Below are 142,725 nucleotides of genomic sequence, written 5' to 3'. Positions count from 1 at the left end.
CTGCATGGCTGCAGACAAGGATGGAATCAAGAGCGGACACTCTGGACTGAGGCTGTCACAAAGACAGACGGCTTATGTATCCTCCCATGTTCTGACCCACACAAGCAAAACAAACATTTCACAGTCATGTGACTCCATGTGACATGTGAATCAGTGGACCCTCAGCAACAGATAGATAAGAAAGTGTGGGTACATACAGAGCTCAATACCCAAATACAAGCAGAATCAACTCAATACAGCTAAATGAATAAGCTGAATGAAGATAACTAAGAAAGGAATCACTCAGCTCAAGAAGTGAACTTTGACCTTGATTCAATCATTTCTAATGGGGACTTGCCATGCAACACACATCAACAACCAAATGAATGTGAATTGTCTATCATGCAAGAATGATAGTCAAGTATATTTCCAAAGTACATTTAGAAACAGCTTAAATCAAACATGTGCTATACTAAAGACAATGAAATCAATTAGGTAAGAAAAACTAATACATAAAATGAGGAAAAGTGCAATATAGTAGATAAATTAAGAATCCAAGCAATTTAGTGTGAGTTTATGAGAGGTTAAGTGGATTAGCAGGGGACCTTTTTTAAGTGAGAGTAGGGAAGAACGGGGATGGTTGTAACATGGGTCAGCTATGGGACACACATGGGACACTTTCAATTTCTCAGGTACAAGTTATGTATCATCTGATTGACTCTGTATGCTCAGTTTAGCCCTTCTTCAATATGTGAAGAAGTAGCAGCCTGTGGCAGACACAGACAATTTTTGAAGAAAAAAACTAATTTTGCATGAAAGTATTTTTTCCCCCTCCATTTCTTTTTGTCATAGCATCGCCTGCTTTGTAGTAAAACTCATCAAACCTAAATCACGTTTATTTTGTGTCTATGTAGATATCTTTCATGCAAGTTGTTAGTACTGATGTTTTAGTTGTTAGTTCTTTGTAAGGTAAGGTAAGGTAGTTCATGGCTGCAAGAGTCTGGTTAGTTGTAACAGCAATTTAGTATGTTAACCTTAGTATGTTTGAATTTCAGCTTTGAAAGACAAGGACGAAAGGGTTAGGGTTAGGTTTAGGTTTAGACTATGGTTGACAGTAACTAATATACTTGAGACACGCACACACACACACCTCACACCTACACACCTTCACACACACACACACACACACACACACCGACGCATCAGTTATGTATGTTAAAAAGTAATTTAGGCTAAGTGTTGAATAAAAAGCTTTCACAATCATATTTTTTTTTTCAACTTTTTGTCTTATTTAATAATGTTACATCTCACCCCAGGGTGTTACCACTAACCCAGACTATGGGGTGAATTGTAACATTTCACTCCTTGTGTTTGAGACTAAACTATGCATTTTCTGTTTGTGTTGAAAAGATAACACTTATGCCCTAATAGCAGACACATGGAACTAGTTTGTGCACTAGTTTGAACACACTGGATTAAAAGAGCTCCAAGATACAGACAGAAATTAAGATTTAGATTATTTTGCCTTAACATAAACAGCTGCAGTTGAACAAATTAAGGGGAAAAAATGTCTGTCTCAGTAAGAACAGCTTCAGTGCTCTTTTGCATTGACTCTAGACATCTCTGAACTCTTTAGGAAGGCTGAACAAGGCTGAACACCAGACGTATTGCCTCATTTGCTGTTTTGATGATGGTAGTGGAGAGCAATGTCTTAATACGTGAAGACATCAACACTTTAATTTCCCTTTCCTCTTTCTATCTGATACAAAATGAGAGTCCACTGATCAGCATTTTTAACCCTTCACCCTAAAGTGTACAATATTTTTTTGAACTGATTGTGTCATCTAAATCCATAGAACACAGAACACCAGCCTGTTCTGTTTGTCAACTTTTTCAAACAAGCCAGCAGCATGTTAGGTCCCAAAAGTTCAACAGATAACAGAGGTCCTGAACCTCGGTTTGTACTTGATAACCCAACTAACTCCCAAATATTCCATGTGACTATTATCACAATAAGTAGTTACTAAGTAAAAGATGAACTGATCTGAGCCATGTAAACTGATTGGCTGCCGTCCTCTTCTGACCAGTAACGTATTGGTTTTGCAGGTTTCTGCAGATCACCATTGACCAGAGGGGGTGATGGATTGAAAGTTCCAGGAACAGTCTGAACCTTGATTTGCAAACACTGTGTCCTACTGCACTTACACCATTAATATCAAGTCTGAAATTCCCTACAAGGTCATCAGAACTGTACTTAACCCATAAGGACCCACGGTGACACGGGTGTCACACTGCCTTCAAGTGTCCTGGAAAGCCCCTTACACATATTTATGTTGAACTTTTAAATCATGAAGTCCCTAAGTGACATCTACTCAACATCCTGGTGCAGTCACATGACTCTCTGTGAATCTCTCCATCCATGACAACATTTCCAAGATGGTGGCCAGCAGAGTTGGCACATTTCACAGAGGCAGCTACTTTTAAAAAGCTTGCTTTCTGTCAATAAAATAAGCCACCACCCATTTCACAATGCAAATCCTTTTATAACATGTCCCTTGTTGTATTTAACCTGTTCTGACCTCATTTTTTGAAGAAACTCATATAAAACAACTTAAAAAAATATTGCTGTGACATATACGTCACATCGGGCCTTAGCCTTAAAAAAGTCAGGAAAAATACCATGTGACGCCTATGTCACAATGAGGAAAATGGGAAAGAACTGCTCAATTAAATTAGGTAATTCAGGTATTTTGAATTAATATACTCTATGTTGTTCAATTTAAAACATAATTTAAAAATGTTAACATAAAAATAATGTCAAATTCAATCAATATTTAATAAAATGATATATCAGTCCGGAAATTGAACCACAGATTTAGCAGAGACACTCTTCTCAGTAAATGAACAAGATTTTAGTATCCCATGCTGGTCCCATATTAATGTAATTATGCTTTTTTGCTGTATTTTCTGTAACAAAATAGGATACAGTGTTCAGGATGTACTGACGATCATCAGACGTGCAATAGATGTTGTATACAGAACAACAAATACAGCAAAGAAGAATGAGAGTTTACATAAGAAAATATTAGGAAACAAATAAGAAAAGTTAACTCAGTCAAACAGTCATGAACCAGGTTTGAGACAAGGGTTCTGGACTGCTGTACTGATGGGAGAGAGGGTCCCATGTGGTGCATTGTGAGAGAAGGACGTTTTACCCAGCTCAGTTCTGACGAATGGAATATGACCCAACTATCAGTTCTGTGAGTGGGTACCAATGTTTTGTGATTTCATAGTTAATAGAGATGATAAATAAAGAGACAACAACTGTGACAGGGCTTTAAAAATGGATAAAAACCAATGCTGTTTTCCCCTTACTGTCAGAAATGACCAGCCGACATTTTGATAAAGAGTGCCGTGATGAGTATTATATGAATCATTGGAAATGAAATGTAAGGCTGAGTGGTAAACAGCATCCTGTGGAATCAAAATGGAACTAGCTGCTTTTCCATAGATGTCATCTCCATACTCTAAAACAGAGAAAAAATAGTGTCTCCAATTTTTTTTTCCTGTGGTGAGTAGGAAAACGGTGCTTATTTCTGTATAGAAAGCCAAGTATTGTTCTTAGTTTAGCAATGAGGGTGGTGATATGGTGCTTAAAATTAAGACAACTGTCCATCCAGATGCCAAGGTATTTGTAGTTGGAAATAAAATTGTGGTTGCACAGCTTTTAAGGCTTCAGTAACTGGTTAAAGTCTTCAATATGAGGCAATATTCGCATTTCTATAGTGTTTGCCCTTTTTTGTTGTGAAACTTGTCTTAAAAAGGTGTTAATAGTAACCAGCTGATTTGTAATTTTGATATATGTTATGGAAATGCAAATAAAAGGTCAAATTTGTGTTACAGAGCAAAAGAAAATGTTAAGCCCATTTATTTTCAAGTGAAAATTTAAGATACCAAAAACGCCCGATGTGACATATATGCAACATTCCAGATCTCTGACAATAGGTGGCGCTATTTCAAAAAAAACTTCAAAAATGTGTTCCATGCATTCCACTTGGTCTGTGTTTCACCCCACTTAATTTTCCTTCAAGGATAAATGGGTCTGGGTTCTTATGGGTTAATACGAAGAGTAAATGAGCATCTAACATTAATCACACTGTTAACTAAAAAAAATGTTACATAGATTTAAATTCTATTGTTTTTCTATCAGCAGCCTCTTCATGTTGAACTAATAAAAACAGTATTCCACCACCACCACCACCACCACCACCACCACCACACCAAAACTCTTTGTGACCCATATGTTCTTTATATTTCATATCACATAGCCTGATATTCATACATGGCAGTTATAGCAAAGCAGGGGACCAGAGGACCCATGCACCAGCATCAGGTTACAGGAATAAAGTAAAAGATAAAGCATTCTCAAACACTTTGATATATAAGAATAATGCATATCGAACAAGGTCATTTCAAAAGAAACCGTCTAATTAGCCCCATTCCTAACACTGTTCATGTTCATTAGTGTTGCTGCAGTAAAAATAACTAGCATTTACACAAATAGCCTACTCTAATATTTAGTCAAAGGCAGCAGGACTGCAGCTGATTGTCGCTCTTGTTAAAGCCTAATAAAGCTTAATAAAGTTGTGATGCTTCATGTGATCCTTCCCATGACTTGTACAGTAGTTCGGCTACTTTCTACCACTGACTTCTCCTCCGCTGCTCCTCGGTCATGTGACGGGGAGTGACGGAAAATCAGGAAACAGTCGCCGCTGCGAGTCTCAAGAAAAGAGGTAAAACACACATCTACACACATCTGAACATTTACACAGGGCACGGAGTGTGGATGCATTTAGAGTTTGTTATGTGTTTGTGTGTGTGAGTGTGTGTGTGTCATGTAGCTACAGCAACGAAGAAATGAAAAGTTTGTTTGGTCCGTGAAGCGACACAGAGAAAGAAACGTCCAAGTTACGCTGCGACTTTTCGGAGGTTACTTGTTGACTGCAGTAGGTTTGGGTCGGTGACATTCACATGGAGCTGCTTTTACATCGTAAACACAATAAATGTTGCTACAAAATAAATGATCATTGGTGCAGTCGTCCTCCTCTAGCTGAGCTCCTGTGATTTCCGCATTGTTGTGTCTCGCTCCCCATAGCTACCTCCCAGCTGCTGCTGCTGCTGCTGCTGCAGACAGGGAGGCGCAACAAGTCTCATTACAGCGGAGACTGGGGTTAATGTGTGATCACACCGATAAACTGATTAATAATCAAGCACTGACAGCTCTAGATTGAAAGTTAATTTAAAACAGGGGGGTCCTTTGCACTGGATCTGGACTCGAACCTGTGACATGTGCCACCGCAGCACAGGAAGTCAGCGTGACTGGGTTAAACTCTCAGCTCTGAGCCAACCCTGATCCACTTTGAAGTTTCATGTAATAATACATGACAGCAGCTGCACCAGTATTTTTTATTTATTTATTTATTTAACCTTTATTTAACCAGGCGAGCAAATTAAGAACAAAATTCTTATTTTCAAGTAGAAAGTGAACGTCACACACTGTTATAAAACGGGGGAAAACCTGTTATTCAGACTTGTTCCAGCAAGTGACAGAGGTGCAGCAGCAGGTGTCACCTGTTTTACTCCTGACAAGGGAAACACTAGTAGGCTACTGCACCATGTGGACAAAAGTATATGGACACCATCAGGCACATTAGGTCAGTGCTTTCAGACAGATAAATAGAAGAACTCAGTTGTAATGGAAAAGCACCTAAACCGTGTCGAGCCAAGCCGAGCCGTGACTGTGTGGTGGAAAAGCGCCAGTACAGTGGCATGCAAAAGTTTGGGCACACCTGGTCCAAATGAACAGTTCACAAGTGGAAGATGAAATGATTTTCAAAAGGCATAAAGTTACAGATGATACATTCCCTTGACATTTTAAACAGTATTCTTCATTTTTTATTTTCATCTTTTACATTTCAAACTGACAGAAAAGGAAAAGGGCCTGCAGCAAAGGTTTGGGCCCCCTGCATAGTAGGCTACCTACTATCACAGTGTGTAAATACTGTAGTAAATATCTTGTCTGATACCTTGGTCAAAGTTCTCTGAGAGCTCAAGTCTCCTGGGTTTCCCATTCTTTTGCAGGCTGCTGCTTTGTTTCCCTTTTTCACTCTAAAACTGTAGAAAACTAATAATAATAATACACAGATATTGATTAAAATGCAGCAAAAGAGTGTTTCATCTTTATGGAGTTATGATTAAGATTATTTCCCTTTTTTCTAACCACCCTCAAGAACTTCTGGGGCTCCCCGGACCCTTAGACCAACATCAACAGGGCTGCCACTTCTTATACTTTAAACAGTATAAATTATATTTAGGTGATGTATTTGATGAACTATTTCCTATGAATTTCCTTATTGGTCTTAGACATCGCTGAAATATATGGCAGAAAATCCCAGCGTCCGACTTGAGGCTGTTGCAGCATCTTATTAATGGGACCTGGCTGTGAGAATGAAATATAGATTGCAGGCTTGTGTCTGTGCTGGGATTTAAACCTTGGCCTGAAATGAGTGGTTGTGAGTGTGATGCACCACCTAACTGTACCAGCAGGACATATTTTATTGTGTCACTGCTTTACTGAAGTGTCCATGGAAGTGTGCTCCTGTAGCTTTTATATTTTAATTCACATTTGCTGTATATCAGGAAGAAACCATTCAAATCAACCTGCTAAATGGATTTACATATGAATCACCAGCTGACTTAAAAATAAGTACAGTAACTGTGGTAACAGCATGTTGGTGTGACCCATGAATAAATGAAGTGACAGACTGTGTGTTGTGTCCTCACAGCTCTGCACCATGGCCTACCAGGCTGGGATCCCAGAGGAGCCCAGCGCTTTAGTCCACAACATCAGCACCAACATCCAGAAGCTCACGCTGCTGAGTAAGGCTGTGCACACACACCACTCACTCTACAGAACAGATGTCATCATTATCAGAGGCAACATGCAGACTGCATCCACTTCACTCACTCCAGTGTGTGAAGAGTGGTGACACATGGAGATAAATAAATGTCTGCTCTCTCTCTTCCTCTTCCTCACCAGCGTCTGACCTGCAGAGGACAGTGTATCTGCTGGGGACAGAGCAGGACACCAGCCAGCTCCGACACACACTGTGAGTAACACAGTATGAAGAAAGTCTACAATACAGGTTGCCTGTCTTTGAGAAGAATGACATCATTTTTTCTTTGGTCACCAGGCAACAGAAACAGCAGCAAGGCAACCAGCTGGCTAAGGAGACTGACCGACTGATCAAGGCGTTCGGTGCACTTCCTGTCGGCCCTGATCAGGTACTGAACCCTTCACCGACCTCTTCCCTCACTAAAGTCGGTAATGGGTTAATGTCAAAATAAAACTTTGTTTTAAATAAATCATTTTAAAAGCTTGCTTCAGATTTGTTACAATGTACATTTGGTATTCATATTGGTTTTATGTCATTTGAAATGACATTTGAACCATTTTTAAGAAGAGTAATACTGAATGCCCTGGAAAATGTCAAATGGTGTAACCACAAAAGAATGATGAATATTAAATATCTCATCCACCTACACTGGATTTAAGTTAAGTTAAGTTTTTTACTTATAAAAAGTATACTTTTTTCTTAAAACACTAAATTGAAACAGATTTTTGCTGTGTTTCTATATTTGAATTTAAAGGGATAGTTCAACATTTTGGCAAATTGACCCATTGCCATAATCCCTATAGTCATAGCAGTAGGTTCGTCACCTTTAATTGTTGGTGTAAGCTATTTTTAGAACAGCCGAGCCACAAGTTGTTTTCGAGGTAAATTAATGCAAATTCCTGTCAGTTTTTCGGCAAGCAGTCTCTGTATTTGCTTCAAAAACAACTCGGTCTCGTAATGTTCCGTTATTATCTCATAGCGTGGTGAATGTGCAGGTCACAACTTGTCCACCAGAGCGTTTTGGAGTTGTTGGATTGTGTATTTGATGAGTTTGATGAGAGAAACCAAGAAATCCCATTAGCCTCCGTAGCGTAGCTATGAGCAGCTCCGCCGTTCTAAAAATAGCTTGCACTGACAAATAAAGGTAACAAACCTACTGCTATGACTATAGGAATTATGGCAATGGGCCAATTTGCCAAGATTATGAACTATCCCTTAAACGCATTTTAGCAACACTGGACAGGACATATACTAAAAACACTGCTTTTCTATATACCACATTTGAGTCCTGATTTATTTTCCTGAATATAGTCAGATTTTTATGAAAAAATAAGGGTTACACCGCTTGACATTGGGTTGCATCACGTCATTGACCTTAACACACTAACACACTGGGCTGACTGAATCTAATAGAAACAGACGGGAACTCTGGCAACCCTGTCTTCTCTGATGATATGTCTCTGTGTGTCTGTCAGAGGCAGAGGAAGATCCAGAAGGAACGTCTGGTGAACGACTTCTCAGCTGCTTTAAACAACTTCCAGAAGACCCAGAGACAGGCGGCCGACAAAGAGAGAGAGTTTGTGGCCAGAGTCAGAGCCAGCTCCAGGCTGTCGGTGAGTAATCTGTCTGCAAGGTCACGATGACCAGCCAGCCGGACGGTGGGTAGTGAGTGACCAATAATCTATATTACCTCTGAGTTATAATATACCAGCAGATCAGTCCACTTCTGTCTGGTTTGGATTTATGCTCTGTCAGTCAAAAGCAGCTTTTGTCTGGTCACTCCACAACATTCAGATACAGAGGCTTTACATAAGATTGAAGTCAAGCAGAAGATACAGGTTTAAAACTGAGCTTCATGAAATTGCATGAAAGACAATAAGCGTGACAGAGGTCTCACTGTATTTTGTCAAATAACAATAACACAAACAATGCGAAAGAAGCGGTAATACCCTTTAATAGTGGAGACCTACAGTATTAGGTGGACGGTAAGACCTGAGAGTAAGTGCTGAGAGTATAGAGTAAACTGTAGATACACTGGCTATTTTATTTAGCCTGGGTCATGCAGGCTAAACATTTTTTATGTATATAGATGTGAATGTGTAAGCGTTAACCCGTCCCTCTTTATGGAATAGCAGTTTATAGTATTGTATAACAGTTTAGTTTAGGAGGTGGCAGTGATTGAGATGCTGAAAAATAAAAGCTTATTAATAAATAGGAAATAAATGAAGGTGAACTAGTAAATTTGACTCTGTGTGAAGTGACCCTTGAGCCTGCTCTTGTGACCGGTGTTCTGGTTCTTGTGCACACAGCACCACACTGGGTATCAGTCACTGCATATATACCAGCAGATAAGCTACAAGATACTACAATACACCAAAGACTGTGCAGGCAGCAGTTTGAAGTGTTTCTGGTTGTTGTTTTCTAGAGGAGCATGCTGATCACCATGGACTGTGATTTTAGGATTACTGTCATGAGTCAGCAGCCATCATGATATCTAGACTGTGCACATGTTAAATTTCCATATACTCTTAATGAAACCTTGTAGGACACATGTATAGTCCATACAAATGTAAATGTAAATTATATTATAGACATATTAACATATATTTCCATCTCAAAGCCTGTCAGTAGATAGATGATAGGCAGCAGAGTCCTCGTAGCCAGAATGGGAAGAGAAAGTACATATTTTATATAATTTTTACATACTGTATATGTTGTTTTGATAAATTTAAATAAAAAATATAAATTAGATACGCATTGTTAACATAAATGCATGCAATGTGAATGAAAAATTCCTGATTTTGAAGATAAACAAACTTTACCATTGGTCCTACTTTACACGTCTTATTAGTAGTCCATGTGTGTTAGAAAGGTCTGTGGTGGATGTATATAGGATTTATGATATTAACATATTCCCTGATAGGTTCCATGTATGGCAGCGTCACTCCTGGCATAGAGATATAGTAGTTATATGTCATAAATTACATTTCTGCATGTGAAGTAATGGAGCCTGTGCTCTCAGGAAACTCCCACATGTCCAAAGAGCATGAAATATTTGACAGAAGTGTCTGTTGAGCTTCTGTTTTTGTTGTTAGTTTAACATAATAAGCTCAATTACTGTAAATTAATGTGCAGCCCGATGCCAGTGACCTGGAATAACTTATTAGTAAATAATAAGTTGTTTATTCATATTCATTTGAACTAAAGTGAAGTTTGTCCAGAAGCTCTTACATGACTGGTTCTTACATAATTGGGACTGTTTTAGACACCTGCTGTTCCCTTGGGTGAGCTGGAGTGTTTGGCAACTTTGTTCCCTCGTCAATTACCTCAGTGCACAGAACAGTATCTGTGTGTGTTTGTGAGTGTGTGCACGCGTATGTGTGTTCACACTGATAAGCACAAACAGTTCCCTTCTGCTATAAATGGCCGAAGCGGAACATGCCATGTCACCATGTATACATTCTGACAACAAGCTGTTCTGCAAATACTGAATCAAATGATATTTAATGAAGCATACAGGTGATGGGCACTGTAACACTTTCTGAACAGTTGCTGTAAATCATATCTTGCAGCATTAAATGCAAATGTATATTTATTCAATCCTGTTAATCCTTTAAACAGGGAGGCCAACCTGAGGACAGCTTTGGAAATGTTCCTCCATTCTCAAGGTCAGTCCGTGCTGTCTGATTGTCATCATCCTCTCTGGTATGATTATTATAGTAATTATGAATTTGATTGGTCTTTCTCATTCTACATTTGTTTCTGCAGTGACTCCCAGGTGCAGGCGGTGGCCCAGGCTGAGGCCATCACTGAGGACGACCTGAGGCTGATCCAGGAGAGAGAGTCGTCCATCAGGCAGCTCGAGGTACAAAGAAGAATCAGAATACAGTCATAACTGAGTGACACCTGAACACACCGCTCTCAACTCAATCGTTTTTTCTATATGTTCCCTGATTTAGTCCGACATCGTAGATATCAATGACATCTTCAAGGACCTGGGGATGATGGTGCATGAGCAGGGAGACATGATAGGTGAGTGGCACTTACACAAATGTTATATTACCTGTCTGTGACACAAAATCTGTATCTGATCATTTAAAGGAGACATATTGTGCCCCTTTTCCACAGATTAAAATAGTTCCCAGGTGTCTTAAAGACATGACTGTGACATGCTTTGGTCAAAATACCCCAAAGATCAAACATCACAGCTCTTTTCATCCTCTCTAAACAGCCCCGTTCAGAACGGCTGGTTTCAGTGCCTGTCTCTTTAAATACAAATGAACCACTGCTTGCCCCACCCCTTCTACCGGTACCAGGTAGGGGTGGGATTATGCAAATTCGAATCCTACTTACATCACTGGAAGACAAGTGAGAGAACGGCTCATAAAACCACATGGATTTCAATCTAGGGAGCCTACAAAGGAAAAAAAAGGGTCTCCCGCACACTGTCCAATCAGTTGCAAAAAACTTTATTATAAAAGAGACAACGTTTCGGTATAATTAAGTTTTTTCGGTCCCTTTTTTGTCCCTTTTATAATAACGTTTTTTGCAAGTAATTGGACAGTGTGGGGGAGACGCTTTTTTTCCTTTGTCGACTCCAATCCCATGCTCCAACGCACCTGTCTTTTTAAGATTCTTTGTCAATTCTCACATTTTGGGGGCCGGAAGGCAAGACAAACACCCAAATTAAAGAGCCTTCAGAAAGTGATATTTCCATAATATGTCCCCTTTAAACCCCCCCCCCCCCCACACACACACACACACACACACATACACACACTCACACCTCCTTCCCTACCTGCCCACCTGCTGTATGTAAAACTGTGTGTATTTCCCCTGCAGACAGTATAGAGGCCAATGTGGAGAGCGCAGATGTGAACGTCCAGAATGCAACCCAGCAGCTGTCACGTGCTGCAGAGTACCAGGTAACACACAGAGGACAGAGAGGAGAGAAAAGACAGATACAAAAAGAAGGATAGATAAGGAGGAGGAGTGGAGAGGTATTTGAATGAGTCAGTTTGTAACTGTGTGCTGGCTGTGAGGTTGCAGCATGTGTGCATATCTAATTCTCCACCACCTGCACATGGACTCCTGTGCTTTTCTTACTTCAATTATTCAAAGAAAAAGTTCAACACCAACAGTCCATCTGCCCAGTTAGTTTCAGATGATATCTCTATATATTTACTGCCTCAACAGCCACTTTGTGCTTTTCTCCCCCCAGAGGAGCTCCAGGAAGAAGATCTGTATCCTGGTGATAGTGTTGGCCGTAGCTGCTGTTATAATAGGACTTATCATCTGGGGAGCTCTCAGCAAATGAAGGCTTCCTCCTCCTCCTCTCTTCAGTCATCAGCCTGGACAAAGGATGAAGAGCCGTCCTGCCTCTCCTCTGCCCTCTCCTTTCACTGAGACTGTTTGTCTTTCTGTGGTTTGATTTATATTTTAGACATGTTTTAGTCCTGGTTGACAGGACTGCCTCCTGCTCCTCCACAGTGAACCAAAACTATAGCGCTGGTAGCTTTACCTTTAGGATCAGCTTTAATTTAATAATTAACTTTGACAGAAGATTTTCATCCTCAGCTGTTTGTCACTTGTAGGAGCAAACACAGGTGGAGAATCTTTGTGTTCAGCGGCAGCCACTGTTGCTGAGTAACTGCCCCAGACGATGCTGAGAGAACCTCCACTGAGGTGAATGTTAAATAAAATGCAGTACAGAGAGCAGCTGTGGGTCTGTGAGAAGGGAGGAAAACATTCAACCTTTACATCTGTTGTATTTCTGCAGCTACTTCCTCTTATCAGTTACATTATGAAAGCACCATGTGCTAAATGTGTCTTTACAGTTATGCTATGACTATAGAAACTGATTGTGAAAAGCCTCCCTTGTAGACACAGCAAATCATTGCCAATGTGCATTAAGCATCTATTATATTAATTTAGATATGAAATTGATAGTAGCCTACATTTTTGTTCAAATTCCTGTTTTGTTCTAATGCTAAATGGAGAAGTAGCCTACTGTACATACTGCTGCTAAATCAAGTGATTAGGACATTAAGATACACTCCACTGTCAGCCAATCATCAGCCAGTCCCCCAATCTAATAATCAGGGAAGAGCTGGTTGTTCCTTTAAGTAGATAATGTGTTGTTTATTAACTGCTCAGAGAGATTGCTTGTACATTTAGGAGAATCTTTTTTTATTCGATCAAATTACAAATAATCTAGTGCGGCCTGTGCAGGAGCCGTTTCACGTGAGGGTAGAGTACTAACAAAAATCAGTAATAAAACCCCTTTACACCATAGGGGTGGTTGTAGCTATGGCAACCAGTCATCCAGATCCAGAGAGGCCTCATCAGCCACAGTCTGTAGATTGAATGTTTGTATGCACAATCTTTACTTTGCTCACAGAAAAGTATTGACTATCTTGATATGAAGAAACCAAAGCACTAATACACATTACATAAACCTAAAGACAAAGTACAGGGAGCTAAAGCAACAACTACAACTGCCACAGCTGTTTTACCCAGATGTAAATTTATTATCACTAGTATGTTTTTATTATTGAGATTTAGCTGTCTGTGTGCTGAATAGAGTACCTGAATGTACAGAACATGAAAGAACTGATAAATATGATTTTTACATGATTACACTTTTCTTCAATAAAAACAATTTACAGTTGATTTTGTTTACTTTCATAATTTGACATTCAGATTGTTTTACATGATCTCTCTGGTGCGCGCTGAATTATAATTATAAACCGCTTCTGCAGTAGTTAGTTCTCCTTTCACAGATACTGTAAATGATTGACAGGCTGACAGGTTGCTTGGTTACACTCAGAGGACATTTTGCACTTGCTTTGCATGTCATTATAAATAGGCACACTACGTTTGTCTTTACTCAGAGTTTTATCACCATCTCGGTCTTGCTTCTATGGAGGATCCATTTATTATATAGCAAATACATAACTCAATACATTGCCACACACATACAGTATAGGCAGAGACAGATGGTGTCATGGCTCGGCAGAGCTGTCCTACTCTTGTTTGACTTTTAAAACAAAGTTTATCATCAGTTATATCTACTTCTGGTGGAAGGGCTTGTTCCTGTTTCTTGAACAGCAATAACTCACCATTTTCTGCATTTATGGAGTCTAACTACTCATGACCAGGATGTAGCCAAGTTAACGCCTCATTAACTGCTGGGGACAATGCCAACATAAACATGAAAAGCTTCATTTTACAAGTCACAAACAGAGGACAACATATAAATAAAAGAGGATCCACAACGTATCTCTGTGGCACACCGCATGAGTCATGGCTGTCAAATCTGCCCTGTTAAAATCGTCTTGTTTACCCCAGAGCCTGCATGGAGGAAGTCGATTTCAGGCAGCCATGAGAGGATGAGATCAGTGCTCAGATGTGAGTTAGCTTGTTTATGTCAGAACGGACAGTTGGAGTTGGACCGGGATGTGGAAGTAACAGAGTGCTGTGACGCAGGAGGCAAAGGTTTCCTTGGCAGAGTGAGAGGCGTGAAGGATTTGGACCCAGTGTTGTAAATACATCAGTGGGGCAGAGAACGGTTGAACTGGACGTCAGTAGGCCAGGGAATATTTTTGGGCTGGTTACACATAGCTACATAGAAAGTGGCAGGTTGCTGCAAAGACCTGAGCAGGATTTTCCTTCTGAAACAGAAATGTCCCAGTCAAGGAGGCTGAGGAAAGTTTGAGTGAGTGGGTGCAGAGTTACGGCGGCGAAGGAGGCTTGGGGGTGTTTGGTCTGAAGTGGACAGACACATGACAAATTATTAGGTTGTTTTTCAGTTGATGTAATTTTCCTTGACATTTATTTCACTGCCTCATTTAAGAAAAATGACGTCACAGGTGAGCATGTGAGAATCCAGTCTCGACCTGGCAGATGGAGGTAACCTGCTGACAAGTCTTCGCTATAAAAGATTCATGTGTCTGGGGGACAACGGCTCTTTTTACCTGCTGGTGTGGAAAATCACAAATAATGACAGAAGCTGGACTCACAGCAGAGACTGGACATGGACATTTCACTCTGCTATGATGCAAATAAACTGGAGAAACAACTCATCCTGGTAAACACTGAGCTCACTGAAGTCTAGTCTCTTAGTCGCGTCGTGATAAGGAGGATTTGGGGGAAATGACAAGTTGCCGTTAGTATTTCTCTTCATTGATAAACCAAAAGTAGCTTTTTCTAAATACAGCTTGTCAATTTAACAGTGAAGGTGACACTTTTCATATTTGCTTCTTTTACCCAGAGACACAGTAAAAAGAAACTCAAGTACAAGCTGCTGAGGGAGGATTAAATATTGCCTAGTAACAGTATTTCACAAAGCGGAGTGATAATGCTTTATGTGCAGTTACATAAGGTTCGACCCAATCTTAAAGGGGTGCAGCAGCAGTTTGTATTAGATATGCATTAAGTTAGGTGACTTGCACAAGGCAGATAAAACAACAAATTGAAGCTTGAGAAGCTAAGATGAGTCTGACTTTTAGTTCTGTTTTTGTTTGTTTTTTGCGAAAGCTTCCCTTATATACTCATGTCTTTCAAACTACATGCCCTCAGTTTGAAACATAGTGTTTGACTCTAAGCCAAATCCAAGAAGCCAAGGCCACCTCTTACCTGTAGATGTCAAACTGCCCCTTTGAACTAACCTCATGAAATTACTGACTCCAAAATAATTGTATGTTAATGTGGATTTCTGCCAACAGGGGGCAGCGCAGGATTATGTACTATCAATTCCATAATATACCACTATACTGTATGTGCTGTGCTGCCTTGACTGTGCACTCTATTTTCTGTTGGACTGCAATTCACCATGACTATATCAACTTGCATACAGCCTTGATTTTAGAGGGATCTCCCTACAGCAGCCATTTTGCACATCTTACCCACTATTTATAGTAGTGCACACGTGCAGAGGGTTAAGTTGTTTTGGGGAAGATAACTCTACATCTAATACACTATTATATAATAAAACCAGGCTCCTCTGAACTGCATCAGACATCTATCACAGCCAGTCAGCTCCTCTCCATGTTGCTTAGATCAGATCAAAGTCCAGACTGTTCTTCAAAGTGGCTGCTGCTCAGTTTCTCAGCTCCTTTATAGCACATTCAGCACAAGTGTCCTTGACTGAGACAATGAATCCTTGTCTGCTCTGGAGTGCAGATTGGCAAATAATGATTCTCGTCAGATGGAGCGGAAATAGCTGTAAAGACGACATTATTTTCTCAGCTGAGATTGTGATAGCAGTGTCCTCGTAACTGAACCCTATTTTTTCAAACCATCATCACTATTTTAAGGGTGAACTCAAGTCTGCAAAATATTTCCTGACAATCATGTTAATAGAACCTGTATTTACCTTGGAGTAATGCTGATTCCATCTGTATTTTGAACAGTTACTAAAGAAGAGTTGTAGTACAGTGCCTGTACAGTGCATTATATGGCTGGAAGCAATACTTGTATGAAGTTAAATATTGTGGTTGTGCCTCATTTGAATGAGCCTGTTCATACAATAAAGATAATCTGACCGGCATCAACTCTTAGAATGAGACTTCACACGTGTTGATTGAGCACATTTCACAGTTTAACACCTCAGAAACAAAGTTCCAATAATCCAAAAATGATGAGTAAAGCATCATGATCTGCATTGACAAAATATAGATCGTTATGTATTTTCCTCATGAAGTCTGCAGACGTGATCATTGCACACATGGTTCAAAGTTATATCACTGACAGCCTGGGTAAATAAACTGTTGTGTGTTGTAACTGAGCATCCCAGTCTCCATCCGTGGTCCTGATCCAGAGCCCCAGAGGGCAGCATTCCTCCCAGCAGCCCAGGAATGTAAACTTTACTTTGGAGTCCAGCTGTGGACCAGCAGCAGGAATGCAGTGTGCTTTCACTGTGGTGTACTCTCTGAAAAGAAATATGTTTTTAAAAAAAAGCGAGAGAGAGAAAAGTCATAAATAAAGATGAGGTACAGCTGGCACTGGTGGGATGACAACTGGCACTAGAACAGAAAAACATGCTAGTGGGGTTGGGGAGGGGGTGGGGGGGTCGGGGGTTTTAGATTTAGAGGCTTCTGTGTATTCTGGTAAATATTGATGTTTTTCTGAAGAGGAAGTAGCTCTCAGGTATGTGACAGGATGTTCCACGCTGAGAGGAAACCGCTGCGCTCACCTGCCGTTTCAAAGTTAAAATTCCAACGCTGAAGAAACCCTGAGTACACCTGTACACAAGCGTTCACTCCCCCTGTGAGAACAAACACATCAGCAACATCAAGTGAGTGCAGATAGTGTGTTTTTCCTAACTTCATGTGATAGAGATTGCTGATGGAGGGTAATGGCAAAAACACTTAGAACCAGAAACTCTGTGATGTCTGTAAACAACACACACTACAATATAACCTCTCACATCAAGCAGCGTGTCAACATTAGTCAATGAAGCTGAAGGTTCCTAAGGATCTGATGAAGTGTATTTAAAGCTGCTCTGATCAATATTTTTTACATTAACGATGGATCAAATGACTGTGTATAATGTGATATGGGTTTCTCACAGTGACAAGTCTGCACTCAGCTCACACACACACACACACTCATCAGCCACAGTCCCAGTCACAGTAGGCATCTGTTGTCACACACAGAGAGTCATCTTGCCTCTGACTCACCAGTTCCTGGTCCAGGCTCCGACTAATTCAGTTGACATACAACACCATGCAGCATCCTGCTCCTGTTTTCTTTCACAGGTCTGTGAATGCATCTCTGCATCGTACTTCCTGTTTTGTCGCCTTATCGTCTTAATAATATTTTATTTAAATTTTACATTCATATGTTCATATTTGCAACCTATATTTGCTTTTTCAAGTTCCAAAACAGTTCATTGAGCATGTTTGTGTTTTTTATTGAAATAAATAGTACAATTTTTCAACTCGGATTTAATCATTTTTGTGAATTTTGGGCTCAATGTGTTAAGAAAATAAGGTTCAAGTGAAAAATTAATGATCAGATCAAATAGATGAAGTTGTCCTGAAAAAAAAGATACCAAGCATTGGCATGTTAAACATTTTTGTATGTGGTATATAAAGGCAAAATCAAAAGTATTCAAAAACGGCCAAAATAGGCTTAGACCCCTAAGGGTTAATAATACAGTCTTTGTCAGTCACACTCATGTGCGTATATGAAAGAAAACAACTATGATCACAGGGAAAGCAACATAGTTTAATTAATTTTATTGGGTTATTGAAACACATCCTCAGTCCCCTCTCACTCTACATCTACTTCTTCTTATATCTGTTCCCATATGGGTTAATTGCAGTGCTTAAAGATAACGAACCTACTGTTATGACTATAGGGATTATGGCAATTGGCCAATTTGACAAAATGTTGAACTATCCCTTTAAAGCTTAAGGTTGTATCTTTGTATGGTATGTATTGACTCTGAGGGGTGGTCCTACTCAACCACACAGCTGTTCGTCTCTGATATAGTGAATTATAGGTTAACTGGACAGTGAGGTGATGAATCCATCTGTAACAAAGAAACAGTAAAGAGCACTCCCACCAAACTCCTTGCTTTTTTTGTGAACAAGTTAAATACCATCCTGGTTTGCTCACCTCAAATCATCGCCTATATATGTAGGAGACTGTTTGTACAGAGGAATGTAACCAGGGGGAAAAATGCAGGAAGACAAACTACGGTGACCTTGTGCAACGCAACAGACGTCATAACCTCCAGCCGCCGCACCGTCGGTGGGAACCAAGAATGAGGGATGGAAGAAGGGATGGAGGAAGGCAGGGAGGTAATTGAGGAATGGATGTGTGTCTCCTAGGTGGCCATGCTGTTAATCTGGAAGGATGTGGGCACTGGTCAGACCACACACACATACACACAAACAGACACACACACTGGTATCGAGGCCTAGCCAAGCTTCAGCTCTTGTTATTGTTATATGCAGCGGTGAGGATTTAACTCTGGGCTTCACCAGGATGGGACCATAGAGTAGGAATTAGGGTCTGGGTTAGTACATTGGTAGGTATTTGATTCTTACTCTCTATAATGGTGGGTAATAAATTGTGGGTGTTTGTCATGGTGAGGCTGCAGGAATTTGGCTCTGGGTTAAAAGTTCCTGTTGAACTGTAGTTACACTTGGAGATTTTGGATGAAAAAGGAAAAACATGCCAGCAGAGTTAGCTCGATGATGTTCCATCCAAAATGCATAATTTTAGGCAATTATGGAACCAGATCTACATCATTTTCTGTATTTGTTTTCCTTCCATGGTGATGCTGCATGGAGGCCAACTTACAGCATTTGACTATTTTGGCCTTAAAATATGATTGCGATTGAGAAAGGCAAAGAATAAAGTAACTCTCTGTGCACTAACACATGATAGTCCATGTGAATGTAAAACCTTTAATTTAGACAGGAAGTTATTGATGTACAGATCCATGAAGCATCAATGCAAAGCTGTAAACTTACTGTAAACCTAACCCTAAACCTGACTCTCCACAACATTAAATATACATGATTAAATGAGCAACAATCAAAGATATAAATCTGGGAACATAAACTCATTTAAAGGGATAGTTCAACATTTTGGCAAATTGGCCCAATGCCATAATCCCTGTAGTTTTAGGAGTAGGTTTGTTACCTTTAATTGTCGGTGCAAGCTATTTTTAGAATGGCAGAGCCGAGCCGTGAGATACTCAGAGCTACGGGATTTCTTGGTTTCCCTCATCAAAGTCATCAAATACACAATCCAACAACTCCAAAACGCTCTGGTGGACAAGTTGTGACCTGCACATTCACCACGCTATGAGATAATAACGGAACGTTACGAGACGGAGTTGTTTTCAAGGTAAATTCATGCAAAACCGCTGATGCACGTTCCCGTCGGAGGCAGCCTCTGCATTTGCCTCGAAAACATTCCGTTTTATCTCATAGCGTGGTGAATGTGCAGGTCACAACTTGTCCACCAGAGCATTTTGGAGTTGAATTGATGAGTTTAATGGGGGAAACCAAGAAATCCTATTAACCTCTGTAGCGTATACTGTAGCTGAGCAGCTTGCGGCTCTGCTCGGCTGTTCTAAAAACTCTGATCACTCTGATGACAGTGCCATAATAAAGACTGTTACCACTGTGCTAAATAATTAATTCCTTTATAGATTATTTCTTTGCACAAAGGAAGATTTGAAGTTGAATTGGACCGATAATCTTTCAGTTAGTTGATATCATTGGAAGTATGTGGTGAACTTAGCACACAGCACCAGACAAGCAGGGTTGCACACACATTATTTACAGATCCTGGCAAAGTGAATTATACCTGTTAATCAGCTGCACTGAAGGGTGTTTGACGTCAGCAGCAGACAAAGCTAACAGAACAAGAGGTGTGAAGATTGTGTGTGTGAGTGGTGTTTGAGTAGGCAGGTGGGGCTGTTGAGGTCAAAGGTTAAGAGGGGTTGAGAGGTGGGGCGGCAGCGGTGGTCGGGCCAAAGCTGCTCAGCAAACACAGCTTTCTGTCACAAACACATCAGATACATGAATAAGCAGAGAGAGGAAGGCAGAGGGCGGACGACAGCTCACGAGAGGGGAAGAGTGAAGGACGGAGGTTTACTCACAGTGCTGTGATATGTTCGTCATGTTTTCACACTGGGGGGATTCTCAGACTGCTCGTTTCCTTTTACATTCAGCTGTGCAGATGCTCGGTACATCTGGTTTATGAGGCCAGAGAAAACATCCAAAGAATATTATGCATAAAAAACAGAGCAAGATCAGATCTGTGGTTCAGATCAAATTTAACAAAATGAGATAATATGTGTGGAAGTTTAAATTGACTTAACCTAACTGATGACATAGAATGAGACAGATAAGAGATAACACAACTTCATTAGATGAGATGACAGATGGAATGAGACGAGTGACCTTCACTCACGAGATAATGAAATGATTACATGGTCCTGAGATGAATGAATGAGAATTGAGTCAAATCAAATTAGATTTATCCTTCAGCTCTTTGCGATGATCTTCTAAAATGTCATGAGATGGGGAGATGAGATGAGCTGAATGGGATTAAACAAGATGAAAAGATGGTAAATGTAATGGTAAACTCAACTTTCATGTTCCTGTCTCATCACTGACTCTCCTGTCATTCCAGATCCCACCTCCCTGTCAGCTCCTCTGCTCATCACCCTGCCCAGCTCCACACATGTGGCTCATCCCCTCATCAAATGAGATTAACTAGATTTAATCATGACACTAGACTAGATGAGTTTTATGAATCAGTGGCAAACTTTATTGATTAGTAAAGAACTTTGACTAATCAGTGGGTGGCTATCAGAGATTAATTTTGTGAGTTTCTTCCAATAAGGGGCACCACATTTTGTAGAATGTATTCTCTGATTCCTAAATAGTGTATCTGATCTTCTCTAGATTCATGCAGGACATTATGTCTCTCGGCCAATGCGAGAGGGAAGAAGGAGCAGAATCCTTTCATTTAACTGAGATAGCTCGTCTAGCCAGTAATGAAGCAAAAACCTGGTTTGATTGGACTCAACTTGGTTGTGAAAAGTTTCTAAGATTGTTTGAAAAACCCATTGTCCAAAAGTTATCTAGAGAGGGAAATAATTAGATTTTTAAAAAGCAATAGAGTGGTATTGAGAGTTTAAGGTGAAAAGATGTTTGAGGAAAACCTTATACTTACATTATAGATGAAACTCAGTCTAAATGGTGAGAGAGCAAAAAGACATCACATAAGATGAGACTCATCGACACAGTCTGCTGTTAGACTTTGACAAGATTAATTTCTTCATTTTAATGAAACATTAAATCTTTTTCTTTAGATTTTTGCTAAGGAGCAGAAGATTCACAACAGGCCAAACAGATTGGAGTGAGACTTCAGCTAAATCCATCCCCATGTTTCTGTTGTGTGACCGGTTCAATCCGACCCTCAAAGGCACAAATCTGCCACCACATCAAATGTTTTCTTTTCAGATCTCAGTATAGACTTTTGCTTTCTGCCTTAATTTATCCTGGGAATATTTGCCAAGCACACATGCTCTCTTTCATCAACACCCTACTTCACAAGTACAAAGTTACACACATTCATACCTGGCTGCTGCCCCATTGCAACCACAGTCCTCTACTATTGGGCCAGCGGGCAGCTCCACCAGAGCAATTTGGACGTTAAAGAAATGTGTTCAAGGGCATTTCTATGGTATTAGCTGAAGGAGAGGAGAGTAGGTCACATTCAACTCCATGGTCTACATTTTTCTTGGCAATTCAGGGGTCCAGAGTCTCTCAGCCTAAACCGTCTAAACTTCAGGCCTTCACATGTTGGAACCAAACCTTTTGTGTAATGAAAGACATGACGAAGAAGCAATCCTGCCCTCTGTGAGAGGATTTTAGAAATCAACCAAAACTTTTAGCTATAGGCTAACTCAGTCAAAGCCCTTGATATAGAACATAAAGTGAGTTATTATGTGTTTAATGCATAAATCGGTTGATTTTGTTCTATAGCCAACTGTGTCAGTAGTTTCCCCTTAACTGGAGGAACATGACTGTACAGTGATAACCAAGCTAGGATTGTAGTTAGCTAAATGCTAAAGTCAGCATATCTAATGTGTTGGGATGCTAACACATGCTAATGAGCTTTAAGTGAGGCTGATTGGAAATCAGGTTGGCCTTGGATTTGATTGTAAAACAAAGCACTGGACACATTTGAGATTTTAGTTGCTCTGTATCAAAAGTTAGAGATAGCCTAAGTCCTTACAACTCAACCAGTGAGATCATGATATTTGTAGCCTACCGAATTTGATGACAAGCCTCTTTTGACACCATATTCTCAAAACCACAAACCTTTATCTTATACTTATAATCTTTAAATCGCCAGCACTAGCCATGTACACATGACATGCTGTAAATCTTTCAGTGCCACCATGAGGTTCATGTTCATGTTCATTTGCTGCAAACCTTCCGCTCAATCTCCACCAAATACATGAACACAACACTGAGACAGTCATGGGATCCTCAAAAACATTGTATATGAAGCAGGAGAATCTGTACAAGATGTCCCTGCATTCAACGTAATAATCATTGAGGTATTGTCATCTGGACCAAAATGGCGGCCTGACTAACGAACTGAGGGACCTTTGAGATGATGAATACAGATGGAACAGCTGTTTACTGTATGAGATTTTGATTCATCATGCACTTTGTCCAAAATGACACATTTCTCAGCAGACCTGACATTATATAATGGCAGAATCAAGTGCCAGACAGCAGGCATGGTCATCCTCAATGGTCGGACTGTGGCTCAGTGTTCCGGGCAACGGCTCAGCGCTCACCTCTTCATAAGAACCCTCCCTTCATGCGGCAACATGTTGCTCTGCTCAGACCAGTCTGAACTGCCCCTCACTAGGACACAGCCGCTCCAGCATCAAACGATATTTTTAATCAAGTGGTCAAAAGCTATTGCACAAACATTCTAAAGTAGCTTAGGTCAACAGTGTCCCAGAGCCTGTTCTGTCAGCTGGAATGCTCCTGTACGCTGCGAACAGGCCTCTCTTTGTGCTGCCGTCCAGCAGCCTCACGCCACACCGCACCGCTCTGGAATCCTGTTTGTTTTCTTTTAAATTTCTCAACCTAGTTCACTCCAATGTAGAAGCGCAGTGTGCTGTGTGCATGTGTGTGTGTGTGAGTTTTAAGGTGTGCGCTAAGTGTGCATCTGTGTTTGCACCAATTCAGCAACAGTATGGCTCATTGAGCATGTGCTCATTTTAAGCTGGTGCCAAAGTTCACATGCTTTTAAGTGGAACATACAGGAGAGAGTTAAAATATGATTAGCTCTGAGTATATCACAAACTCTGTAAATCCAACCAGAGCAGAGTCGGTGGTTAAATGTGAGGAGTAACAGATAGGTGCCTATTGGACCAAACTCTGCTCTCTGTTGCCAACAGGCCTGGTTTTTAATTCACTGCAGGCTTTTCTTCAACAGAGCTTGCCCCGGTATTTTAATGAATATGTCTGATTGAAACACCAGGATCCCTGACGACTTGTACACAGTGACTTTCCCCCTTCATTCAAGGACAAGACAAATTCTCAAACTTGAATCTGTTGTTTTACATTTCTGAACTCCCCAACATTCATTTCTAGTCAATCCACTTATCTAACCAGTAATCTGCAATTATCCATAATACAGCAGGGTTGTTAACGCCCTCAGAGCTGAATGGACAAACACCTCAGGCTTTCCCTCTCATACTTTTAGTCCTCCTCCCCTTTCTCCTCATTTCTACAGTTGGCTGACCAGAGGAATTAATTATCCCTGAAACCTTTTCACAGGACAGTCTGAGCCAAGCAGGACAATACTATTCTTCCTTTCTGTCGTCTCGAGAGTGAAACCAAGTCATATAATTGGCCTCTTGTGTCTGCTCCTGATGATCACTGCTCTCTTGTCATATGAGCTTTAACTCTGGATATTGGGAATTCCAGTATAGCCTGGTTTAATTGGCATACTGTAGATTCTACCTGGATATGGAAGCACAGCTTGTGGTCCAATAGTGAGCTTTTCAAAAACTGAGAAAAAACAATATGTTTTTAGTCCAGGTCAAGAATGAAACTTTTGGCATGTCAAGGGACTGTCTTTTGTGGCCCCTGCTCTCTCCACTCACACTGGGTGAGAGGTGGATTACAACCTGGATAGGTCACAAGTCTCACACACACAATTATTCACTGCCACATTCACAGTTTAGAGGTGAACACTTTCCTCACCTGCATGACTGTACTGTAAGAACCTTGTACAGACATGGAGGTGGGACTCCACACAGAAGAAACCAATGTAAAGGCTGATCATTTGAGTAGGTTTGCATACAACAAACACGTAGCCTATTGTTTAGCATTATAAAAGATTTGTCCTGGTGGTGTAAAAAACAATACTTCTCTGTATTTCCTCAATCTTGCTCTCAAGTATGCAATTAGTTTAATAGTTTGACATTTTGTGAAATCCATTAATTCATCCATTTTTCACAGAGAGAAATCGATGCCATTCTCTTGATGAAGAGCTAAATAAGCCACTGCCAGCAGCCGGGGCAGCCAAGTTGTTTCCCTACAGTCTTTGTGCTGAGCTAAGCTAATCGTCTCCCAGTATGAGAGGTACAGTATATACATCCTCTCATCCTGCTCTCAGCAAACTGGCCCAGATCTCAGCGCCTTTGAAGAAGCAACCAGTTGCTGAGGTTGTTGTTTTCGCTGCAGCAATGTTCTTTTATGATACAAATGAGTATGAGGAGGATGAGATGCACTCTCTGTCTGTAGATGTTCAGTCCAAACGTTACGCTCAATAAACATTTTTGTGACCAAACGCAGCTTGACAAAAACACACCTGATGAAGGTTAGAAACTGTGGGTCACGATCCGGTGTGTGCTGAGCTGCTTTGTTGTTGCTGTTGTGAAATAGCATCATTTGTTATCTCACTATGTGTTTCTGAGCCTCCATTTTTCTCCTGTCACTGAAACATTTCTCACTCTGATGTGTTTGACTCTGTTTCAAACCTTCACGGCTACATTTCCAGTAACCTGAGGAAATGCCTTTTCTGGGCTGTCCCACTGAATGCCACATATAGGCGGCCCCCTCTAATAGGGTAGGCTGCTCTGAAAAGCCCCTCCAAACTGCTCTGCAGGGCGGTGTGTCCTCAACGTCTTGCACCTGCATAAACACACCGAGCCAAGAGAGCGGACTGCTGCCCTGCCAGGCACACTAAACCACATGTCCAAAAGGCAGGAGAATAACATACCTGGGAACAGTTACTGTGAGAAGCAAAGGTAAAGTAGAATACAGTTCACCACAAAAGGTTGCAAGGTAAGGAACTTTCTACATGCCTAGGTGTCAGTATGCAAAGTGTGGTACAGACATAACACGTGACACCAAAACACAAAATACTGCACGTGTGCGATATAAAATAAAGAGCAAGTAAGCGCAAAAAGATTTAAACTGAAATCAGACAGGGTGAGAAAAACAAACTTTGGAAACTTCAGGGATAATTAAGCAAAGTGAGTATTTAAAAGGTCAAAGGAAAATGTGTTGGGAGCTGTGAGAGTCTGAAACGGGCCCCTGAGACAGGCTGCGTATTGACAGGCTGTGACAGAGCTCCTACCTGTCAGACGTGCCCCATATACGTTCTCCTCACAGGGGACAAGGCTCCATATTCACACAGCATCACACGACACCTCGTAGTTACGTAACTGTCACACCCTTCAATCATTGTGCTGGAAGTGAGACCTCACATGGGGCCCCGGCTCTGCATGCTTTATAGTACAGGAGCCGCAGTTTTAGCGTGAGGGCCTCCATGTTCAGCCCTCTGAAGTGCAGAAATGGCCTGAAGTAGGGATTTAGTCCAACTTTAAGTCTTGTTTCCTGGATTTATCATAATAACAAATGTCTGTTGACGCATCTGGTTTGGATGAAAGTTGAAAACAGCGATTTTATACAACAAAACTCTGGCACTGAAAATAATGGGCCCTTTATGTAGACATATCTATAAAATGCATGACGTCGGTTGTGAAAAATCCTGGTTTGTTTCTCCTGCCTTCTCAGATACAGGAATGATGGGGCCTTCCTGTGTCACTGCCTTCCCCTCCCCAGCTGCTGATGGATTTACACACTGCCCATGACTGGATACAGCTGGAAACATGGCAGTGAGCTCATAGTTGATACAAAAGCTGATGATAAAGCTTAAAACTTGATTAAGATTCATACATCATGCAAACTAATAATCTATAATCTGACAAAAAGACCAGGGGTTGTGTGTCTCAGACAGGAGTTTGTGCTGATGGATGCATCACAGAGAAAATGACAGCAGCACAATGAACCAGTGCAATATCTTGTCTGGTAGAGTGTATATTCCTATAGGTATCACATGATCACAATACTCTTACCCCTAATGAGACTAAACTGTTGTCTAAGCCTAAATGTATCAGAACTCTATTGCTCATTCCCTGGTTATTGTTACATGTTCCTCTCTAATCTGTCTTAATCTTCCTCTTGTGTAGCTCATCCTTAACTGGGGCTGGACTTGAGCAGTATTTTCTCAAGTTGTGTTTCTCCCTGCATTCTTATCTACAAAACCTTGGTTACTGTTGCTATGGAGGATAAAGATATAAGGGTGGCTCCATCTGGACACTATCAGTCATAACTAAGCTAAACAGTGAACGATTGTCTCACACTACGAGGTCCTCATGACCTGTTCTTGTTGGAGTTTCAGTGCAAAACAATAAAAACGAAGGATGAACCCAGTTTGAGTTCATTTATTTTGAACATCTGAACTGACAGCTGACAACCTACAGTTAATTTATAGGAATAAAGAAATCATTCAACATTTTAGGGAATAAACTGACTGATAATAAGATGAGAAGATACTCACACTCGTTTTCTGGAGCATAACAGCTAGCATGTCCATCCACTATAACACACAATTTTTAGCCTTCATATTTAGCATACAGATATGGGACAAGAGCATGAATGAACACGTTTTCTAAAATGTAATGTGATATATTGTGGGAGTTTGTGCAATACTTGCATCATGTAGTTAGTTGTGTGTTTTTATTATATGTAGCACTTTTTATGTTTTTATGTCTTAAAGCACCTTCAGCTGCAGCTTTTTAATTTCGGTGACTGTACAATGACAATAAAAGTCTATCTATCATCTGCTAACTGTTTATAAGACTGTGTAAATTATGTAATAATATTTTTATTGAAAAAAGTACAAATCGTAAACTACTACTGTAATAATTCCAAAATGGACAGTGTGGTTTAATTACCAGTAATTTACGACTCCTTTTCTATTTTAAACCTTTGGCGTTTTTTCTCTGATTCACTCCTGCTGAGAGTGGAAAACATATTTCTTGCTGTCTGTGCTGCTGAGGTTGGAGAAACATGTGAAACTTGGGTCATCTGCTGTCGGTTTGACAGCTAGCTGAGCGATGACTCCTTCCTGCGTCATCACTTCCTCCTCACTTTGCTGAGGAATCCACCTTCCACTGTTCCAGCTGGGGAATATTCCATGTTGTTGTGAAGAGGATGATGAGGGCATAATATTTTCCACCGTCAGTCAGTTGTGGGCAGGTATGCTACGAGGTCCAGAACGCTCTGGCAGTGTGGCACAACTTTTTTTTTTTTTTTTTTTTTACCTGTGAGTTTTGATATATTACACTGTCCTCTTAGGTTGTGCATCAGTGCACACTTTTCTTCTCTAACTAGCATCTTCTACAACAAAGCTGAGTTGTTCCGGTCCTCATCTAGTGACAGTTGAGTTTATGAAGAATGCATTGCTCCACCTCTCCTGGTCGTCATTACCTCCACAAAAGCAGCAGCCATCCTCCTCAGTCCACAGAAAAACATGAAACTGTGGGAGCTACTTTTAGCAAAGGAGAGTGAAAACAGTGGGTAACATCAGGGCAGCTATGACCTTCCAGCAAACAGTCTGCAAGCACAGAGAGGGGTCAGGTTGCCACAGACAGACAGACAAACAGACAGACAGACATGGGGCTATGGGTGTAGGCTGCAGTCTGACCTTGCAGCTCACAGACAGATGGGGAAAGGCCTTTGGTTCCAGACAAACAGACAGACTGGGAGGGGTCCTGTTAGCCACTGTGCAGAAACTGCATATCTGGAAACAATTAGAGCAGATGGGAAACCTGGCCAGGGTGTTTCTATACGGCACAGCTCTGTTCTATCAAGAGTTTTCTGGGAACAGTTTGTTCCCCCAGATTAGTATTTGTTCACCTAGACACCAGTCACAACAGTGCAGTTCATTATTCTGCCCAACTTCAATCTTATGCAGCAGCAAAAAGTATTGTTTTTTTTAATCCCCTCTCCTGTTAAAAAACACTTTAGTGTTTACATTGATAGCCTAGCAAAGAGCAATATTTTCACAGCTGTTTGTCAAGGACCAGTCCTCCTAACTTAAATCTTTCACCTTTTGTTCAATGCCATTAGTCATCTGAAAACATCATTCCCTTCTGCAGCGTTCAGCACTAACCACTTCATCAAAGGACACATCTATTGTTGACCTTGAACGTTCTTTCGCTCCAGACACCACACAAACGCTGGTTCTCGGTGTCGATGCCAGCGGGTCTGACCAGGTTTCGCTGGTAACGCCAGAGCTCCAGCAGTGATGAGAGGCACTCATTGCACACTTCCCTAATAAGAGCACTTGTGGCTTGAACATTGTTCTTTCAGATGATCGTGATGTTCTTTTCCTCTGCGCTGGGGTTAGTGCCAGGATGGCAAGGCTGAGCTGGGTGCTGATTTCATGTTCAAACCACACACATGCAGTGTCACTTCCATAAAAACAGTACACTTACTTGTGACTCATCCTTTTTCTGATCATCCAGCAATGTTATTGATTATCCACATTCTATACCTTTCATTACCTGGTTCCTTATCCCCACATAAACGATCTCAAGGTAGTCCTCATAGTCCTCAAGGGTATGTAGTCCTCATGTTTTAAACACATGGACCAGTTTACTTGTTATGGAGAGCACTACCCACTAAGAAAACTCAAGACTCAGCATCACTTGCCCTGTTTCAATTTCAATTCAATTCAATAGACTTTATGTCCCCATGGGGGAAATCTATTTTGGACTCTGTCTGCAGTTCCACAGAAGACAACATTAAAACAACACATGCTCTTATGGACATACACACTTGCTCACACATGATGACCGCCCACATGGCTACATATTGCACCACCAACACAATTCATGTCGTATATCATATGATGCGTGCTCAGGAGTTTGGTTAAGTTAGAAACTAAGCCAGGTGATGTCATGTGGGTTTTCTCAGCTTGAGTTTGAGGAGTACAAAGTTATAAGAGTAAGCCTGCATAACAAACTGGGGTTATGGAGTCAGACAGTCATGGTCGCTGACCAGGCAGGAAGGGTCGAACAAAAATACAATATCAGGTTGCCTGTATGGGAAAATTAGGATCCAGCAGTTTTGGTACAAAAGTCAGGATATGTTGGGCATTACCGTATCAGGTTTGACCATTTTTCGGTCTCCTGCAAGTCCGCAGACCTTTTGACTGAGCAATAGTAAATCAGTGGAGCACCCCTTTAAGGTCCATTAGAAACCATTGTGGGAATCTGTCATATCATGGTGGTCTTCATCAGTAGACAGTGTTTGCTCAGCTGTGATCAAATTGTAGATGTTCAAATTTCCATCTGAGGCCACTTCCACATCGGCTTAAAGATTTAAGTTCAGAGTTCAGTCCTAACCGAGGCAGTTGACTTGACAATCTCACCTCAAGGTCCTTGGAGCTTTTGCTGATACATTGCATACACCAACAGCTCCTTTAAGTACTCAGAAATAAAATGGATATTTGGACACCGACAACTCCATGGCAACTGAGTAAACTCCATCTCCACTCCTTTGAAAAAATAAAAAGCCTCAGAAGGATGGAGTTAGTACAAGGATCTAGGATTTCCAGGGTCAACATGAATTATCTCATTTTCAATGATGGTGATTCTGACATATTACTTTATCAGTTTGAGGTTGGTTTTTGACAGCTGGAAAACTGAAGCTGTTTGTCAGGGTTAGTAAGGGTTGGGTTGAGAAATTCCACGGTATCCTGTGGTTGAAAACTTGAGACAAGCATTGTCACATGCATTTACAGTGGAAACAAAAGGTATCATGTCTGCAAGTGATACACTAAAAGTTTGGACAACCTTCTCATTTAATGTTTTTTCTTTATTTTCATTACTTTCTACATTGTAGAGTCAACTGGAGACATACAAACTATGAAGGAACACATATGGAATTATGTAGTAAACAAAAAGGTGTCAAACAAAGCAGAATGTGTTCGTTTTCCACCCTGTGCTTTGATGACAGCTTTTTGGACACTTCATGAGGTCGTCAATTTGGTTTTCCAACTGTCTTGAAGGAGTTCCCAGAGGTGCTGAGCACTTGTTGGCTGTTTTGTCTTCACTTGGTCCAACTCCTCCCCAACCATCTCAACCGGGTTTAAATCAGGTAACAGATAACACTTGTTTTAACGTTTTTGTGTTGACAACATAACTCCATATGGGTTCTTCATAGTTTGATGTCTTCAGCATGAATCTAAAATGTAGGAAGTAATAAAGAAAGACCATTGGATGAGAAGGTGTGTCCAAACTTTTGACTGGTATCCATGTGATAACCAAATGCATAACTTTAAAAGGAACATACCTGCAGATGTCCTGGATGTTTGATCAGAAGGACACCAGCTGCCAGCCAAACATGCAGAGGCTCACATGTGGGGGATGGATGAAACAAATAACCGCTAAGCTACCATGTAAGTCAGGAATACATAATCTACAATAATAGTTCAGATCCTTCTTTCTCTTTGTAACCCTATTTGCTGTTTGTGTGGTATATGCAACAAGTTACAAAATGGCAGAACTATTTTCTGCCATAACACCGCCCTTAGTTTCCATATTGAACCTACAGGGTCACCAAGGGTCAATGCTGAGTCAAAAAATACTGCTCCTATTTTGGAAGCCAGACCCTGAACTCTCGTGGGACAAGAAAGGAGTTAACAGCCTGATGGACAATGTGTAATTTAGGACTGTTTAGGCAAGAACCTGAAGATGTGTGATTATTTATTAAATTAGACTATCATTTAGCCACAATTCTTTTATTAGAAGACCAAGAGGTACACCATGACCATACTGGTTAGAAACCACCTGACCACTTACTGTATACCAGCACTGCCAACCTTGCTGCTCAACTCTCAGCCAGTCATACACACCAATTCTACCAGCTGATCACTAGCCAAACCAATCTGAGCAGCTGGTCCATCTGGTAAATCCAGTAAGAACAGCTGATGACCAGCTCAGGTACTGGTTCTGGGCGGATTTTCTATGTTTGATTGAGGTGCTGTAAATGGAGATTTATGTTACTGGCAAGCAGCTGCTAAATAATCAGAAACTTGTCAACAAGCTGTGTAGCAAGTACACTCTGTTTCTGACAGTAAACAACCCAACTGTAAAAGCAGCCACTGGCTTTATGAAACTGTATGTGCGCACAGTTCTCATGCTTGACAGCCAGTAAATAACCATCCTGTAAAACAGACAGTAAACACACACTTTTATGACCAGTTTGACATCTCAGGCAACCTCAGGATGAGAGAAAAAAACGCACATGAATCTAATGAAAAACCTTCAAAAGGTCTAATGATAGAAAAACAGTCAACAGCCAGGGTTTATTTGATGTTGAGGATGGTGAGCTGAAGTCTTGACCGGATTGCTGTACATCACGGCTTGAAACACCTGTCGGGGAAGCAGAAACCCACACAGCAAAATGTGCGTTATTTTTTTTTCTCTGCTTGAGGTAACATTTACCTTGGCAGCAAATGAAACAAAGCAGGAGCGTGTGATTAAAGCTGATGTTTTTATTCAAGGCTTTTACAGGAAGCTAATTAGTTGAGGTATGCAGTCGTGTGCCAAGCTAATAGGGGGAAGCTGACATTCCTGCAGGGAAGTGGTGGCCTCAGAAAGCTACAGAATATGTATATATACACACAAGACTCAATTCAAACTGTTCATGTTTTTTTTTTTTAATTCAAACATTAAAAAAAGTGAGGATGTGGTCTCGCTCGCTGGACCACAAGGTGAGCAAATGTGAGTGCACTGAAAAAAAACCTGCACTGTTGTAACCAGATGATAAAAGTCACTTTGAAATGGAAAAAAAAAACTCTTCAGAAAGTGACTTATTGAAGTGACACGGGGCTAATGTCTACTTCAGAGATGGCAAAGTAAACCTTGAAACAGACAAATAAAATGCAAAGCATGACGTACGAGAGAAACCAGAAAAAACAAATGTATGTTTTGGTTTGCTTTTGGTTTATAGAAAAAAAAAACTGAATTCAGCTGAACAGCCTCACACGACTCTGCTAAATGGTCTGTTGGTGTGAACAACACAACATTTTCTAGCTTTGCAAAGAAAAACAAGCACCGTATGTGCATTTAGTCACCACAAACCTGAGACCTAGCTGCATGGCTCAAGGATTTCAACAGTTTTCAGACATACTGGATATGTATACCATAACCACCATGTCTTATATATTAATTTTACTGTATTATATTTTGAAAGTTTCATTGACACAGCTGGACATCATTTAATTTTAGATGGGATCAGACTACTGTAAGTGCTTTCCTGCCTTGATGATAAGTTAAGCTAATAACCCTACTACTGAACACACAGTGATCAAACGATGAAAAAGACACCTTCAACAAACTGCCGTGCTGGGCTTCGTTACTCTGAACAAGCTCCAGTTTAAAAGCCTCTATTGTAGCTGTAGCGCTGTGTGTGGCAGGACCCATACTATATTTAGAAATCATCACCTGTAAGGGGCACGCCATCTTTAGGGTCACTGACCCTCCGTGACCCTGAGAGTTCATGGGGTCATTTGGCACCAGGCATTTTTAAATTTAAAAAAGATGGTTGATTTTTACTACTGGTGGCATCAAGCGATCAAAAACTGGCTCAACGGACAGGACTGATGTTTGGTTGAACCCAAGACTTTGCCAGTTTTCATCTAAACCGATCTAAACATGATGGTTCAGTGTGAGGTCCAGGAGAGGAAGTGCTCAGTGAGAGTCAGGCAGTGTATCGGACATGATGTCTAAGATTAGAAACTTCCACAACCTCTGGCTGAAAGGTCACTGAAACAGAACAGAGGCCATCCTGGACCCACATGGAGCTGTGTTTGAGTAAAGACCACCTGACTTCCATATCCATGTGTGTGGCAGTGAATCTACAGCTGAGATGAGTTTCTGCTGTTTGTTGAAAGAGTTACAGCCCAAAATTCTCATCACTGTCTCTAGTCTAAACACTTTCCAGGACACAGGTTTTAAATAGGACACAGGTTTCCACTCTCTCTGCCTTTGACAGCTCAGTTACCCATCAGTCCCTCTTGTTATATCCGTCCCAATGTTCCCAGGCGCTCAGTCTATTCCTAGATTCCACCTGTGAGCTTCAGCCAGTAAAAATCCTTTGTCCAAGGCAGATGAAAGTGATATCCTGTCCCTTGTTAACACAGACTGGCAAATGCATTCCCCTAGATGCCTCTAACTAAATAATTTATGAGAAAATTTGACCAAAAAATGCAGTCTTTCTTCCAACTATGCCCCTCTGGCATTAATCAGTATATTATACCTTGGCCCATTACCCCAAGTAATCCTAAACCCAACTATTTTGTACAGTCTGTTCCTGAAAAAGATTGGGTCTCATGCATGTTTCCAGTCTGAACATTTTCCACCACTCTGGGCTTTAAATAGACACAGTTTCCATCTTGACAGTCCATCAGCCCACCAACCCCATTGTTAAATCTCAACAAATCATCCCAGGCTCCGGATCCATTATTAGTTTCCACTGCTTGTCTCCTCATAGGCAGACTTCAAAAAGCCTCCATCGCTGTCCAACTCTTTCATCTCTCAGTAATGGACCTGTCCATTCTCCTCTGTTGAATGCCAACAGATCACCATCCAATCCATTTCAAGTTTTTCACCCCAAGTGTTTTTACAGACAGGCTCTGCACTGTAAAAGAAGCAATTAGCTTTTCCCTGCACATCTTTATTAGTCTGTTTGCTTTGCTGATGAAGCATGCATATTGCAGATGGCACAGGAATGTGATGCACCTATTCAGCTGTCTTGACAGGGTTTCTTCTCTTCTTCTGCATACCTGTGTGCACCGTTGTGACAAGAAATGTGAGCATATTTTTCCACTGTGCTTGTTCAAAGTCAACAAAAAAATGCCTAAAATGTCAATAAATTAGAAAATAACAGTAGTTTCTCCCCGGTCTGCAATCACATTGTTTTCAACTTTTCCGCTCTCGTGTCTCTCTGCAGGCAACCAAAGAGTTCAAAGAAATAGAAATATGCAGGCAGGAAAATCATTTTGAGATCTTGGTTTCATGTTCAGTTTACACAGTGGTATATAGATGGTTGGTTTGAAGGCTAGAGCCATGGAACATTCCTCAAATAGCCTGCCAGCTACCGCTAATGGAATTTAGTTTAGTGGACAGCTCAGTACAGATAACACAACCAAAACTTTAAATATGTGTCCCTTTTGGGGAAAACACTTGGTTTACATACATATAGATATACATATGCATATAATACATACAACAGGCTCCAGTTTAAACTACCAGTAACTAAACAAATGACCATGAAAATGAAATGAATCAACAAAAACTTGGAGTGCTTAATAAACTGGCAAATGAGTGGATAAATAAAGCTCACTAAGTATTTCAGCATGTTTTGGATAAATGCATCAACCAAACCTCACACACTCACCTCAAACTGGAATAAAATGGAAAGTACACCAAATGAATTACAGACAGATTTCAGAAATGCTTCATGTACTAAAAATGTTCCTCGGGAAATTAAAGTGTATGTGGAACAAAAATGCAACGTAATTACACTTTGGTGTGACTGACTGGCCTTTTTTTTGTACTTTAGATGTTTATCTTCCTGTTTAACTTTGAAGGTGCTGGGAAGGTTTGACTGCAGCTGTGCTAAATACAGTGCAGTGTGGAAACAGCCCCGAAGACGTCCCAGAGGACACAGAGGCCTCCTCTGAGACGTCAGACTCAGGTATGATATCATCAACCCTGGTGTGATGGAACTGCACACATGAGGTGTTTAAGAAAACTGGGAGTAATTTCCACTTTCCATGCCTGAGGGAGAGACTAAATGAGGACGGTGTCGTCACGGGAGCCCATGTGGCCAGATAAAAATGCAGCCTGGCTGGAGTGTGTCATCTGCACAGATCCTAAAGTTGGAAACTTCCCAGCTGACACCACTGTGTAGCTTTGTGATGTCACACAGTAACTATAAAACGAGCAGTGAGGTAATGAGGCTATAAGTGGCAGCAGCAGCAACATACGTCAACGCTGTCGAGATTAGACCACAGGCCTTGACCTGGAGTTACTGTGGACCTCAGAGTCGTCTCATCAGCTATTTCTCTTTAGGTTCACCTCCATTTGGAAAAACAGTGAAACAATACATGAGCGTGACATTACCACTGCTGAATCTACTCGCGTCAGCTGTATTAGTGAGAGTGTCTGCAGTGCTCAGTGTTACTGTATACAGTGTGTCCAGGCTTGGCCCTGTCAGAGTCCATTACCTCATTTTCCTTCATTTACACACCGTGTGGATGAAAGCATGTTAGGCTAATGGTGACACACATGGCAACTTGACATTAAGAAGTGACTTGATGAAGTGACTATGATGTACTTCCTCCAGAAGCACAGTCTGCAATACGTAATGGAGCATGCTGGGATTATTAAACAGTGCGATCTTTAAAGCAGCAATAATAAATATGTCTTATGTTAACAATGGATCACATGGCTATGAGAAAGAGATCAACTATCCCAACAGTTCCCATTTATTTCTTTATCTCATAGTTTGGTCTACCAGAACATTACTGCTGTAGCGCCAAACACCCACTGTATGCTAACGTCCAAACACTAAGCAGCAGACAGACAAAGTTAGAATCCAACTCAACAACATAATGGGGCATTTAGGGTCAGATTTTTCCATTGGGAGAGACAAAAAACAGCAAATACCAGAGTGACGTCAGGTTCCCAGAACACAAATAAATGCTAATGTGGGTCTTTATCTGCTGCATGTGTATATACGTAGGTGTTTGCTAACAAGCTCATCCACAAGTAGTTTTATAAGGTGTTTACATGCTATTGTTCTACTTTTAGCTTAGCTGTATTTTGTGATAGTTGTATTTGTGCTTTAACAAAACACCTTTTATGGCTACATTGTCATACATTGTATACATGATCTTACAAAGAGCCAAAATGACTTTTTTTTTATTCCTTCATGGTGGTAACAGCAGCAGTCGTAGCCCACTGAACAATAACATCACAGTGTGTGACAGCTTGCAGGTACACAGCTGAGCACACTGCCCTAACATTGTATCACTGCCACAGTTGTGATTACAGATTTTAACCCACTGCTACTCTCTTACACAAATATCTTGGTCTATACTTAGTCTTGACATATCCGGGCCTACCTCACACAGAGCCATATGTTTCCCTTGGCCACCACCGTCGGCCCATTCACACATTTAGATCTGCAGAACAGTGAGTGTGCAACCTGCTGATCCTCTTGCGCTGGAAACCCTGAGACAGACAGTAAAACAACCAGCCTTACAGCAATACAAGATTCCTATTGTAGCTTCAACATTAAGTTGACTTTCTGTTGACCTGAAAATTATCCTGATCATTTTCATTTGGTTTTGCAAAAACATATAAGCCCGGAACTATCTCTGCCGTCTGATAACATTTTGATCTCATGCAGTCTTTCATGGACATTTGAATGCCGGACAAACACAACAGGATTTCACTTTCACCATCCTCCAGTGACATTCCTTCAGACCATTCAGAAACTTCCCTGTGATGTCAGATAAACCGACTCAGTAAATAAACAGGCTGACAGACACTAGATTACTCTGCACGCAAGATAACAAGTGTGAATGTTGTTTTGCAGCGTGGCTGGAGTACGTTCCTCCATCAAGCTGTTTCCTTTAGATATTACAGAGATGATGTTTGGGCCCTGAGGCTGTATTGACTGACAACACAAATGCACACACACGCACACACGTACACACAATGACACACACTTTCTCTGGTCTGTTTTGAGAGTCAGAGCTCTCGGCACAAACCACACGTTCACTCACGACTGTGTTTTTCCTTGGTCTAATAGGAATCCCTACTGTACTGAGCCAGCATAGAGAAAGAAAATATCCATATTAGGAAAAGAGCAGACGCCCTTATATGGGGATGCTTCCTCTGTAGTAACAGGCCAGTCTGCTGGCTTCTCCTTCACATTCCTTCTGCTCCAGGTTTCTCTGGGAGTTTTTCATTTCCGATTCGCTGGCTGGAGAAGGAGCAGGGCCGCCTTTCATAAGAGTCTGGCCTGGTGTGTGATCCCCCTTTTTCAAAAAAAATACACAAACCTCCGTCTAGCCTCTTTCCTGCAATCCTCTACTCTGGGGTTTGATGTAGTAAAATAAGCCTGGCCAGGGACAGGGCACACCTGGCCTTTCAAGTCGGTCACAGACTAAACCTCATTAGGCAGGTGAGAAGCCAGAGAACATGTAGCCTTTGTTCCCGTAATACCTGCCCACATGCCTATGGGCCGGGCTGCACTTTCACTCTAGTCGACTCAGGATTTTTAATCATCATTTGTCCTCACTAAGACCCAGCGGAGTCAAAACGTCATGTCAAATGTGAAATCAAATCCCCAGCCTTTGTTTTCAGCAGAATCCCTGAAAAAAAGGAATGAATGAAGTAAGGAAAGGCTGCCTAATGCTCAAATCAACAAACATCCATTTGAGATCAGGAAATGCTATTAACTGAGAACATTAGTCTTTATCCTCCAAATACCTGTCCTGCATACCTTGGCAGGGCTGCACATCCAGCTCAGGTAACTCAGGAAACGGACCATCAGGATCATCTTGTAGTTTTCAGAGGCAGGAATGCATTTACTATTAGCCTAGTCATTTGTCAAATCTATTAGGTTGACTATTAACCTGACTGGACTGAGAATCTGAGGAAGGAAATCTGAATGACGAGGGCTTCAGCTGTTTACAGTCTAGCAGCTTGTGTTATTGTCATAACAATTAGGCTGGGACCATGATGGAAAGTAATCAAGTACTGTAAACTGTTAGAGGCCCGAAGATGACCATTTGTCTTATATTTCACCAGTGGCCCAAAAACAGAAAAAAAAGAATATAAATTAGTGCAGCAGAACTTAGTTTTTTTTTTTCTTCTTTTTCTCCCTGATCATAATCATAGTCTTTACAAACCCTCACATTAATCTTGCTACTCTATAACTCAACGCCTTCTTCAACAACCACAGGAATGAACTATATAACTGTCTGACTGTATAGAAAGTTGTTTAAACTCCACCTCAAACTGTATAAATTCTGCTTATGCGTATTAACAATTTAATCATATAATATATATTTATATCACTGAGGGGCCAATTCTGCTGACTGAGCACTTTCATCATTGATGCTCCAAATTATTTACATTTATTATTATTTTATTATTTACATTTATGGTGCATTTTATTTACAATCATCATATGTGCATCCTTTAAAACGATAGTCAGAGGTTTCCTATCTGTGCTCAAAAATCTTCATTCATTCATTCATTCATTCATTCATTCATGCTCATGCATCCATGTGTTTAAATGAGTAATCCGTGAAGCTGCAGCTCAGCCACTGATGTCACTGGACAAAAATGTCCCTGCAGTGTCACAGAGCATCCACACAACAGAAGACAAGAGGACAAAGTCAGACAGCAGTAGCTGGAACAAGCACCTCAATAGAGAACCAGCTCAAGCTAATAACACTGATGAATTTCCTTCCCACAACCGCTTGCTGTTAATTTACTAAAGTACAGGCTGTCTGTGGAGCTTTGAAGCCAAAGCTGAGGAATGCTGTTGTAGGCTTAAAGTCTTAACCATACATTACACATCAATCGCTTTATTAACCAGTTGCATGTTGATGCATCTTTATGAGTTTCTACCTGTTGTTTTTCACTGGTCTTCTTTCATGTAAAGCTCTTTGTGCTTTCATTCTTGAACTGTGCTTAAGTTTTTTTTTTTCTGTTCTTTTTTTAAAATTAATATTTATAGGCACCGGCTGTCTGTTTGTGAAGTCAGTCTTCAGGAATTCCCAGTGTGGGGTCTCAGGTCTCTAACCAGACTTAACCTCCCATTCCAGATGAAAGCTGCTCTGAGAGAGACAGTGTTGTTTGGCCGAGCAGCAGAGCCTTGCCTTCAGACAGCAGGAATGTGGGATGTCTGGAGTGGGGGTCAGGAAGCGAGGAAAGAATGCCAAGTATGTCCATGTTTGTCCAGGGCTGGCTCTCCATTCAGCCCCCAGTGACGTGCTGCGAGGGCCAGCGAGTATAAAGGGAGCTCCCCTCTCCAGTCAGAACTCAGATCAACTCCTCTACCGAAGCTAAACTCTAGCTTTCACCAAGAAAGAAAAGAACGAGAGACTGTGACTGGAGCAGCAGAGAAACGCTACGAGACAAAACGAGATCGACTTGATCAGAAGAAGGTTTCTCAAGCTCAAACTCTAAGACTAAAGGAAGACTTTCTCAACAAGACTTAAGGAAAAACTAGAATCTATTTCTACAAGGAAGAAAAGATGTCTGCTGGAATGAAGAAAATGATTTTGCTGCCTTTCCTGAGCATCATGCTCTCATACATGGTAAGTTGAGAAAAACCACTGAGAATGACTTTATACTGCTGTTATTTGTCGCTGTAGGCTTTGACTAAATAGGCATTTCTTTGAGAATTTACTCCAACGTTAGCTCTAACCCTTAAGAGACAGCCTGTCCTCACTGTGCTGGATGTGTAGCTGTAGCTGTGATGCAACATGTGGAGATGATACTCACCCGATGATATCTACCTCAGGCTGCAGGTCAGGAGTGCAGCGGCCAGTGTTCGTGCCCCTCCGCTCCCCCCCAGTGTGCCCCGGGAGTGAGCCTGGTGCTGGACGGCTGCGGCTGCTGCAGGGTGTGTTCCAAACAGATGGGGGAGCTGTGCACCGAGAAGGACGTCTGTGACCCACACAAAGGCCTCTACTGTGACTTCGGTGCCCCCATCAACAGACGCATAGGAGTCTGCACAGGTGAGCCACTGAGAAAAACACACTGCGAAAAACACACTGCTGCACTTCATAACATGTCCTGAGTATGTGAACCGAGTGATGACCTTTCTCGTTCCCCCCCAACGCAGCTCGAGAGGGAGCCACCTGTGTGTTCGGAGGAATGGTGTACAAGAGCGGAGAGACTTTCCAAAGCAGCTGCAAGTACCAGTGTACCTGTCTGGACGGAGCTGTGGGCTGCGTCCCCCTCTGCTCCATGGACATCCGGCTGCCCAGCCCCGACTGCCCCATGCCCAGACGGGTGAAGGTGCCAGGGAAGTGCTGCGAGGAGTGGGAGTGTGACTCTCCCTACAGACACAGCTTCATGGGCTCCGTTTTGCCTGGTAGGTTCAATAGCTTTTGTGCATCACAAACTGTTTTTGTTGGTTCTTTATTGCTCAAACAGGTTGTCATCAGGATGATCGTTCTAATCCGGTGTTTCCTCTTGTGTTTCCAGCTTACAGAGAGGAGGAGACCTACGGCCCAGACCCCTCCATGATGAGGGAGAACTGCCTGGTTCAGACTACTGAATGGAGCGCCTGCTCCAAGACCTGTGGCCTCGGCATCTCCACCAGGGTCACCAACGACAACCGCGAATGCCGCCTTGAGAAACAGACCAGGCTGTGTATGGTGCGACCCTGTGAGTCACAGCTGGAGCAGAGCATTAGGGTGAGTACTTGTTCAACTGCACTGCTCTCATAACCTCTACAGATAATATACTGTACCAGCTCTTCAACTGCTGAAGAACGTCTGCTGAACTTGTTTTTCTTTCCTTTTCCCTCCTGCAGAAAGGGAAGAAATGCATCCGTACTCCCAGACTCTCCAAGCCCATGAAGTTTGAGATCTCTGGCTGCACCACCACCAAGTCCTACAGGCCCAAGTTCTGTGGCGTCTGCCTGGACGGCCGCTGCTGCACCCCCCACAGGACCACCACCCTGCCCATGGAGTTCAAATGCCCCGACGGACAGGTCATGAAGAAGCACATGATGTTCATCAAGTCCTGCGCCTGCCACCACAACTGCCCGGGGGAGAACGACATCTTCGAGTCCATGTATTACAAGAAGATGATGGGAGACATGGCATGAGCCACTGAAGGACGACCAGAGTTTATGACTTGAAAAAAAAAAAAAAAACAGAACTCCATCTCATTTTGCAGCTCAGTATATATGTTTTTTTTTCATGTTTTATTTTGTCATTTTCTCATTGTAAAAGTAGTCCAGACACTTGTCTAAGTGTCTGTGTGTTTTTATGGCTGTTGCACATCAGCCACATAGACTCAGACAGAGGGTTGCATAGCAGCTCCAAGAGATTCCTGCACTATAACTTCTATGTTTGACAAACCTGCTGTCAGGTTTTTGCCCATTCCCCTTGAAATCTTTTTTTCAAATCCGTCCATTTTTTTTTTTTTTGGGATGCATTTTTATACCTTATCTAAACCTTGACCTCCTCTAAAAACAAATGAGGTGTGTATTACATCCCTCCGTCCCCCCGGGCCCAGACCAGACCTGCAAACTCTAAGCAGCTGTAGAGGGAGCACACAGACCACAGCGGGCCAGTGTTCCCCCTGTCCAAACAGGTCTGAATGTGTCCTTGTGTGTATGTGAGTGTGCGTGTGAGTGTGTGTTTGTTAGTGCAGGCCTGAATGTCAGCCTTGTCTGTATCTACGCTGTTCACTCTAGAGGAAAGGTCAGAGTTTCCACCCAGCATGTGGATGAGAGAGAAAGCAGCGTGCTGAGTTCAGGGTCGGATATGAACAGTGGGCTTCACCACGGCACTGAGGAAAAGAAGAAGACAGACAAGCTGACTTTTACTGATTCAGGTCAGAAGGAAGAAACCAAGTGTCTATAGAAACAAAGAGTCTATTTTGTACAAAAATAGAAGAGAAGACTGGAAGAATTGTAATTTCATTCCTTTTTTATTGTTGATGTGTAAATTATGTATATATTTGTACAGTTTAAGTTAATTTAAAAGCCAAATTTGTTCTGTGCTTCGAAATGTATCGATAGTGTATTTTTTGTCAACAGTATTTTTTACTATTTTATTGAGAAGTGTGACAAAAATGTTACATGTTTTACTTTGTAGCTGGAAATAAAATGTTATATTTTTTATACAAACACATGTTCTGTCTTTGATTCTGATGCAAATATTAACTGATGCAGATTGACTTACTTTAAAAACTGTTCCACACACACTGACCAACAGTTCCACATGTTTTACACTCAACAACATAGTTAGCTGTACAACCTAATCTTTTATATCCAGCATTTCAGTCAGTAATAATTAGCCTAATAATTATTTCTCTACACAAACAACACCTTTTATTCACCATGTCAGGTTTACAGCTGAGGTGAACCACATGAAGAAGACAAATGGTTAGTCACAATAATCAAACTTTTTATTTTTTATCCTGTAATATTCACTGACTCATCCACAACAGAGCATGTTTACGGTTTTAGTCTCACCACAGGAGGAACATATGAATTTCTCATAATTCATGTGATGCTGTCTCATAGAGTACATTCCTTGGTTTTCCTTCTTTTTTTATGATGCTCAAAGGTCAGATGTCCAAGTATATATACCGCAAGCAGCTACAGCTGTTTGCCAAACTACTTTTGCCTCCTATTAATTTGTTCGCTGACTAAGAGTTTTAAATGCACTAGTAGTGCTTTCTGCATCAGGCACGATGGAAAAAAACAAACTCTTATACCAAAGAACAAAAAGTCCTGATGAGGCTGTGGTGGTTTCAAATCTCCCTCTCCAGCTGGACTGACAGGAGAGCAGAGGCTGAGGCGGAGTAATGTCGCCACCTAGTGCCTTTTTACAGTCTGTCCCTGGCAGCATCAGCATCCTCCTCTCACTGGTGTGTAGAGCGGTGTAATAGTCAGCTGAAGCAGAAAGTCAGACTTGGCTGTTATCGATTTTTTTCTTCCTTCTCCTTACCAACCATTTTCATGATGTCATCAGTTTGTTTCTAATGAATGTGTGCCACTAAAACTTTCAAACACCTTTTTTTTTAACAGTGTTAAAACATCATGCAGTTAAAAACTTCATTAGATGTTTTATTTTTATATAACGATGAGCTGAAAACGTGTAGCAATTTAGCTGAATTAAAGAGATTATTTAGAAACAAAATACTGAGTTCCTATGGTGTGGACTAGTGTTTTTGTTCTTTGTTTTTTCTTTTATGGACTGTACTAATTATCTGGAATACATATTTTACTATGACTGTTTTTTATAACCTATTATTATTATTATTATTATTATTATTATTATTATTATTATTATTATTATTATTATTATTATTATTATTATTATTATTATTATCATTATTAATATTACTATTATTTTGATTAGTATTATAGAAGGGGGTAGGACCAGAAAAGTTTTTAACTTCTTTGAACATGACAGGCACCTTCTTTAGAGATGATGATTATTAATATACATTTATTCATTGTTTTTATTTTTGTTATTTCGTTTGTTTTGTTTTTATTATGACATGTTCAATAAAGAATCTAAATCTGAAATCTGAAATATTTCTCACAGTATCTCATAGTCATAGTTCTCATAGTATTTGCATGTTTACAGTTGCCTGAACATTCACAGACTTTAACGGTTTCAGTTTTCAGTGCGTCAGCAGGAGCCATATTGTTCTATTTCTCAGTAGAACTTTTCTGAAATGTTCAGTTTCTCCTCTGCCCACATGGTGTTTGTTTCCTCATTGATTTTATTTTTACCTCTGCTGGAGAGCTCTTAACATATCGCTGTGTGGCAGAGACAGTTAACCCTGCGCAGTCCGACTCAAAGCTTCACTGGCTGTACTGTACTCTAATAATTACAACCACAGAACGACGCTGAGGGTTAAAACGTTGTTGTCTTGGAATTGAGTAACAGCAGAAACAGATTGTGTATCAGGTGATGATTCATGTTCTCAGCTTCTTCGCCCACAGACACAAACAAGTTCCAGCTGAAACTACAGTACAGATGAATGTCTCTGTACAGTGAGAGAGTCAGGCTCACTGTGGACTGTGAGAGTTAAATACAGTATAGTTTTTATAAACATATTATATAGAATTGAATAAACCTTAATTTTGGTAATTTCCTTCCTTCCTTTTTCACCAGTTCTCTGTAATACCAAATGAAATGTGATTTTTTTTTAAATAAATAAACATTTGTACCAGTTAATCAATCTTCTAAGAACCCTTTTTGTTAGTTTATTAGTTTATTACATTAATTGAATCATGAAACTATTTATTGGATTTTAGAGGCATTAAATGAAGTTACCAAACAGAGATTTCCAGATTAAATTTATTTCTTTTCTTACATAAATTCCATACAGTGTCGGATTACAATCCAGCCATTTATCTGCTAAAAATGTTCACTTATTGCCTTGGCTTAAATACAGTCAACTGTATCTATAATCATAAGTAAGCATGTATTCTTCTTCCTTAATAAGTAAGTAAGCATCTCAGAAAGACCTTTGTACATGTGTACATGCCGTTACTGTACAACCTCGCCTTGTTGGTGTGTGTATACCTGGATCTGCCTCAACCTCTCACATGAATCGATGCGCAGTGTTAAAATAATCTGAAAAGCATGAGACACCTTTGCAGACAGAGAGAGATGATTGTCAGAGAAAATGAAGGAAAACAAGTCGTCACCCTTCACTGACAGAGAGATTCTTTCCTTTGGGAGCGTTGCTGAATTTGCTGGATAATATATGCACATGGTTGATTTGGTGCGTGTGTACATGTATGTTTTAGTATGCATGTCTAGTTGCAATGTGCATCTACTACTTGCTAATAATCTATGTGAGGGACAGTGTCACAAGGGAGGCTGCAGCAGTGTGGCACGAGTGGACATCCTCAAGAAAAATAGCAAAAGATAAAAACTTGTCACATATTCACACACTCTATCTGTGGGGACTAGGCAGCTGGGAAAGTGGAGGAGGAGTAGGAGGAGGAGGAGGAAGAGGAGGATGAGCCATGTCAACTTTGTAGCAGTCTCTCTCTCTCTCTCAGCCTCGCCGCAGCTCATGGAGTTTCTGGGCAACATTTTCCAGCTCGGACTCGATGGCTGCCAGGCTTTCAATCTCTGGCTCCTGCAGAGACAATTGGAGGAAAAAGAAAGTTGGAGCACAAACAATCATGTACAATATGTGATATACAGTATGAGGTAGCCTATGTGCATTCACAGCAGCTCGAAAAAGATCAGAACAGAACCAACGTCCATGTGTTTGTATTTGGCTTCAAGGGCTCGTCTCCCAACCTCATTGTTACAACATCAAGGCTTTGATGGTAAGGCAGCAGCTCTGCCAGATTTTATCCTGAGCTTCATTTTACAATACAAAATCCTCACTCTGTTTGGCCTTTAGCTAATAAAACTGTTTTCTCAGCACCATGGTGAGATAAAGTTAGCCTTGTTCTGTAGGAAATAAGGTGATGTATTAAATCATTTTTTAAGGAAATGGCTTCATGTTGCAAAATGTATTATCCTATTAATTTGGCTTTCTTCTAATGAAGTAGATGAGAACCTTCTGACTGGATGGTCAATATGAAGCTACAGTATAGAACCAGCAGACAATTAGTTAATCTTAGCTTAGCTTAGGTTATCTTAGTAGAAACAGCTAGCCAGCTCCTCTATAGCTCACTAACTGACACCTTTGTTAAATGTAAATAAAGTCCTCTAATTGTTTGTAGTTCGGCCTACAGACTGATTGTCTTCAAGCAAGAACAAGCTTTATGGATACTGGTTTGCAATATTTTTGTTAGCTTTGGGTGGAGTCTGGCTGGTTGTGTGTGTGTGTCCCTGTGCGTCCAATTAGTTGCTGGCCACAGGGTTAGAGAACCATAGCCACAACTTCTTATAAGTCTTCTTTTATTTTTTATTTTACCTAGGGCCAAGAACATTGAAATGTGGAGTTTTAAACCCAAAACCAAAACCAAAAGAATGGAACCAATGACAAATCAACCAGTTGCTAGTGCTTACACATCATTAGATGTTATTTGAATCCCCTTTACCTAATCCTTCAATGCACAGACTTGTGATAGGTCTCAATCTTGTCATGTAACTTTTAGAAAGATTAAATCAAACCCCATTTTCCAAACTAACAACCTAAACCTTCAGTCCGTATCATCTGACAGAGCAGAGCCCTGCTCTCTTGTTGGAGGATGAAGGAGACTGAAGCTCACCTCTGCCTTTCTGCTGGCGCTCCCCTCCTCCTCCGACACCCTCCTCTCCTCTGGTGGCCTCCTGGCAATCATCTGCAGCTCCTTCTCCTCTGGGCTCCTCTGAGGGTCTCTCTTCTTCTCATCCTCTGTGACCTCCTTTGAATGATGCGCTCCCTCCTCCTGCTGACTGTCAGCCTCTTTTCCATCTGCTGTTCTCTTCTGTTCCAGGCCTTTACCCCTCTTGGTCCATCGCTTCTGGCTCTCCCTGCCTCCTCTCTTCACCTTCCCCTCCTCAGGACTCCTGTCTCCCTCTTCCTCTTCCTCCTCCTCTCCTACATCAAACTTCTTCTCTTTTGATTTGTTTCTGGGTGCATCTCTCTTTTCATCTGACATGGCACCTGGAAATATTAAGAGTAAAAAAAAAAAAAAAATCATTCTATTTTCTTACCAAAACACTTCCAGCTGACCAGAGACTCTCCCCAGTCAGCAGGAATCCACTTCTTTTAATGAAATGGTTCCTGCCAGCTGGCAGCTCCCCCCACAGTACTGCTCACTGTGCGTTATGGGAATTAACAGCAGGCAGGAGCAGCAGATGACTTGGCTGACTATAGGTGTGTGTATTTTATTGTACTTTGCCATTTTAGCTCAGAAAAAATATCTTCTCTGTTAATCCACTGAAAGGTTTGGAGATAGACGCAGATCAAACCTGTCTATAGTTCTGATGGGAGGACGGTTGTGGAACAGTTTCCAGCTGTAACCAGTGAACAGCGGCTCATTGAGATTCCAGGACACGGAGATATTTAATCACTTGTGTTAGTGTGTTGTCAATATGCCAGCCACTCTGGCGTCCGTCCTGTGTGTGTGTGTGTGTGTGTGTGTGCGGGGGGGCTGAAATTCATCATGTAGATGGAAGCACTTCCATCAATCAGCAGCCCTTTGGAGGCGGGCGGTTCACTTCACTCTGCCTGTCTTAAGATGCATCTCTCTGCCTCTGGTCAACATCATTCAGTCTTTTCATTTGTTTTAATGTCATTTATCCCTAGAGGAAAAATAAATCAGACTTGACTGGACTCTTAAAATATCAGGCTCTAAATCTGAATATGTTTCCCGTTGCCTTTTTAGGTTTGTACCTATTTCCGTATTTATTGGTTTTAAATTCAAAGAAATAGTTCAGTGACAAATAAAAGAGAGAAATATATACTCACCTTTCTTTTCCTTGGTCATGCTTTCCTCCTCTGAATTTTCTTTCTTTTCCACATATTCTTCCTCTTCTTCCTCCTCCTCCCTCTTTTCAGTCTTTCCCTCACTCCACCCGTCCACAGACTCAGAGATGTGTCTTCCTGGACTCTCCTCGTCTTCCCTCTTCACCTCCACCTCTTCACTGATGTCACCGTCCTCCTGAGATCCTCCATCTCTCCGGGTCTCTCCTTTTTCTCCCTCTCCGTCCCCATTTCCTGTCCTCCTTGTCTGCAGGAGGATGGATCTTTCACCGGGGCCTCCTAAAGCCTCCAACATGGATCGATCTAAAAATGGGGAGCAGTAGAAATTTAATTCACTGGAAGAAATTGATTTTCCAACGTTGTTAAAGGAGGGTGCTTCCACCAGAGTACTACAGGTCCTTACAAGGGTCATTCACACTGTGATTTGTGTGTTTTTGTCAGCAGGGGTTGGGTCAGTATGTCAGATTTGAGTTCGTTCATTTGTTAATTTTAATGATTAATCAGTTGATTTACTTTTTAGCATTTCTCAATGCACAAGTTTACCACTGCTATTGTAATTTGAATACAAAGAAGGAATCTGCAGACATTATTGGGGGTTCTGGGAAATTGTTATGGCCTTTCTAATTACATTTGAGCTTTTTTTACTCTTATACTTGCATTTTGTATTTAAAACCCTATTAAATACTTAAAAAAAAAAAAAACTCAAACAAAACCCAGATTAATCAATAACGGTTGATTGAATCCCCCATTTATATTAGTGGGTAAAGGTAGTAACTTAGTTTCACTAACTCTACCATGGTGGAGACAGCTCTAAAACAATTAAGATAAACAGTTGCTAATGCTAACACTGGCTAAATCTGGCTAAATCAAAAATAGCTCCTTTAATAATGTGCCTTTAAAACAACCTGTTGTCAAATGTAATGATGAATTACTTTTATTACACTACCTAATTCATGCTTATGTCTATATATAGCCTTACTAAATACTGTACAATGTCATTGTAATATAAAGACATCTGTACGCCTCAGGGAACATGCAGCAGTTCAGAGCAGAAATGCACCTTGGCTCACAGAACTGTTTTATCATTACTGCTCTTGTTTCTCGTCCACTGTGCTTCACTAACTTCCAGACAGCCAGGTGTGCCGTCAGGTGGACGGAGCTCAGTGTGTACTATGACCTGGTTGTGTCCACGGGAAGCATCAACAGAGTTTACATTCACCTCAGCACTTCTCCTCTTTATGTCAGCTCTGCTTCGCTGACAACAGAAAACTGGGAATAATGAAAGTAATTCATCATCTTGACACTGGGTGCATTTAAAGACGATGATTATGTATTCCTCTAAATGGAACCAGCTGAGATGGCGTGATGATCTGAAATACCGGTGCGGCGCCGCGCGGCTGGCTCTACTCACCAGCCATGTTGTCTGCAGTCTGAGGGGTTTGTGTCAGTGTGTCAGGTGCAGCAGCATCCCTCTGCAGCTCAGCTCTCTCTTGGCCACCTAAGATTAAAGTCTGTTAGTTAAGCCTGCTGCTTGTGCCACCTGTCCTGTCTGACAGGACTGTAGATGTAAACAATCAGCAGCGTGCGATCAGTGACTCACCTTGAAGAGCGATCTCCTGCAGCTCCTTCAGAAAGTTATGATGACGGAGGATCGTAACAAGCCTGTCATCTGCACACACACAAACACAAACATTAAAACACATGCATGCAATCCCTCCCTCAGACAAAACACAGTAAAACAGAATCTGCAGAGAGGGGGTAAAACACAGGTATGTGTCGTTCCCCTTCACTTTTTCACAGGACTCAGCACTTTGCCTCAACGGTTCGTCAGAGTTAATTGCCCTGAAATTTACTGCTTTCAAAGCAAGAGCACAATTAATCACTTGGCCGACGGAGACTCCCTCAGTGAATTACAGCAGCAAAAAGGACTGGACTTTCTGCTGACCCACAAACGGCGCCGTGTGCTGTACGCAGCAAAGAGACAACTGCTGTACTGTTACTGCTCTGATGCCCATCTGTGATCTCTCCCTCCTGTCCTCACATCTCCCCCTCTGTTAACTCCCCCTCCGCGGCATGCATGGTGTACAGTTTCCCTCCCTCTCAGTCACAAATGCTCCTATTGATTTTCTACAACAAGGACGGCATCAAGGTAATACCCTGCTATGTAACTGAATAGTTTTTACTGAGTGCTGGTGACCCCGCTGTATATAACTCTCTGCAGCACACACTGCATCAATCCATTAACCTCATGATATGGCCATCGTGCGCCGGCCGCGCAAAAGGAGAGCGCACACTCTGTCTTTAGAAACACTTAACCTTCCTCTTGTGTTAGGGTCGCCACTGACCTGTTTTTAGGTTTTTAATGCATAAAAGTACCACATAAATTAGTTTATTGCATCAAGGCTTTTTGACCTTGTCAGGAACCATTATTTAAACAAAACAAAAACTTTTTTAAAATGGTTAAAATTATGACCTTTGTGTTGTTAGGGACGTTTACAACCCGGTTATAATGATACAGTAAAACAATAATGAGAGTTACAGCTGAAATCATACAGTAAGTGCAAAACATGGATAAGGAAGCCTGACAACACAACCAAGAGATGAGAAACAAATGGGATGATAAATAATTGTTTTTACTGTGTTATACAGCTGATTTAAGACTCGGGTCAAAACAAACCCTAACACAAGAGATGGTAGCAGAAAACTAATAAGAGGAAGGTTAAATTAGTCAAGTCAAAAAAGGCCCAGGGGCCCACACCAAAAATGTTAAAACCAACCTTTTCATGGATAAGGAAGCCTAACAATGTAACCAAGAGAGGAAATTTTGGATGAAAAAATATGTTTTTAGTGTGTTTTACAGCTGATTTAAGACTCGGGTCAAAACCATAGATAGACTGTATATAAAAGATACAAAACCGACCCTAACACAAGAGATGGTATGCTCATATGTCAGTGCAGGCAGACTGCTGTGAACCAGGAGAGCTCTGTTCGCCTCTCAGGTTTTTATTTCTGCTAACACAAGATGAAGGTTAAGGAGGTTTCTGTCAACAGAGACTCAGCTGTGAGTAAACAAGCTGCCAAACTCTTATTAGAAGGAGCCTGGTGCTGATAATGATGGAGATCATCATAATGAGGATGAATATATACATGGTTGTATGAAGAGAGCACAGCCTCATCAAAATCCTTGCGCAAAGGTTGCAGACTTAACATTTAAAGGAGACATATTCTGCCCCTTTTCCACAAATTAAAATAGTTCCAGGTGTCTTAAAGACATGTCTGTGACATGCGTCGGTGAAAATACCCCAAGGATCAAACATCACAGCTCCTTTCATCCTCTCAAAACAGCCCTGTTCACAACGGCTGGTGTCAGTGCCTGTCCCTATGCAAATGAACCACCGCTTGCCCTGCCCCACCCCTTCTAGGTAGGGGTGGTATTATGCAAATTCTAACCACTGCTGATCACTGCCAGACAACTGAGGGAACAGCTCATAAAATCACATGGATTTCAGAGGAGCCTGCACATTACAGATTTTTTTTGTCAATCCTCACATTTTGGGGGCTGAAAGGCAAGACAAACACCTAAATACATGTTGAAGAGCCACCAAAAAGTGACATTTCCATAATATGTCCCCTTTAAGGATTACATCATTGTTTGACTGAGGCTGACACACACACAAATACAAAATGAACACCTCAAATGGGATGTGCAGAGAAGTGTCACAGCAGAAAATGTCAAACACACTGCTCCTGCTGATGGGATTCACATGCTGCACAGAGGAGCAGAGTCAACGCAGGACCCGTCACATTGTTCTATTTTGAACTGAATACATTTGAAATGCTCACGCCGGGTAATACATTCCTGTATGTGTGTCAGTGAGATATCAGCTGATAAGAGCTGCGGCTCAGATAAGTGACAATGTTGTGGATGAGTCACATGAGTTACGGCTTCAGCATCATCTCCACTTCATGACTGTTTCATAAACACTGAACGTCTCAACAGTCATTAGTCACCGAGTTATTAGCTCAAAGATACTGAGACATTTGGTTTTGTAAGAATTTTCCAGCTCTCCTGTTTCCTTTAACACAAACACACACATCTGCATGTGGCTTTATTGTGTTTTCCTGCTGCACCTGCACAGTGTGTGTGTGTTCAGAGGATGAAGTGAAGGCACTTAGTTGCTCACCTGTCTTCAGTATGACCAGACAGTCCTGACTGATGGGCACAGGGTGGGGCCTTGATAGCACGTCTGCCAACGCCTCCACAATACATTTCATCACCTGTGGACACACACAAACACACACACACACACACACACACAAAAACAGGGTTAAACCCACTGCAGTGCCAGAGACTGATCTCTTCCTGGTTAGAGCATAAATGATGAACGTATCACAGAGTTTAGTTGTTGAGCTTTGGGGAGTCACTGCAGGCTCTGGGACATCTATTCCCTCAGCTTCTCTTTGAACACAGTTCTTGTGTTAACTCAGCCACTAATTGAAAGACATTAATAAAAAAAACTCTTAGATGATACATCAAAAATCATTTCAACTCCCATTGTGCTTTCAGTATCGAGCCAATCCCGCTCCCCTGACCATCTCCACTCATTTTCATTTCCACTGTCTCTGCGTCTGGCTGATCTTTGGATGTCACACAGTCACGTCTCAGTACTCCCCGTCCACATCCCCCCTTCCCCTCCTCACATCTCCAAACCCAGAAAAACGACCCCCTCTCTCTTCCTCCCTCTGAAGATGTGAAATGGATCTAGTGATACCAGATCATGAAGGTCAAGGCTCTCAATTGCTCTCAAAATGGTATGTATTGATTTTTAACAAGGTTAAAGTGAGGTATAGCTCCAGGGGAGATGCTCCTTGAATGGGTTGAAATGCTTGTATCAAGTATTTAGCTTCACCTCCCTGTGTGAGACAGAGCAGCAGAGGGGGGGCTGCTCTCCTGTGGTGAGCCAGTGTTTAGTGTGTCTCATCACTCTGAATGCTCCTCTGGTAAAGATCCAACTACAGCAGGTGACTGTGTGCTGCTATTTCCACCTCACAACTAACAGCATTAGTACAAAGACACATGATGACACTCAAAGGAATAATAAAAGCTGTTACCTTTACGTCTTCATTCTCCAGCTGACCTGAAGTCACTGGCAATGACAGAACTGAAAGAGAAGCAGAACATGCATCAGTCATCTGTCATTAACTGCTCTTTATTTCCTACAGTCCCTGAAGCCCTCATGCTGTCCTCAGTGTCAGTGACTGAGTGAGCATCAGGGACTAAAGGAGCAGGTGGATTCTCTCTCTGTCCTTGGTGCTGAAGTCGGACTCCACATCTCCTGCAGCTTCCTCCCCACACACACACACACACACACACACACACACACACACACACACACACTCCACGGTCACAGCCGTGAACTTCACTAATGGCTTCTCTTACCGCAGCTGGACAGCGCTGTCAGGACCAACAGTCCTCCCCCGATCATGTTTGGAGACGAGGCGCGTTGAAGCTCTCCAGGAATAGGGAAAAATAGCCAAGCTTTATTTCAGAAGGATGGACTGGGTTGTTCTCCTCCGGGCGGATCACGGGCGCATTCTGAACAAAACTCTGCCGCCTTTCGGTATTTCTGGAGAGCCTGATCTCCAGCAGCGTCGGTGGCGCCTCCGTCCTCTCTCCGGTCTCTCCACCGACACCTCGCCGCAACAGCGACGCTTTTATAGGAAGATGTGGGGAGAGGAAGTGACATCATCCTGGAGCAAATGATTACTACTGCACCTGATCATAAAGCTCAGTGGTTGTCAGGCGTGTACAGGTTCAGGGGAGACCACATGGGGAGGGAAGTGCCTGTGCGCCGGAGAGAAAAAGCCCAGTTGAAGCATTTGATTTATGTCATTATTTTATTATAAATGTAAAGAGGTGTTAACCTGAGTTTGGCTGGATCCTGATTCTAAAACTAAAAATCATGAAACTGCAGCAAATGTCTTCACAAACTGAATCCAACACATTTGTGAATAAAAATGCACACATATGATCATTGTGTACAAACCTGTGCAGAACTATAGCTACTGTGCACTTGTCTTTCATATGTGCAGTTTTATGTTAACACATCAGCTGCCATGGGAAATTCATGGATATGGTGTTTATTCTACAACAAAAGCCTTTCATGACATGTAATGTGTCACTCCTTCAATAAAAAAAAATCTAAATCAATGCAAGATCATATCTTGTGTCGTCTCCCCGACTCTGTGTCCCCACAGGACAAAGGAGAATGGGACAAGTTCAGTCACATATGCAGTGAGATAGAAAAGCTGTATTCTTTTCATGCTGACAACAAACAAGAGATTGATCCTGTAGCTGTAATAAATGAAGTAAATGAGAATTTTCAAATTAAGCATTACTCATCACTCATAGTAACGGATCATTTCTTAAAACTCATTATGTCGCATTATTTAACTGTGTGTTTTGGACCCCATGGTCATTAAGTTGTAAAAGTCCCGAAACTAAACAAAATTACACCCATGAGTTTTACAGAACCATTCTTTCTATTCACGAGGATTAGATGTATAATTTATATACAGCAGCTTATGGAAATTCCTAAAACTGTTTACCTCATCAGTGGAGAGCCCCAGATGTGCATGGGCTCATTTTCTCTTTTCATTTGTTACATACACATTCATTAAAAAACACACACACGCACACACCAAACAAAGAGGTTTCCAAGGTGTGGGCTGCCTCCTCCTGCACCCTGCACTGATATCCCAAAGATCTCATTATGTTTTCACAGACACAATAAAGGCCAATTTGCGTCAGAGCTGGATCCATATTTGTCCTGCACAAACCGGCACCGGCTTTGTTTAAACATGAAGAGGGTTTTTTTGTGAATGCAATAATAAGGTCATTATGAAATCCAGCATCTACAGAGGCCGACTGAAACACAGCCACACAGAGACGGTGGAAAATGTGGGGAGGGAAGACATTTTAGATCCTTAAGTGCACAGTTAACTAAAATACCTCCTGGGTGAAGGTAAATGCAAAAAAAAAAATCCTCCTTTTATATCCAAGCTTCTTTAGCCTTAAACTAAATAAACACATTAGAAAGGTACCCTTCCTATTCATAGCTAATGTCCAAAAGGTTTCGCCTGCGTTGATAGATGTTTACCTTGAAACACTCCACTCCATATAATTCAACTCCACCAAGCTGAGTACATACTGCAGAGCTTCCTTTTCCATTGAAGAGCTAAATGAACTTTACTGAGCGGAGCAGGGCAGCCTGAGATGAGCCAAACACATCGTCCACCTGCCTCTGTAGTTGCACTAATTAAACAGAGTCAATACATACTGTACTGTACCGCCTGCTCTGTTTGACCACAGAGCAGATGAATAGGAGAGTCAGCTGTTGTGTGATCGTATATCACAGCTACTTACGTTGAATGGTGAGATTATGTGTGTGTGGATGCAGAACAATGACTCTGCTGCTCTCCATTCACCAGCAAGCATCACCATATACCGTCCACTGTGGTTCTTACTTTGCCTCCTCTTGGCCTCAGTGCGTATAACAACACAGGTATAGGTGTTGGACCAAGGAGTGAAAGTGGGCCAGCAGCAGCCTGAAGAACAGACGGGTGACTAAAGCCGCTCCGCTCTGAAAACTCACAGCTTTTCTAGGAAAGGGGAGGTGATTTATCCTCCATCTTTAAATCATTTCACTGAGCTGTGTGTCTGTCAGTGCAGGCAGACCGCTGTGAACCAGGAGAGCTCTGTTCGCCTCTCAGGTTTTTATTTCTAATTCAACAAAGTGACTGAATATGATGCTCTCTGGTTACATCACATCAACTTTATCTGGAGATCTGGAGGCCTGGAGACACACTGAGACTAACTGAGTCTCTGACTTTGTTTGGTTTTAACAGACATTCACATCACGTCTGAGCAAAGTCTAATCGCTTTAATGTTTTATGTATGAATGTCACATAAACATTTCAAAAAAAGAAAAAAAGAAAAGCTAACTTTCTTAATTTATTTGTTAATTACAACATCTGAGATGTATCAAGTAATAAATACAGTGTGGTTAAAACTGCACTAGGCAAGACCCTCCCTGAAAAAATACACTTACAGTATTTTATTATAATTACAAGTGAGGGAGAAACATGAGGGTTGTTTCATCCCCACAGTGAGTGTGTGGTCAACTGATGGATCATCATGATGGAGTGAAATTTAAAAGCAAAAACGGAAAACTCTCGGCCGTGAGCAGCGACCTGCTCACCAACGACTTAAACCTCTTCAGCACCTCCATCTGCAGCTGCCTCTAAAGAATCAGTCTTTCACTGTCATCATCTGTGGGGTCTTCAGATCTTTAAAAACTGCAGTTAAGTCCTCCATGCTGGTTGTTTAGGGGCCACAGACGTGCTCACAGACTCTCCTCTGCCTCCACAGGAACCAGCGTGGCAGAGACGTGTTTGTAAAAAACAGCTGCTGAGGGCGAGAGCTACAGGAGTCCGACGCGTCCCAGTCCCACGAGCAGAGACAGCAGCAAGATGGCCGCCTGGGATGGAGCTGCAGACTGGAGCCGAGGCTGACCTGATCTGACTGCAACAGGTCGAGTGAAGATGTACGGGTGTTCCTGCAGAGGGGAAAGAAGAGGGATGTTACTATCACTTTGTCTTGTGAATCATTAGGGAATCATACATGTGGTTTTTAACTATACGTCAGCACAACCAGTTTCCAAAGCATCACATAAATGATACATTATAATTTACAATTACCTAGATCAGTGGTTCTCAAACTTTTTTAAATCAAGGACCCCTAAACTGACCCAAATTGGACCATTGCCCCCCATTGCACAAATTTTTTGAAACAAACACCAGAAATACACAAATATTTGTTCTGAGACTGTCAATGTACATTCAAATTATGGACAATGGTGTGAATTATTGGAAACATTAGAGACATTTCTGGGAAAAAATGTAATATTTCTGGAAAAAAGTGGTAAAATTTCAAGAAAAAGTTTGGGGGGTCCCCGGACCCCACTCTCAAAACCACTGACCTAGATCACTTCACATCTATTTATTTATGTTTATTGGGTGAGCAGCTTCTTTTTGGTATTCTCCTCATTATGGCCTCATTATTATAAGAAGATGAAGCTTAAATGTATTAGCGGGTGTGTACTTCTTCCTCGCCTCAGGTCTCGGTGCCCGGCCATGTCTCTTTAGTGACAGCTAGTGTGTGTGTGTGTGAGTGTGTGGGTCTGTGTGTATTTGTGGATCTCTGTGTGTATATACTGTATGTGGGGGTGGGAGGGGTGGAGTTTCTTGGTTGTCTTTGTTGTCTTTAGCCTCTGTGAGGCACTTTGTGTTACTTAACGTACCAAAAGTGCCATATAAATAAAGGTTGATTTGATTTGATTTGACTTGACAACACTTGTCACACAGGTGACAGATGATGAACAAACATGTACACACACAGTGGAAGAACTGAGCCAAACCATAATTAACTAATAATTAAGTCTGCTGTCAAACACTTGACTACAAAAGAGAAAGATTTCAAAACAGTCCCACCTAACAACGGCATTATCATCATCATCATCATCATAGTTATCAGCAATACTACAACTTCCACCAAACCAACAACATCCCTAAGAAAAATGAGCTGCTATCTGTTTCCCTCAAACACAACAGTCCAGACTGAGGATGAGTTGTGTTCAGTTTGACTGCAGGTAAAAGTCACAGGTCTCACCATGGGGGGACAGATGAGACTGATGGGGTCAGAGAAACTGTTCACAATCATCTTTCCTCCCTCAGGCTGAAACTGCAGGAGACAGAGAGAAGAGTAGAAACACAGTCAGCTACACTCACTCATTTTTTAAATACTGCAAATCTACATAATATATTTATTTTTATATATATCCATGTATTTCCTATTATCTATTATAGTCCCTTCTTCACATGATTCATCACTCTGAGTGGCAACAGGCTGACTGACTGGTTTGGGTCAACAGAAGCAGTGTAAGTCACCATGTTGTTCCACAGTCCCTTGGCCAGCTCCTCGTGGCCCTTGATGGTGAAGTGGAAGCAGTCGTGAGTGAAGAAGGTCATGTCGATCTTCCCGTTCTGCTCAGAGAGACAAAAACACACGCAGCTGTAGATCAACTGACATGTTGTGTAGTTGGTGACCCATAGTGCGGCTAAATACGGCCCCCGTCACTCTCAGGATCATAATGATTCAATCATCACTGTGGAACGTCTCACGCTGACTGATATCCTGACAGAGACTCATCTGTTATGTGGATGCTGTCGTGTCCTGAGGCGTGAGACATTTTACCGGGAGGCGTGGGGGGTCGGCGTGTTTGAGAAACGGCTGGAGAACGACGGCGAAGTCTTGTTTGAAGAAGCGGTCGCTGTGCAGCAGCTGCTCCAGTCTTTTCTAGGGGTGAACGTAACATGAAAATCACATTATCTGTAAATTCCTTTGATTCTGTCAATATTGTACATTAACATGTTTGATTGACAGGTGCATATGAGGAAGGTGATAATGATTTCCAATGTGTTTCCCCACTGTGTAGTGAGAGGGGTCAGCTTCACCTGGAACTCCAGATTGACCTCCACCAGCTCCCGTAGTTCAGGAGACTTGGCCACTGGCTCTATGAGGCATGAACAGAAAGACCTACAACAAAGGGATCAAACACATATAATGATAATAATAATAATAATAATAATAATAATAATAATAATAATAATAATAATAATAATAATAATAATAATAATAATAATAATAAAGTTTGTTTTAGCACTTTTCACAGACAAATGTCACAAAGTGCTTTACACAAGAAAAGAGGGTAACACTTTATAACAAAAAAGGTCATGGCTCTGCTCCGCCGTTCTAAAAATAGCTTGCGCCAAAAATTAAAGCAGAAGTAAGCGATCCGGTCATTTTGGCTAACTTCATTAGTTAGCAACCCCCGCCCTTGTCATGGATCTATTGGTCCTCGTCCCTACGTCACCACATTCACGCGCATCCCTTGGCTGCACACACAGCCCTGCATGCTGTTTTCTCTCCTCATTGGATAAAGGTTGTAGGATACAAGGAAAGTTTTCTCCTCGGCTTACAGCAGAGCAGAGTGACTGACAGACCCGTGTTTCAGACCAAACACTCTATATAAGTGATTGCTGTCGGAAGATATAACTATTTAAGACTTATATTAACACAAATATTCTGCTTACTTCTGCTTTAAAGGTAACAAACCTACTGCTATGACTATAGGGATTATGGTGATGGCCGAATTTGCCAAAATGTTGAACTATCCCTTTAACTGATTAAAAGAAAAGAGAAACACGATGAATGTGAAAATGTGTGATACTCTGCATTTCACTGATTAAACACCCAAACGAAGCAACAACGAGCAAAACCTGTTTGTCAGTGGAAGGAAATGTTCAGACTGAGTAAGAGTGTCTCACCGCTGCAGCAGACACCCGGGGGTGGGCTTCTGCACCTCCCTCAGAGTTTGCATGGGCAGGATCTGAACCACATTTACGATCATACGAGGAACCTGAGGCAGGGATGAAAAGGGCACGTTCAACATCACCGAAGCTCAAAGATAGATCCAGAATAGAAATTGCCTCCTATTTCTTCCTTTTACCTCATTCATTAACATTTCCAAGGAGACGGTCATATAGTGAATGAAGTTATCCACTGAGAAAAGAGCCTGGAGAGAAAGGTAGAGATTCTGCAGAGGTTAATTATGTCTATTGAACTAAACTGAGTATTGAGAAGAGAAGGGACTGACCTTATCTTTGCAGTAATCACAGATGTCATTCATGCCCATGAGAATGGTCAAAAGCTTCCAGTCCTGCTCAAAGTTGAGGCCCTGCAACAACAGAGAGGAAGTATGGTCCTAATATACAGTCTACTGTATGAGTCAGTGTTAAAAAGCAGCAGACAGTGGGAAACAAGGCTGTTACTGTACCTCATAACCTCTCAGCGTGTCAATCAAATGTCTCGTCTGGCCGGGGAGATTGCTGGAAGCAAACAGGAACAACATCTTTATGAGCATCACGAAGAGATAAAACAGAGTTAAAAAAGTTACAACTCAAAAATATCATTTCCCAGTGGAAGGAGCCTGAAGCCCAAACAGCAGAAATCAGGATAAACTGTTCTAATATCACTGTGATGTAAGTGGAGTAAGTTTTCCCCTCCGATGATGACGATCCCTCTCCGGTTTCATTCCTTTCTGATCACTGCTGCTGGAAAAAAAACACTGATGAAGCCTCACAAGGTGTTGTGTCCGGTCACAGCCAGGTTGAAGCCCGTTTCACTGATGTGAGCCTGCATCCCGTGGACCGTCTTCCCAGGAGCCGCGCCGATCAGTTTGGGATTGAAGAGCTTGATGATATCTGAGACACACAATCGGGAAATAGATAAGTAAAGAGCGAGTATTGTGTTTTCTCTGTGGCTGACTTGTATGTGAAGAGATGTCTGAGATATCGCTGGGGATTAAAACATCTTACTTGCCAAAGTAATGACGTCCTGATAAGACCCAAAGCCTCCAACACTGAGAGATGAGTAAGTGGAGAAGAAGGAACAAAATCATGTATAAAGTTATTTATGCTCTATTGTGTGAAAGTTTGAGCTGCATATGAATCATATAATGTGGTGTCTACATGTAGGACCTCTGCAGGTTTCACACATGAGCTCTGTCACCTCCACGACACGTGACGATACTCGATGGGAATCCCGAGGACGGTGGTGGCGTTGGCGCCTATGCCCGTCTGCGAAGAGGAAACACACACGACATCACATCTGAGATTGTGTGATTGATCAGGATGTGATGATAAAACACACACAGCCTGGTTGTGAGTGTGTGTGCGGCTGCTGCCATCATACAAAGACCAGTGATTACTAATCTGGCTGCAGCGGCACTGCAACACTGAGTCATCATGATTGTATTTCTTGTTTCTTCTTTTATCCATCCTCCTCCTCCCCCCTTTGCTTACATCTTCACTCCATCCCACCAATTAGCTGTATGTTGCTGTGGTTTGCTCAGCAAGGAGCTATAAACGTATGAATGAATGGTTAAATATATTCTGTTTAACATTTAAACGCTGCACTACAAGTGGAGCTGAGGAAGTTATCAACACATAAACCTACTGTCAGAGAATCCCCCAAGGCGGCGATGACTTTGATATCTGCCGCCTTCACAAACTCCACTGAAGCAAAAAGGGAAAAGATGGAAAAGAAGAAGAGAAGAGTGATCAGTGGAAACTAGTGATGTAGGCTACTGTAGGCTGGTTTAGGGCGATGTGGGTGTCAGACCTGATGAGGGCACAGAGTGAGAGGGACTCATGTCTGGGCACTGGAAGACTGGATGCTTGAAGCTCGCCGGTCGGGTTTTCTCCGGAAACTCCTGAAAAAGGGAACGGGAGAGAAGCAGAGTCCAGAGGATCAGAACCAGCTCCAAACTTTAAACCGGGTCTGACGTCAGCTTAGATAAGATAAGATTAGATAAGAAGACTTTATTGTCCAATGGTTTAAAAACACAGTGGAAATTTGCCTTTAGCATCTTGGTAGTCAGCCAGCAACAACAGCTGGGTACATCCAGCTTTACTACTTCCTGTTGGGATTCTGTTCATGTCTTTAGTCTGTTAGCTGTGCTTGTTCTGCACATACTCAGGATGCCTGCTGGTCCATGTGGTGAGGCCTGTTGTCACCCCACACTGACCCGCCACTTTAAAGTACACTACATAGGTATTTTTCTTCTTTTTCATGGTTTGTCCAGTCAATAAATCTATCAATCAAATAATTCTATCATAAGTTGACCTAGATGTTTCTATGAACAAAAGCCAGACAACAAAGTCAGATATCATTAGAAAATCTGATTGATAAACAGCAGCATTTTCCTGTTGAGCAGTGTGTGTGTGAGTGGACGTTACCTTGTTGAGGGCCTCCTTGCTGTAGTGTCGTATCCCCTCCTCATACTCCCACCACCAGTCGTCGCCTTAGAGAGAAGAATCATTTCCAAAGCCTCCATTTGTTTATCACTTGTTTATGACTCAAACAAGTAAGTTCTCCTTTAACACAACCATTTACAGCACAAAGAAAAGGCTCTGCACGCTGGTCGGAGACATTAGTGCTGAATCTAAATGTTTTTTTGAAAGTAAATCTTCACACAATGTGAGCCACAGTGTGAAAACAGGCCTGTTTCAGAGGCACACTGCCCCACGTGTGCTCTGCCCTCCTGCTTGTTCTAGCACTTACCTTTGACAGAGCAGGACACAAGCACACATGTTGCCACGGCGATCCAAAGCCACTCCATAGTAGTGCGTATGGGCCAGTCAATGGGTCACCCCTACAGACTGCACAATGTGATGCTCAGTTTTTACAGCGCTGTCACGTAGTGTGGCCCGGCCCCTCCCGCTGAGGGACAGGCCGGCGGTCCAATGGCGGCCTCTCTTGACTGTTCAGTCGGTGTCAGCAGCACGACACCTCGACTTCCTGTTGGCTTTTTCAGTCACATCAGGCTACAATCGCTGACTGGATTGATGGCCACAACATCTCCCCATGTTTCCTGTGTTACAAATCTGAAAAAATCTACAAATACACAAGTCCTGCAGTAAATTTAAAATGACAACAAATAAATATCCATATATCATTTATTCATTTCTTTATAAACTTGTATTTGCGATGGTAAAAATGCAGTCCTCTACAACCTTCACCAGTGTTTCACTTTAGATATATTGAGAGTTACGTGGGCACCAATACATGAACGTCAATGTCATTGAAACTGTTTAGAATTACTTTCTGTTCATTTCTTCTTTTCTGACTTCATACGTCATGCAGATGTTTTGGAAGGTAAAATCTCAACAACGAGCACATACTGAGGGACCAAACTAATGGAGTTTTGAGGATGTGGAACATTTTTGAAGTTTCTAATCTGGTTTGGAGAAATACTGTAAGGCCTGAGCATGGCTTCATTTGTTTCCCATTTCAGGCTGAGACTTCTGTCCATCTGAGCCGAGCAGCGTAGGCAGAGCACCAGGCTCCATCTCGGACTTTGGTGAGGGGGTGGAAATTCTCACAACAGCTGAAGTTGGGTAACTGAGAGAAGAAAAAATAAAAGGTTCCTTCCTCTCTGGTGTAGAAACAATCCAACAATCCCCAGTTTGAGGCGCTGCTATCTTTAAGGCTGATCCCATTTCTGCCTCAGCTGACAAAAGGCTTAATAAGCTAAAAAGAAGAAAAGGAGGGACTATTGAGCTACCTTCCAAAAACCAACAAATCAGAGCATGTTGATGGGAGCACCATCAGACCGATGTTCAGCACACTTTCACAAGACTGTTACACAAACGTGTCTCTGACATTTGCTCCTAAGGGGAGGGGGGGTTCAAAGTGTCTGTGCACTTTCCCTTCACCAGGCTTTGAGAGTGAAACATGTCTGTATGAATTTTAAACAGGATCTGCATCAGGGATTTGGGTGACAGCTGAGTTTCTGCAGCTTCTCGCTCTGTATATCTGTCACGTTGAAAACATGAAACACCAACCTGTGTGCTTAAAATTAAATAATTTATCAAACAAGCATCCAGACCAGCTTTTCTATGGATCATCACTTGACATATTTCTTGTTCTTATTCTGATGACATAACATGGCTTTAGTACATTTTTAGCACTGTCACTAACGCTGAATGAACAAAAAGTCTTCCTCTGTGAAACGCGGGTACCCAAAGGTACTGACCTGACGACATGTCAGTTAAACAAACGATGAACAATGAATGCAAAACTGCAATGCAGAAATGAATGCAAAACTTGTCCACTCACTGGGTGTATGAAAAAAGTCTGCAAAACATGCAAAAACATGACTTCTAGACCGAACTAGACCGGGGCTAGCAAACAAAATCATTTTAGTTCACATTTTCCTGATTTTTTTTTTTTTCTAAATACTGAAGCACTTCAACAGAGTGTAATGACCTCAAAAAAAGGAGAGTGAGAAGAAACTAATGCACATATCAGATTCCAACTAGATTGACCAAAATGTCTTTGATCTCCACGGTGAGGACACGGTGCTCGTGGCAGTATCCTGAGTCACAGACGAACAAGTCCCAGGTCTGTGTTATTCCTCTGCAGCACTGTCTTACTCTAAGGACCAGCAGATTTTAAATGGAGACAGGGAGTCGTGAGACTGAGCAGTTCAGCAGCCGTCTTAGTCATTTTTTATGTGGAGAGGAGCAGGCAGAGTGGGGGCAGCCCCCGCCCCCCCTCCCTGCGCTGGGCTGGCACAGCATCTGTCTGTCTATCGGTGCCCTCGCTCCGTCTGGCTTCCTCACTGCTGCTCCTCTTCCTCCTGGGCCGCCTCCTGGCCTTGTGTGTCTCCCTGATCCTGGGTCTCGTCCTGGGCTTCGTCCTGGGCTTGGGGCTGTTCTTGAGGAGGTCTGGGAGGGGGCGCTTGGGTGGGGGCGGGGGCCGGCGGACGTGGTGGCACTATGATTTGGTGTTGGCGCTGTCGATAGGCGATGACTGTGCCTAAGAGCAGGGCGATGACGGTCATAAGGTAGAGGTCCCACTCTGGGCCCAGAAGCTGATCCAGGTCCACCTGAGAAACCAGCTCCTTCAACTGAGAGGAGGAGGAAAGAAGGACACATCTGATTAATCTGAGAAGCTTTTCATTGGCCTGTCTTTATATCACAGCCAAATACACACAGATCCAACTTGAGAATTTAGGAGGAGGTACTTACATTAAGATCCTGCATGTACTGAAGCGTGTAAACCAGACCCAGCTTGCACAGGGCCAGGAAAACTGGGACCTGGGCGTCAGGACTGGCCTCAGCAGCCATGTCGTAGAAACGCTTGGCTAAATGGATATCCTGCAGAGAACAGATTCAGAATTATCTAATTATCAGTCTGAGCACTGTTGAATGTGAGATCTACATCAACGGTAACACTTTATAACAACTACACACTATTAAGCATTAATAAATACTGAATTCTTCATTTATAACACACAAATATAAACTATAAACTAATGAGTATTCATGTGTTATAAATGATTAATTCAGTATTTAATGCCTAACTAATGCTTAATAGTGTGTACTTAATACAAAGTGTTACCACGTTAGCTACAGAAACGCCATATTGAGAGTCACCAGTGAAAATCACCTGTTTGATGCCCAGGCCTTTCTCGTGCATGTAGCCCAGGTTGAACATGGCCTGGGCGCTGTGCTGCTGCTCTGATGCCAGTCTGTAGTGGATGACGGCCGTCTCATAGTCCACGTCTGTCCCGTAGCCATAGAAGTGATAGTCGCCCAGTTTGATCCTGGCCACAGTGTAACCTGGGAAAGGCAACAACAACCACGCATCAGCCTTCTTCACACTGGGAGTGTGGCCAAGTTCAACAAGTTTTCTTTATGTTTGGATGTAAAAAGGATGAGGGACAGAGTGTGTGTGGACTCACCTTGTGCTGCCGCTCTGGTCCAGTGGAGCAAAGCGCGAGGGTACGTCTCATTCTCAGTGAAGATCTTTGCCCCTTCTGTTTGATACAACCCAGACGAGGACAGAGAACACACATTCAGACTTATAAAAATCTCAAAACACATGTATATAAGATATCATATAATAGGGAACTAGACACACATACAGGTATTTGTCAAACACAGCATCAGAGAGTTCAGTAAGAGTGATGCCAAGGCTATGACTGTAAACTTCAACCTTTTATCTACACACTTTCTTTCCTTCCTGTCCTGAAGCTAAAGTGGTGGTCTCTTACTCTGGTCCAGGACGAAGGCCACGTTGCTCTGGGCCACCTCGTAGCCCTGCTCGGCCAGCAGCAGGTACTGCACCAGCGCAGCATCCGTCTCTCCCTCCTTAAAGCTGCCGTAGGCCGTCATCAGACGCTCCGACCAGCGGCCGCGCTCACACACATTCTTGAAAAGCTGCAGCAAAGATGGAGGCACGAGGTGTCACATACCAAACTGTTCCTTTTTACGCCTGTGGGTGTTTCTAAGGTTTGTGACTTGTAAATTGTAGCACTTTGCAACAGTACAAGGGTGTAAACAATGCACAACGGAAAAGACTGTTCATCTCTGCAACACTGGAAGCATGTGGGTTTGGCTGGAGGAATCTCAGCAGAGAACATGACACGGAGAAGAAGTTGGCTCACCTCCACAGCAGTGTGGCAGGAACGCATCACACCAGTGCCAGTGGCGTGCATCTGGGCCAAGTTGTAGAAGGCCAGGATGTGTCCGGACTGTGAAGCCAAGTTGAAGAACTTGAGAGCCTGTTTATAATCACGCTTCACACCAATGCCATCTGGGGAACGAGAGAAAGAGAAGAATGAAAACTGTGAATCTAATGGAACAGATAACAAGTATTAGAGTTGGTGAGTAAAAGACAATTCAAATTTTCAGATCTACGTGCACACATACACACTGAGTCCTCAACACTCACTGTAATACATGGTTCCCAGCTGGAGCTGTCCGTCAACCCAGCCCTGCTCCGCTGCCTTCTGGAAGTATTTCAGTGCCAGCTCATAGTTCTGAAGACACAAACACACGACTTTCAAACGGCTGCTCTCAGTTCAGCATCAGCGACATCAAGCAAAATCCTCACACACTGACTGAACTACTTAGATCTACATTTGGACCTGTGTCTATTCTCAGTGTGAAGAACTGTATGTCAGCTGAGCAAAAGGAAACAAACTGAAAACTATCATGAGTCATAATGGGTTTCTTATGCAAACGTCTAAATGACTGCAACACATCAAAAGGTTCCTTACCACGGTGACACCTCGTCCATACAGATAGGCCATCCCCAGGCCGCTCTGTCCAACTGGATTACCCTGAGTGAAGAAAAGGAGAGCGTCAAAGCAAATACTGATGGTGAGTGACAGCTGAATGACACCTGTCACCTGAGAGGGAGGAGTGTGTGTGCAGTAACAGACACCAATTGCTTTCGAAGACATTATTCTACACTCTACAGCCTCATTCTCACCAGGTCTGAAGCCTTCTTGAAGTACTGCAGCGCTGTCTCGTTGTTCTGAGGGAGAAACTCGCTGCCCTCCGAGTACATCTGAGGAACACAAGGAGTCACAGCCATGAAAAACTTGATGTAACGCCTAAAATACAAGTGCACTGTGCCACCCACGGGTAAAACAGCAATGCCAAAACACTGACTTTATTTATTTTGGACTGAATTCAGTCCGTCCTGCTGCTCTCCAACTATCTGACTGATTCTCCCGAGTTCTCGCAGAGTAAAAGCTACATATTCATAATGTTTGCAAACACAGCAGTGAAGCAGACATGCACAAAGAAAACTAAGCCCATAAAAAACCTATATGAATATTATGAGAAAGAAGTAAAGCAGAACAGTAAAGAGACAAAAAAGAGCAGAGTATTCAGTAAATCTGTAGAATTAACAGACAAATACACTCAGTCTCATCTCACCCACCTTGCCGAGGAAAGCCATGGCGTGTGTGTTGCCTGCATTTGCAGCCTGGGTGAAGTAGTCGTACGCCCTCTGTTGGAGAGTGAGACATTTAATGATGCAGAAGCAACCTTGAGTATCATTTAAGGTGTTTGGAATAAAATATTACCTGATGATTTTGTTCAACTCCACGTCCTCCATGCAGGTGAAGCTGACCCAGTCCCACCTGAAATAGGAAAACAGTTAACGTTGCTGTACTATAAACAGAAAGAAAAAGAATGGCCTTTTAGATTGTCCAGTTTACAACCAAAACAATTAGTATTAATACTGTCAATACTACAAAATGATACAAATGTAATAAATTATAAATTATACAGATGGCAGTCAATAAAAAATTATAGAAATATTTTAATTCTGACATTATGCAGTAAGCACAGACATATGTGAACTGTCACTGAAAGTTGCAGGATGAGGTCAATTTGACCAGGAAAGCGTTTGCCACCTCTGAGCTGTGATCCTGAGTCTGACTCACTGATAAGTTCTACTCAATTGTAGAATGATATTAATATAAAATTCCCTCTGCTAGAAAGTGGCCCAATCTTTTAATATCCAGGTATAAGTATATGTTAACTAAGAAAATGAAGCTGATTCTTGTATTGGACTAACCTGAGCCTGTACGTCTCCTTTCTCAGCTAGAAACTGGTAGTACTGGATCAGGTCCTCCTCCAACATCCCGCTGGTAGAACCCGGGTTCTCCACTTCATCCAGAAGCCTGATCCTCTGCACAGCTGAGCCGCCTGTCAGAGACACATCACTGGCCACTGGTAGTGATGATGACAGAGAGCAGAGAGGAGACTTTTGATGATGCCACATGTGTAAAAGAAACTGAATATTACACCAGAACGTTACATTATAAAGGTCATCAAATGCAGCAAAATCTTACCCTGATTTGCCACGAGCCTGTAGTGGGTCAGCGCTGACTCACAGCTCTGGGGAACACCAACACCTCCCCAGTATCTGTATCCCTAGTAAGACAAAAGGAAAACACATTATTTAACGGCTTATAAATAGATTGATTCTCTAATCGATTCTCTGGAGACCAGTGGACTCACCAGAATCATGTGAGCTACCAAGTTTCCCCCGAGGGCACTGAAGGTGTAGTAAACCAAGGCCTGAAAAACAGAGGGTTAGAAAAAGAGTCAGAGGTCTTCACTCAAAGTGCCACTAAGCAAATTTAATCTCCAAAGGAGAAAGAAATTGTAAGATACGAGGTCAAACAAAATGAAAAGACACCTTAGCCTGACTGGAGTTGACTCCAAGTCCTGCTGCATACAGAAAGCCAAGAGCCTGGAAAAACAAAGCATAATCTCATCTGTTTGACTATTTGAACACAATCAGTGTTTCTGATGAGATGTCACACGTCAAAATGCAACTCGACATTTTGCATAATTAAAATGTAAAGATAAATGGGAATGTACCATCTGAGCTTTGGGTGAGCCTTCTATAGCGAGCCTCTCAAACATTTCCTTGGCCTTGGTGACGTTCTGGTTCATGTAATCTCCAAACAGCATGGCGTAGGCCACCTTCTCCATGGCCTTCTGGTGACCCCTCTCTGCTACTTTGAGCAGTTTTTCATATAATCTGAAATAGCGGTTGGATAAGCAGATGTGGCTCAGGTGAAGTGGGAGTGAAGAAGAATGTGTACATAACAAACAGTGCTGTGACATTTAAAGCAAATAAGGATGTGCTGGCCAAAGTCACATGGTAATAAAGCACATGATACAGCAGATATAGCCATCCCAAACCTGCATTTACAATCAGGTTGGATAGTGTCTGTTAGGAAAACAACAAGCTTCAGGCTAAGTGTTCATATACCAAAGGTTTAGTTACCAGGTCTCAAAATGAATAAATACCAAGAAATCTCACATTCAAAAGGATAATTAAATCTGCTTTTATAACCTTGTATAACCTTGTATATATATAATATGTATAGCATATAATATAATATAGGATATCTATATATTCTGTGTTGTATCTGTTCATATGAGGTGTAACATTGTAAGTGAGGTTGTAAATAGGATGTTGGCTTCTATTTGTAATGGTAATGTCAAGTTTCGCTCTGGGTTTTAGTGTTTCCTTCCCTTGACTAGGGACTGCAGATGGAAATGACGTAGTCTGATCTCAAGATGAATGTATTTTGTACATCCTCCCTCACATAAATTGAATTTGTTTATGAGCTCAATGCTTTTGCAGCAGTTGTGATGTTTGAAATAGAGCAAAGATCTGTCTTTGTAAGTGGTTTTCTCCATCTCACTGTCTCATCATCACTTTGATCCTGTCCCTCGGAGATGAAATGGTAAATTATTATAATTATATAAATTATTATAATCAAGTCTGGGAAAGAGCTGGGTAACAAGCATTTGCAGATCAAGACTAATTTCATACTGATTTTTTTCCCATTCTTGTCATAACACCAGTGTTCCAGCGGAAGTCTAAGTGCTTCATGCAGAAGTTTTCAAACCCAGGGAATAAATCAGAGGGAAGAAACTCACTCTTTCTTCTGCGTCTTTCTTGTGGTGGCATTGAGCATGCGCAGGGTGGTCTGATACTGCTCCTCAGCCTCCTCCGCCTGCAGCCTCTGCTGTGCCTGCTCCTCCGCTAATGGATGGAGAGCAGAAGCCAATAAGAATATACAGATGAAATAAAGGCTTTTAAAACTTTGGCAGCCGAGGGGCCTATACCAATTTTGAAAATGAAACCATGATGTGCTCTCATCTTGTTTCCATAATGAGTTTCAGTAGCTGCTTAGTGGAGCTTTTTTAAGGGGTTTTATTTGGCTCGGCAAATAATTACAATGCGTCTACATTTGTTATCTTTGTGTGATAAATAAGCCATTAATGATTAAATATCCAGCAAACCATTTCAGCAAATATACCACTGCAGCTGAATGACGGCATTCTGATTTAAAAAATGTCACGAAAGTCAAGACCTTAAACTGAAGACTTACTCTCACAGAAACCCCACTTTTTCTCCTTGTCATAGTCATAAGTTGTAGCACACCACAGCCGTCCATCCCCCCGTCCATCAGTAGTACAGTCTGAGTACTCCCTCCCCTGGAAGAGGAAAGGGAAGATGCAGGGCTCCCCATGGGCTGTGCCTCCATTCACCACAGGAACTGCACAATACAATTGTGGACCAGACAAAAAATTAGCAATGTACAAACAAATCCCTGACTGTAATAAAATAATGTATAAAAATGTGTAACCATCTCCACTAGGATCTCTTATTCTGCTATAAAACAACAAGCATGGATTTAAACCTTTTAACTTAATTCAATTCTAATGCATTTCTATAAACCTTCATCTTCATATCAAGCCCAATATTACACTTGTAAAAGAAGCCTGTAGGAGAACAGTTAACAATCCCCAAGTAAAATGATGCAACTGACTGCAAGAGGAGCCACAGGTGCAAAGCGCTGTTAATTTCTCATGGGGTTTAACCGTTTAGACAATCTGGCGTTACCCTGAAACCACACATGCTTTCGTGCACTGTCAGCAACAATAAAAACGGGTCAACATGCCAAAATTCAACAAAACTTAGATAGAAAGGAAAAACAAAAGATGTGACTTGGATGAGGTGAAATTAAGTGGTTAAGGAGTCAGTAACAATAGCCAGACACTTCCATGTTAGAAGTTTACAGTGGAGGTCCCTGATATACATCACTATAATCTAGGAAGAACGCTTGACACACTGGGGAGACAGTAAAGGTGGTAAGGTTCAGGAACTAGTACAGAGCTAAAAAAAAATATATATATATATTTACATTAAAATGAAACTATTTACATTAAAATATCAAAACAACCATCAGATCAGCTGGTAATTTCATAACTCATAGCCTCATCATGCACAGTGGTTTACCAAACCCTTGTAAAGCCTCGAGGCCTCACAGTGTCGAATGAAACTGTATCATGTGATCTGTGGTCACAGAATAAGAAGTGATATCATGACCCCAGAAAATTTCCTAGAGAAAAGACTCAAGGTGATTTCACTCCTCTATCAATTCCCAGCCCTTCATTTGACTGGTACAAAAACACAGTGTGAGGCTGTGAACACTGACAGGAGATGGACCTGTTTACAGTCTTTCTCACACACACTTTTAGAGCAAGGCTTCCACATAATAAAACTGATCATGGCCAGAGAGAGTCCATGTTCAGTCCTTAAAACTGGGTGGCAAAAAAAAACCCAACTCAATTTAAAACATGCAATAAAAATACATTATTAGGTATTGTGTGTGCATGCTCAAAGTTAATGGGCAACATAATTCTTATACCCATCTACGGTACTGGTTATAGTTAAAAGAGTTGAGTTAAAATATTTCTGTCTTTACCCTCTTTAGGTTTGTCCTCAATGGGAGGAGGCTGCTCTGGCAGCTCTTCCTTCATCTCTCCCTCCAGTCCTTCTCCAGGTAACTGCTTCTCCTCTTCCGGCTGAGAAACTTCATGGCCAGAGGTCACAGAAGCACCAGCTGCAATGACTGACGCCAGATGGACGTCTTCTTCATCCTCTGGGTCATGATAAGACTGCAAAGATACACAAGGGGTTATTGTAAAAAAAAAGGAGCAGCTGAAACAGTAGGATCACACTGCATATGATTTTCACAAGCTGAATACTGAACACAGGCAGAATAGGAGCTATGGATTACTGATAGATTATTTGTATGAAATGTTTGTGTTTGACATTGAAAGACACTGTTATATGCTCAGTCTAAACTGTTGTATTTATTTAACAAAATTTTTGATCATCTGTAGGCCTACCTGTTTAACAGTCAATATGGACTACAAACACTGTCCATACACTTTTTGGGTGTAGACAACATTGTCAGTTCATTGTCATTTTTCCATTATCTTGGATACATTTAAATAAATCCATAATACCAACATATCATAATATTAAAAGATCATAAACCTGTGTAATAACAAGGCAGGTGCAACCTATAAAATACACTGGGGGTAAATCAATCCAGCCGTTTGTATGGAAGTGTGTTTTGTTTTGTATCTAAATGTATAACTCCTAAACGGTCCTCAGGGTGTAACATGAGAACTTATACCATTCAGCTCTGTCGTACCTTTAGCTCTGGCCCGTCGTTCCCGTGTTGCTCTTCGTCTGTAAAGGATCAACATTGCAGCAGTGAGTAGAGACAGTGTTATCTCCGGGATAGACCGAGCTCAACTCAGACAGCTGCTAGCAGCAGTAAGTTAACTGAAACGTAACGGTATGGTAACTTCTGTCTACGCAGGTATAATAATACAGAAATGAGCTGCTTACCACATGTTATTCCTTTGACGAGGACTATCGCCAGGACGGTCAAAACATAAACCGTTCTCGTCGTCTTTAAACACCTCTTGAAGCCCATTGCTGTTGTTGACAAGCTAACAGTCTGCTAGCTGTACCTGCTGCTGTTTCTACTACCACACATCCAGCTATACGTCAGTCACACTGTGAGCAGTAGCATTAATATTATCAACACACACACCAGTCCCAACGGAAATGAATCCCGTAACGTACAGACACCACCTTGGTTAATGTTAGCTGCTGTCAAACAAGCTAACAAATTCCAATGCAAAGCTAAGCTAGCAGTGTGGTAACTGGCTGAAAAGACGTCTGGCTACGAGGCTAAAGTCACACAAAGACCAAGCAGATATCAGCAGGTGACCTCGCTGCTCCGTCTTAACATGAACCACCGAGCACGTATTCACAACAAATGCAGCAATAAGCTTCAGCGTTTTGTTTGTATTAACCAAATACTACTACTTAGCTTTCCATGTTAAGCCCCAACTACTGATCGGCACTTCCTATTCTCGATATTCGACCAATCAAAACGCGTGTCGTATGACAGCAGTGTTGCCAGGTGGGAAATGTAGGATTATCGTACCAGAGACATAAAATTATCGTATTTTGAGGGAAATTATCGTACACCCGTCATAATCAAAATAACAAGTCTATTGATGCGCTATATAGTCACTCGAGTGTTGAATAGCATCTAACAGGCACTCACGGCTTTGCCTTGGTACGGAATGGATTCATCAGCAGCCCCACAGTTGCGTTAGGCTAACGTGTCCCCCATAAACAATGACGGGTGGGAACTAATGAGCCAAATCATGAGGCCTGGAGGCCACCCACTGTTAGGAAATAGACATAGCACCAGGTTTAAAAGGGAAATAGTATTCATGATAACTGACAAGAAAATAAAGATCTGGTTTCACATATTGAAATTTTATTTTCAGAGAAACAACATTGTCTCTGTCCTCAAAATGACAACAATTCATAAAATAAACAAAAACTGCACAATGAAAACTTAAAAGTGCCTGCACCAGGTTCTAACTTAAAATAAAGTGCAGTTCTATGTGATTTTTTGTTTTATGTTCTGTTCTGAACATAGTAAGGCAGCTAACATATGTTGACATGTTGCAGGAATGTCAAAGACTGTATTTCTCTTTGCTATGCTGCTTAAAACTCAAATAAAGATATTGTGGAAAAAATAAATAAAATAAAGTGCATATATAACCTGGCTATATAATAACCTGGAAAAGAGGTAACCAAGATAACAAATTAATAGTAAAAAAAAAAGAAACAACACTCCAAGGGGTACATGTTTTTTTTCCTGAGTTGTCTGTCCAGTCTGTGTCAGTCTCCGTCTTTGGCAGTTTTCTGAATGAAATGAAGAAGAGCGAGAGGAGACTATTGTTTAGATTAATTACATATTCATCATGTGCATGAAACAGTTTAGGCCATCAGCTAGGCTAATTAAATAATTAATTATGCTTACCTTAAAGGTCAATCTCCAGCTCTGAGTCACTGTCCGAGTCTGCTGCATCCTGCTGGGTGGGGGCAGTCCTTTTCCTGTATAGATTTGATGTTGTCATGGACCGCAGCATTGTGGTTGTTGGCTTAAAACTGGCACATCCACCTGCCATCTTCACACACTCTGATGTGTGCATGAGCCCATTAAGGGTGCCTGTGATAAGTCGGTTTCGTGGTTTTGTTTTGATTAGATTTACCTTTGAAAATACACGTTCACAGGATGCATTTGAATGAGGAACCACTAGTGCATCAAGGGCAAACTCTCCAAGTTCCCTGAACACCCTTCTTGCCCCAAAGTCCTCCAAAGTGGAGAGATGGTGCCAGAACTCATCCACAGTCATTGTTTTAGTGTCTTCATTAAGGCTCACGAGAGGCAATCTCCTCCACTGGTCATCGATGGCTTGGAGACGGTCAGCATCTGTTGAGTCAATCAGACGTGGCAATAGTCTCATGAGTGGAAACAGAGAGGGATACTCAGCTCGTGCTCTTGCATCGGTCGCTGTGGCAGGGGACAGGCATGCAATGTGGACCAAGAGGGCATCATCAAAGTCAAAGCGTTTCTTAATTTCTCCACAGGCAACCCGGAGAAATTTTTGACAGCGCATATAGAAATCTGTCAGGGTGGCTGGTGTGAATTTGGACTGCTGGACTTTCTGCATCACTTTTACACCCAGGTACATTGTGTTGAGTGGTAAAAACTTTGAGTCATCATTGAAACTGATCTGACTCAGGGCTGTGTGTAAAACATAGTCTCGTTGCATGAAGACAGTAGCCAATAGGCGAGGCCGAAGGAAGCGTCAGCGAATCAGGTGCGTACACAGTTATGTTTCTAGTTGACGGGCTTGTCCACGACACCAGACACGTTATAAAGATAGTCATGTCAGCCACATATGGCTGATTTGTTTGCATATTATTGTTGACAGTCAGTACTTTTTATTGGCAGTCCCAAAAACTAATACATTTATAACATGAGAATTACACAAACCCTTCATGCATTACTGTCAATTAGTTTTTTCTATAACAGCAAAGTTTCATTTAAAACCTAATGTGTAGGTTGAATTATTTCCACAGCTTCATGACCTGATTTAGTCAGTAAATAAATACATTTATAAAACACACAGCATTCTAATCAGTCACTTGACGTTATGGCAGATATAGCAGGTGCCATATATTGGTCTCTGTTTTGTTTTAGAGACTTATGCCAATATAAAGAATTTAATCCTGGAATTTTGCTTGTGTGATTACCATTACTACATTCAAGGCAAACTTTGTGAAGTTATTACCTGCATAGTGCATAGAGTTTGTAGAACTGTATAGATTAGCCTAATAATGAGTCCATAAGGGAAACTTTGGTGTCTGTGGAAGCTATAAACACTTAGGGTGCATCCAGTGTTGCACTTATTGCGGACTTCTTGCCATAAACGTGAGGAACTAACATTTTAACTTCAGATTTTTATATGTATTAGTCCTTGAATACAGTCAAAATGTTCGACTAGTCGAAAAAGTTGTGAGTTTAAAAGTGGAATTTATGTCTACCAAGTGAGATATTAGCTGTGCAAATTTTAGAATTATTATGCTGTAAAAAATATCTTTTGTTTCATGGAACTTCTGCAACAGGTCAAGAATAAAATATGCATCTCATATTTTAAATTTCACATCTCTGTATTGTTCTGTTGCATAATGGTCTAAGCAACTTGAACATATTAGTATCCCATTTAAATAACAACTGATGCTGGATACTGTTACAATGATATGCAAGAAGAAGTTATTAAAATGTAAGAATATTAATCACAGAGCAGCTGTTAACTGAAGACGCATTCACACTCAGAAAATAACTCATAGCAGCTGATGTGGTAATTAATAACTGCATTTTTATTTACAGGCTGTTTTACTGGTCATTTCAGAGGCAACAATAAGACGGACATCATCATTTAGAAAAAAAACAAACATTCACAGTAGACAACATAATACAAGACAGACTGAGTTCAAACAATTAAAACAGTGAAACATTATTTCTAGCAGACATGATCCTCCACAGGCTGCCGACACTAGAAGAAACCACACAGTCAGATCAGGTTTGTACTGTGTTTGCCAAGACAAGCACAGATATGTGCCAAAAATATAAAATGGAGATTTTCTACTCCTGGCAAAATCCTGCTTGTGCCAGTATTGTATTACATGAACTGATATACAGACTGAGAATTTACAGAGCCAAAAATCAAAACAACAAATGCCCAGTAACTGTCCACATACTTTTTGGACCCATCATGTTAGAGTGTATCATTTCAATGAGGCTGTTTACATAGGAAGACATATCTTGATTCCTTCTTTGGTATAAAACTTAAAGGCAAATCACTGTATTTCTTCCATGAGGACTTGCAGACTAGTTAGCATATCTGAATTATATATACCATTTATAACCATGTACTATATTTCAAATGTCTCTTTTCACATTTGTCGACTGTTGCTGTGCAGTTTTTAAAGATGGAGTCACACATTAACACACTCAAACATCCACAGTTTAGAAAGTCATAATATACAACAATGAAACCAGGGATGTCGTCATTGCATGCCCTGGTCACCTGTCCGTAACAGTGTTGTCATGGAAACATAAAAGTGGAGATATTGTTGACCAGTTTGTTCTGCCACTCTGGTGCTCCACATGATGGGCTCCTCCCACACACGACTTACGACATCCCAGCTCTGGGACCATCCAACGTTCACTCCTTCCTGGTTCTAGTGAAGTGCTTCCACACAGTGACACTCAATGTTAAGACAATTTCATTACTTTAAAGGGCTTTTAATAATAATAATTTAAAAACAACAGCTGAATAAAAGCTACTGTATATTCTCAAAAATTTCCAACCAAAAATTGATGTTTATGATTTAATAAAATTTTGCCATTTTATTGCAGCAGACTAGATTATTTTAGCTTATTGCAGGCACAACAAAGTGATTAGTGGTAATAAATCACAGTATACAAAGGAAAATACTTACAATATCACACAATGTTAAGATTGTGACTCAAGTGCTGGGACAAACTAGAGGAAATAATGTATTTCCAACAGTTGTTAATAGTGGTCTGTCAGGGATATAGAGATGACTAGACACTGTATTCTTACACAGGTTTGCTCTCACCCACACACCTGAACTGGACTTCAGCCTCATACTGTACCCGAGTGAGCAGCACAAGGCATAGTGGAGAAACAGGACTGTAATACTTTTTTCTACATCAACACTAATTTTCATTTATTCTTATTTGGAAATTCTGGTTTTCAAAAGGAGGAGAAAAGAGACGTACTGCCACACATTTCATCTCCTGGGATTTCATAATCATAATGTATAGGAATATTAGCATCTTTTGCTTGATATGCATGGTCCAAGCATAAACCGGCAATAACCACAGAGAACCAGGTGGCGTCTGACTTCAGTAGGACACTACATTGAGACCGGGCAGCAGTCCAGCATCAAGTCTGCCTCTGCACAGCTTTGATGACCCACTCAGCTGTGGGGTTCAGCTGGAAGAGGTCTTTCATGTACGTTTCCCCATCAAGACATCTTTCCTCTGAGAGACAGACAAACAGGGAGAAATATTCAACACATTGATTATAGATGGATTATAATCGTCTGTGGATTTTAGAACTACAAGCAGCTGGGTCATTAGTAACAGAAAATATAATTAATGATGGACTCACTGATGTTTCCGCCGATCTCATAGAGACACAGCTCTTCTTGCTTCACCGTCAAGGAACTGGGAGGATGAAGGGAGAGAGTTAGGGAGAATAAAGGCAAACTTTGCATGTTTAAGTGTAAAGAAAGTGTGAGGGGCATGTGCACATATTACCTGTCTTGGCTGAGGAAGCGTGTTAACACATCAGCCGCCTGCAACTCTGCAGTGAGCTGAACCGCCATGGAGGTTTTACTGAACTGAGGGGCTTGAACTCGGATAAATCCCTGTGAGGTCTCCTGGTTTAAACACAGACAGAGACACATGCTCAAACACACACCGTAAACACTTCACAGAAATTAGATCAACATCCAAAATCCTCATGAGACAGAACGAGAGAGGAATGTGGACTTGAATAAATTCTGCCTGTTTTGTTTAGTGAACTCCAAACACTGTCACTACACATACTGTAGCTGCTCAGCTGCAGCTCCAAGTCACTCACCCTCTGTGACTGTATATTGAATAATGGAGCCGCTCTAACACTGGACCTCTAACACTGCTCACCAAAGAGAATAATGACACGGAGCTAGTCAGATTTATAAAATGATCTAGAAAAGATAAAGTTAATTGGTATCAAATTATCAAGCAGCTCATTCAGCTATTAGGCCTTTATTTAGGCCGTTATTTAAAAGAGGTATGTAAACCTTTGAAGCTGCTCTGTTGTGGTCTTATGTGGTCCAGATGCTTTATGTTTCATTTACAAGGCAATATATTCATACAGTACAATACACTTGGTTCATGCAGTCATGGAAATAAAATGTCTAGTAGATGTAAGGTTGTTAAGAAAAAATCTACTGTGAAATAAATGTAGAATTACACTCTCTCATTAGCATATTTCCTGGTAGGGTTATTAACAGAGTTTTCTCAAACTAGGTCACTGAATGAAATGGAAAGTGGTACCTCGGGGACGGCTCTGTCAGGCGGTTTCTCCGTGGCTATCTTCTTCAGCAGCTTTCTGACAGCTCTCTCTTTATTTTGTTTCCTGTGACCTTCCATGTTTTGTTGTCTGACCTGGTTCACAATGAACTTGGGGATCTAGAGACAGGATGCACACATGAACCCTTATTACTAATATGCTACCATCATTCATCACTCTTAATGATGATGAACAAACATGACAGTAATAGAGATCTGTAGTTATTTATAGTGGTGTTTTAGATGATAGAAAATATCAAGAAAGATCTTTACTGTCCATAGAAGATTCTGGTATCTAATCAGGAGACGGACGATGTTGGCTGTGCTGGTTGCCATGGAGAACTCCTGTTGTTCTGTAACCTTGGAGCGGATGCCTTTGAACATGAAGATGTTGGGTGCCATGACAACGGAGACATTGTTGAGCGTCATTTTATTCTTGGCCTGATGGTCGATCACACGCTGAAAGAACTCCACTAAAGCCTGGGGAGCAAATCAGGAGAGACATTTACATAGAAACAGGAGAGTCAAGAGCTTCTTATATTGAATTGAAAATGAAGCGCCTCTGAAACCGAGTGTGTCTCTACCTTCAAAGTGTCTCGATTGGGCTCAGGCAACAAAAGGACGAGCAGGTTCAAAGCCTGCAGCTGCTGTTTCTTTGTGGGAAGCTCTGTGAATGCACACACACACACACACACACACACACACACACACACACAGACAGTCGTAATGTGTCCGTACAGTTGTTGCGGTGAAGCAGAAAACTCTGTGATCAGATGCTCTACATACTGTTGACAGCGATGAATGCACTGAGGTACTCCACAGTCAGCAGTGGATGGGGCAACTCCCTGATGAACTGCTTCAGAAGGCTTGCAGCGTCGTGCTGTTTCAACTGTTGCCATGGAAACATCCCGTCATAGAAGGAGGACTCGAGCTCGTGGCACAGCGACTGGAAACAGGACAGGGACAGAACCATTCAGGGCAACAACTGAAGCTTCAACTTTAGCTCTTTTGATAAAACAAACACTTGAACCAACCTTGACTCTTGTGGCCGCTCCAGGGATCCGTAGCAGCCCCTCTGTGTCTAATCCCTCCTCTTCAATATGAGCCATGAGCTAATGATAATAAACATCAGATACAGTGACAGTTACACACACTTCAGGTTGGACTGATATGTTGATCAGTACAGTACATGCTGTTGAGCTGTCAGTGAGTGACATGCTCACCCGCTGCAGTATGAATGGCACTTTGGTCCCAGGAGCACGTTTCTGGTCCTGGTCCAATAAAGTGGCAAGAGGAACACCGAACAGACCGATCTCTGCACACACACACACACACACACACACACACACACACACACACACACACACACACAAATACTGAGTAAAACACACATTTAAAGGGATATTTCAACATTTTGACAAAATTATCACCATAATCTCTGTAGTTTTAGGAGTAGGTTCATTACCTTTGATCGTTGGTGCAAACTGTTTTTAGATCGGCGGGGAAGAGACATGAGCTGCACGGTATTACTATGTTTCCCTCATCAAACTAAATACACAATCCAACAACTCCAAAAACACTGTCGTGGACAAGTGTGACCTGCACATTCACCACACTATGAAATAATAACGTATATACGGTAATTATGTAACATTACGACACATGAAGCAAATACTCAGAACTACTGTGTGTTTTTGGAGTTGTTGGATTGCGTATTTAGTTTGATGAGGGAAACGTGGAAATACTCAGATTTCACTCTGTGTGTATTTACCTTTAACCTTAACCTTGACAGCCTTGTGCGCCTTCAGGTCGATCCCGGCGGTGTCAAACAGAGCAGTCATCTCCACGAGCACCAGTCTACGCACCTACGGCATTCAAAACAAAAACAGAGACAGGGATGTTGTAGCAGCTGCATCTGAAAATAAGTCAACTAAATGACTTTGCTTTTATTGGAAAGTTTGTCTGAAACGAAACAAAGTTGATTGACCTTTTTCATGTCCAGAGGAGACAGATCTCCTATCCTGGTCTGACCCGTTTTATCTCGGAGCAGCTTAAAGTTCTAGGAGGAGAAAGAGTCAAAGAAACAGAGCGGGAATCAAACTGATGCTTGACTGTATTTAGTTTTGCACTGAACGCTGAAGGTGGATGGCGTAATAACTGAAGTGTATGAGAAGAGACTCCAGTGACCAAACAGAGGAAATAATCTGTTATACCAGCTTCAACCACCAGGTGTCACTACAGACCAGCTCTTAAACTGCTCACAGGCAAGTGGAGCTTCCTGCTGATATGCAACACAACCTGTTACAGGCCATACTGTCAACTTAAATTCTAATAAAGCTGTTTTACAATAACTGAAGTAAAATGAATACTATCATCTAATGTGTTGCGTAGGATTTTACATTTCATTCACCACTTTCCATGTATGTATATTGTATGTTATACATTAAAAGCCAAAACACCACATCTCACAACAAGACAGCGGTTGGCTTTGCTTTGTTCAGTTTACAGAACAATATATGAAATCAGTGCATCCTGTTTATTCTCTGGCTCCTCCCCTAAGTCCATACACACGCATTGTGTCAGTAAAGAAACACATTGCTGAGGAAGTCAATGTGTATGTGTATGTGTATGTGTGTGTGTGTGTGTGTGTGTGTGTGTGTGCGTGCGTGTCTTACTGGTAGTTTGTCGTCAGGAGAACTGGGGCTGGTGGTGAATTTAAATCTTTGGTTGTCTCTGTAAGAGAGCGCCTGCTCTGAGAACGCCACTTCAACGTTCAGCTCGGTCTCTGCTTCTGTCAAGAAGCACACACGCAACGACACACACGCATTAGAAATAAATCACAGGACCACACAGTAGCATATGTAAACAGTGTGAGACGGACGGTGAAGTGTGTTTTCATTTATTTAATCTCAGTGTTTCAGCAGTAAGAGGACAGAACAGAGACCTGCTGCTTTTTCTCTACCTTAAATAACTACTGAATGTTCATGCTTATTCGAGCATTTGCTTCCATTGAACGCTAACGCACAGCATAGAAAATATTAATATAAATATAAACATATTACTAATGTTGTATGGATCTGAAATTAACAGATCATTGTACGATTGTGGCATATATTTCCACTCAGCCTTTTTTATTATATTTTATAAGAAAAATAATAATAAAGTCAGTATTTCTTATAAAGATCTGCAAGCTGAAATTAATGTACTGTTGTATTGTCATGAATTAATTTTATCACATTGCACTGTGTCCTGATCTTTTCTATGCAGTTGCCTGGCAGAAGTTTATTTGGGCCTCAGTTAGTAGTAGGGATGGGTATTGATAAGAATTTAGCGATTCCGATTCCATTATCGATATTGCTTATCGATTCGATTCCTTATCGATTCTCTTATCGATTCTCATTGGGTGAGGAAATAAAAGAGAAATGGGTTTGTTTGCATTAATGCAGTGGTTCCCAACCTTTTTTGGCTCATGACCCCTTTTGACATCACAAATTTCTGGTGACCCTCATTCAAGATGAGCAAGCTCAGATATTTGTATATGCTGCATTTTATTTTATCTTGATTTATTCAAGAAAGTGAATATATCAAGAATATAGTTGTTTAAGATTGTGAAAAATAATTAGTTTATTTATTTATTTATTTTTAATCAATTACTAGACATTTAAGGCGATCCCATTTGAATTCCAGGCGACCCCACATGGGGTCCCAACCCCAAGGTTGAAAACACTGCATTAATGGCTCTGACATTAAAAAAGTAGACAGGACCGACCTGCCTGGACAGGTTAACACTAGACCACTGTGGCTGTGGGCCAGCTGTGCTCACAGGAGGAATTTAACAATGTTTCCATTACATAGTTTTTATGCATCTGTATCTTCTCACTAGTTATTGTTTTCATAACGTTCGTTTTTATGCGGAGTGAGCGAGTGAGCGAGCGAAAGAGAGAGAGCGCGCCAGAGAAAAGACACAGGGCGCAGCTACCGTTTCACCTGGCTACGAGCAAAACCTGAAAGGAAGTGGTTATAATAAAGAGAGAAAAACAGAAAGAATATGTAGCCTGTTCAGGAGACGTTGTCCTGTCCTCACGACGTGAGGGAGGGAGGACCGGAGGGAGGCTCTGGCTCACAGGTTAGTGATGAAGAAACGTCACTGTCAGCTGCATCTGTCAGCAGCTCCGCTCCACGCAGACACGCCACTAACTTTATTTTGTGAGAACAAACGGTGACGTGTGGATATAAACACTAAGCGCCCTCATTTATAATGAAGATTGATTTTAACGGAACGTTACGTAACGTCATTAATCAATTAATGCGCGAGTTTCTGAACCAAACGGAATCGATAAGGGAATCGTTAAAGCAGACACGCACACGATTCCAAGAATTGATCCAAGTTGGAACCGGTTCCGAAGAGGAACCGGTTTTCGATTCCCATCCCTAGTTAGTAGTTCTCTGTGCTGACTCACACTGTACCAGAGTGTGTGTCTGTGTGTGTGTGCTTGTGAGTCGCACATACCAGCTGAAGAGACGTCTTTTTGTCCATTCTCACTTCCCCCTTTCAGTTTACTGGGCTGTTCATCCTGCCGCACAATGCAGAGACACATCAGTGTAAAGCACACAGTGTAATGTTCAACAAGCCACTAATTCAACCAGTAACAGTACACCCTCACTCCCCCCCTGTGCATTTTTCATGTTACATATTATCCTGTCTGTTAATTAGTGGACAAACTGAGCATCTGGGTGAAAGAAAATGTGAGACTCTCAGTTACAAAACAGCCTCTGAAGCAGCAGAACCACACTTCATTCTACTCCACAAGTACAAATCTATTTCATATATTTACCTTTTGCTGAATATAATCAAGTCAATCCTGTATAATCAATTGAGGGAACTCTATTTAGATTAAATAAAACAGTGTTTGGTGCTTAACAGACTATTTGTCACTGCTGATCACTGCTGATTATTGCCTGCAGAAGTCACAACATAAGCAAAGCCAGGGAAGCAGTGACCATTTCCTTTCTGACTAAAAGGGAAATGTTACATTTTGTGTGTTGTGGTTGAATTGACAGTTCGTGATATTGAAGAGGAGTTAGGGACAAAAAACAGTGCCAATGCAACATCCAGTGTAATTTCATGTCCCTCACTGTCACTGTATACTAAGAATTTAATTTAAATTTTTTTGACAGTCGGTCTAGCTGTTAAAACCTGATTTAAAAATCTATCTAGTCATTTTTACACTTTTTTATGCAGATAAACAGCTTAACACATATCTATATTCTCTCATCCGGATCCAGTATAATAAGTGCCACTGGGCTCAACAGGAAGGCGCAATTGTCATCCTGCGTGTTTTTTCTTGCTGTTTCTTGCTGATTCGCTCCTCTTACATTTTAAGAGGATCTAGGAAGCAAATTAAAAGCATGCAGCACAATTGGGTATTGCTGTGCTATTACTTTTCCTGACAAAATACAGAAAATTAAAAAAAATCTTCCATAGAAAATGAATGGGAGGAGGTGATAATAATTATTGGACTTTTTCAAATGTCTACTGCTTCAGTATACTTTCGCCTAGAGACTCCATTTAAACTTTAAAATGTAGACACAGTCTAACTCCACGGTCTAACCAATAATGTGGTTTTCCATGTTTTGATAACTTTGATCGTTTTTGATCAGCTCGTTTTCAATTATCTTGATCATTTTTGAAAAAAAGAGGAGATTATAATGGGTGTGTATTGCACAGAATATTCAGGCTAAAGTGGGTGACATCATCGCTTTGAGTGGGAGGGGTTGTCTGAAATCATCTGAAAGTTTTCTTTTTTCACGTTGCACCCAGTCACAAATTACACTCTACACACATGATACAGGGTAAACCACCATCATGCAATACACACCCATCATAACCTCAAGATTTCTCCAAACCGTTTTTTAAGATACCAGTACACATTTATGACATTTGCGGTGCCCCAACTGGTCAAGCTTAAAGTGCTTTGGTACGCATATTCCCAGTCCTGTTCTGAAGATGTCTACCAAGATTTATGATTATTGGACAAATGGTTAATGATTTATGGCCAATACTTGCATACAATGGCAGTGATGGCAATGACGACCAGGCCACGCCCACTTACACCAATCAACATGGCACTCAAGATTGGTTAAACTGGCCGCCAGACCATGGGCACCTATTTTGATGAAATTCTGTCCAATGGGCTTTCAAATACCCATTTATGGCATTTATGGCACCCCCTTTGGGACAAAATCAAAATGCTTTGGTATGCATATTCCTAATCCCATTGTGAAGGGGGCTACCAAGTTATAAGCCCCGCCCTTTGCAAAGATATTTTGGTTGATGACGGATTTTTTTTTTTTTTTCGGCTGATCTGGATCATTTATAATAGAAATGTAGAATCTAGTCACCTGAGGCCGTATACCAAATTTAGTGTTGACATTTCAGTTCTATTAATTTTACTGTTTTTCACCTTATGCAAATTGGCAAAAAAAATCCATACTGGCAGACTTTTATGGTCAAAGAGGCTTTTTTGTAGAGCACATTCAGCTGGACTTGTGTGTTAAATTTCAAGTCAATCAGGGCCACCATTTGGTCAATGGGGGCCAGGGCTCATATTTCTTGGAAAGTTGATGCACATTATTTTCCAGTTCCATTGAGCCAAGTTTCATGTTTCTGACCCATTCCAGCTCATGGGAATTTGAGCCCAACTGGCAGACAACAAAAAATAATAAACCTGAGCAAAAACAATTCTACCCCTTTGGGGTTTACTTTGAACCCTAATCACCCTCTTTTTCCACTTTTTTTCCTGCCACTTCTTGGGCTCTGTCTATCAGCGTGGTAAGGCAAGGCAAGGCAAGGCAATTTCATTTGTATAGCCCATTTTAACTTTAACAGTTTGTCTCAAAGGGCTTTACATAGCATCATAACAACATCCTCTGCCCTTAGACTCTCACATCAATTGAGGAAAAACTCCAGAGAAAAATTTGGAGAAACCTCAGGGTGAGCAACAGTAACCCATCAAGTTGCGTTGGCAAACTTTTTGTTGTAAAAACTTTGGAACATTGTTTTGAAAAGTGCTATATGAACAAACTAGTTACTATTATTTGTTGTTATTATGTTACACTGGAAAGTCCCTCCAGCAAAAAAGGCGAGGTGTACAGGATGCACTGCTGCTGCAGGAAGGTTGGCACTAGAGAGGGAAATGATACTGGCTATCATTTTATAATGCTACGTAAGTTTAACACTGAAACATGCCTCATGACATTCAGCCATCATGTCCCTCACTTGCTATCGGCTGTAAGTGAGGACATCTATACTGTGCTACTGTACCTCAGTGTTGGGGGGTAGGGTGTATGACCTATGATGAAGTAAAACCTGGAACAGTTCACCTGCCCGAGCAGGTCTGTTCCATGTATCATGAGCCATCGGTCACACACCCTACACACCAACACTCAGGTACAGTACGACGGACCAGTTAGTTGACTGATTGACTGTATTGTCACGTTTTTTCTCAGTCATTGTGATTCAAGTCAAACAGGCACGCATGTACACACAGTAGGTGGACAGCTCCTTAATGTCAGTGTTAAGAGAGAGGTGACCATGTGTCTGTGCAAGATCTAACTCTTTATCTTAAAGGGAGAGTTCAGCTTTTTTGAAATGTAGCTCCTTTTTTGAAATGGAGCTACAAATGGCCATTAAGTCTAATATCTACAGTAGAAAGGTCTCTGCCCCCCCGAACGATTAATCAGCATATTTTCGCCGCCTAAGAGAGGTCCTGTCTCAGAGTCTAGAGTAAGATCTAAAGTAAAAGGGAGCAGAGACCTTTCTACTGCAGATATTATACTTAATAGCCATTTTTACCTCATATAACCCCACTTCAAAAAAGCTGAACTATCCCTTTAAGGTTGAGGGTTTGATTCCCATGTTGCCCCCACTGGCGTCAAAACTTCTGTGAGGACATTTTCCAGTTAGTTTGTGTGATTGAACCTTTTCAGGAGGTCTGAATATATCCCTGACATCAGGAACGTGCTGTCGGTTGCGTCGCCGTAGCGTCTGCTGCAGCGATGTCACACGACGTTCCACAGCCGACGCCTGAGTTCTGGTCAACGTGGACAGGAACGCGGCGCTGTCTTCTTCCTGTCAATCGATTGGGAACCAGACACGAGACCGTTGGTGAAACGTTGACCGTTCATTTCCTCTCCACAATTACAGTTTCAACGCTCATTCAAAGCTCTGAAGTGCAAATATGAAACTGATAAACTGTGACTCCACCTGGACTCAGGTCTCACTAATCAAACAAGAGAAAGATGATCAACACCTGATCCTGGTCAGCTGCCAATGAATTGTCAAATAGCCGCGCGAGCCCCGCCTCGGTAAGCCACGCCTCCTCCTGCTCTCCTTCTGAAAGAGAAAATCATTTTTCAGACGTGATCCATCATCAGCATTTATCTGTAAATCACAATGAGGGAAGGGGGGGAAAATCCCTCTGTTTGGTTCTACAGGTGCAGGAAAGGGAAACACAACTTTAGACACATTATACAGGAAGAGTGTGTTTGCTCCAGAGAACAATAGTCTTCATAAACACACTCACTGGAATATACTTAAGATCTGCATCCGTCATGTGCAGAGCAGCGTGGAGCCAGTAATCAAGCCAGGCCTTACCGGTTATTAAAGGGATAGTTCACCCAAAATTCAAATTTCACTCATTATCTACTCACCCTCATGTCGACTAAGAGCTGTGAGAATTTTCAGAGTCCTCCGTCCCTTCTCTGAGTTACGGGGGGGTCCGTGCAGCAGTATTTGTCCATATAATGGTTGTCAATGGATACTAACTTTCTTAGTCCAAAAAGACACACCAAAAAACATCCAAATACCTCCATACTGCTCGTCTGTAATGTCCCTCTTGTATTGAAGCCCCGACATGAGAAATTGTTCCGCCGGTCAGTGCAAATCACGAGAGATTTGCACTGACACAGGAAGAGCAGTGAACTGAGACACTGGGAGCTTCCGCACAAACAAGCTTAAAATATAGACTTGTTTAATTTTTTTCAGAACAATTTCTCATGTTGGGGCTTCAATACAAGACGGACATTACAGACGAGCACTATGGAGGTATTTGGATGTTAGTTGGTATCCATTGACAACCATTGTATGGACAAATACTGCTGCACGGACCCCCCCCCCCCCTAACTCAGAGAAGACACGGAGGACTCTGAAAATTCTCACAGCTCTTGAACTATCCCTTTAAGATCTGCATCCGTCATGTGCAGAGCAGCGTGGAGCCAGTAATCAAGCCAGGCCTTACCGGTTATTAACAGAGGCAGGCAATTCTCAAAGACACAAAGAGACGCAAAATACCAAGACAACTTCTACATGTCCAGGGCCCATTATCTCACCCTCCATCCACACTCATGCCCAGACTAGTGCAGGATCACCCTCTAGATTTGTCTCTCCTCTGAATCAGCTCTATCTACAGACACGGTACCCTACCCTCAGGAATCTTCTGCTGCTCCTCCTCCTGGACTTCCCCTTCTCCTCCACCTTCTCCACTCCCTGCTTCTCCTCCTGACCGAGTGATGTCCTCCACCTCCTTCCAATAGTCGTCCATCTCCAGCTCATCCAGAGAGTCCTGCAGGAGAAGCAGGCACACAAAGGTTTCATCGTTTATAGCTTCACATTCATGTCCTGAACAGTAACTACTGTCTATTAATTAAATATGAATTGTTTTATGTGCAAGATATGATCCCAGGAGATGACACATAAAATCCCTAAAATCTAAACAGAAATCTGAGATATTTTTTATTCAGCTCACTTTACTTTTACTAAAACAATACTTGAATTAATTTAGGGGTTTTTTACTGAGTCTCCACCCACACATGAACTAACTACAGATTATTTAAAGCAGGCGAGATGACTGCTGTAAAGATGCCAACCAAACTTCCTGTAAAACTTTAACAGATATGATTCAGCCATTTATAACCGACTCTTTTATTCAGAGCTGGCACAACAGCAGAGAAGGTTCCTGCCTGTGAATTATTACAGAAGATTAAATAGTTTCATAGGGATAACTGAAGACATACAACTTGAAAGTACAAGGTCTGGTGACATCAGTGTTAATCCCACTAACACACTCATGTCTGGTGTTGATTATATGTCAAGTCTGACCTCTCCTAGCTGCTTCCACTCAGCAGATAATATAACTGGACAAGCACTGTGAGGTGAGAGGGAACAATGGTCCAGATACTGATATAAGAAAGAATGAAAGAACGTGTCACTGTAGAATAAACACAAAAGCAGTTTGTTGGAATAAACAGATGGAATGTGAAACCAATAAAAAAAACAGCAACAGCATTGTAAAAGAGTGTGTAAGGGTAAAAAGAGGACCGTCCCACCTGAGAGAAACCGCGCTGACACGGGGGTCTGGGTCTGGGCCTGGAGCTGGGACTGTGCCTGGGGCTGGAGCCGGGCTTTGGGCTGGAGGACAGCGGAGGCTTGGGGCCTGCGGCGGAGATTGTGTCGGGGGGCGATGACGGGTCAGTTCTGGTAATACTTGGTGGAGCAGAAGATCCGCGTCTCTCCCCATGCTGTGTGTTTTGATTCTGTTGAACGTTGTAGTGGCCCGTTCGCCTGCTGCAACACAGACAGGCACAGACAGCTGAGTACGACAGGCACAGACACAGCCGGCTGCTCACACATGTTCAAACTTGACCACAACATTCTCATCTTTCTTCAAAAAACAAAGTTATCTAATTCCCATGACTCCCCCAGAGTGAAACTTGCTCCCAGGCAGAACAGTTTCACCTGGTGCTATGTGCACTTTGCACCGAGCTGACGTGATGACAGATATCTCACAACAACTTCTGCGAACCATAAAAATACTCCTGGAGTATAAACTGCAGATTGTCTTAGAACTGACTCTGTGTTTTTGTTGTGCTTTGTAAAAAATGTGTGTGCAATCGGGTTTGTAAAAGCAGCTTGTGTATTTGCTTTCATTTTGATCCACATGTGCCTGCACTGGGTGTTACAGTTGTGTGGCTGTAACGTCAGGAGCAGAGAGACACACACAGTGTATGACACAGAGGGGTCAGCCCAGTGAGTCACTCTGAAGTCGGTCAGAGACTAAGTAAAGACGAGCCAGCTGTGTGCTGAATTCCCGGCCAGTCGACTAATGAGGCCGACGGTCGGCAGCACACACTGAGGCCAGCAGCTCTCACACACTCACTGAGCCAACAACACACACAGTCAGAGTTAGCCTAGCCTAGCTGAGGCAAGGCTAATCGTGATGTGGATGATCCACAGTGACCATCATTGTGTCTGTCATACATACACACACGCACACATTACATGGTAATCAGTAAACAACTTAATGATGTTCTGTGCAGTCACGGACAGCAGACACACACTCACGAACACATGGTCACAACACAAATGTTCACACACAAGCAGCTTCTCTGTGTTTCCTCCTCTACATACCCCAGTACCAAGGGCAACAGGAGGAGTGGTGCTAATAACAGATTTTTGAAGCACATATTGATATTGATAGTTAACAGTTATCACATTTCAAATGAGGATAGATCAGCCAGTATTTAAAGCTTTTAAAGTAAGCGGAATGTTTGTGTTAATATAAGTCTTAAATAGTTATATCTTCCGACAGCAATCACTTATATAGAGTGTTTGGTCTGAAACACGGGTCTGTCAGTCACTCTGCTCTGCTGTAAGCCGAGGAGAAAACTTTCCTTGTATCCTACAACCTTTATCCAATGAGGAGAGAGAACGGCATAAAGGGGCGGTCCTAATGTGGTGACGTAGGGACGAGGACAGGGACTGCTAACTCCATCGGCTGACAGGAAGTTAGCCAAAACCACCGGATTGCTTACTTCTGCTTTAAAGGTCCAGTGTGTAATAATTGGCAGGGTTTATTGACAAAATCGGAATACACTATATTTGTATAAGTGTGTAATGGTATAATATAAAAGTCGTTTGGTTTTCCTAGCATTATAATTATTCTTTTGTATATACATATAGCAAGGGTCGTGCTTTAGAGCCATGTTTGTACAGCAGTCTGAACTGAAAATCCAGCCAACCAGAGAGCACATTTCAAGAGTTTCACGTTCATAAATAAACCAACAAAGAAGAAGGTGGAAGGAAAGAAGAAGGAAGGAAGTTTTTTTTGTCCTTGGAGGCCACCGTCACTTTGCCAACGGGATAGGAGGGGTGAGTATGAGTTGGCGCTGCAAACTAGAATCTGAATGCTAGATATCAAGGTTTTATCCCCATTTTACACACTGGACCTTTAAAAAATAGAAAAATAAACAAAAGTTCTGCACTGGGTCTTTGCAGATCGCCGAAAAAATAACCTGCAAAAACTCGTAATGGTACAAAGTGTGTTACATTATGAACTCATATCGATTCCAAGAAGCAGAATTAGACTGACTTTATCATCACTACTGTAAATGCCTATGACACAGCAGCTGACTGACAGCAACGAAGAGTCACTCCGTATACATAGATGGATGATTTCTGTACAACTGGTCTTTTTTTCCACTACATCTTTTGGAGGCAAATTGAGAATGTGCAGAAAACAGGTGGATGGAAGCAGCTACTGTGCATTTGATATTGGGTCTTATTTGAGCTGTTTCTGCCAACGTCCGACTGAATGCCCTCTTTGTTGTGACAGGATGTTACTCAGCACTCTCTGTGATCTTCTCTCCTTCACTCTCTCTGACCACACTCGAGGTCTCAGCTGTTCCGGACTGTGGCCTGTGTGTCCAGCTCAGAGGTTCCCATCAACAGCGTCGTCTTCATCTACCTGTGAATCATCAGTCTAATCTCACCTCCCAAACACACCGTCATAAAAAATAAATACACAGCTCATTTGTCAGTTTGGCTGTCACCCTCACACTGGAGGTGGATGTGTCAGAGATTAAAGTTATTTTTAAAGTTTCTTAAACTTGAATGAACTTCGAGGGCGGGACACTATGGTAAGAAACAGAGGATTGATAGCAACTACAATACTATAGTACAGGGGTCTCCAACACATCGCTTGCAAGCTACCAGTAACTCGTGGATCATGGATGGATCATACATAAATTTGAAAACTTGATCCAGGATTTTTTCCACGGCGCACAGAGGAAAAATCTCAACTTTTTGGGAGGCAGCAAGCGCACTGCATGTCATGTGATAAGAATCGACCAATCAGCTCCACGGACGGCCCTGCCTCTCCTACAGCGACATGCTACCCGGCTCTCAGTGCTTGTTGGTGTTGTGTCAAATCTCCCACTGTTTCCCACAGAAACACACATTTCAGGACAACTGACTTGTATAATCAGAACAGACATGTGCTTCCGGTGCTTCTTTCATAGAGGAGGGAGAATACCTGAAAGTAATAATTTCAGTTATCAGTATGATAAAGGCTAAACACAGACTATTTTCATGAGGAGTGGGAAACACAATTTTGTTTCACAAATGTAAAGAATTAATGTTACAAAACATGAATAGCTCTCGGCCATTTTCCTTCTGTAAAAGTAGCTCTCAGGAAAAACATTGAAGGCCCCTGCTTAGGCAAATAATATTGCATGCAAATAAGTATGCATGACATGTAGAGAGAAAAAAGCTGCTTTACCATATTAAAAGCTAAGAAACTGAGACATGAAACAATGATGTTTCCAACTTTTAGGCACTAAACTGTCACTGAGTGTATGAGAATGTAGAGGGATCAGATTAGCCTGTGAGGTCATGGTGAACAGCACAGAGCTGATGTGCTGTATTCATTTATTTGGAATTATCAGAGCAGTATTAAACCTGAGGCTTCACGCTGAGGAAAGCCACATACCACAGCAGACTTCCTGCCACACACGCACACACACACAGGGGTAAATATAGACCCACACACTTTGATCTGGTTTGAACAAAGAACATCAGGTATTGCACTAACAACAGACCTCCCTCTCTCTCCTCCTTCCACCAATCTCCTTTCTTTCCAACTCCTCTCTACTCCTCTTCATTGCGTCTCCTCCTCCTCTTCCTCTCCGTTTGCTGACCTTGCTCCCTCCTCTACTCTCTTCCCTGTTTTCCCACATTTTTCTCCTCAGCGTTCCCTCTCCTCTCCCTCTGCTCTGACAGTAGATGCACCCAGCTCAGTGGGTGAGAGCACACACAGAAACACGACTCCCCTCTGTCTCTTTGTTTTCGATGAAACCGAGCAGCTCCCTCTATGAGTCTGACACATGTTCATTGTCTTCAACGCCTCACCAGCTGGAGGATTTTCCTTTGAGGAGAACAGCAAACGCTTGCCGAGGTGCGTTGACGCCAGAGTTGTAAAACATAACTGTGAAAAACGGAACTTTACATCTGGTTCCTTCATTCACCAACTCTCTGTTGGTCCAAATCTGTTAAATGCAAACAAACATCCAGAGCCACGTAACAGGCACTTGTTCTGAAGGATCTGATAGGCTGAGACACCTATGCCTTGTTTTTCCGTTGACCTACAGCCCTTGAGAGGTGCAAGAAAATATATTTACAAGCCTGTTAAAAATTAAGCTTTTATGCCGTGTCAGTGTTTCATTGTGCGCTCTGTGAAAATCTGTGTAGAGCAACAAGGCAGTTGTGATTCCCCTGTGTGGACTCAGGTCACAGTGTGTAACAGAGTGGGGCCATCCCAGTTCATACTGTGTCCAAACCACTACAAACACACAAAACAACAATGCAAACAACATACAAAAGTACACGCACATGACTTTGCTCCATTTCACGCACACTCACAGGGAGGCCAGGTGAGCTGCCCTTGTGAGTAAAACAAACACACCCCCTCTCTGCGATACACACTTTCATACGCGAACAAATAACCTTCAAAGGAAAGGACTGCAGCAGCTGAATGTGTGTTGTTGTACTCTTTGTACCTGTCGCCCCGCACAAACCTTTTATCAGGCTGTTAGAGCTGCCGGCATACACGGAGTGCATTAATGTGTGTGTAAAAGTGAACTCCACACCGTGAGGCGCAAAAAGGGCGAGAAGGAAGGAAACAGCATCAACAAGCTGAGAGGTCATTCTGCACCGATGTGCTGAACATAAGTCAAGACCTGAGGAAGTGAACTCTACTGTTTGAACCAACGTGACCTGAGAGAATCAGTGCAGTGACCAGGATTCACAGCACAAAGAGAAGATACTGTATGATGATACTGTAGATTTACATGAACCAATAATAAAAAATAAAAAAACGTGTATAAGAAAATACAGACACACAGTGGTTTTGCACAAATTCTGAGCCTGAAAAAATGTTACTTCCTTTGCTCAGATTGCATTAAACTATTTCCTATGATGAACAAGTAATAAATACTGTCAAATACAAATACAGTGCAAATGGCCTGAGTGTGAGTGAATAACAATAAACTCTATTTTTTTGTGTTCTTTATAATGTGAAAGTTTTTCTAAAAATAGAAAAAAAAAGCAATATATTGCCTTGCAGAATCACAATATATCGCAAAATATAATATTATCGCCCTCCTTCAGGATGTGATAATAATACACAGCTCTAAGTTGTGCAGAGTCAGTACTGCACTGTCACAGTTTGACCACTCTGACCTCATCTTATAACAGGACCTGTGTGGTATCAATCCTCTCTCATCATGTTTCTCAGCAGGAAACCAAATATGGGCATTTCCTAAAATGTCAAACTGTTCCTTTAAATGATCTGAGCAGTTTCACCAACTGGAGGAAATGGATTAGATGTATTTTTATGTTTGGAATAAATAAGTTGTGAACAAAGGACAGCTGAGGAATTAACAAAGAGGAAGAGGATGAAGTGTGTGTGTGTGTGTGTGTGTGTGTGCCAGCTGCCCTCTGTAGACAGACGCTGCCTCTGTTTCCCTACTCACAGTTACAGACCGACCAGCTGAATAAATCATCTTCCTTTCAACGAGATGAACCGTCAGTATAATTAGAGATGTTCAACCTGCTCCATGTGTGTTTCTGTCTTTCTTCCTCTCTCTGGTCTCTCACTGTTTTTCAGCCTTTTTTTGTCCTGTCCCGTCTGTTTTCCGTTGGCTACAGTCGTCTCCACTCCTGTTCACCCCGACACCATATTTACTCTGAGTGACGGCGTGCACAGCTGTGAGGACTCATGTGGTGTCCTGTAACCCCTTGTCTTCCTATCCGCATACGTCATTTCCTGTGCAGTGTTGTATTTCTGCTGCTTCACACAGTGAATTTATTTGAACCATGTGGACACTTTTTTTTACTCCAGTAGCTCTTCCTCCTCCTCAGTGGAGAACAGCAGAAACACAACCACGTCTGGCTAGAAGACAAACACAGACTCCCAGCAGCAGACAGGTAACCTAAGGCTCCTTAGGTCGGATGTCCCCTGCTGGTTAAAGGCCAGCAGCTTTCTGTCTGTCTCTCTGTCTGTCTGAGTGTCCCTCTGTCTCCCATTTCCTGACCAGAGGAAACAATGACCACAACTCTGAGCCTTCAAGTCGGCCTAGACAGGACACACACACACACACACACACACACACACACACACACACTCGGCTGTGGGAGGTGAGACAAAAGGCTGTAATGTGATGCTGTGTTTTTTCCAGGCTTGTGGGAGAAGCCATCTGGAACACACACACACAGTTGCACATGTATAGGGACAGGTGTGTCACTGTCTCTCTGAATACCAGCTGAACTGAGTTGTTTACTTTATGAAAACACAGTTGTTGTTTACCGACGTAAACATGCACTGAACACACACACACAAACACACACATACACAGCCAGTTCATCCTGGATGAATAAACAAATCCTCTGTTATAAATAAGAGTGTCATCATGTTGTTTCCATATGAGCTTACTGTAGTTCCCACTCAGTTTTTCCTCTGTGCCAGAAATGATATACATCTATATTAAATTATAGCGTTACCATTCTAGTGTCTGTCTCACTGTGAGAGGATGAGAAGATGCTCATCATGCAGGAAAATCGATGAGATATAAACAGAAGCAGCAGTAAGAAGGCTGGACAATGAGCCAGAGACACTTTCCACCTCCATCATAAACACATCACTTCATCCTCCAGGACAGTCCAGAAACACTACATGCTGGTTTCTCCTTTATTTCTATTCATCATAAAATAAACTGCTTCAATGATTATTCATCAGAAATCATCTTCTCGATCATATTGTCTGCCAAGCTGTAAAAGAGTTCAGCTTCTGTTTTTAATCAGTTTTATTGTTGGAAACTAAATAGCCTACAGTAGCTAATTAACTAGACAATCAAAAGACATGTGAGACATGTGAGGATGTTACACTGAGTTTTGAGAACTTGTGATGTGTGCATTGTTCATTATTGTGTCATTTAGACACAGTCACATGATGTCAGTGTGAATCAACTAGCCTACAGTACATGGTCCTGCAGTATAGTATATAAAACACTGTAGGCTACAGTTATTTTTCAATATTGATTACCTGTTGAACAAAGTGGCACAAACTAGAGGTAACATAGGTGATCAGATGGTTAATCAATCGATAACTTGAGCTCTTCATAAAGGGTTAGTGAGTCCAACAATAAGACTCTATCAGGCTGTTTTGTAATGCAGATGTATATAACAGGTGTTATCTGTAGAGCTGCAGTGTATCTCAGTACAACACTATCTGACAGTATATCACAGTCAAGGTGAAGCTGATTAGGAGCTGGAGGAGAAACAGGAGCCATAGGAGCTGACACCCGGTCACTGGGCTTCATGTAGCCAGTCAACAGCATTTTACCAAGGAAATAAACAATCACAGTGACCTTTGACCCCTCTCTCTCTCTCTCTCTCTCTCTCTCTCTTTCTCCCTCTCTTTCTCTCTCTCTCACACACTCATACACACAAACAGTAGTGTATCAGTGTGACACTACACCTGCACACTCTCAGTAAAAGTTATCCCACCTGGATATAGCGGGCTCGTGCTCCCGGGTCGACGGAGCACACGCTCCGGTTTTCGGCAACAAATCCGCGTTGCTGTGGTAACCCGTTAAGACCACTCCCTGGATCTGCTGCTGCTGCTGCCGACTCATGTTTCTGCTCCGGTTCTCCGCTCTTTGCTCTTCTTCACCTCCGCACTCTGTCCGTCCTCCTCTCTACCTGTCCCTGCCTCCCGCCACTCGGCTGTCCCGCTGTCCACTCATTCTCTGACTCCTTCTTCTCCTCCTTCCTCTTCTTCCCTCCTCCCTCGGGCTCCTCTTTCTCCACAACTTGTGTCAGAGTGACTCCTCCGAGGGGGCGGGGCCTCGGCCGGAGACGCAGCGCGCTGATTGGCTGGAAGTGCAGGGCGCAGTTTGACAGGTGAGGGCGCCCCCTGCTGTCTATGGTTCTCACTGTGCACTGACCGGCAGGTGAGGCGTTTACTGACACCTCTAAGGGCGGGGCATTTGTTTGGGAATAACAATTTAATACTTTCAGCAAAATACTTCATACAACTGTAGTTTTATAAAAGCCATATATATATATTATATATATATAAATAGGCATTATATTATGCCTATTTAAATAAAAAATGAAATGTATGGACTTCAATATCTGTCTGATCACTTACTGTCCCTTTATTTACTTATTTTAATTTTATGTTTATATAGGCTAATACACATTTTCTTTAGTTTTTCCTTGAGGTTTGTTCCCCTTTTTTTAATTAATCCAAACTATTTTCTCTGACCTATATTCGTATCCTTGCTACTGCCTTTTGCTTGTTGTTCCTTCTGGTTCTGCTTTCCTCCTAAATGTGATTCATGTTTTTTTTTATTGCCCTATAAAGATGTCAGTAAAAATGTGTATATAAAAGAAATATAACTACAATTTAGAAAAACAGTTTCCATGAATAGATGACATTAACAGCATATTTTGAGATAATTCATTTCTTTATGAACTTCACACCCTCGAGTCTCTTGTTGTTTTGTCTGCTACAGTGAGGTCAAGCTGTCTATGAAGTCAAAATGCAGATGTAGCCTACAGTTTTAAAAATGTTATTGGGTGACACGCGCACACACACACACATGTGGGATTCCTCCCCCTGTTTACACACACTCACAGAGTGTGTGCTGTCTTCTCACTACAGCCAAAACAAGCACCAAGGTCTTTAAGGCCAAACACTGGATTGGTCCTTGACTGATGACACACACACTTCACGGACTGAAGACTAAACTACAGACAGCACAACCCCAAAACAAACAATAACCTATATTTGTCTGATGGCCTTCAGCCATAAAGATGTTTAATAAAATAAAACAATAACAAGTATGTGACAATATTCATTACTTATTTTCATCACATGAGTATAAAAAAAACAGTTGTTGCTCTCTTTACCAGTTTATACTAATAATGTTAAGAAGCTTTCTCCATGTGGCTGAATAGTTTCAATATTATTTATTTATTTAATTTATATAAATTATTGGATTAATCACAGTTTGATGACAGCCATTTAAATCTACATATATAAAGTAATATTCCAATTCCTATTACATTTCATGAGTTATGTGATAAATGAAAAACTCAACAACACACTTGCAGCAGGAAGTGTCACAGCCAACATTATTATTATAGAATACAGTCATAACTATACAGTCATAACTAGATACAAAGTCCTGTGACAGTTAAATGGTCAAACACAAAGTCAGTGACTGTGAATCAGATGCTGTTGTCTGTTTTCTCAAACGTCTGATGACACACACATCAACAGTAATGGTTCAAGGAGGCTGACCCACATTGAAACTTCATGCACACACAGATTCCTCTCATGCACACGTGCCTCACCTCAGATGAAGGTAGTGGGTGAACCTGGAGACCATCGTGTCCGTCTGTGTCCATTTAGACACTGTCCTCCGCAGACCGTCACCTTTTGACCATGTGCTGCTGCTGATGGTAAAACACTCACACACTCTGATGAGTGGATTAACCACAGAGGTCAATCAGATTGTTCTGCCCCTCCATCTGCCCCTCCCAACCTCTGATCCTGTCATTCCACCCCCCACCCCCCCTCCTCCTTCACTCCAGACCTCTGTCTCTCTTTCTCAGTCTTCTGTGCCTCATTTGATTATGCTCTGTCTCCATCATGACCTCCACCTCCTGACCTCAACGCTGCAGAAGACATGCTTTGAAGTCACTCTGCAAAATCACTCATACAGGGAACATGTTGTGATAGTTTTCATGTTTTAATATCAATAGTTTAATATCTATATTTTAGGCCTGTTTATGTCTTGTGTTACAGCCACGTGGTCCTATCATATTTTTAAAGATTTAACTTTGTGGAGACAGATTGTTCACTTTCGCCCCCTAGTGTTTGATGGTACGTGCAACAACTAGGCCTATGTAAATGATCTTAGGTCTGCAAATCACTATGGCAACGCTGTGGCTGCATTATACTCCCCCTGAGCCCAACACATTCTTCTCAGCCGCCCACCGCATCTACTGTTAATCAGATTAAATGGCTTCCTGCTCCAAAACCTTTCTGACCAATAACATACAGACTACCTGCAGGTCCCACCTATGTGATACACATGTCCAAGGTCACTCACACATTTATATCTTTGCCTGTGTCACATATGCTCAGAGTTTATTCATCTGATGTACAACTAAAGACTGTTTTTCTATTCATAACCCTTACAAGGGTGAGACCACTTGTCCCATCATGTAAACACAATAAAAAAACAACTACACTGTACTTAAATGCAAATCATGTATCATTAGTGATCAAATCAACTTCTGAAATAAAATGTCAAATCTTCATGTCAGCTCAGCAACTCAAATGACATTAAAAAACACCATTCAAAACAGACAAAACATGTTACAAGTGACAACATTTATTGTCATATACTGTATCACCTTGAACCCTGAGGAAACATTGAATACTCCGGTACAAACAGGATTCAGACAGAGGATTTAAAGAGGTGACAACTTTACAGAGAACACAGCTCGTCACGCTCCCTGTGTCTCATGTTAAAGTTCTTCCACAATATTCAGTGATTTGAGGTGAGTCTGCAACTCAGATCTCCAAACAGAAAAACAACTGTTAAGTCCCATTATCAATAAACATTTCAATAATTGTCAAAAACGGATTCTTTTTTACAGGAAATGAACAAAACATCTGTACAATATGAAAACTTTCATAACAAAACACAAAAACTTGGAGAATTAACAGTGCTGGAGACAAAATGTGCTGCTCAACCTCGAAGCTTCACTCTTCACTCTGAAACACAGTGATGTTATTGATCTGGTCAGTTTCTCTGAACACATGACAGATTATACTGGGTTAAATTAATATCTACTATTGTGCTTAACACTAAGATCTGAGCACCTCATTATGTGTTCTATACAACAGTTACTGGTCATATGTTATCATATAGACAGAGGTTGGAATTCCGCTGATGTACAGCTGTATTAGGTTTTTAAAAGTGTATAGTGAACAGGATCTCTTACCTTTTCTCTTCTTCCTTCCTCATCCTCACTGGTCCCTCAAGTCTCGAAACATCTTGGAGTACATGTCCTTCTGTTTGTCCATGCTGTCTTTAAAGCACCTGAGACGTTCACAATTGTATAGATAACTCATGAGTTAAAGGCTAAGGCTGTAAATGAAAGCAGAATTGTGTTTTTTTATATCAATGCAACACAGTTATCTGTGATTTAATCTGCAGCCGTTTCACTCGAAAAGCATCGACTGTGTCAACAAAAGGTTGGTCTCACGTGGCCACTTTCCTCAGGAGGTTGTTAATGTCACTGTCAAACGGCTTCTTTGCCTGAGCAGTAATGAGGCAGCCCTGGGCGCTCTCGTACTCATGCAGCTCCAGGTACGCCTGACACACACACACACACACACACACACACACCACACACACACACACACACACACACACACACACACACACACACACACACACACACACACACACACACACACACACACACACACACACACACACAACAGGAGGGTGAACAGCAAAAAATAAATAAATAAATATGAGAATAGCAAATAACAAATACTCCAAGGGCTTAATTCAGGGCCCATGGGGATTTTAGTCTGATGGTTTAGCCAGAACCAACCTGTCCACAGCGGTAAAGGGCCTTCGTGTTGGCTGAGTCTATCTCCAGGGCTTTGTTGCCATATTTCAGGGCTTTGTGTGGGCTGTCCAGACGGAGCTCAGTCAGAGAGAGGTTCAGGTAGAGAGGCAGCAGAGCCGTCTTCAGCGTCTCCATCTCTGCATCGCCCTCTGAATCCCTGTTCCCCAGCAGCGTCATCGCCTGTTTGACAGGAACCCAATACAAAATACATTCGCTTATAACAGTGCACATATATAAACATACACATACAGTAGCAATTCGATTCACTCACAAAATTAAGACGGATGAAGTCTGACCTGTTTGTAGCGATCTTTGGCATTATAGAAACGACTCTGTTTGAAGCAGCGGTTTCCAAAGCTGCGAAGCGTGTTGACAACTTCTAGAACTGTGGACAAGGGAACAGAGTTCTGCTCCTCCTGAAGACAGACAAATATAAAACTATTATATTATGAAATATACTTGGACTTTTAAAAATACGCGATTCTAAGTAAGACAGATTATTAAAAAAAGACAAAAGTTTAAAAATGCATAAAGAGCAAAACAACTAAATTCCTTAGTTTTCCCTAACTGCACAGATGGAAATGCATAAATAATTGAAAACAGAAATAAAACTGTATAGAGTGTAGCTTTAACGTGGATTTGGTTGTGTTTAATGAGGAGAAACCATATGGTAGCTATGACAACAACCTGCAGCCTCCCTACCGGGCTCAGGGCCACAAACTCGTCCACTTGTCCCGAGTTGAAAAAGTCAAGGATGTGAACCTCGTACAGAACCACAGCAGCAGCAGGAATCAGAGGAGGACATCCCATGTCCCCGTAGGCGTAGTGTGGCTGGAAAAGGAAACGTGAGAACTCTCCCTTCCTCATGGTCAGCAGGCCCAGCTCCAGCCCAGCCAGCGTCACATCTGTTCCAACAATCAGTGTCCAATCCAAGAGAAAGGTTTTGTAGGCCACAGTTTACAGAGGTTGAGGAAAATTTATTTGAACTTAGAAGAATTTCTGACCTCTCCCTAACTTCATCATCATTGGGTGTTTATAGTTTGTGGTGGTTTCAAAGGGATGGTCTGAATACTCCAGGAAACCAGAGAAATGGACTGTGGTAGAAACAGAGTGGAGAGCTGTAATGACAGAACAACCAAAACATGCAGAGACAAACTGTGTCAAGGTTTTACATAGCAAACGTGTCAATACTCAATACTGAAGCATTCTGGGGGATGGGTGCGCCCTCCCCGGACTGGACCACCTCCTTCAGGATCCCTCCATCTCCCAAGACATCGTCCATCCGCTGACGGAGATGGTCAAACGGACCCTACAACAGAAGATGTGTAGCCTACTCACTATTTCCACTGTCAAATCAACTATTAACCTTGGATGTAACCTTAGTCTATGGCTCATTGAGTTTTTCCTCAGTGGATGTGAGGGTCTAAGGGCAGAGGATGTTGTTATGATGCCATGTAAAGCCCAAACTGTTTGTAAAAACGGGCTATACAAATAAAATTGCCTTGCCTTGCCTAATAAAGACACAACTACACGTCCCCAGGAGACATGGGTCAGGGCCTGGGGGCCACGGCTGTTGATGAGCACCCTCCACCTCCTTATTTACTATTCTTTATTTATTCATTTTCTATTTTAAGTAAGTATATGTGTGTTTTATCATATTTTTCATGTGATTGAAGTTGTTCTTCTTCTATCTACTATGTTCTTTTGACTTTCCTTAATAATTTTGCTCACTATAATCTCTATAGTTCACTACATGGTGCAAAGCAAAGCCTTGTTTTTCCTTTCTTTTCTTTAAAAAAAAAACAGATCTTATACTGTAGTTGATTTTGCTGTTGATGTTTTGTTGGTTTTCTTTGCTGCTGCTGAACATTATTTACATGGTGCATAAACTGCATTTACCTTCACAAAGCTGTTTGTGTTGTTCCTGGCACTGGCAGGTCTAAACCAACTGTGTTCCTCCATTGACACGAGGCTAACTTCAACTGATCTGGTCCATGAGTGATGCTACAACTCTTCACCCACTGTTTCTTCATCTGGCTGACCTTTCCTTTAGTCAGGAAAGTGTGTGTGTTTGTGTATGTGTGTGTGTGAGGTTTAAGGTCACAGCTGTCTCTGTCCCACAGAGAACAACTCTATCATCCTGTCTATCATCTTTAATATCAACATTAGCATTAGCATGTTAGCAGCTAGCTGGACATCAAGTTAACTCACGGGGTTGTTGTTCCTGAGCGGCTCCTCGGAGTTTATTAACCTCCGGATACTGGAGACCAATCCGTTACCGTTTGACATGTCAATGACGATCACTCACTGCTGTAAAAATATATAAATAATATGAAGCAGAGACTCCACGGTGAAGCTGCAGCTGTCTGCTGTGGGCTCAGGTGGGTCAGCACACCTTGATGACAGATGAACCTCAGCTGCCCAGAGCCAGGACTATCTATCTATCTATCTATCTATCTATCTATCTATCTATCTATCTATCTATCTATCTATCTATCTGAAAAGTTAATTTATTAACTCTTTTTTTAATTAGGCTATTATTATTATTTAAATAGGCCTAGTCCTAATAAAAATAATATTTAGGCTATGTACAAAATGTATACACACACACACAAGACAAAGAAGGAGAAAAGCAAGGCTCCAGTTCCCACAGTGAACTACAGAGAATGTTGTACATAATTTGGTATTACATAAACATATTTATAATTTATTTTTTCTAAATTAGGCTGTGATGTCCCAGCACTAAAGTCAACTGAACTGACACAGTACTGTATGCATGAATAAGCAGATATGAGGACACAGTTGTTTTGCATGAAGTATTTAATGTCAACAGATTTTAACTAATAGGCTATACAACCAGCACTGAAATTATTATAGTGTAGGATGTGGACTCAAACATGAAACCAGCAGAACTCACTCACATTCAGACCTATGAGATCAGGATCTGGATTTGTTCAGTTTTCACACATCATGTAGCCTATCACATTGGATTGGTGATAATTGGATTTATTCATATTTTCTTTATCAGTCTATGTAAACTACGGACTTCAGAAGCTACACTCTAAATGTTACACTGACTGTTTATAGCCAAATGAAGCCACTACTACTAAAACTGAGTCAGTAGATCTGCTGGCCATACAGCAAATCCAATGACTACAGGTGACATTTTGTTACAACATGAAGTTTGTAAAGAAAAAATACAAAATAATATTTAAACTGTACAGAATATGTTACAAAAACACTGTTAATTAGAAGACATGTGCTATTTGTACAAGTCAGTGAACAGTCATTAGTTGTCTTGTGTGTGTTGATGGACACATCCAGGTCTGAGATTAACCTGTAAGCAAGTTAAAAGCTTTTCTCATTGTGTTGCTTAGAAGTTCTGCAGTTCAGCTGGATATACAAAATTACTTCTGAAGAGTTTGTAGGCCAAGAGCTGTCCCCCGAATATCATCATCACCAGGCCTGAACCTGCAGGGACAGAGAGAGACATTAAATAAACAAGAGGAGAGGGATCAATCAGAGGAGGCTGTCCTCATGAAACCTGGCTCTGACAGCACAGGAACTTATAGTCAGAAAACTATCCTCACATCAGGCTCAAATAAGAGCTGGACTATTCACGTTCTGTAAATAGGACTGGAGACAGATAAGACACACATGGGGGAGGGGGACAGACAGAGAGATGAAGAAGAAGAAGTATGAGACTCACCCAGAGCTATCCACCATTGCTCCGCTGAAGGCAAATCTGACATCACTGTAAACACACAACAGAAAACTGTCCATCATTACACTGTCCATGAAATTCATACAACAGATCCACACAAGAGTAACGCATGGTGCAGGGTTTAGATATCTGATCTTAGTCATTTCAATTTGAGAAAAATTATCTTTTTTTTTTTTTTTTTTAAATATAGGCTATATATATTTGGTGATGGAGACACACATCCAGTGTCTGTGTGGTGCCTGTAAACTTTGAACTACATCCCGTTACATAATTAGGCCTCCAATCCTATCAGCTGTTCCGCTCTATTGATCCACTTTGTGTGAGTGTGTGTTTACCTGCGACCGTCATCGCCACATGCAGCAGTGTGACAGTTATTGCGTAATCCCAGACCCACTCCTCTACGATCCAGGCAAATATCAGTCCTCCCAACACATAGGTCACCTCTGTGGAGATGACACCAACTGGCAGCAGCAGAGAAAATAATGTGTTAAAGTTTTACTCAGCTCTGTCTGCAGGTTGTTGTTTTTTTTGTTTTTTTTTTACATTTAACTGTCATCTTTCATATATGACATCATAGTTTAGCAGGACAAAACACTTATCAGATACTGTTTACTTATCAGGGCTCTTGGTGTGAAACATTTGAACAAAGTCTCATCTTCACAAGAGCAGAAATACAACAATCATCACTGATTAGTTTTTTGATATGAAACATCTGTTCATCAGTATAGTTACAGCGATGTCGCAGCGCCTCCAGCTGATTCAGGTGCAGTTACACTGATGTAAGTGGTGTCAGTGAGGCAGCATGTACTACATCAGGCTCTGGAGCCAAAACACTTAAATGGATTACAGTCATCATTAATTTATGTCATTAATCCCACTTGTGTTTTTCCTGCTATCACAGTGTCTACACTGATCCGCACCACAGATAAAATGTGTTCTTGAAGTGGTAGAAAGTTACACTTGGGGGATTAAAGTGGTACTCTGACAAAAGACGTTAAGAGTGACTTGAACTTTAGATGTCAATCTGAATCTGATGTAGTGGAGTAACAAGTAGGCTACAGAGTTCACTTCTGATAATGTACTGGTAGTAGCTATTACTGTATGAAGCAGCCTGCAACTGAAATACGCAAATTAATGTCAACAACCTCTGTCTACACTTTACAACACTTGTGTAAATGTTTTTGGTTCAACTCCATCTTTGATACTCACCCAGGTATTTGGGATTCTGCCATGATGGTTGTGTTGTGTAATCAAATGGAGTCAACAAGCTGTTGATCTCATGAACCCTGGAGACACAACAGCATGATAAACAATGTGTAGGCCTGTCTGAGTCCCAGCAGGTTGTGGATGTGTGTGTGTGTGTGTGATTGTACCTGAGCAGGCCGATACAGACACTGACCGCGATGTAGTAGAGAGAGTAGAAACACACCATGCACATCAGCAGATTCTGTAGGACGACCTGAGGAGAGGAAACTAAATATTATACTCTGACCCGCTGACCCAAGATGGCCACTCGGGAATTTTATTTGACTGTTTTAAAGGTGTTGTTATTCAGTCTTCCCTTTGTGTAACTGTAGAATATCAATGACATACAGTAACTGTTCCTCAGCAAGAGACTTTCCTTGTCTTTGGGTTTTTCAAACATCTTCCATCATCCATGTGGTGAATAAACAAAGGAGGAACACATAGAGAATATGAACACCAAGAGAGATGTAAAGATCTGTGTCAGTGCCTTTAATCTGAAGAGAAATCTCTAGATGTACAGCAGAGACGTTCATGTTATTTGATGTTGTGTGTGTGTGTCCCAGAGCTGCTTCTCTCCTCATTTTTCTCCTTCTCTTCCTGACCCAGTAAACTGCAGCTCGACAGCAGCTCGGCCGCTCACCAACGTCTCCTTTCATAGATGATTAACTGCAGCTTTTACAGGAAATGAGCTACATGACACCTTGGCAGAGCAGATAAGAGACCTTTCTCACTGCTGACATTTGGGCTTGTCAAACACAGGTGTGACTAATTACATTAATAACGGGCTGCGTTCCAGTCCGGTGTGTTGGTGCTGGGGCTGCACACGGTGACAACTTGAGGGAACGAGGCCGTTAATCTTATTAGTCTCACCTGGTCTTACCTGCACTTCCTCTGCCGGGACGAGATCAAAGAACAACTTTCACTGCACTGTTCAGAGGAGGAAACTGTACATTTCTACTCTCCAGCTGAGATCCTGCTACATGCTGTTGAGATGCTCAGTGACTGTGGAATCTATTGGTTTATCCTTTCATCTTTACAGTGGAAGACAAACAGATAGACAGTTTCCTTGAGTCCAATGTGCTTCTGGCACCAGAATTAGGTCAATGTTTCAGTTTGTCATGTGACTGTTCCCATTAGCCTCAGCTGTGCAAATGTTGGTGTGCTAACACACCTACATGATTAACATTGTAGCAGCTAATTATTACCTGTGTTGCCACATGGATAGTCTATATAGCATATACTATAGCTACATAATATGAATATTATTTATGCCAGCACTGTGGTGTCTTACAATCCCCAGACAGTATGGTCAACAGATGAATATAGTATTTCTATATACTTATAGTTCTTCTCCAGTGATACATGCATTATTGAAGTCAAAGCATCAATGTGGCCAATCACAGCCTACTGGAGTCACTTCCATGGTTGTCACCTTAATGTTTAAGCACTAATCACTGTAATATTCAGTGGATTTCTCATTTATGGTGCTAAGACACATTAACTACTTTAACTTCATCCTCCCACTGTTCTTGTTGACTGGCTCTTCTCCAACTTCCTGTTACTGGAAAATAGTGACAGAACAGAATGAATGTCTGTCAGGGAGTATAGAAAGTGATTTGTTGCCATTGTGGCCCACATTTGATTTGTCCACCTTAGCTACAGCCACATGGATCTATTTCTGTGTCCTGACCAGACAGCCATGAGGATGCGGCTCATGCTAATACCCTGAGAGACAGCTAAACACCTTAGCTGCCTCTCTGCTGTGTTTCTGTCATATTCACACGACACTTGTACTTGTACAAAAAGAAAACAGGATGGAGACTTCAATTCCCTCATCAGTCCTGCTGTGTTTTAGCTGAGTACTGAGAAGCTTGGAAATGTGAAAGAACAGTCTGAGAAAGAGCTCATAAACCAGCTGGTTAAATGCTGATTCTGACTGTGACAAGGATGACATCAGCCCTTCTGAAGAAAGCCAATGAATTATTTAATAATGTTAGAACATCAGTGAAAACAGACAATATTGATTATAAGCACCATTCATCTCTATCAGATATATAAACCTCCTTTGTGTGTAGTGAGCCTCAGCTACATCAGACACTACAACAGACATCAGCTCTTCTAGCACATGTTCTATACATCCCATCAAAGGCTCCTTACCAGGGTATCACTGGGTGTAGTCTTGAGGGAGAAGGGTCCATGGCGTTTTATGAGTGTGAATCCACAACAACGACAGCAGTAGTCCAACAACATGAATGGCTGCTGGTCTGATGTGAGAGCATGTAGGCTACATGTGTGTACTGCATGTGTGTCTCTCTGTGTGTGTGTATGTGTGTGAGAGAGAGGCAGCATGTTGGAGAGTAGGTGGGTGCAGGGATTAGAAGAAATGGGATTACTACTAAGTAAGCACGGAGTAAATCCCAAAAGGGATAAAGTTGAACATACTCTAGTAAAGTGAGTTCACACACACACATACACATACACACACACACACATACACACACAATCCAAAAGAAGGGAACTGGTTTAAGATGTAATTCTGCAGGAGGAGCCACTCTGTACTCATCCCTCCAAAACTTCATTCAACTCAGTCTTCTTTTTCACATTTTGTTTACTGCTTCATCTCCTTCACACACACTCTGTCTCCAAGCATAAAGCAGAGGAAGAGTTGTAGTAGAACTGAAACGATTGGTTGATTGATTGATTGTTGGATTCCCCATTCAACAAAATGTTAATCATGAACTGTATTGATAAGCAATGATGACCTGGTTCCAGCTTCTTGGACGTGAAGATTTATGACTTTTATTTGTCTGAATTTATATATTAATTATATTAATATATTTTAAAATATATTTTATTTCTCATCACATTTTCAATGTGAATGAAAAGTAAGTGTCAGGTTGATGGAAATAATTGCTGCAACATTAGTGTAAAGACATTTCCCACAATAAAATCACTCGACAACCAAATGGGACTTCACACGTCTTCTTAAGGTGTTTTGGTGAATCCTCATTGTACTGTGATCAAAGCACCGCTGATTTGTGACAAAATGGTTCAGCAGTTTGTATTATGAACACAAGGTGGTGCCACTGCCTCATAAACAGGGAGCATAGCGTTACCGCTGACAAGAAACACAAAAACCAAGAGATAAGAGCCATATGCAGTCTGACAGCGGCAGATAAGATGAGACATTTAAATGCAGATTTCTCAGCGTCATAAATCATTTTCCTCCATGTTTGTTTTTTAGCGGAGAGGAAGAACCTGAGGCAGATAAAGAACAGGCCGATCATCCATCATCTGTTGATGAAAATACAGAGTAGGCTAAGGGGCTGAAAAGAGAGACTAGTGATGATAGAAAAATGATGGAAACAATGTAAATACAGACATTAAGACCATTTCCTGTCTCGCTCCAGAAATAAAGAAACTCAACTCCTCAGCATCACAACTTACGCATGTGTGTGTGTGTGTGGTAAGGCATGTGCACATGTGCCTTTGTATGAGTATGGACCATGTAACCTGCATCATTGTAACCATAGTGATAGAGAGCACGAGAGTTGGGCACATGTAGAGAAAGACAGACGTCATAACTATTCAGCTCCTTCTGTGTGTGAGAGTATGAGTGGAAACCAATCATAGACATCTCTACATACTCTTCTATTCTACAGGTTCAAATATAGAACTGAAGGTTTTCGAGGACTGATAGATGTTACTGTGACTTTTAAGTCTTCTGACTAGTCTCCGGTGCAGTAGATGAAGACAGCACAGACACAAAAGAACATCAGTGTTGTCCTGTTTAGCTTTAGATGATATGTAAATATGAGGCTAGAACTGCCAGGCCAGTTCACATAGTCCAGCTCAAAGACTGAGGACAGATATAGTCTAGCAAACAGAATCCAGGATTTTAGCGTGCCCTGCAAACAGGGAATCGTACCTTTTCTATTTTTTTGTCTAGATTAAACAAATAAAATACACTGTTTGTATTGTTGATCTTTAGATGTGTTATGTAGATTTTGTTGCCTTCAAAGAAAATCAGAGCTGCTGACCTGCACAGTCGCAGCTTAGCAGCCGTGAAATAACAAGAGCAGCCCAACACTTATGAATTATTAAGCCCACACTAAACCTCAGATGAAAAACAGTTTTTTGTTGTTGTTGTTGTAAGGAACACAGTCATTTTAAGTTATTTGCTATAATGGCAGTTTGTTTTTTAGCTTAAGTTTAGTTACAGTTCAAACACGTGAAACAGCTGCAGTACATTGTATGAAACATGCAGGACTAATATGAGGATGAAAAATGGGCTCTTGTACCTTAGAGAGTGTGTTTACACCACAGGAGAGAGTTCAAACAATCTGTGTTTCATCCACAGAGGCAGAGAGGTGAGCTCAGTCATCTCCTCATCTGCTCTGTTTAACTCTTCAGTTTAAAACCAGACACAGGAGGAGACACCAAGGCTCATTGACCTACATGTCAGCATGGCACAGTGTGGGGGAACTACAGTATGTGTGTGTGTGTGTGTGTGTGTGTGTGTGTGTGTGTGTGTGTGTGTGTGTGTGTGTGTGTGTGTGTGTGTGTGTGTGTTTGAGACAAACTGTGTTATTTTCAGACTTTCTGACATCTAATAGATCATGACAATAATCACTAGTTGCAACACTAAACCATTTCCTTCCTCCTCTGGACAATCCTCCAATCACCAAGCCTAAAATAACCTCAGAGGACCTCCCATTGGCTGATTCACCACTCTCCGGACCTGTCAGTCATCTGCTCATCCACTGAAATAGGCTACTCTTCAAAAGTTCAAAATGACAAATCCTCATTTCCTGCTTCTTCCTCCTTCTCCTTTTAGCCCGGCGTCTTTCCATCATCTCCTCAGTTTTCTCTCCCCGTCTTCTTTCCAAATTTCTCTTTCCTCCATTTCCTTCTAATTATTGAGCTGCACACTCTTGACCACAGCTGCTTACAATAAGTACCCTATAACACAAAAAGCCAGCACATTTTGCAAATCCCATAATCCCATGTGGGCTTGTAAACAAGAAATGCGACCGTCAACAGTATAAGGCTTTGTTTTCCCTTCTCATTTTCTCCCACACTCCCTCGCTCCTTCCCCTCTTCCTCTCCTTCTGTTTCTCTCTGCCCTTTCTGCCGTCTGTTTTCATTTCCATCCTTCATGGAATGTAAATACAGCGGCGAGTCGACTGACCACCGCACCGGGGACAAGACTTCGGCACCAATCCCCTCCAGATCTTCTACTGCACCACAAGTTCACTTCTGAGGCAACATGTGGCTTCATGTGATCACATGTCACCACACAGCACACAGGAGCTGTGAGCGGCTGCTATAAGCAGAGAGAGGGCCAGGGCTCAGGTCACACATGTCAGTGTGTGAGTGTGTGTGCACTCAGGCTGTTTCATCTCATCTCAGCTATCTGAACAAATAACACTCTCCCTCACACAGTTTATTGCTTTAATGTCTGTCTAGCAGTGTGTCAACTTTTCACTGAATCACTTCCAGCCTGGAAATACAGGAAATAACCAACATGCCAACATCTGCAACGTTTTTGCTGCCACAACAGCAACACAACAGTGTGTGTGTGTGTGTGTTCATAACTACAGACCTCTGAGGGCTGATGTATATCAACACACCAGGATGCCGACACTGCAGCTGTCACACAGTCAACAGCTTCTCGTAGCATCTGTAGGTTAATGTTGTTTCAGTGTCCTGCTCATTAGAAACACATCTAACACCACAGCATCTCTCTCTATGTTCTTCTAAAATGTCACTCAACCCACCATCATCTACACATTAAAGGGACAACGAGGAGTTTTGGAAAAGCGAAGCGTTTTCACACTACATTTATGAGCCTCCACACGCACCGTGAAATTCTTTGACCGGCGCAAGACAGACTCATGTTTTCATTCATCAAGAATTAAAGTCAGAGTTTCAAAGACGATCACATACCGTCGTAGTCCCGACCATAAACGGCGATTTGGCGGCATTATTCTCATGACTCGCCACGAAACCGAAAGTAAAGAAATGCTGGTCGGCTCGACCAGCATTTCCGCCACCACTAATAATAACAAAATAATGATAGAGACAAAAAGTTATCGAAAATGGGCCCATTAACAAGTGGGTAGCGTAGATTCATCCACATTAACGTGGGACTTTTTATAACCAAATAGAAACTCCTCGTTGTCCCTTTAAAGGTATTAGGAATTACCCCCATCTAGCGGTGCGGTTGCATATCTGAACGTATTCTTGATGTTGCATTCACGTGAAATCAGGCAGACGTCAGACAGACAACAGGCTGCATGTAACAGGATAAACACGTGTCTATGTAAACAAGTGGTCCATATGTTGTTGTATGTGGGTGTGATTCGACTTAAGTGAAATACGTATTTATGAAAGCAATATTTGATTTTTGCTAATAAAAAGCCAAATAAGTTATATACTGGGGCTTTAAATAAAACCATGGCACAGTTTCCCTCAGAATTGCGCACACAAGCATGTATAGACAACTACTATTCTCCACGCTGCACGCAACCCCCCACCACCTCTCTCTCTCTCTCTCTCTGTCTCTCTCTCTCATTCCCAGCAGCCTCGCAGCTCTGGAGGACTTGGATGAAGCTGCTGCGTCTCTCTCCGGCACAGGAGTAAAACGCGCGTTTTACTGGCTGTGGACAGTTTTTCTCTGTTTCCTCTCAACGCAGCAGCTTCCTGCTTCTCTTCTCTTCCTTTGCTCTTCACGTGAATCCAAGTTTTTTTCTTTTTCTTTTTTGGCGAAAGCCGGAACAGCGAGAGTTTTACGCGTTGGGGCCAAGAGGACGGACATCGCTCATTGGGTTTTTTGTCTTCTTTTTTTCCCATCAAACGAGGAATGTTTTTCTCAGAGGGAACTAGAAGCTGGTTGACGACTTCAGATCTGTGAGATGTGATAACGGATTTCCCCTCAGTCGCACCAGGAGCGCGTTTCTTCGTCCTCATTGTCCTGTGCACGCTCTCCCTCTCCCTCTCTCTCTCCAAATGGCGTAAAACGTGCTCCGCTGAACGAAGTCTCCACATGTTTCTAATCTGACTCAGGGTCTGTGGTCATGTCAGTGCAGACTGAGGGGCTCGGCTAAAGCCCTGGATGGAGTAGGCAGTGCGCTGCTCTTTTCTCCTGCATGGCTGTTGAGTGGAAGTAGCCTCAGAGCGGAGGATGCTCTCTGCCCCCCCCCCTCCCCCCCCAGGTCACAGCCTGACCCCCCTCCAGGCCTGATGGCACAGTGACGGTGAACCCTGGGCTTCTGTGAAGGTAAGAGCTGAGCTGACCTCTGGAACGACTCGGGCTGACAGCTCTATACAGTCTATCTCTTTATTTCCATCCATATTTAATTATGTTTTCTTGAATATTTGATGCACAGTGAAGTTTAACATCAGCACGAGCCTCTGACAGTCTGACGGTGTGTGTCACAGTCATGTCTCTGCTGTTGGACTGGATCATCTGAGGCACTGACACAGTGTTGTGCTTCATGGAGATGAGCTGCTGCCTCTTTATGATAATTAAATAAGACATCATCATTTACTGCTATAAAGACAGGTCAAAAGGTTGTAACTACCCTCCCATACTCTCATTAATAACAAATAAATGATCACTTGGCTCTGAATAATACTTTGTGTACAGTGTGTGTGCTTCACCTGCCCCTCCCCCCTCATAAAAAATCAGAATCAATAAGTAGAGAGTTTTTAAAAATCTCAATAGTTAAACAACTGAACACAAAACGTCTCTTATTTCACTTTAAAAGTAAGTCCTTGGTGTATTTTCTTTTAAGGGGACATTGTGTAACTTCTCCTGTTATCTATTCACGAAAATCGATTATTTCGTTCAAAAGTATGTTTTTCATTCATCAGTAATCACCTCCATTGCATTCACCTGCAGTCGGGCAGACGGCCGTCGGTACCAGATGTCCTTTTAGTCACGGAAGTCCAGAGAAAGCCGGTAAAACGTGGATCAGGTAAACAATACGACATTGCCATGACAACATATTGTCACGTCACGTGTATTGTTTTGCCTCGTGCTGACGGACCACTTGTTTACATAGAGGTTGTTTATGCCGTTGCGTGCAGCGTCTGTCGTCCGTCTGCCCAATTTCACGTGAATGCAGCATGAAAAATACGATTGAGTTGCTATAAAACCGCACTGCTAGATGGGAATAATTCCTACACAATGTACCTTTAAGTTTCCACATAACACTCAGCTCTGTAACTGCGCCTTGATTGGCTTCCATTTGTGAAACTCTTTCTACAGAAACTTGGTTTTAAAAGCATGTATCTGGTGCCGAGCTCTGCTTATAAATGAAGTCGTTCTGCAGCGTGAAGGTTACAAACTAGGTACATTCACAAAACTCAAAACTCTTTATTCCAGTTAACATTTTAGCCCTGGATGCTCTGTCACTGTGAATCAGGAGGAACTCTCACCTTGAGGGCTGTTTGAAAACTCAGGGAGCCAAATGGCTCATAATGAGACGTCTTTTACACAGCAACACACCCCGCTTTAATTTGAGAATCATTAACAAGTCAGGCGACGTCTCTACTAATCCTCCTTCACAGATATCATGCTAACTGGATAATCCTATTTAAAGACCCCTCTGGTAGATCAGCACTTGCTCACAAAGACACACAGAGACAGATGTGTGAGCCCAGATGTCCCAGTGTAGAAGAAACCCAACATCTGTGGAAAGTACCCCACTTCATCTGTTCGCACTGAGAATACAGAGGCAAATTAAATAAGAACTGTTAGTGAAAACAAAGAATAATTAACGCAACTGAATTCTTTCTGAAACTAGAGCAGGCCTCTGGTGTCCCTGGTTGGACACCATACAGGCTCCAGGTGTCCAGGACTTAGCAGCACTGCAGGACACACGGGGGACACCTCCAGTGTGGGTTGACTGACTGACAGTCGCAGCGGTGAGGAAGACACAGTGACTCATTTAGCTCAGATCAACGGGGGGGCTCAGTTCAGCACATCAGCACACGCACACACACACAAGTTTGACTGCAGCATTTGAAGCTTCGGTTTAGAAGTTAATTCAATCAAGCATAGCTGAATTTACCATGATCGACGTGAAGGAGACTTAAAATGATTAGTAGTAAAAGAATAAAGAGGATGGTGATGAGGGAGCTGGACCTGACACTGGAGGTTTCATTAGAAAACACAAACTGGCAAAAGGTCACCTGAAAACACAGAGTGACATATTGTCCAGACAGATGAGTCACCCTTCCAGTGAGTCTGTAGGAGTAAAACATAAACACATCCTCTATCTGTTTATCCTCTCCTTTTGTTTTCCTCCCGCTGATACAGATCCTCCCTCCTCCTCCATCTGCTCCGTGTTACGTCTTTTCATCCCTTGTGTCTTTTTTTAACCACAACCAATTTCCAAAGGAACTTGGGATCAAATAAATAAAAGGAACACAAAACACCTTTTAATCCCATAAAGTGCAGCCGCCGGTGTTAGAGCAACAAGCCTGAGACATCAGGCTCCAGAGAGCTGATTATTCAGGAGCCACCATCAGTCAGACCACGACTCAGTCACAGCCGCGGCAGAAAACACCGCAGAAAGATTCAATACTGGAAGAAAAAGATAACTGTTCCCAGGACAGTGTGGGTGTGGACGGACCGAGCCTAATTGACAGTTTCCTTCCTGTTGGCGCTGCTGCACTTGTTAAGGAGGACACTTACACCTCGTTATCCTCAGTTTAGGGACCTCATGTTAGTCCTGGCTTCATCCTGAGAGCAGGGCTCGTGTCGCGCTCCTGGAACATCGTTACCTCTTTCTAATGTGGAGATCAGTGAAAGTCTGACATGTTGTCTGATGACATGTAAGCATGTTACATCTCCACCATAAGATGTGAAGACAGCATAATCAAGCAGAATAACTGGAAACATCTGTGTGTCTGTTAATATTTTGGATTCATCTCATGGTTTAGTGACTTTAGTGCAGAGATCGGGGCCATAACACATCTGGATGAACTGTCAGAGGGACAGATCAAAGAGGAAATCTTTATCTTTAGGGAGAACATCTGCGTCAGTTATCTGCTCTTTGGTTTGACAACCCCATGGAGTTATTCAGGGCCTGGTCTTACCTGTGTTCATACTTCTACTAACACAATGAAAACACATAAACACACCATTTGACATGGGGAGTTGTCTCCTTGCTGTCCTGTGGTGTCACACATGGTGAGGAAGCCTGTTATATGTATATCACGAAAAGAACATCAGAGCAAGAAAAAGAAAGGAAAAGCAGTCAGACCTGTGTTTGAGCAGGTAGAGCAGGGGCTGCTGGGACATCTGAGGCTGTTGTGTTTCTCTGCAGCTGTCTCTGTCTTCTGACCGCTCTGGAAAACATGGTGAATTAGTGAAAGGTGGCTGATCTCTTCCTGCTGCGGGTCACATCATGTGTTGGAAGACATGTCACAGCCTTGTGTCATACGTCATCTCATCTCTCTGCTCAGCCGGCAACTGTGGCATGCTGCCCGCTGAAGCAGAGAAAAAACATCTTTGAATGATCATATCGTATCATTGTTTCACACAAGCGTTGCTGCTTACTAAAGTTGATAACACAGGTTTTAGGTTTGACCTTGTATGTTTGAGGCGGCTGTAAGACGTTCTCTTCAGGGAGAACAACACTACATCCTCAGATAATCCCTCACAGGAAGGACACTTTCCTCACAGACTCTGTCATTATGCAGAAATGTGATCGCTGCAGGGTCTGTTTTGAATCCTCATCTATGTTAGTGTGTTTATGGAAGCATCGTTACGGACTTCCAACATTTGAGCCTCGGCTGCCAAAAAGCATCAGCATCACATCTGTGAGCAATTTGGTCCAAAAAATGAAAGTCAGGAACTAAAAGAGCAAACAGGGCCATGGCAGAAAGGACCATGTGAACTTCTTCTTCCATTAAACTGTAGGTTGATGGTTTTGGAGGCTAAGAGGATTCCTGTCTCTGATAGTAACTGCATTTCCTTCCAGAGTCCATTTGGTAAAGTCATTATCTACTGATTTATGGAAGACAACATGGACACAGTTTGGCAGAGTAGTTACCATGAAAAACAACAGTGTAATACAACACACTACACTATGGTATAGTTCAATACTACACTGTATTACAAAACAATGTAGAATACCCTGCACCACACTACACTGTGCCAAACTATATTTAGTATAGTGTAATGTACTATAATGGATGAAAAGTAGTAGTAGTAGTAGCAGCAGCAGAATAGCATAATAGTACAGCATGGCATGACATGGCATAGTGTAGTCCACAATATACACTATATAATAACAGAATATACTACACTGTACAGCACCATTTACATTCACAGTGACAACAGCATATCTGTACAGAATGTATATTTGATTTGTATATATTACCACTACACACTGCTGGAATGTAAATATTTTTCTTGATCACTTTTATTACCCAGGGCTCTATTTTGCTTTCACGCCTGTCTGCTACTGCAACATTGTAAATTTCTCCATTGTGGAACAAAAAAAGGATTATCTTATCTAATCGTTTAAAGAGCATAGTTTGTGTTATATTATTGTGTAGTGCAGTGTGGTGTGGTATAGTATAGTATAGTAGAGTAGTAGTAGCACTCTACTATACTATAGGCCTACTATTAGGCCTACAGTATAGTAGCTATAGTCTAGTATAGTTGGCCTATAGTCCAGCCCTCTGTAATACTTCATACTTCTACCATACTACATTACACTGTACTATTAATATAATTTCATGTAATATACTATTCCACATATTGCACTACATTATAATCCATGACACTTTCCTTTAGTACAATACTTTCTTATAGTGCACTACACCACACTATACTGTAATACATCATACTACAGTTTAACTGGTAATTGCAGAGTTAGGACACTGTCTCACTCAACTCAACGTCTTACATTAATAATGAGAAAATGAACATTAAACATTATTCACATAACATTATTATTCCTGTCTAGGGAGATATTCTTTTCTTCTCCACAGACAGGAACTGTATATTGTGCTTAACTGTGGCGTAGGTGTTCTTTGAAACGAAGCACTTAACTGTAAGTTTGACCTGGGTATGAAAACACTTGACAATCTCTTTATTTTATAGCACTTCAAGGTACAAGTGGTGTCAAGAACTGGTTGGACTAAAATCAGACACTGTTTGTTGCATTTTCATCAGGCTTGGGAAGATAGTAGAGTGTAAACAGCACTGTGGACATATGCCAAAAAAGGTGAACTGAGACATGATCTAACCCTGATGTTGTTATGAGGCTTGTCTCCATGTTTGATGCTCAACTCTTTCTGTTGTATCATTATGGCAGGTGACCTTAACTGTAGCAGCAGGAGGTTTGTCTGTCTCCATTAAAAATAAGATCAGGAGAAAAAAAAACAGAGTGCTGATACGTTCCTTCTTCACATATATCAGAGAAATATGGCCTCGGTTAATCTTACCAGAGCAGAAACAAAAACACATGACCCACTCTGACTATAATGGGAGACTTACTGTAATAGATGCCAATTTTTCTCTCCCCACCAGGCTCCATTTTTATCTTCCTACTCATTCCTCTCTCATTACATCTCTCATTGCTGCTTTCCCTCCATGTCTTTCTTATGACGTGTTAGCACACAGTTACCTGAAGTGACTCATTCGAGACAAACTTTTTCTCAGCTGTTGGCTACATATAGATCAGTGCACTTCCTCTTTTTCTCTCTCCTTGTCTCTCCCTTCTGATTTCCTTGCATCCTTACTTTCCTCCTGATCTCGAGTCTTCTGTTTTTCTCCATCTGCACCATCTGCCCGGTTCGCTCTCCTCTTCCACTCTCTCAGTGGTTTCCTCTCTAATGTGTGTGGGACTAGAGACGGCAGAGCTGGAGTGTTTTAGCTCAAATCGCATAAACAAGATGTAATTAACACCCAGACGCCATGCTACTGCGTGAGGGGACAAAAAAAAAATGCAGTTTTTATTCCCAGCACCTTTCATGCCAAGCTCTTTGTTGCTCTCACCCTCCATCTTCACCATCTCCTCCTTTCATTTCATCCTTCTTCCCAGTTCCTTGATCTCTCCCTCCATTCTGCCCCCAGTTCTCCCCCAGCATCCTCTCCTCTCAATGACAGCTTTGTCGAATTGATACAAAGGCCCACATGCTCTGCCATCAAAATATGCATATTAAAATGCTAATTTCTCACATGGTATATGAGAAATGTCCTTTTGTTGCCAGGACACAGTCTTAATGACATACCTGTCATTCCTGTGCAGTGTGCACACATCTGGTTGTTGCTATAGAAACGTGTCACCTAGCAGCAGCACATGTAGTTGCTATAGGGACAATGCGTCATGTGACGCCTCCTATAGATTTGGCAACTTATCGTTATCATGCAACAAAAGGCATCTCCTCGCACATGCAGAGCAGTTTCAAACGTGTGACGAAGGTGAAATCTCTGCTGATGCAGTGGGATATCTCCTTCTCCCGCTTCTTCCTCTTCCTCTTCATCTTCTTTTTAAATGTAACTCGTGCCTCAGTTAATGTTTGAATGTCACCAGTGGGAGAACAAATCTGCTCCCTGAAGGATGAGCTGTATTTAATTGTGTTTATAGTTTTCTTGCCTGACTTTGTGTATGCAGAGATAAACAGCGGAAGCAATTTAGTCGTTATTAAGGTGATCACACGGCGGCTAATTCATTATTCATTTAACGCTAATTTAGAAAACTGCTCATGAAGTCAGTGGAATAGAAAATGGAGCAATGGGTGTCGCATTATTTATAAGTTTTATCTGATAGAGGGTAAAAAAAAAAAAAACTAACATTAATATTCATAGAGACAGTGATTAGCATGGGATAATTTCAACCAAAAAGAAAGTTGTTGCGTAAAACATTAAATCCTCCGTCCTCCAACACAACACAACAGACAGAAGGATTTCTTCATATAGGCTACATGGTTTATGTGTAGTATCATCAACCAGGTGTGGAGCAGTTTACTGATGTAAACCTGTTACATCATGTGGCCACTGCAGGTTCTCCACTAGAGGAAGCCTGAGTGATTCCTCATTAGGCTGCTTGTGTGTGTGTGTGTTTGGACATCACTTCATTGTCTGTGCTCCACTTGTTTCATACACAAGCCTTGTTAAAAAGTACACATGCCCCCGTTCTCTGCCTCTGTCCTGTGACAGGCAGGAGAAGCTTCCTCTCCTCTGTCAGGCTCATCTATCTATCCTCTTTGTATCCTCACTTTGTCTCCTCCAAACAAGCTTCAGAACAGTTTTTATCATTGTTTTTTTCCTTGTTCTGCTGGAATTGCAGGTTTTCAGTCTGGTTATGACTCAGTGTTGCACTCAGGTAGATGCGCTGTTGTAAATATCTGCCTCTACGTCCTACTTCCCTTTTTTAAAGCGCGGATCTTCTCCTATTCCTGAGTTTCTGTTGTGATCTTTTCCTCTCATGTTTTTTGTCACCTCCTGTCTCCTTTCCCCCTGCTCTCCCATCCATCCTTTTTTTCCACTTTCAGTAAACGGAGGAAATCTCTCCGCCTGCTCTTGAAACATTGTGTGGGTTCCTGTCTGACGCACACTGAGGGGAGAATCAAGCAGAGACAGACAGAGTGAGCGAGAGGCTAGAAAACCAGAGAGAGAGGCTGGTTGTGTTTGTCCTTGTGTGATTCACCATCTGTGGCAAAGCACTTTCCTATAGCAATGTTACCAATAGATGATTGGCGTGAAAAATACATTAAAAAAGAGGAGAGCAGGAGAAAGTCAGCTCCTTCGACTGATTCACTGTTACTTTAAAAGCTTTGTCTGACTTTGAATCTTAAATCAGACTTTACGGCTTGGAGATGTGCAGATGAAAAGAAAGGAAGGAAGTGAGGAAGAGGACCAAATAGAAGAAAATTAAAATTAGAGACAGATTAAAAATAGATCCAAGAGGACAGAGGGCGGAGGATGAGAGGGACAAACAGAGGGATAAGATGAGAAAGTAAAATGGAGTGGAGGAAAGCAGGCCAAAGAAGAGGAAAAGAGAAAATCATGCAGGGTCACAAACAGAAAGAATACACAAAAAGACTGAGGGTGAAAGAGAGAGAGATGGAGGGAAATTAAAAAAATAGGCATACAGTAGGAAGGTCATGGGTGTGTTCTCATTCCCATGCTAAATCTGTTATTTCCTCTTATGCACACAGATGTGCACACATGCACACACACGTACACGCTGTGCAGAAAGCTGGTGACTGAATAAATACACTCCCTGTGAAAAGTTCACTCCTCTGCAACTGGAGATAATGCAGCACAACTGGAATCAAACTGTCAATGCATCACTGACTAAACCCAGAAGTTCAGTCTGGAGTCCTCTGCTCCTCAACTTGGAGAGTGTCGCACCCTGAAAATAAAACTCATGAGCAACGACATTCGACTTCTTCCTGCAGGAACAGAACATTCAAAGAGTCTGGAAGGTTGTCAGCAGGGAGATTGAGGAACTGCACGCTCTGTGATCGTGTATCAGCTGAGCGACAACTCAATCTGGTGACATGTTGTCAGCGCTCTTCTACTTTCATCCACAGTTTCAAACTTGTAGAGCAGAGCAGGGACATGAACCTGTAGCTATGAAATGAGGAGTACTGTGAATTACTATGCACCTTGTAATATATTCTATTTAATCCTCTTAGTGCTGAGAAGGACAATGCTAATGTTCATGTGAGCCCAGATTAACAGGCATTTAAACCCAAATGAAGCTCTGGAAATAAGCCTGTGTTTGTTTTAAGACCTCCGTCTTTTAATAGACATGTGAGCAGCTGGTGAATGGAGACACTGGGATTCATTTGAATATGATGAACTGCAGCGCTGCACTTCCTGTTTTACAACAATGTAAATAATGATAATAAAGGCAACAGTAACAATACACATGCAGTAAATATGCAATTTAAATGAAAGGAAATGAACTACAGACTCAGTTTGTGTTCCTGTCTGTTTACTGACTATCAGTCACTTTCTCATACACACAGGAAGAACACAGTAAACAAACAAAAAGGCAAAAATAACTTAATGATACACACACACACACACACACACACCCACGCCTGTCCTGTTCATGTCATCTTAAAAGCTGACACTCAACAACAAAACAGCGACAGCGAACAGAGTGAACCGTTACACTGGGTGTGTAGTGTGTTGCATGTGTACGTCTGTATCACTGCTTGGTTATAAATAACATTTCTTTAATGTGTAAAGATGCTGAAAGTCTGACACACGTGGTAAAACTGTCACCTGATGAGACTGACTGTATAAAAAGAGACAGAGGGAGCTGGAAGTGGAAGTGGAACTGCTTCAGTCGGCCTGGTTGTGGGAGATGAATAATAATCCGTGTTTTACACCTTCTATATTCAGATCATCTGGGAGACGTTGGCTGTGTGGAACCCATATGTGACTGTGTGTATCTGTGCCTCGGCCAAATGGATGGTTGCGTGTTTTACACGAGTTATACTGTATCTCTGTGAGTGTGTGTACAAAAGCCCAGATCCCTCAGCCACCTGTGGCACAAACACACAACAGATGTTTGACGCAGAGAACATGAACTCCTGACTAATGTGTGTGTGCATGTGTGTGTCTGTAGGTTAAGTATGACTGCAGCAGCAGGTGTGCTAACAGGCTTGGCCAAGCTAAAACGCCAAGACTCTGCCCGCTCTCAGCACCGAGCATTCCCACCCGGATCCCCAGGTCTGGGAACCCCCGCCCCCGAGGCTGCACCCAGGTGACCGCCTGATCATTGTCATACACTGAATGTTAACACAAAGGTTGTGGTACAGTACAGTGCCTTGCAAAAGTATTCATACCCCTTGAACTTTTCCACATTTTTTCACATTACAACCAAAAACTTAAAGGGACTACGAGGAGTTTTGGAAAGCAAAGTGTTTTCACACTACATTTCCCATGAGCTTACACGCACACGGTGAAATTCTTGGAACGGCACAAGACGGACGTCTTGCCAAGAATGTTTTCATTCATCAAGAATTAAAGTCAGAGGTTCGAAGTCGATCAGATACCGTCGTAGTTCCGACCATAAGCGGTGATTCGGCTGCGTTATTCTCATGACTCGTCGGGCAGCGTCCGAGAAACCGAAAGTAGGAAACTCTGGTCGGCTCACCCAGCATTTCCCCGCTAAAAACAATAACAAAATAATGATAGAGACAAAACAATATATTTATTGAAAATGGACCCATTACCAAGTGTGGATACAAACTCCTTGTCCCTTTAAATGTGTTTTATTGGGATTTTATGTGATAGACCATCACAAAGTAGAGGATAATTTTGTGGAAGGAAAATTATACATTGTGTTAAAGGGGACATATTATGGAAATATCACTTTTTGAAGGCTCTTTGGGTACGCACGATCTGATATCACCAAGTAATCAACAGCCCAGGACTAACCCTAACCCTAACCTTAACCCTAACCCCCAAAATGTGAGAAATGACAAATAAAGGTTGAAATCCATGTGGTTTTATGAGCTGTTCCCTCAGATGTCTTCCAGTGATGTAACTAGTTTTCGAATTTGCAGCAAACTGTGGCTCATTTGCATTTAAAGGGACAGACACTGAAACCAGCCGTTCTGAACAGGGCTGTTCTGAGAGGATGAAAAGAGCTGTGATGTTTGATCCTTAGGGGTATTTTGACCAAAGCATGTCACAGACAGGCGCATGACGTCTGTCCGACTACCCATTTCTCCGACCATACATTTCTTTATTTTTGTGTCCATTAGTCGACTAGAAACATAGCGTTTTGCATGTTGGTCAAAAAGTTTTGGTTTTTGATTTGTAAAAAATCTTGAACTTCCCTTGAATTTCCCTTCCACTTCACAATTATGTGCAACTTTGTGTCAAATCCCAATGAAATACATTTAAGTTTGTGGTTGTAACGTAACACAAAAATGTGGGGAAGTTAAAGGGGTAATGAATACTTTTCCAAGGCACCGTACCAGCCCAGCGTGACTGAGTATCACTAAACCTCTGACCTGTTTCTTTGCTCACTGTCCATTTAGAAAGAGAAAGCGACGCACTGATGTTGTGGTGGTACGTGGCCGGCTCCGCCTCTACTCCCCCTCTGGGTTTTTCCTTCTCCTTGGACTAGTCATCTTAGCCATAGGGATCGGCATGGCAACCCTGGGTTACTGGCCGCACAGTGAAACCATGCCCTCTGCTAGATCGGTGACTGGAGGAGGCTCTCACACTGCAGCAGCTGGAGGAGCCAAAACATCCTCCACAGGTGAAGGAGACGGAGCCCATGTGTCCGTCACAGACGGGGAGGTGGCCAACTCCAACACAAGTCATGATGTTCAAGGTGAGGAAATAACAGGATGATCGCAACCTGGTGTGTGCTCCTGATATTAAATGGCTCAGACCCCCCCATGTCTTGTGCATGTAGGTACACCCACCAAGCAGACTGGGGGCGCTCTGACACGCTTCCTGGAACAGCATCGTCACTCTGAGAGGATGAAGATGTTCGGGCCTTTCACCATGGGCATTGGGATTTTCATCTTCATCTGTGCTAACGCCATACTTCATGAGAACAGAGACAGAGAAACAAAGGTAAGAACATCTATCGTCTCGTCTGGACCAATATCTGTGAGAATCTGTGTGAGATTACAGAGATACAAATTCCATTTAGCCCTGGATTGTTTGTTTTGGGTGATCATGCAGTTCTGAAAGGACAGGATAAACATAGTAAAAGCTATGTCCAAGTATTATGATTGGCAGACATTTTTTTTTTTGTTGCTATTTTACTTTTAACCTTTTTATTTCTCAACAAATCATCTCTTTAATGCAGTATCTTTTTCAGGTTAAAAACATTTCTCTTTTCACATGCTTATAGCTGAGCTCTTTTTAAGAACTTAAAACTTTATCTATTTTCTTTTATTTGCTCTTGCTTTGTTTTTTGTGTTTGTTTTTATTCTGTTTTATGCCTCTCTTTTTAAAAAAAATGGTTTGTCTTTATGTAAAGCACATTGGGTTGCCTTGGTATGAAATGCGCTATATAAATAAAGATGCCTTGCCTTGCCTTGCCTTACCTTTTTATTTATTTGTTGTATTGACCTTGCCTAGAGTCAGTTTTGTTTTTGTTTATTTTTTGGTATCTTGTTTTATTTTAGTTTATTTTATGTTTTGTCTTCATTGCTGCTGTACTAGCTGTAGGAGAGCTGTACATGAAGGAGCACAGTGGTTTAGTTGGCAACCAGAAAGAGATCAGCATAGAAGGTGGTGGTCTGGGAGGGGTTTGTTTGTCAAACCCTTCCCAGACTGCTAATAACAACGTGTTTTCATTGTTGAAACAATGAAAATAAAAAATGTAATCACAAAATAAGAACATGTGTCTGTGCCTGAGTGGACACGAGACCTCTGTGAATAATTATTCACAGAGTTGGTGGATCATACGACACAGTTTTATGCAGAAACAGAATCCAGACAAGTTTCTGCAGAAATATTTCCGACTCATCTAAACATAAATATAAACAGTAGAACTTGTGGTTAATATTCCCTCCCTGTATTCCCATTTCTGTTCTCCCCACACTCCCTACAAAGTGGGGAGAATGTACACCACAATCATCCATATTCATCATCTTTACATAACTAACATGCAGATCAGATTTCCTCCCTCCAGCCTTATCTCTGTTCCATCTGCCCTCTCCTTCCCCTCCATGATTCAATCAATTCCCACTTCCTCCCTCCAGGTGATCGATGTGAGAAACCAACTGCACAAAACAGAATTGGTTGGTTGGTTTGTTGTGGTGGAATATATTCTATCCAGGTAATCAAAAGACTGCTACTAATAATGTATTCTTCCTCTGCACTAGATAATCCACATGAGAGACATGTACTCCACAGTCATCGACATCCATCGCCTCAGGCAGAAAGAGCAGAAACAACAGCATCACCGCACCAGCACCTACGGAAGAGAGGCCGGAGACCTGCGGAGCTTCGGTGCTGCCGGCGGCTCCCTGCTGGCCTTCTCCTCCCGGGCCGGAGGCGGCTCGGCAGAGGAGGAGGTGCTGCTGGGGGACGAGGACTTCCACAGACACAGAGACCAGGCCAAGCTGGACTGCAGCTTCGCCGGTCTGCTGGCGCCGCTCTACAAGGACCGCCCGGGACTCGGACTCGCTCACTCGGACTCCATCCGACACCAGTGGTCGGTGGACGGAGACGGGGAGAGGGGGGGACACCACGCTCGCTCCATCGTCTCCTCCTCCATCTCTGCCTTCACTCTGCCCGTCATCAAACTCAACAACTGCGTCATCGACGAGCCGGAGATGGAGGTGATCACAGAGGAGGACAGAGCAGGAGACAGGAGGGACGGAGAGAGGTCGCAGCCCCTGAGCTCCATGGAGTCTCTGGCGGTTCCTGTAGCATCTGTTGCTAAGGCGACCAAACCGCCGGGCTTACACCGGAGCAACTCCGCCTCCTCTTCCTCCCACTGCTCCTCCGTCTCCTCCTGCTCCCTCTCCCCCGCTCCGTCCTCTACCTCAGGCTGCTGGCTGTCCCCGGGAGCGGCCCGGAGCGATTTCGGCTCCAACTCCTCTCTGCACATGCTCAGCAGTCACTCCAAATCCCTGGACCTGGAGCGCGGCACCAGCATGCTCAGCGTGCACCGGGAGCAGCGGAAACACCCCAGCTGGCCCCGCCTCGACCGTAGCAACAGCGGCCGCGGTAACAGCGGCAGCCGGGGCAGCAGCAAAGGCTACACGAGGCTGGAGGACAGGGAGGAGCAGGGGGAGCGGCTGCTGGACGCGGCCGCCACGGCCAGGCGCGACTACAGCAAACGGGAGAAGCTGCTGATGATATCCAGGTCGCATAACAATCTGAGCTTCGAGCACGACGAGTTCAACAGCAACACGCTGAAGAGAGGCAGCTCCGAGACTCGCTTCTGAAGGTCCTGAACGCAAGCTGGGTTCTGTTGTGTAAAATGCTCTCCAGGAAGTCTGAGGGAACGGTGTTTGTGTTTGTGGGGAACTGAGGAGCGGAAGAGAGAGGAAACTCTAACATGGTTCCAAAACACCTTTTTTTGTGCAGCAGGCTGGAGAGCAGTGAGTGATGGACCGTCTTGTAAAAGGACCGTCAGGAAAATGTTCAGGCGAGACACTGAACCAGGTCCAGAGGTGCTGTTCTGTAGCCGACCCTGACCTGTGACCTCTGACCTCTGAGGAGGGAGGCGAGTGGGAGGAGAGTCTCCCCACAGGGACGAATAGAGATTAACCACAGTGCATCACCACTCTACTTTATACAAAGATAGTTTTAATTAAGTTTGGTCTCAACCGCCAGACAAGGCTTTAGGATCGATGCTCCATCATTATAACAAGCTTTGAAAATTGCTTTTGTGTGACAGGGTATCATTCCAGCTGCTGCTGTGAAATCAAGGACAAATTGGAAGAGCAGCTTTTCTCAGTGACATATAGACAAATCTTTTTTAATACAGTCGAGGCTGCACCTGGGAAAGGAGCATAACCAGCTTAATATGAGAAACATCTTTGAAAACAGCGCTAGAAAGTGTTTAACGGGGCTGTACAGAGAGGCTAGAGCTGATAGTAGTAGTAGCCCTCAGCTAACGCAGAATATACAACAACTAAACTGATCCAGAATCAGCTGGTGACTCATTGCCTGGTGTAAATCTGTGTAAGACCATGTGCCCCAAATCCTCCAAAGTCTAAAAGACTATAGAAATTAGTTTTCAGGTTTTTGTTGTCGCCGTGGAGACGGCGTCTGATCCTCAGACTGCGGGACATGTAGAGGCTGAGCAAAGTCACAGTAGGTGGGTTTACATGGAGCCAAATATTCAGATTAAAAACGGTTTCGATGTCCAAACCGAATGGAAATGTTCCATATAAACAGCTGAGAATAAACAAGCCCCAACAGAATGAAGTTTCATTCTGTTTTACAGAGGTGGAATAGGCCTGAACCTTTAAACCAAAAGAAATGCAAATTATATCATGTAGGCCTAAACGGTGAAACTGAATGTTGTCTGGTGACATTCTTTCTGCGCATGCTCCGTGTCGACGTAAATGCCTAGTGACGTTTCTTCACTTGCAAACACTTGAATCAAAGTGTCAAGATGAACAACTACTGAGCTAATCAGACCATAGATCTTCATCTTTGATCAGTTGTGGGATGTTTTATCTGAGTTCTCAACGGGCCTGAAAATTCAAATCTGACCGGACCAGACCGGACCAGACTCGGTCAAAAAAAAGAGGAAAAATGTCTTGAGACATTTCTATATAACTAAGGCCCTAACCAGTTCTGAATAAAATGCAGTGGCTCATGTAAACAGCAGATTTGATCACGGAAAAGGTGCCCATGTAAGCCCAGCTACTGAAGAACAGGAGTTAAGTCGAACAGACAGGCTGTAAAGTGTTTGTCCTGCAGCATCACTGCCCTTTCACAAGAGCTGTAGGAAAAAGTTTAGTTATGTCCACTACTGAAAAACAGCTGTAACAGTCACTGTCAGTTTATTTCTCACTAGAAGAGATTGTGGTTGACTTCACTCAGGTTATAGTGTAATGTTCATGTATTGATCATTGTTGTCTCTTCATTAAACCTGTTCAGTAGAAAACCCACTACCAGAGTATTTGTAGACCAGAAGTCTGATGATTAGCTTTGTAAGTAATGGTTTTTCTGTGTACACATAGTAAACAGAACTCAAAGGTTTGTGTAAACTTTTCTAAGTTGTCATGAAATCAAAACTTATTCAGTTTAAAAAGAAAATCCATGAGGAACTTCTGCTTGAAAACGACTAACCGAGCTTTAATATTGGTTCATTCTAACAACACCTGCTAGGCTGTGTATGACTGACTGAGGACTGTCTGAGTTCAGTATAAAACTGTCAGTGGTGTACTGATGTTGCATTGAACTAACAATAAATCACATATGTACACACATATCTTTATAAATCCAGGGACCTGTACACAATGAAACGTGTAGCCATGCTGTTTTCTGCCACACTTCTTTTTTTCACAACAAACCTTAAGTAGTTTTTTCTTTCCAATATTCACCATGTCATGTGAAGGATTCAGGAATTCAGCATCATAGTAATAAACATGTTGGAAACATGTAGGTGTGTTTTGCTGTCACGTTGAAAACATCTGTAAATGTTGTTAGGATTTTGTTCTGTGCTGCTTTTAATGACACGTGTGAAGAATAACACATGTTGTCATGTTGAAATCTAATCTGATGCGTGTTGAAAAGGACGGATGAGAGAAAGCAGGAGTCACACCAGAGAGCTTCATTAACTGGTCTCCAGCAGTGTATGTCTCATTTATCCTCTCTGAAAAATAAACTGTATTTTCACTGATGCGTGTTTTGTTCAGATGAGTCTATTTAACCAGTTGCAGTTCACACATAGACCTTCCAGAGCCTTTCTCAGGGTGGAAGGCAGCAACACGCCAACTGCATTCTGCACCTAAACACAACTTCCCACAAAAATTCTAATCTTTACTTTCTATTTTTCTTTCTTTGTCTCCTGCACAGAAAATAATGAGCAAAGGTCTGGATGAGTCATCAGCGATTATCATATGCTCTGTAGCACACACACACACACACACAAACACCCACTCTAGATGGCAGAGATGGATGATGTCACATTAAATTAGATTTCGAATGCAGGTAAAGTGAAATCACCTGCCGAGAGCTTCAGACTCTTCCTCGAGATTTTAGCGTGACATATTTTTGAAACAACAGTTTTGTCTTCAGCGATCGTCTCAGTGCCGTTTTAATCACATAATGCTGAAGAACCTTGTTGCCAGGAAACATTGTGACACAACCTTGACCCTGTGTCTCTTCTCAGTTCTTCCACTCTCATTAAAAACATAGACAGGACAACTGTGACCAACAGTTCTATCAACAACAAGTGTTTGTTCCTCTGAAGGTCCTGTCAAAGTCAAACCATCAACACAGATACAAGCCTTTCTATGACTACAGTTTGGTTGCTAAGTGACCCTCTGTTTGAACACATAGCTAACCAGTAAAACTGACTGAATGAACTGTTTCAAATTGATCACCTTGTGCATGAATCTATATCAAGACTATCAATATCCGAGTGCCTTTTCTCAGTGATCCCTGCTGCTTCGACGGCTGCTGTGTTCAGGTCAAACTGAGTTGTCAAACTTCTTCAACTCCACACCTGCCACACACTTCAGCTAACCCTAACTATTAAAAAGCTTCAGCTCAGCTTTGGTGTTTCCCTCAGGCAACAAACTACTTCTTTGGTGCTTATATTGCCCCTTTACATTTTTTAAAACAACCTATCACAAAGTAACTAGGGCTGACCCGATTATCATATTTTGATAATTGAAGCTTCGCGGACATAAAATCGATTTTAATCGAAGCTTCGACGGCCGGGGATCGTTGCGGAAATAATTAAAGTAATGGGAAACAAACACTGCATATCTCAAAAATCTGGCAGGTTTCCAGGATGCCAAGTAGCGTCCTCATTTAAATGTAACAATTGCCGATGACAACCGGTGACAAAAAGGAAAAAAGAAAGAAAAAAAAAACAATCGATCACAGACTTCATGATCGATTACCATGGCAACGAACGAAGCTTTGAAGCTTCGATTTTTTGGGGTCAGCCCTAAAAGTAACATGACAAATCTGTGACCAAAGAAATGTGGGTTCAGACGTTACCAGCTACCGGCTCAAGCTGGCTCCAGCCGGCTCCGGCTACCATCTTGAACTGGTAGCTGGTTACCAGTTTTTGATTGATATATTACCAGTGATTGTCAAGCTCCCAAAAACTGGATTCATTTTTTTCCACCCAAAATAAAAATGTATGCCATAGAGTGTTTATAATGACATTAGATGCATCAAGAGCCTGTCTCACACTTTAACTGATGTTATAGTTGGTTTCAATGTGAACTCTTGAACTACTGCTCTTAAATCCTTCTGAATGGGTTCTGAACTAGATAAGGGTTTCTATTTGTTCCACTTTCCCAATATGATTTAATGTATAAAAGTTTTTTTTTTTTTTTTTTTTTACACTTGTCAAAGGTAAAATGTTCTATTCATTTTTAACAGGGGTGACAAATGTGGAGATCCCTACTGAAGTCAAAGTGGTTGTCAGTTTTAGGAATAGGAAAACAGAACAATTCCATAATAACCCTAACCCTAATAACAAGTATATTCCCTGCACAGTATCTACTACTTCTCATATCACCTACTGTATTTCCCTGTGCCATTTAACTCCTCAGTAGCCCAAGGAGCCAAACTGATTCACTGGCTGACATGTTCACTCATACTGATGTGCATGATGTAGAAGAGTATGAGGCAGTTCCATGTACAGTACACTGCCAGAAGCACCAAGCACCAATGTGTTAATCCACAGAGAAGAGTGGTCCTCAACATGCTGGACAAAACCTTCAGAGCTCAGCTGTTTCAGGACAGGACTTAGTCCATTTGAAGATAACACAACATAAGACAACCATAGTTTGTTTTTAAAGATTTAAAGGTACGTTGTGTTGGAATTACTCCCATCTAGGGTTGTGGTTGCATATCGCAAGCAACTTAAAGCAGAAGTAAGCGATCCGGTCGTTTTGGCTAACTTTTTGTCAGCCGATGGAGTTAGCAGTCCCCGCCCTCGTCCCTACGTCACCACATTCACGCGCAAGAATTTGTTGTACGGACAGTAATTTTTTTGTCTTTCTGGAGAAATTGTGGGTGATTTTTTTAAATAGCATGGCAGCAGGTCCCAGAAACATATTTTTTTTACTTTCCCCTATGTTTCATGATACTCGCTGCCAAATATCATACACTTATGACTATTTGTCATAACTAAATCGGGGCTTACAGTATTTTTACCGGGATTTTGGTGCTTTGGGCATCAAAGGGTTAATATTTAAAAATGCTCAAGGGCTATCACCGGGCACCCTCTTGGATTTTGAAGAGGCAACCCCCAGCTACAAGAAACAGCAGAGAAAAAAACTTTATCAGACGAAACAAGGTTCATCAAAAAATCAGGCTTTGGCTCCCGGACTATAACTATTTAAGACTTATATTAACACAAACATTCCGCTTACTTCTGCTTCTACTTCTGTATTTTTCATGCTGCATTCATGTGAAATCAGGCAGATGGCAGACGGACGACAGCCGCTGCACTTAACGGTATAAACAAGCCTTTATGTAAACAAGTTCAAGTTCAACTTCAAGTTTAACTTTATTATCCTCAAAGAGGAAATTCATATGACACATGACAATATTGTCATGGTGATGTCGTATTGTTTACCTGAACCACGTTTTACCGGCTTTCTCTCAACTTCTGTGACTAAAATGACATCTGGTTTGTTACTGACGGCCGTCTGCCCGACTGCAGGTGAATGCAGCATCAGTGTAACGCTCCATTCCTCCTCACTGCGTTACCGCGGTGACTTTTCACAGACGCCATCTCGACCTGAGCCGACAGCTCCGGTGTCTCCGCTGAGTTTCCATGGTTTCCTACCGTCACGCTGCCACTGAAGGTAAAAACATGGCGACACCACATGGCAGCCAGCACCGAGCTTACCCGCTCCATGGAGATATGAATGATATGAACGACAAATTCAGAGCTGAAAGGAACACTTCACTTTGTTGATGGGGGGGATTACTGATTAATGAAAAACAGACTTTTGAACGAAATAATTGATTTTCGTAAATAGATAACAGGACACAATGTGTTACACAATGTCCCTTTAAATCTTCAGTAGAAATGATCACATTGTTGGTGGAATTCTTAGTTCAGAAACAGTAAGTTCTAAAACGAGTTAAACCTAATTTCTGATCCAACCTCTACCACGCTCATGACACTCTGACAAGCCCATGTTCTTGAAACCTGGTCCAAAGCTCACTGTGCACACACAGTGATGGTTTCCCTGCAGTCTGGAATCAACAGCCTGAGGAACCACGAGTTACACTGAGCAGTGAACGCTTCCACCACATACAGAACCTCACACTGATTATCATTCTGCCAACCACCGTCCGTCGGCCTGGACTCTGTTCAAACACAACACAAATGATATCACAGTCATTGTGCGAAAGCAATAGAAGAAAACGGCCGAGGAGCTGAGGCTCAGGGAAGCTGCTCCTGGAGAGGAGAGAGGATTTCTTTTTGTTTCTTCTCCACCACGGTTTCATTTTGTGTGTTTGTGAGCAGTTTTCTTTATTTTGTCCACATGCTTTTAGTTGCAGAAAAATAGAAAGAGAGTAGTGAGTATTTATGAGTGTGTGTGCAGCGTATTAAGCCCTTGCGTTTTCCCAGTAACAACAGCAGTGATGTGGGCAGTTTACTGACATAATCAGCTAATAAACAGACTAATTATTGCAACACATCTGGAGGCTAAAATGAATAGTTTGCAGATTAGCTGAGGTGCTGCCAGCGTGGCGAACTGCATTAGCACAGCTGCAGTGGATAATAACAACGCATTGTGGCTGGAGATGAGCGGTGCTGAATTAGTAATGGAAGTGAGTCATCCAGTCAGCAACATATTGTTTTTCAGAGCTGTATCATTAACATTTTCTGATAAGGAGAAAAACACTATACGTTTACTTCACCAAACTATACTTTTCTTATGACTTTCCCAACATGTCGATGTTATCGAACTGATTTAAATGTGACGCACAGATGCTGAATGTTGAGGAGGGCGTTCTTCTACGTGCTTTTACGTCTTTCTATAATCACTGCTGCCTCTTCCCTCCCAACACTGGTTCAGCAAACTGAAGGTTCCTGTCATGGTTTTTAAATCACATCATTATGTTGTCATTGCTGTGCTGTCATCATGTCATGTTGTGAACCCTCTCCCAGTCTCCTCCCATCTCTCCGCACTCAATCCTGGGCAATTAAGCAGAAAACTGAGCGTCCCTGTCTCCCTCCCAGTGCGTGTCACTCAAACAGCCTTGTGGCCATAGCTCCAGTGTGCCAGTGTGTGTTCACGCACTTGTCTGTGTGTTTGTGCACTTGCCATGAGGCAGCAGTGGGGGTGCCAGCCTAGTTGCCATAGCAGCCCGAGATGTGCTCTGGACCCCTGCCTGAGGGGTAAACTCACACACTCACATTTGCACATTATATATACACACATATAAACGGAGCTTTTACAAATGTAAACCCTAACAGCCATTAAATACTGAAAAAAATGAAAATGGAATGAAAATGGAAAATGTCCTGCTGGTGTTAATCCAACTGGCTGCTGCTGTGTCCCTTATTAGTGATGATGGTCAGATTAGGTGAGGTCAGCACATTTCATCCAATGTGGGTGACCTAGATTTGCCCCAGCTCCACTGGCAGGGAGTAAAAACAATATAGTATACCGTATAAATATATAAAAGGAATATATGCTGTTCTAAATATAGGGAAAGAGGAAGCCTGTTGTTGGAGGAACTGTCCTGAAGAGCTGCAGCAGTGAGGGAGGATGGACAGTACTGTATGTGGTGAAGGCTGCAGCTCAGATAAACAGAACAACAGTGAGAGCAGCATTATGCAAATGAGCCTGTTGTATATGAATCACATCATTCAAGTTCTAAAACTGACTTTGACCTTCTGAGCCTGATCTTCAAGGGTTTAACTGACTTCACTCGGGATGAACTCATCACATTGCGTTGTTCATTATAAGCCATTTTCCAACTTCATGACATTTTATGTGGGAAATAATAGTGGAGGATTTCCGACCTTTCAACATGACTGAACACACTGCTGAACAGACAGCTATCCAAGGTGCCATGTGTGAAAAGCTTTCAGCGAGCATTAGAGAAGGTCTGAAACCAGACCAAGACTGAACAATAAGTAAAGGATGTTTTAAATGTTTGGTTTTCTGTACACGTGTTGAATCAAAGAAGAGGAAACTAAAAGCTTTGGTAATTACCTGAAAGTAACTGTGAAATTCTTCATTGTTGTGGAATGTGTGTGTTATGACACAGCAAAAGCTGCAGATCATTTTCTTTGATACATTTCTTTAAAAATCTGTTGGATTGGTTCAAACAGGGACAAGCACATTGTTCTTCCTGTGTGTATGAGCCAATGTTTTCTTAAATGACAGATGCACGACTAAGTGAAATGTCAACAGCAGAGAAACATCCAGCATGTTTGTCCTCTTCAGGAAAAACAGTAGAGACTCCACTGTTAAAGGGATAGTTCAACATTTTGGCAAATTGGCCCATTGCCATAATTGCTATAGTCATAACAGTAGGTTCGTTACCTTTAATTGTAGGTGTAAGCTATTTTTAGTACGGCGGAGCGCAGCAGCTGGCTGCTCAGAGCTACGCTATGGAGGCTAACGGAATTTCTTGGTTTCCCTCATTAAACTCATCAAATACAAAATCCCAAAACTCCACAGCGCTTTTGTAGACAAGTTGTGACCTGCACAACCACCACGCTATGAGATAATGACGGAACGATACGAAACGGAGCCGTTTTCGAGGTAAATTCATACAAAACCGCTGATGCGCGTTGCGTTCAGGGACAGTTTTTCAGCAAGCAGTCTCCGTATTTACCCTGTATTTACCTCGAAAACGGCTCCGTTTCGTATCGTTCCGTCATTATCTCATAGCGTGGTGGTTGTGCAGGTCACAACTTGTCTACAAAAGCGCTGTGGAGTTTTGGGATGTTGAATTTGATGAGTTTAATGAGGGAAACCAAGAAATTCCGTTAGCCTCCATAGCGTAGCTCTGAGCAGCCAGCTGCTGCGCTCCGCCGTACTGAAAATAGCTTACACCTACAATTAAAGGTAATGAACCTACTGCTATGACTATAGCGATTATGGCAATGGGCCAATTTGCCAAAATGTTGAACTATCCCTTTAAATAACTTTTCACCGTAGTCGTACCCAACGATCAAATTAATCGAAAAATGCTTTCATGGTGCTTAGTAGAAAATCCAAGTCCTCTGCAGCGATGCTAATTAAATACCACACATACACATACACACGCACACAGGCAGCACCAGGTGAGTCACCAGTGGGCTTTGCATCTGCTTCATATTCTTTCTAAATACAGTCTTTCTATTTCTCCACTCATCTGTTTCTTTCTCTCTTGTGGTTTCCCTTTCTTTCCCTCACATCTCCCCTGTGTTCAGCCTCAACCTTCACCATCCTCTCTTCTCTTCCTCTCTGTTTCAATTATTTCTCCCTGTCTCCCCCTCCACAGGAATGCCTGTGTTTCTGTCTCTACTGTGATACTCCACTCTTTCACTCCTCCTTTTCCTCTGTACTCTCCCTCTCTCTTACGTGTTAATACATGACAGTAGAAACTAATGTGAAGATGAACTGTGAGGCAAAAGGCCGACTGTGTTAATATTTCACACACTCATCAGTGAGTGCTACTCACACATGCAGATGGGAAGGAATGCTGATGTAAAAAACTTTATCATGATATAAATGACAGACATGGATAAATGTGTCTCAGATACTTGTGCCTGTTAGAACTGTTCTCTGTTTATCTACTGCTGAGGCTGTTCCTCTTTTCCGTAGATTACCACTTACATCTAATCTTATTAAATGGGACATAAGGCTCTTTAACATTTATGTGTTTGTCTTGCCTTTCATTCCCCAAAGAATTGACAAATAAATCTGTAGTTTTCAGGCTCACTGAAACAGAACTGCTAAAAATCTTGAGGATACATCTCACTTTGACCGAGTTACATTCAAGAACCTGTCCTCAAAGACGGAAAGTAAATTCACTGGAGCGGTCATTTTTTTTTGATCGATCAGCTGTGTTTACAGTTTCAGGTGTCATAGTTATGATGGTTAGACAGATAAATTACCATAGTCCTCTAACACATCCTACAGTTTGACTTGTTAGAGTTTTTCAGAATAAAAGCAGCTCAGGTTTAAGTGTCGGGAGTCACTGTCAGGACGACAGTAACAGCTGTAATCTTGTCCCTTTCTGTCACTCTGCAGGTGCCGCGGTCACACTGTGTTACAGGAAGTGTCCGTGGAGCAGATGGTTTGGGGAGCGGGTTGTCGATTCCTTTTGACATCAATTTGTTTTGATATAAGATATTTTATCCAGTTTATGAGTCCACCGCTATCCGCCAGCACGTTGAGGAAGGTTTGTTTTGCTACTCGAACGGGGCGTTGCCGAGGGCAACGTGACGTAAACGCATACCCTCTATTCGAATTTGCATAATACTACTCCTATCTGGTACCAGTAGAAGGGGTGGGGCAAGCAGTGGTTCATTTGCATTTAAAGGGACAGACACTGAAACCAGCCGTTCTTAACAGGGCTGTTGTAGAGGATGAAAAGAGCTGTGATGTTTGATCCTTGGGGTATTTTGACCGAAACATGTCACAGACATGTCATTAAGACACCTGGGAACTATTTTAATTTGTGGAAAAGGGGCAGAATGTGTCTCCTTTAAATATCCTATTACACCTGTTATTATTAACATGTGATTTGAGAGTGGATGTCTGATCTGGATGGAAAGTGACATATTATTGCACGTCCAGAGAGTTTAGTGGGGAATTATGAACATAACACAGAGATTATATATCTTAGTTATGTTTTTGGTGTGGGTGAAGCTCCGAAACCTTAGATCCTAGACTTCCCAGAATGCATCTCTATCGCACCTCTCATTAGGTGGTCCACACACTCAGTTTCTAACACCTTCTGTTGAACAACATCAGCAGAGTCAATCAGGCTAACCTAGTCTCTCACCAGGCTCCAAGCTCTGTGTTGTGGTTGAACCACAGTGATTCAGACGGGTCAGTGTGTGTTACTGTAGGTGATGACAGTGAGAAGTTACTGTTCAGTCACAATGGCAGCTCTTGAAAAGGTTAGTGTAGCTGCTGCTATTTATAATTACATCAGAGCCAGGGAGCATCTCTTCACAGGGAACGATCTAAAGACTTTTCTGGATGGCAGAGGAGTTTTCACTGTTCCACCTTCAGGTTTCAGTCTGATCCACCGTGTTCTCTCGTATTAACAACCACTGGCAGTGAAAAAAATGGTAGGGGTGCAGAATGTAATTGGATGAGGTTGGCCTGTGGTTGACAGTGATGGACAGATGGCTCATCCAATCACCTGCCCTGTCATGTTTTAGTAGCAACAACTCTTTTCAGACAGTTTTAACATAAACACCTCAGTGTAATGTCGGGCAGTTTGGGAAAACAATTATTTTTGACGTGGTGGAAATTTTAATGGAGTCCTATTCTGGGAAAGACTGTTAGAATGATCAGTGTCAACTAATTGTACCTTGGTATGGTGAACTTATGTTAAGGTGAAAGTAACAGGATGAACTCTGTATAACTTTGTCTGAGACAGATCTAGGTTGTAAATTCCTGAAGTTAAGCAACAAGTGGGGGGGGCAACATAACACTATTTAGGGACACATCCATTGAGTATTGCACCCTAATTGTTTCATTACCTGTGTGAGCTCATCTTATGACCGGGAATGAGAATAAAATCATTGTGCATGATGTTTCATTGGTCTTGTTTTTTGACTCTCCTCAGGCAGGCCTAAAAATTTCCACAACAGACATTTTGCCTTTATTATTATAATAAAGCTTCCAGGCTGGAATAAAACCCACACATTGTTGTTATGCAATACATGCACTAGACATTCGGGATGCTCCACTTGGCCTCTTTCTTTTAAGAAATGCTCGTCATTGGTTGAAATATGCTTCGCCATGTACTTGCAGAGAAGAAAAAAACTAAAACACATCAACAGACCAACACTTTTCTCATACATAATCTATCCTGTTTATTTCTCTGTGTTTTTTATTTGCTGTCCAAAGTGTCCCTGTGTGTCCTGAAACGTGCTTATAAATAAAATGTATTATTAGCATTATAATTTTTAATCTCTCTCTCTCTACTGGAGAGTCACCAATAAACACATTTTCCCGCTGCTCACACATTTAAAACAGACACAGGCTGCCTTTAGCACGCTTGTCCATTTATTAGTAGTATACTGATAAAGTAGTACCATTATGGGCATTGTGTGATATCATTATGTGACAAACAACTGCATGGTGTAATCACTTTAGCAAGAAAAGATACAATTAGTTTGGGGGCTTTCATTTTAGATGACAGATATTCATCACAATATTACAACATTATCATTTCATTCCACTTTTAGCCTGGTAGCAGTAATTCAATCAGTTCAATTAGAGACTTACTTCATGGGACTTGTGTGTTAGAAATGTTCAGGAGCGATGCTGCACACAGTTTGTTATATGAGGCCTGAATAAACACATTTCAGTTTAATCAAGCATTCATGAGCACAAATACAACATGAGTAAGATACAGTGCAGTGCTTTGATTGTATTAGATGTTTGCAGGCCATGAAAACTAAGTGGGTTATGGTTTTACAGAGGAAGCCACGGACGGAGAGGGAGAGACTTCTGGGAAATAAAGACATAGTGGAGGTTTGTGGACGGAGACATGGATGGGTAGAGAGAGAGCAGGCGTGGGCAGACTGACACCAAGGTCACACCACTAGCTGTGTGTGTGTGTGTGAGCGAGAGAGAGAGGTCTCCAAGTGGGACTGGCTGTTCAGAGTCAGCAAACTAAAAGCTGTTTCACAACACACACACGCACCTTCATGCCTGCATTTCCTTTTCAAATAATGCATGTAAGTGCTGGACACGGGCGTGCAGCATAAACATAAACACACTCTCTCTCTCTCTCACACACACACACACACACACACACACACACACACACACACACAGCTGATGTTACAGCAGTGGAGGAAGATGTTTGGTTTCATGTCCTCATTAATAAACTACAGTGCATGCATGAATGAGCTAATCTGTGTGTGCGTGTGTGTTTTCACACAACTGGATGTAAATTTTTGTGTGCAACTATGAGCAATGTACAAGAATAATTTGTGTGTGTGTGTGTGTGTCCATCTGTAAAGAAGGCTCCCTGTGTGTGTGCGTGTGTGTGTGTTAAAAGTTTAAACGCCCCCTCCTGTATTTCCTGTCTCTGCAGGCATCATCTGCCTACTCATCCAATCAGGAGGAAGCTTCCCACATTGCTCTTAACGAGCCAATTAAATTATTGCTGCTGAAAGGAACGACCTCAGGGCACTAACACCCCCCCCCCCCCCTCCCCCCCCGCTGCTTGTCTCTCTCTTTAATCTAACTCTGTCTATCGTCTTCCCATCTCTGACTCCTTTACCGTTCATCTCTCCACTTTTCTCTCCTTTCCTCTCTCTGTCCTTCATCCTTTCTTTCCTCTCTGTTCCTGTTTGTACTCATTCAGATATTTCTCTCCTTTCCTCTCTGGTTGTTCTCCCACTGCGTTTTTTATCCATTCTCACTTTGACCACATTAATTGAGCTCATCGGTCATTTATCTTGTTACTGAGCCGTTATATAGATCGGCTATAGGAGACACAAACACAAGCAGAAGCAGTGCTCTTTTGAATAATTACAGTAAGAGGACCAACTGGTTGCACATTGGGAATTGGAGCGTGGACGCTTCCTAATCAATATTTGAAATTAGCAACAGATCAGATGATTGTGTCTGATGTGAAAGGAGTCACACAGAGAAATATAAGTTATACCCAAACACTGCAGTGTATTAGATCAGCTTTTAGATGTAAAGATAGTATAGTTGAACTCCTGACTCGCCATACTCCTTACTGCTCTCTGTCCTCTCATTTCCTGTCTGTCCAGACTTACACCCTCTGTTGGACCACTTTTTGATAGGCGCTAACGACCCCCACAGGACCTGTTGTTATGGAGATGCTCTAACCTGGTCAGCTTCCATATTCTTCCTACTTCCAGCATGTCAACATCAGCTTGATTTGCTGTATCCCACCTCTTCAGAGGGGGGTTCATAATGAGATAATCGTCATCAGTATACACACTCAGTGCTACACACTGGGGCACCCGACTGTTGGCGCTGATATTTTCAAAAGTTAAAAAACTGAGGTCTGATAAATTATTCAACTATGAGAGTGATGTACAGATGGCTGGATACAGCAAAGGAAGGTAAACAACACCAGGTCTTTGTAGCTCTACAGGTTTCTCAAACTGCTGGAGGGGTAAACACCATTTTCCAAAGCTGTAGTCCTGATAAGGCGATGGAGCGAGCTATGTCTCCAATAGGTGCTTAGTTTGGTTTAGATCTTACAACTTTGATGATCACCATCTTTATACTCATCAAAACCCCCCAGTGGTTCCCACTATCTGTATTAAATAAATGGTACAGTGAATAAGGTTTAACGTTGGTGAGAAACATTGGTTCAAGCATTTGAGAGACACTGGATCTGGAGTTACCGCTGACTGCCATGCCTGGTGCTCACTAACAGCTGAGCCAAGAGCCATAAACCATCCAGTTAGCTGCCACCACCAGGGAGAAAAGTTGGTAATAATGAGGAAAAAAACAGAGAAGGACGAGAATTATTCCCCAACAGGTGGGAAACAAGTCTGCAAACAACATCTCAGAAGAAAAACAAATCTTCAAGTGTTGAAGCAGATGGACAACAGAAGAGGACTGAGCCTGATTGCTAAGAATAAGATAATGAGACCACAACAACCAAATAATCATCGCAATCAGATGGCTGAAGGTACACGCTGACTGACCAAAACTGGTTCTGCTCTAACATGTTGATGGTGGGTTGAGAAATTGGCAAAAATAAGACGGATCCATGACTGCACAATAACGACACAAGATGATGTAATGGGGGTTTTGCTCATACAATCAAGACTTTATCACTTGTAAACCACAATGTAGCTACAGGTTCCTGAGCAGGTGAGACATGAGCGTGGACATAAGCTTTGAAGCGTCTGAAGAAACGTTGCTTTCAAGCTTTCAACCATGGCAACGGATGTGGAGGATAATGATGCTGGGTCTGATCACACTGATTGCACAACAATTTGCCAGTAAATTTCTACAACACATTCCCAACAACATGTTTGTGTTTGTTGTGGCCTGTGCTGATGTGGATAAAAACCACTGATTTGGTCAGTAAGTGTCCAGATCACATCTGTGTTCCAGCTCTGAGAGAGGTCATTATATACAGGATATAAACAGAAGCAGACTCCTGGAGGTTGGACTGATCCTAACACCCAGCTGGACTACAGTGTGTGACACTGTGACAGACACCACTACCTCTTAAAGGGAAACTTTGTTTTTTTTCAACCGGGGCCCTGTTTTGATATGTTTTTCTGTATACTTGAGTGATGGAGAATATAATTGTTGAGGTAGCTCCAGTATTGAGCCGGGCAGGCAGCCTGCAGCCCAGCTAACGCTCTTCAACCAGGCAAGTGGCTCCTGTCAAAGTTCACCCTATAAACGTGCATTTTTTTCACACTGACAGGCTCAGATAGTTACAATGAGTGTCCCACAACATACTAGAAAGGAGAAATGAACGTATGTCTCTACCTTTAGCGCGTCTCTTCTTTGACTGGCAGTAGTCGTCCCCGGTCAAAGTGGCTGCAGACGGTGCAGTGCATCCACAGGAGTGTCAGCATCCATTTGTAGCACAGCTAGCCAGAACTTGTGAAAGCTCTGTGAAAGCTGCGTGAAGAGCAGCCCAACATTTTGTTGTTACAATTTGGAAATTCTCCGGTCGTCTTCCTTCACCTCAGTCAGGTAACAGTATTCCCCACCGGTATTTTGCCGCGGGTTATCGCGAGATTTCAGAACGAGATTTCTAGCGTGGTGAGATTTGGACACCGATCACAACAAACAGCGACCTCCAGCTAAAGGTAGAGACTATTACGTTCATTTCTCCTTTCTAGTATGTTGTCGGACACTCATTGTAAGTATCTGAGCCTGTCAGTGTGAAAAAAATGCAGGTTTATAGG

At 42.0% G+C, this 142,725-nt stretch overlaps 10 protein-coding genes across 12 annotated transcripts in view; 3 read left to right on the top strand and 7 right to left on the bottom strand.

Moving 5' to 3' along the window:
• leg1.1 (liver-enriched gene 1, tandem duplicate 1) overlaps positions 1 to 48 on the bottom strand; it is a 3,577-nt gene extending 3,529 nt beyond the window's left edge. The window contains exon 1 of the mRNA XM_085770849.1: positions 1 to 48. This exon is cut by the window's left edge and continues 292 nt beyond it. Within this exon, the coding sequence (XP_085626975.1) occupies positions 1 to 6 (6 nt within the window). The 5' untranslated portion in view covers positions 7 to 48.
• A 4,667-nt stretch (positions 49 to 4,715) lies between these two features.
• stx7l (syntaxin 7-like) lies at positions 4,716 to 12,885 on the top strand. The gene is made up of 10 exons (XM_085770464.1): positions 4,716 to 4,772; positions 6,825 to 6,918; positions 7,079 to 7,148; positions 7,233 to 7,323; positions 8,411 to 8,548; positions 10,557 to 10,603; positions 10,704 to 10,800; positions 10,895 to 10,967; positions 11,778 to 11,860; positions 12,157 to 12,885. Exons 2-10 carry the CDS (start codon positions 6,834 to 6,836, stop codon positions 12,250 to 12,252), a joined length of 780 nt encoding a protein of 259 aa, XP_085626590.1. The 5' UTR covers positions 4,716 to 4,772; positions 6,825 to 6,833; the 3' UTR covers positions 12,253 to 12,885.
• A 27,056-nt stretch (positions 12,886 to 39,941) lies between these two features.
• On the top strand, positions 39,942 to 42,769 carry ccn2a (cellular communication network factor 2a). The gene is made up of 5 exons (XM_085771602.1): positions 39,942 to 40,217; positions 40,424 to 40,640; positions 40,748 to 40,999; positions 41,113 to 41,324; positions 41,444 to 42,769. The coding sequence occupies exons 1-5, from the start codon at positions 40,155 to 40,157 to the stop codon at positions 41,738 to 41,740; spliced, it is 1,041 nt and encodes a 346-aa protein (XP_085627728.1). The 5' UTR covers positions 39,942 to 40,154; the 3' UTR covers positions 41,741 to 42,769.
• A 2,173-nt stretch (positions 42,770 to 44,942) lies between these two features.
• On the bottom strand, positions 44,943 to 53,752 carry LOC146962030 (uncharacterized). Its single transcript, XM_085771079.1, has 8 exons — positions 53,483 to 53,752; positions 53,155 to 53,204; positions 52,227 to 52,320; positions 49,643 to 49,711; positions 49,454 to 49,540; positions 48,028 to 48,345; positions 46,844 to 47,220; positions 44,943 to 45,753 (listed from the first exon to the last, which is right to left on the bottom strand). Exons 1-8 carry the CDS (start codon positions 53,526 to 53,528, stop codon positions 45,670 to 45,672), a joined length of 1,125 nt encoding a protein of 374 aa, XP_085627205.1. The 5' UTR covers positions 53,529 to 53,752; the 3' UTR covers positions 44,943 to 45,669.
• Positions 53,753 to 55,116: 1,364 nt separating this feature from the next.
• On the bottom strand, positions 55,117 to 62,515 carry LOC146962029 (phospholipase B1, membrane-associated-like). Its single transcript, XM_085771511.1, has 16 exons — positions 62,288 to 62,515; positions 61,963 to 62,027; positions 61,346 to 61,436; positions 61,181 to 61,239; positions 60,734 to 60,801; positions 60,541 to 60,584; positions 60,306 to 60,426; positions 60,000 to 60,051; positions 59,820 to 59,900; positions 59,673 to 59,738; positions 59,491 to 59,582; positions 58,618 to 58,699; positions 58,358 to 58,459; positions 58,051 to 58,146; positions 57,773 to 57,844; positions 55,117 to 56,660 (listed from the first exon to the last, which is right to left on the bottom strand). The coding sequence occupies exons 1-16, from the start codon at positions 62,343 to 62,345 to the stop codon at positions 56,526 to 56,528; spliced, it is 1,284 nt and encodes a 427-aa protein (XP_085627637.1). The 5' UTR covers positions 62,346 to 62,515; the 3' UTR covers positions 55,117 to 56,525.
• A 1,063-nt stretch (positions 62,516 to 63,578) lies between these two features.
• Positions 63,579 to 73,307, bottom strand: LOC146962028 (protein sel-1 homolog 1-like). Its single transcript, XM_085771510.1, has 21 exons — positions 72,767 to 73,307; positions 72,567 to 72,604; positions 71,829 to 72,021; positions 70,449 to 70,616; positions 69,994 to 70,099; positions 68,920 to 69,082; positions 68,735 to 68,788; positions 68,554 to 68,613; positions 68,385 to 68,466; positions 68,108 to 68,262; positions 67,611 to 67,667; positions 67,466 to 67,534; positions 67,010 to 67,087; positions 66,795 to 66,857; positions 66,467 to 66,554; positions 66,180 to 66,328; positions 65,787 to 65,952; positions 65,475 to 65,549; positions 65,180 to 65,352; positions 64,759 to 64,887; positions 63,579 to 64,637 (listed from the first exon to the last, which is right to left on the bottom strand). Exons 1-21 carry the CDS (start codon positions 72,852 to 72,854, stop codon positions 64,347 to 64,349), a joined length of 2,445 nt encoding a protein of 814 aa, XP_085627636.1. The 5' UTR covers positions 72,855 to 73,307; the 3' UTR covers positions 63,579 to 64,346.
• Positions 73,308 to 77,492: 4,185 nt separating this feature from the next.
• arhgap18 (Rho GTPase activating protein 18) lies at positions 77,493 to 97,144 on the bottom strand. 2 transcript variants are annotated; one of them, XM_085770063.1, is made up of 18 exons: positions 96,844 to 97,144; positions 89,331 to 89,568; positions 88,429 to 88,567; positions 87,257 to 87,339; positions 86,926 to 87,075; positions 83,455 to 83,518; positions 81,620 to 81,735; positions 80,932 to 81,003; positions 80,716 to 80,809; positions 80,168 to 80,259; positions 79,979 to 80,056; positions 79,731 to 79,890; positions 79,529 to 79,611; positions 79,218 to 79,424; positions 78,930 to 79,064; positions 78,147 to 78,268; positions 77,998 to 78,053; positions 77,493 to 77,867 (listed from the first exon to the last, which is right to left on the bottom strand). In XM_085770063.1, exons 1-18 carry the CDS (start codon positions 96,969 to 96,971, stop codon positions 77,770 to 77,772), a joined length of 2,115 nt encoding a protein of 704 aa, XP_085626189.1. In that variant the 5' UTR covers positions 96,972 to 97,144; the 3' UTR covers positions 77,493 to 77,769. The 2 variants fall into 2 exon arrangements, with proteins under 2 accessions (XP_085626189.1, XP_085626190.1); XM_085770064.1 differs by having other exon boundaries at positions 89,331 to 89,565.
• Positions 97,145 to 99,732: 2,588 nt separating this feature from the next.
• On the bottom strand, positions 99,733 to 103,501 carry fkbp6 (FKBP prolyl isomerase 6). The gene is made up of 9 exons (XM_085770540.1): positions 103,213 to 103,501; positions 102,193 to 102,310; positions 102,006 to 102,095; positions 101,704 to 101,906; positions 101,298 to 101,417; positions 100,984 to 101,181; positions 100,627 to 100,736; positions 100,363 to 100,460; positions 99,733 to 100,132 (listed from the first exon to the last, which is right to left on the bottom strand). The coding sequence occupies exons 1-8, from the start codon at positions 103,288 to 103,290 to the stop codon at positions 100,388 to 100,390; spliced, it is 990 nt and encodes a 329-aa protein (XP_085626666.1). The 5' UTR covers positions 103,291 to 103,501; the 3' UTR covers positions 99,733 to 100,132; positions 100,363 to 100,387.
• Positions 103,502 to 104,272: 771 nt separating this feature from the next.
• On the bottom strand, positions 104,273 to 116,358 carry tmem244 (transmembrane protein 244). Of its 2 annotated transcripts, none has more exons than XM_085770884.1 (6): positions 116,248 to 116,358; positions 106,099 to 106,184; positions 105,935 to 106,011; positions 105,061 to 105,186; positions 104,711 to 104,755; positions 104,273 to 104,472 (listed from the first exon to the last, which is right to left on the bottom strand). In XM_085770884.1, the coding sequence occupies exons 1-6, from the start codon at positions 116,341 to 116,343 to the stop codon at positions 104,375 to 104,377; spliced, it is 528 nt and encodes a 175-aa protein (XP_085627010.1). In that variant the 5' UTR covers positions 116,344 to 116,358; the 3' UTR covers positions 104,273 to 104,374. The 2 variants fall into 2 exon arrangements, with proteins under 2 accessions (XP_085627010.1, XP_085627009.1); XM_085770883.1 differs by lacking the exon at positions 116,248 to 116,358 and adding an exon at positions 108,128 to 108,278.
• On the top strand, positions 112,561 to 127,767 carry tmem200a (transmembrane protein 200A). Its single transcript, XM_085770882.1, has 5 exons — positions 112,561 to 113,252; positions 122,587 to 122,724; positions 124,010 to 124,308; positions 124,393 to 124,556; positions 125,819 to 127,767. The coding sequence occupies exons 2-5, from the start codon at positions 122,594 to 122,596 to the stop codon at positions 126,887 to 126,889; spliced, it is 1,665 nt and encodes a 554-aa protein (XP_085627008.1). The 5' UTR covers positions 112,561 to 113,252; positions 122,587 to 122,593; the 3' UTR covers positions 126,890 to 127,767.
• Positions 127,768 to 142,725: the final 14,958 nt, after the last annotated feature.

The sequence above is a fragment of the Trachurus japonicus genome, chromosome 24 (genome assembly GCF_045865225.1).
Source record: "Trachurus japonicus isolate A0001 chromosome 24, Traja_1.0".
Classification (NCBI taxonomy): Eukaryota; Metazoa; Chordata; class Actinopteri; order Carangiformes; family Carangidae; genus Trachurus; species Trachurus japonicus.
Note: the sequence above shows the minus strand (reverse complement) of the source record. Positions and strands in the feature narration are given on the sequence as shown.

Bases quoted from the DNA above. Each gene is read 5' to 3' on its own strand.
- ccn2a (XM_085771602.1), top strand. From the start codon at position 40,155: ATGTCTGCTGGAATGAAGAAAATGATTTTGCTGCCTTTCCTGAGCATC. The intron at 41,000-41,112 runs GTAGGTTCAATA...TTGTGTTTCCAG, and splicing joins CATGGGCTCCGTTTTGCCTG to CTTACAGAGAGGAGGAGACC. The intron at 41,325-41,443 runs GTGAGTACTTGT...TCCCTCCTGCAG, and splicing joins AGCTGGAGCAGAGCATTAGG to AAAGGGAAGAAATGCATCCG.
- LOC146962028 (XM_085771510.1), bottom strand. From the start codon at position 72,854: ATGGGCTTCAAGAGGTGTTTAAAGACGACGAGAACGGTTTATGTTTTG. The intron at 68,263-68,384 runs GTAAGATTTTGC...CATCACTACCAG, and splicing joins CAGGCTCGTGGCAAATCAGG to TGGCCAGTGATGTGTCTCTG. The intron at 66,329-66,466 runs GTGAGTGTTGAG...CTCGTTCCCCAG, and splicing joins GCTGGGAACCATGTATTACA to ATGGCATTGGTGTGAAGCGT.
- tmem244 (XM_085770884.1), bottom strand. From the start codon at position 116,343: ATGTTTTCCAGAGCGGTCAGAAGACAGAGACAGCTGCAGAGAAACACA. The intron at 105,187-105,934 runs GTGAGTATCAAA...TGCTGCTGCCAG, and splicing joins GCAGAATCCCAAATACCTGG to TTGGTGTCATCTCCACAGAG. The intron at 104,756-105,060 runs GTAAACACACAC...GTGTGTTTACAG, and splicing joins TGTGGCGATGACGGTCGCAG to TGATGTCAGATTTGCCTTCA.
- tmem200a (XM_085770882.1), top strand. From the start codon at position 122,594: ATGACTGCAGCAGCAGGTGTGCTAACAGGCTTGGCCAAGCTAAAACGC. The intron at 122,725-124,009 runs GTGACCGCCTGA...CTGTCCATTTAG, and splicing joins GCCCCCGAGGCTGCACCCAG to AAAGAGAAAGCGACGCACTG. The intron at 124,557-125,818 runs GTAAGAACATCT...CCTCTGCACTAG, and splicing joins ACAGAGACAGAGAAACAAAG to ATAATCCACATGAGAGACAT.
- arhgap18 (XM_085770063.1), bottom strand. From the start codon at position 96,971: ATGAGTCGGCAGCAGCAGCAGCAGATCCAGGGAGTGGTCTTAACGGGT. The intron at 80,810-80,931 runs GTCAATCAACTT...TGAATGCCGTAG, and splicing joins CTCCTCTGGACATGAAAAAG to GTGCGTAGACTGGTGCTCGT. The intron at 80,260-80,715 runs GTAAATACACAC...GTGTGTGTGCAG, and splicing joins TGTCAAGGTTAAGGTTAAAG to AGATCGGTCTGTTCGGTGTT.
- stx7l (XM_085770464.1), top strand. From the start codon at position 6,834: ATGGCCTACCAGGCTGGGATCCCAGAGGAGCCCAGCGCTTTAGTCCAC. The intron at 7,149-7,232 runs GTGAGTAACACA...TTTGGTCACCAG, and splicing joins AGCCAGCTCCGACACACACT to GCAACAGAAACAGCAGCAAG. The intron at 10,604-10,703 runs GTCAGTCCGTGC...TTGTTTCTGCAG, and splicing joins AATGTTCCTCCATTCTCAAG to TGACTCCCAGGTGCAGGCGG.
- LOC146962029 (XM_085771511.1), bottom strand. From the start codon at position 62,345: ATGGAGTGGCTTTGGATCGCCGTGGCAACATGTGTGCTTGTGTCCTGC. The intron at 60,802-61,180 runs GTAGGTTTATGT...TCCTCTTCGCAG, and splicing joins CCTTGGGGGATTCTCTGACA to ACGGGCATAGGCGCCAACGC. The intron at 59,583-59,672 runs GTAAAAGGAAGA...TCCCTGCCTCAG, and splicing joins TGGAAATGTTAATGAATGAG to GTTCCTCGTATGATCGTAAA.
- fkbp6 (XM_085770540.1), bottom strand. From the start codon at position 103,290: ATGTCAAACGGTAACGGATTGGTCTCCAGTATCCGGAGGTTAATAAAC. The intron at 101,907-102,005 runs GTCAGAAATTCT...TTGTTGGAACAG, and splicing joins GATGATGAAGTTAGGGAGAG to ATGTGACGCTGGCTGGGCTG. The intron at 100,737-100,983 runs GTTGGTTCTGGC...TGTGTGTGTCAG, and splicing joins CCCTTTACCGCTGTGGACAG to GCGTACCTGGAGCTGCATGA.
- LOC146962030 (XM_085771079.1), bottom strand. From the start codon at position 53,528: ATGATCGGGGGAGGACTGTTGGTCCTGACAGCGCTGTCCAGCTGCG. The intron at 53,205-53,482 runs GTAAGAGAAGCC...CTTCTCTTTCAG, and splicing joins GACAGCGCTGTCCAGCTGCG to TTCTGTCATTGCCAGTGACT. The intron at 47,221-48,027 runs GTGAGTATATAT...TAATATTTCCAG, and splicing joins CATGACCAAGGAAAAGAAAG to GTGCCATGTCAGATGAAAAG.